Below are 121,896 nucleotides of genomic sequence, written 5' to 3' on the forward strand. Positions count from 1 at the left end.
GATCCCGTTCTGGCAAAACTAGAAGGACAGGCTAAATGGTCATATCTCTTGAGCCCTGGAGAAAGAATCTTACCTGGACATAGAATTTGGCCTCAAGTTTGCCTCTGTTTTCAGCGTGGATTTATTTGATGGTTTGGAAATCTACAGACACATCTAGAAAAAGACTAAGAGTTAATGTAAACAAAAGAAAGAAGATAGTCATATAAGTAAAAATCTAGGACTTGGACTAAATTTTATTACTGGCCATGGTTATTCGATATTTAGAAATGCTAGTATGTTACCATGCAGACTTTAGAACGGCACAGCTCAAAGAGTTCATGTCCCTGGAGTGGAGCTCCAATCACAAAATATGTTGACTATATATGCTATAGATTTTCAATATCTATTGGTAGCTTGCGATTTACTTTTAAGTAAAGAAGAAAACTTTACTTAAAGAAGAAAACTTGAAGCACTTTAGTGCATCTTGTCAAGAGTCAGAGTTAGTTTTTCTCCTTGGGTCTTTGAGGATTTGCATAAAATGACAAGGCTGAGGATGAGAAATACCCTTGGCACAGCAATTTCCAAGTTCTACTTGTAGGACAGTAGGGTTGTATTTTAAATTTTTCTAATAGACTAGCTCTGCTAGCCACCTTTGTCCATTATTCTATTCATGCAATCCATCATCAATGAATATATGAATATTGATGTAGCACTATAATATGTAGAGCACTTTATCAGGCAATTCCCTTAACCACCTTTGCAGTCTTCTGTGAACAAATATCAGTGAGTTCCCAAGACCCTCTTCTAGGCCAACTTTTAAACTGATTAATTGGAATTCTAATCTGGCCAGGCAAGCAATAGGAGGTAACAAAATATAAAGGAAATTACCAAGACAGTGGCTTGGATACCCAAGTCTGAGCCAGAATCCCAAGTGTCCTAAGCCTGATCTGCAGACCTGGCTCCAGGGACAGCAGTGTAAAGAAAGAGCAGAGCTAACTCTCAGCCCTGATACTTGTGGGTCATTCTAGGACACTACTCAAGGGCTTCTGCTTTCATTGTCTACATTAACAAACATGTATGAGCTTTATACTACTGGAAAAATTATATATTCTTTTATTAAGCTTTCAGCAATGATATATTAATTTTCTGGGTCTGCTATAACCAAGTACCACAAAATAGATGGTTTAAATCAACAGGAATCCATTGTCCCACAGTTCTGGAGGCTAGACATCCAAAATCAAAGCATTGGTGAGGTCTGATAGCTCTGGGAGAACAGCCTTTCTGGCTTCTTCCGAGCTCTTTGTGGCTCCTGATAGTCACTGGCATCCTAGTGACTGAAGGAGAATGGATTCCAAATTCTGCCTCCCTCTCTACTGGGTGTTCTTATATCTCTATTTCTTTTCAGTTTTTATATGGATACTAGTCATTTGGGGTTAGGGCCCAGCCTAATCTAGCATGAGGAAGCTTCAACATGCTCACAGGAAACTGGAATGAATAGCTAATGGAATTTCTCCAGAACTTTTGGAAGCCCTTTTGCGAGGCCTCATCTTACCTGGATTACATTTGCAATGCCTCTATTTCCATATAAAGTCACAATCATGGGTACCACAGGCCAGCAACTCAATACATCTTTGCGGGGAGCACATTCAATCCGTAGCATATAGTTTATCAAGAATCATGTCTGGACATTAGGGGGTGAGGTTTTGTATGTGCCCTCCGGTGCTACTTTTCTTTCTCCTGTGTTGGAGAATAAGAGAGAAGGCCAACCGATTAAACTGGACACGTTTGATGATTGGGGGGGGGGGGAATCTTTCCCATCTGTACTGTTTCCTAGGGCTGCTAAAGCAAAGTCTGACGCAGGGACGGCTGCACAAGAACCATTTAAAGTATTGACAAGCAAGGAGGTTACTTTGAGGACTAAGGTGTTCCTGACCCAAGCCATGGCATTTTCAATGACCTCATATGCACATGAAAGTTGAACATTGAATAAGGAAGACAGAAGAAGAATCAACCCATTTGGATTATGGTGCTAGTGATAAGTATTGACAGTACCATGGACTCTCAAATGAACAGACAGATCTATTTTTTGAATGGCCAGAGTGCTCCTTGGAGGCAAGGATGACGGGACTCGACCAGTCCTTCGAGAAGGGCATCATGCTTGACTAAGTAACAGGGTAGTGAAAGAGAGGAAGACATCTAACAAGATGGATTGATATAATGGATGTGTGGACTCAAACTGTGGCAGGCTGGGTTAACGAGAGAAACAAATCCAATGACACTCATATGTGAGTAAAAAAGAGCTTTCTATCAAGAGGTCATTATTTCTCAAGAAAACATCACAACTCAGTCCAACTCAAGGCCATATGTCCCACATTGGTCCATAAGTCTGATACTAGTCCATAAGTCTCTCTTCAGACTCACGAAGTCACATGCAATGATGCAGAATGCTGGAACATCACCAGCCAGTGGGTGCAAAATCCTGTGAATCCAGTTGTGGCAGATGCATCTCCAGGGCTCGTCCAGATTCCAGTGTAGCCACAGGAAGGTGACGTCAGAGAGAGGGAGTGGCCCATGTTCAGAGATCCATTTCCAAATGAGGTCATCGAGGTGCAACCTGATTGACAGGCTAACCTCCACTCATATCTTCTTACAGGTGCCGTGTTGGCACACCAAAAAATAGCTATAACATAAGCATAAGAACAATTGTGAGACTAGTACAGGACCAGGCAATGTTTCCTTCTGTCTTATATGGGGTTGATGAAGGTCTTCACACAATCCAGCTTCTCTGATGATTGTCTCAGCATGCAGATTGAATAAGTATGGTGAGAGGATCCCACCCTGATGCACACCTTTCCTGACTTTAAACTATGCAGTATTCCCTTGTTCTGTCCACTTAGTATACATTTGTCCCAAGAAATATTTGCATCAAACTTATACTAAAAAAAATTACTCATGGTTTATTTGCTATGCAAAGTTAACTAGGACAATTGGGTTTCTTTGTTCTCCAGCATTTTTCTTTTGTCTTTGTTTGCTAAATCTGACAACCCAAATCATGTATGAAGATTTCTGCGTGTTTTGTGACTTCCCTTTAATATATTGACACTATCTTTGGGGAAAATGTACATTATTTCTTTAGAAAAATTACTAGAATGAAAGTTGTGTTATGTAGATAGTAGACATCAGTATAGACAGTCTGTTGGTTAAAATATTAATATCTCTCATTTGTGCTAGATAATAGGCAATGTTCTAAGCCTTTTAAATGACCCACAAGCACTCCACTCCCACCCCTATCTCTCACCCCCTCAACACACACATAATCACTCCTTCTCTTGCCCCGGAACAAAGGGATTATACCTGGCACTGGAGTGGGTATTGCTTTGACCTGAGCCAGCTACCTCCACTGGCATCTGCTCTGATCGGCCCATGTCTGGAAGCACTGCTTTCAAGTCTTATTAATATCACTCGTCAAAAGACTCTCATTTTTCAAGTCCACAACTAATTCCTCAAAGCAAAACATCCAAATGCATGTACTAGTACGTTCTCCGATGGATCTGAGTAAATATTGTTTCATATGCCCTTGTAGCTCATTTTACCATCATTTCTCCCCATCACGTTTTGCTTCCTAAGTAAACAGCCATGGTGCCTCCTTTCTCTAGGTTGCTTTTGCTGCCATTACAATTCTTGAGCTTTCCCAAGGGATGACCCATGGTGCGATTCACTTTTCAAGGAGGGCCCATTTATCTTCTCCCTGACAAATTCCAAGACATGCACAGCTCTAGCATGAACATTTCCACAGATTAATCCCTCGCCCTTCTCAAAGAGAAGAATTATTCTTAAACGATCTATTTCAATGTGGAGTTCCTGGCGTGAAGTTAATTTCCAGAAACCTTGTGAGAGTCGGACCATCTCAGTTATTCACCGAGAACAACGGAAGCTCTCTAGCTTGTTGGTTTTTTTATCTTTATTGTTTAACAGTAAACAGAAAAGGAAGACTGGCCAAAGAAGGTTTGCTTCTTGGTTGTTGTGTTTTTTTAATTAATTATTTCCTACACGCTATTAGAATGGTTTCTACACATAACAATCTGTGGACATTAACTCCCAATAAATATTTATTCAGTATCTACTTACCATGTACAATCACTACACATACAAAACATGCTGTGGCCGATGGTCTTTCATAGGTATGCATAGCTGGGCATCATGTGGTTTTGAGGTGTTCACAAGCCATGTAAAACCAGCTAGAGGTTCAAAAGTAGGCTCACAGATCCCAGGGATCACATGCTTTTGAAAGCCTGCTCATGTTGTCTTATAAGGATTATTAGAAAAGAGCATAAAATGCTTACTAGGGTTAAGTACAGAGTAGTATATGCTGGAAAAATTAACTGGCATCAAAAATACACTGTGAGGTAAAGCTAGTATGAACAAATAAAACAGCAGCGCTCGCTAGGGGATGGCCAGATGCTGAATATGAATCAGCAACTCAGCGCTATTGTGATAAAAGTCAATATGATACCAGCACAAATCAATAGCGGTAGGCCAGACAACCCTGAAACATAATTCTTCTTCTCTCCTCCCCATTAGTCAGAGGGAGGCAAGCATGCTGTTGTCGGCAGCGCACTATAAAGACCCAACAGTATGCCAAGAAGAAAATGTCAACTAAAGGAATAGAGGTGTCTGAAGAAGAAAAGTTGGAACTTCCTGAAACGGCTGCAGGGTGATTTGAAGGCTGTTTTTCAGAATCTAGAACTAGTGAGTGTGACTCTGGTCAGCGACTCTGGGGACGAAAGTTCAAACAGGAAAAAAAAAATAGGTCAAAAATAAATATTTTAGAAATGTCTGCTAGACGTAAGAAAATCCTTGACAGCCAACAGGAAAATAAATCAACAGTGTCGGGTTTGCCCTGGGAAATCCTTTCCCATTGACTCTCTCCTGATTTTTCAAAATCTGAGCTACGTTGCCAGGGCATCTCTGTGAATTAAGCAGCCAGAAAGGCTGGTTGATCCTTCCTAGTTGTGCTCCAGGCACGTGTCTAGGCAGATGAGGAAACTGTCTACATATATTTTAAATGATTGTGTTTCCCAGCCCCATGTTCTTTTCTTTTTGACTTCATTTCATGGTGGTTGGGGTGAAAGCTTACAGAGAAAACGAGCTTTCGTTCAACCATTGATACGCATTTTCCTTGGTGACATTAGTCACAGTCTCCTCAACAAGCATCCTTCTTCCCACTGCCTTCCTGGATTCCTCTTCCTGCCCCTCCCAGCATCGTGGGCTTTGTTTTGGGCTAAATGCTGCCCTGTGGATCTCCTGTAGTTTATTCCTCGGGATTCTTATTGTTCACTTTATAAGCCTTCCTATTGTTTGGCTTTTGTTCCCAGTTTGAACGGAGTCAAGGTTCACGGTCTCCACGGTTCCTTCACTCTCTGTCTGATTTTGAATCGTGGTCTACATTTTTCTGCCACTCTGCCCGGGGCTTTCGATTGTGATCTTGATCAGAGCCGTTGGGTTGCGGTGCCCAGGCACTCTCTGGTTCTTCTGTCCCCGGGCTAAGGAAAGCTGTGGTTTCTGTGGCCCCTTTGTCTTCTGTAATATTTATTTCCTTGATTCTCCTCACTCTTCTTTGCTCCAGACAGGAAATGACATCACAAATGACTACTCAAGTTTTAGGAGCCCAGTCACTGCTTACCCAGTTAAGACGTACAACATTGTCTTTGTGAATGATGTTATGTCAACGGATCTCCATCTCCCTCTGAAATTATGGGCTCCCAAGCCTAGTGATTCATACCCTCAGGATGTTTGGTTATGGCTAGAAAATGTTCATAACTGTGCCCCACGAATGCTCTCCTATATATATACATATATTTGCCGCACATACAAATACACATGTAGAAACATCCTCTGCCAAACCTGTAATCCTAAAATCCCATCCATCTTCTGGAACCTGCTCAGCTTGCATGTCTACCTATGTATCTGGCCATAGATTAGTGTGTATTACTACTGCTTTGTAGAATTGTATATGCAATCATATTTGTCTTTGTTTCCTTTAACTCTCGTGAACTTTCCGGGACCTGCCTTTGCCTTGTTGATCTTCCCCATTTGTTTATTGCCTTTCCCTTCACCTATGTTCAAACATGTTTACTCGTTACTTAGTGATTTTCCTTTCTTTCCCCTCATTCCTGGTAAACGTCAAAAAATGTTTCTTTCTGCGTGTAAATGTTTCCTTGACATCTTATTATAGGGATCTCATACTATACTGTTCCTTTTGTGATTGAAGTATTGTACTCAGCGAAACATCCTCCAGGTTCATCCATGTTATGAGGGGTTTCACATTGACATTTTTATTCTTTAACATTTCATAATACTCCTTTGTGTATGTAGCATCATTTGTTCATCTAGTTATCCATTGATGGACATTTAGATTGTTTCCATCTTTTGCTATTATTAGCAATGCTGCAATGAACATGCCATTATTAAAATGTCTGGAGCCTAGTGGAACAATTTTACAGCCATTTATCAATAAACAAATGTTGCTAATATTAAAAACAACCAAAATCTTACTCATCTACACCTACATATACACAAACTCATCCCTTCTGTTCCTGACATTAGCACACACACAATAATTGCATAAGAACTAAATAGATTCTAACTATATTCCAGGTCCTCTTGAGAATTTGCTGATGTTTTAGCACATTATTGTGATAAATGTTGATAGATGGTATGCAAATTTCTATTATTGCATAATAGAGAAATTATAATCATGAATTGGACTAACTATATTTTTAACAGTCAGTTTTATTTCATAGGTATGAAGACCATTATGAATAGGGTAGCATGGAGCTGATCTGTTTTGGGATTATTTCCTTCTTCAAAAGTTCCTTGTAAGTAATTTAAAAATATATTATATATGTGTTTTAAAAATATTTTCATATTATGTATACATATACAAATAGTTCCTTATTTTATTACTTTTATCTTCTGAAATTACTTTACTTACTTTTACAGTGTAAATATTATGTTCATATTAATATTAAAATGTGCATAGGGGAGAAAGCAGGTTAGGCACCTAAGACTGGATTTTTTTCTTCCTATTTAGACATCATTTTTTAGGACAGTTCTGTTGTTGCTCTGGTTGGGTGCCCTTGACTTAATTTTGACTCATAGCAACCGGTAGCAATACTGCCCAAACAGCTTCCTTTGCTGCAATCTGTAAGAAGGAGCGGATCAAATCTTTCTCCTATGGGACCACGGCTGGGTTTCAGCTGGCAGCTTATTGGTTAGCGGTTGAACATTTCACCAGTCCTTTTCACATGCTGCTGGTTTCCACTCCTACTTCTTTTTGCCACCCAGTGAATCTAATGTTACCAGGATCAAACTGATCTCCTGCAAACTCTTTTGAAGGGAAATATTTTCCTCAGCCAAGAGTCACCAACAGTGAACTGAAGTGGCTTGCAATGGAAACAGGGCACCATGTTGAAGCCAAAGAGTATGAATGAAGACTTAGAAATTAGTAAGAAATTATCCTAGACCTAAAACTGCAAGACCTCCTCAGGTCATTGAAAAGCAAGAATGTGACTTTGAGAACTAAGGTGCACCTGACCCAAGTCATGGTATTTTCCATTGCCTCATACACATGTGGAAGTTGGGCATTAAATAAGGAAAGTTGAAGGAGAATTGATGCATTTGACTCGTGGTGCTGGTGAAGAGTATTGAAAGTGCCATGGACTGCCATAGAACAAACACATTTATCTTTTGTATGACTCCTTGGAGCAAGGATGACGACAAGACAGTCTTACACACTTGGGAAATGCTGTCAGGAGAGACCAGTCCTTGGAGAAGGGCTTCATGCTTGACAAACTAGAGGGGTAGAGGGAACAGAGACCCTGAACAAGATGGATTGACACAGTGGCTGCAACAATGGGCTCAAACGTATGTGTGGGAACAATTGTGAGGCTGGCGCAGGGCCGAGCAGTGTTTGGCTCTGTTGTACAAGGGCCCCTGTGAGTTGCAACTGACTCTATGGCACCTGAGAACAACAATATCCCGGGCAAGAGGTGGAGCATGAGCCCTGCCTCCAGTGTCTGCTTAAATTTCAGCATTCTTTCCTGGTGTTTTTGACTTCAAACAATTTTCTTTGTTTTCCATCCAACTATATATTCAAAGATTTCATTTCCCCCCAAATATTTTATTCAGCATTCTTAGAAATTCTTTAAGAATTTGCCAAAAATATTTAGCTCACCTGAACAGAAGTACTTAAAAATAAATGTCCAAGAAAGGTTTTAGATTTTAAACAATGCTTAAGTGTTGACGAGCATGGTATACATGAATACTAATCATACGCATGGAAATCATATGTATACATGTATACGAAACAGTTCTACCAGTTATAAAAGTGTCACAAAATTAAGTAGAATTACTGAAGAGAGATTAGGGTGTTTAGTGTGTGTGTGTGTGTGTGTGTGTGTGTGTGTTTTTAGAAACAGACAGAAACACTCTAACAAATGCAAAACCACTCAAGGGTAGTGAGTTCAACAAAATGGTCAAAAGATAATCATTACATGAACAAGTTTTACATGATATGCTTTTTAATGAATTGTTCTAGATCTGTTCTGTATAGAGGTGTTTCACTGGTGTGTCTTCCTTCCAGGTTAGCTTTTATCTCAGTTCATTAAAAAAATGAAAATGTACAATTAAGCTGCACTGAATGGCATGTGGGGGAGGCCCAACTTTCTACAGAATAAAGTGGGTTCTTTTCCTCACCAAATACAATAGCTATTCAGGAAACACCACCAGGAAATGATTAATAAGACAATAAAATTAAAATCTTTTTTCTTCTTTGCTTTATATATCTGATTATCTTTGCCTTGTGTATAATTTAAACAAATAAGCTATTTCCTTTTCTATTTAATTTGATAGTAGCATTGTTAGAAACACATGATTGCCACCAGCGGAGACATATTAGCTTTCTCTATAACCAGCATCATGAAACAACTGGCCAAGCATCTATGCTATTCAATGATTCTGGCTCCTTAGTTTGAAATTGCATTTGGGTACTTAATGTTGAAAGATGATTGACCACAAGAGATGTTGAAATCCAAAAATAGAAAATGCAATTGATTCATAAAGCCAAGGTTGCTAATTGGGTAATATTGTGCTGGCCGACCAATTGGCTATCATAAATTTGACTAAGCCACCTAAGGCTATTACATGGATTCTTCCCTCCATAAAGTGTATTTCATTGAATTGGACATTGCCTGGAACATCATGCATTATATAGTTGAAACAATGCTATTCTACTACCACAAAGCAGCTCCCTGAGTCACTTGGCCAGCCAGCACAAAATCTATTACCACAAAGAGAGATCATTACAGTAAGAACTTTTTTAAAAATTTAAAAGACCAATTAAAATGCTTCGACTGTGTGCCAATTTGTTTTCTTTACTGGCAATATTAGATTTAACATAATTTTCTTTTATTTGTTTCAAAACCTTTTAATCAACTTTTCCCTCTCACCTACCTTGGCACAAATAAAAATTCATTTAGAAGAAAAATACAGAAATTATATACTATTTAAAAATGATATTCTATTCTATCTATCTACTCACCAAATCTGACTTGTACAGGTAGAAGGTAATTCTTTTGGTCAATAGTAACATTTTGAGATCACCTAGTCACTAAAAAATAACTATGCAAATACAATATCCATTGCCCCCAAATCAATTCTGACTCAGCAAGTCTAGGGCAGGCTAGAGTAAGTGCCTGGCAGAGCGTCAAGGCTGTAATCTCTACAGAAGCTGACCGCCACATCTTTCACATTGGCATTGCTATCATTTCAGTTACAAGCTGAGCCCCAACCACTGTACCACTGTTCGTTTCCAACAGTGTACAGAACTCCAAGTAGAAGCACCATCACTGCGGTACAAACACTGGGTGTAAGTCTAGAAACATGCAATGTGCAAAGACAACACGACACCCTAAAACTCGTGAAAGCTGCAATTTCCATCTTAGTTTCCCTCTAAATACACAAAGTGGACATGTCCTACATATACCTTTTTACAATTATGCAATGGTGAACATACTCCTTTGGAAGAAAAATAGAATTACTGTTGTTGCTAGGAGGTGTTGAGCCAGTTAGGACTTAGAGAGGCCCCAAGGACAACAGAACACAGAGTCCTGAGCCACCCTCAAAAGTGTTTTTGTTGGAGCCCCTTGTTGCAGCCACTGTGTCGATCCATCCCATCAAGGCTTTTGCTCTTTTGATCTGCCCCTCTGCTCTACCAAGCATGGTGCCATTTGCTCAGAACTGGCCTCTCCTGATAATATGTCCAACGTACTTGAGATGAAGTCTCACCAGCCTTACTTCTTAAGAACATCCTGGCTGTAATTCTTCCTAGATAGATTGGTTTATTCTTTTGTCAGTCCATGGACCATTTAATATTCTTCACCACCACCACAAATTTAATGCATCAGCTTCTCACATGTCTTCCTTATTCAATGTCCAACTTTCAAATGCATACGAGGAAATTGAAAATACCATGGTTTGGGTCAGGACACTTTAGTTGTCAAAGTAGTATCCTTGCTCTCAGACACTTTAAAGAGGTCTTGTGCAGCAGATTTACCCAATGCAATAAGATTAGGTTCAGTTAATTAAAAAGCACGCCGTGAACCCTGGCTCAGATAAGCTTCCATACCTAAACCAAGACTTTAAAATATCTCAGCAATTTCTAAAAACTGGAAATCCATCTTTTAAATAATTTTTACAGCAGTTCTCAACCTGTGGGTTGCGACCTCTTTTGGGGTCGAATGACCCTTTCACAGTAATCACCCAATTCATAACAGTAGCAAAATTACGGTTATGAAGTAGCAACGAAAATAATTTTATGGAAGGGGGTCACCACAACATGAGGAACTGTATCAAAGGGTTGCAGCATCAGGAAGGTTGAGAACCACTGTCATAGAATATTCCTAGCAACAAAAATTTCCCCAATGTCACAGAAATATAGATTATAAAAGTTGACGGTTCTTATATTTTCAAATGTGGAGTATCTGTGTCTGCTCAATATTTACCTCCCGCCCTCTTTATTTCATGAAGGGAGATGCATGGGTAGAGCCACAGACCTGGGGACACATGGAAGACATGTCACTCCTTCCCCACGGAACATCCCGCCATAGGAAATTTCTGATTCTCACAGAGAGTAGTGTTGTACAAATCTACTTTGAAAATGAAAGAATGTTTATTGAATCTTCAATTCAATAATTACGTGCTTTTCTCCCACCAGCTCCTCACAGGTGAGAAAGTGAATACCTCTTAAATGCAGTGCTTGTGTCCAAATGACTCATGAGTCTAGAGACAAGAAGATCAGTGTCTTAAGAACCACTTTTTGAAAGTCTCCCTAAGGCTACCCTAGTGTATTAATAGCCAAGACAAGTGCTGGGATACTGTCAAATGAGAAGTTCAGGTGGAAAAGACGCTATTTATCTTATCTGAAAAATGATTTTAGAACGCGAGTATTTAGCTTCATCTATTGACTTTTTGAACTTTGTAGCTGCTGGTGGACTTCTGGTGCCTAGTTTTGCAATATCTTCCTCTTTCTTCCAACCTGCTAAACATGATATTTTTATAAGATTATTATTTTACTGAGTTGCTATTGGAAAATGGTTTATTGAGAAGCCCTTTCGGTTGCCTACAACTTGGTGAAAAGACACTTACTCTTAGTGCTGAGAGTTCACTCTGTTAGGTGCTGGAAGAAATATTGACGAGCGTGGGCATATTTTAAAATGCTTAAGCTTCACCGGTGAACGTTTAACCTTTCTTTAAGTTGAATCCCATAACGAGAAACACCAATGAGTGATTTTGCTACCACTTTCTCATGTGTCCTCGACCTTTTAAAAATTATTTTTGATCACTTCTCAGCCTTTTGGCTAAGATCAAGTGTAAAAGTTCTTTTTGAAACTATTTTACCCAGGGAAAAACAAACCTTCAACTTGACACTAAGTAACCATCACCATAACTCATACAGTGGCCACAAGGACAAGAACAAGTGTGCAAGTTTGTGTGAACATAAGTCATTTGAACACACTTGCTTTGATCATGGTGCGATAGTTTATTGTGCCAGCCTGGCCGATAAACACAAGTAGGATTAATTGAAGGGCGGAGGGATAAATGACTCGGTGAGCCTCGCCTTGCTTGTTCTGTGCCTCAATTTAAAAGGGTACACTACCTGTGGGATGCCTAGCCTGTGGACTGTGTCGCTGCAAGTTGAGGTCCCTTTAATCCCACACAATTGGAATGTTCGTCTCTGGAGCTGGGGACCGACAGTTGGTGACAGTTGGTGACTTGCCTTGTCATTTGCTGCCTGGGTACATATAGCCCAGCTCTCTCTACAGAAAGGGACTGGCAACTAGCGCTAGTGTCCCACTGCTTTATAATTTAACTGTTAATTTCTTATATTATCTATCTGTATATAATTTAACGGTTCATTTCTTATATATCTATCTTTATAAATATATTTATATATAATTACTAGCAATCTGGTTTGTCTCTCTAGAGAACCCTGTCCAACACACATGGATAACACCAATGAGACACACAGTAAACAAGTGCATCTTTAAGTGGAAAAAATCAAGGTGGGTGAATCCTCTGTATAGAATTACTGCATCTTATTCAGTAGTATTGGCATTTATTAAGCAATTAAGCTCTCAGAATTCCCAAGTAAAGTGATTTTCATTTCTACCACTAAAAAAATATATATGTTGTCCAAAAATATATTTCAATCAATGGAATGGTTAAATCAGTACCAATGTAGGAACATTATCTTAGATTTCCTTTTGCACTTAAACATTGTACTAATGAAAAGATCAATCACTCATTACTGCTATCCATGCAGTTTTCTATATCAGGAAATTAAGATCCTTCTAAAACCCAGAAGGATCGGGAAAGAAATGATAAATTCATATTCTTTATCTTTCTGCAAACTATCTCCATAATGTCACTGGAAGAGCAGAAAGAATAAAAGCTGTTTCTTGGAACTTGAGTAGCTGTTTGCTATATAATGGGTGGTGTACAGGTTACACTTGAGCAGTTAACTACAAGGTCAGGTGTTCAAAACCACTAGCTACTCCTCAGGGAAAACAGGACTTTCTTCTCCTAAAAAGAATTATGATCTGAGAGACTCACATGGCCACTTCTCCCCTGTTCTATGAGCTAGCATCGACTTGATGGCAGTGAATTTGAGGGATTGTTGCCCGAAAAGCTACCACCCAATTCAGTGTTTGAGGCAAAAGTAATTTATTTGCTGTTTTACCATGACTCTTTTATGGGACTGCATTCAACAGAAAGATGCGTTGAGCTGGAAGATCCAAGATGGCCGCCTTCACATGTCTGGCAATTGGTGCTGGCCCATACCTGAGAAGCCTCAGTTCTCCACCACACGGCTTTTCATCTTCCAGGCAGCAAAACTAGCTTCTTCATTGGAAGGCCTCAGGGTAGCATTCCCAGAATGCAAAGGCAGAAACTCCAAGGCCTCCCAAGTGCTTGCCTCCCAGAATTCAGACAATGTCAATTCTATCACATTTTATTGATCTAGCAAGTCCCCAAACCAGCCCAAATTCCAGGTAGAAAAATATAGTCTGCTTCTGAGGGGAAGGAGGAGTAGTCACATTACATCTAGTACAAGGGCCTGGAAGCAGAGGTTGCAGGCAGGAAACTGGTTATTACAAAATCTATCATATCTGTTTACAAAGTTCCGTTTCCTAATTCATGGACTAGGTAGACATCTCATTCTAGGAAGTTGTGTTAGTCAGGGTACATTAGAGAAACAAATCTACAGAAACTCGTGTATAAGAGAGAGCTTTATATAAAGGGTAACTGTACATCAACAAACATCCCAACCCAGTGCTGCCCAAGCCCACAAGTCCAACATTAACCCATATGTCCGACCCCAATCCACAAAGTCTTCCTCCATCTCATAAAACACATGCACTAATGTCAACTGCAGGAGGAAAGCAGAATCAGTGAACATGTAAGCATCTCAGCACTGGCAGGGGTCTCTACACGGGTGCTCCAGCACACAGGGCTATATCACGGTAGGTCCATGTGGCTTCTCCTCAAGGTTGGCTTGCAGGAAGCGAACCTTGCCAGCTGAAGCCAAGAACTGGCTAAGGCAGCTGCACCCTGGTCCGACCGTCACAAAGCAAGAACTAGAAAGGCAAGGCTCACCAAGCCATTTATCCCTCCATCCTTCAATTAACCCCACATGTGTTTATCAGCCAGGTTGGCAGACTAAACTTTATCTCAGAAGTTAAAAAGGCAATTGTTCAGTGCTTAGTGCCCTTGAAGCATACATCACCCCCTCTATAGACACATCTTAAAAAACCATGTTGACAGACGAGACCTCACCTCTGCTGGACTAAATTTTTCAAGATTGAGGGAGAGGGAGATTACCTTTTAGTTGCTCCCATACAAAATTGCCCTAAGATCACCTCAAATCAGCAGATGCTCCATCAGAGTGATAAGCAAATCGTACTAGAAATTCCAGTCAAGATGTGGGGAGGGGAGAATGCACTCGGAGAAGGCAAGCACATTTTAATTGTTAAGAAAACATGGAGGGGTGAGGTAAAAACCATTTAACAATACTCATATAGAGCCCAACAGGAGGATATCTCTAGTGTATGTTCCTAATTAGACACTTTTTACCTAATTGCTATCCAGCCCTTGGTGACCCAGGCCATGTACTACAGACAACTGGGACTTCAGACCCAGTTCTTTCGAGGCACACACGTCCTTTATATGCCACACCCCAAGGACTCAGTTTGGAAACCCCTCTAAGTGAGCTGGGCTCTACCTTAAACTCTTGGACTTGAGGCCGAAAGCTCATAGTGTGAGGATAAGTAGATGACTGCTGTTCCAAGGGAATAGCAGTGGTTCGACTTTGGTTCAGTTCCCTTGCTTTGAAGATGCCCAGTGAATGGTGGCCTGGGCCTACTATATACTTACGGTTTTAATGCCCTCCTTGCTTTATTAAAATATGTATTCATCTAGTAGTCCACGTTCTGCCATTGTCAATAAATCTTATTTGAAAGTGTGCTTTGTTGTCAACCCCATTGCCTGTGTAAGTAGTGTCCAGTCACTTAAGAGTTTTATCTGTAGAAATCAATAATTCATGTATTGTGGGCCATAGCCAGCCTATACTTATATAATCAACTGCCTTTTAAAATCTATACCTTTGGCTAAATTAATGGCACTATCAATAGAATTACCTTATGCCCCAAAGAGGTGATTGATAAAGTTCTCTAACATAACATGACAATGATGACTCTAAGGTAAACCAGAGACAATACATAAACCATAGATATATGAATGGATTAGGGCTCATACTTAATCCTAGCCTCAATCTAAGAGTAATTAGTTCTTATGACATGGCCCTGCTGGGTGCTCACCCTCATGAAGCGATCGCTGAAGATACAGGTGCTATAGCAATGTCTAGTGAAGAAACTAGATGGTACCCAGCTATCAGAAAAAAATAGTTTAGGGGTTTAAAGGGTTGTCTTCAAATGAGCAGCCATCTAGGTGAGGCATCAACTTAAGTCCACATGGAAGAAACATATCAGTCTGTGGGTTCAAGGACGGTAAATAATAAAAATCCAAATCCAAAGGCAGAAATGGTATCAGAGCTTAAATGGTGAACACCCAGTTTGCAGAAGGCTCTGGATGACAGTGGAAACCCAAAATCCATTTGCAGGGTCCATGTATACATTAAGCCGCCAGTGAATCACATCTGACTTTGTGTAGGGATGTCAATAGCCTTGTTACCAGGCAGAATGCATTGGAGAGACAATTATAGTAGATATAGTTAGGTGAAAATGGAATATCTTATTTGATCTTCCTTTCGATCTGTTTAAAATTGTTTCAGTTTGCCCCTTTCCTTGGTGGTGTAGTGGTTACATGTTGAGCTGTGAGGCACATGGCTGGCAGTTCAAAATAGTTTCATTTTATTTAAGAAAAAAGTAAAGAGTAAATACAGCTGGATCAAGCCTCTAGTGATCCTGCTCTGACCGTAGCCCTGGGACGTAGATAGCCTTGTTATCAGGCAGGGTACATTGGAACATGGATTATGACTGATGTTGTTAGCTTCAGATTTACCCCTTATCACTTCATCTCCTTTTGACCCATTTTAAAGCTGTTCTAGTGTTTAATATGTTCTGCTTTCTTTACTATTGAGGTTTTTTCTATTTTATTTTGTTATTGTTATTATCTCTTTTTGTTTCTTTGTTCCTTGATCTTGTATATTCTATTTGTGAAATACAGGATGGATGGATCCATTAAAACCGTACCTGAATTAAGGGTTTCTTGTGGGTATAGCAGGGGATTCTTGGGGACATGGGGAATAAGAATAAAAATGTCTTAATTCCCTAAAGGCACCTCAACAAGTAAAAGCATAACTTTATTATTATTATTGCAAATTATTGTAAACAGAGAAGGCTGAGTGAAATTCAGATCCACTTTATGTTGCTTAAATTCCAAAGACATCATCATCATTTTATTGCCTACGATATTTTCACATGCAATGCACTGATATATGTAAAGATGGATAAATAACATAATCAATAGCATTTATTTTATCTAACTTAAGAGTCACATTATTTGTGCTATAAATAATACTGGTCTTTAATACTTGTCTATCAATTGTAACTAGTTTTTAATTCTACCGCAAACACCTACAGTTCCTGACTTCCTGCTCCTTTCTTTCCAGGTAAAGAAGCTTTCGACTACAGAAAGGTTCATTTCCTACCCATATGCATATGTCTTTGTGCACTGAAAGTGGAAGATTTCTTTCCACTTTAAATGTTTTCCTTGGACAATGATCAATTTTTTTGTAAGTGGTGCTTTATCTTTTAATTTATTTTAACTGCTTGAAATGGACCAGCTGCAGGGCAGGAAATGTGTTGACATTTATCTGAAGTCTTATCTTTATTAAATCACTTGTATTATTGCACTATATAAACAACTTAATAAACACAGCAAATACTTATCTAACTGGAGGCAGTAGGTCTATTGAACCAGCCAATTTACTCTTAATTTTCTGAAAAAGATAAAACCTCCTATATCAATTAAGTCACTGGGGAAATTAAGTCTTCAGTTATCAAATCTGTTACCAAATCCAAAGTACCCCCCATGAGTCGCTGGACGGCTTTTGATTCTTTCTTCTCTGTAGATGCACAGTGGAAACATGTAGTGACCTTTCTACTTGTTCCACTAACAAATACAGTCAGGAGGGTTTCTTTTCTGACTGCCCTCCAGGGCCCCAATAACTTTCAGTTGTCCTTTGCCATACGAGAGAGTATTATCAAGAGATTACTCCATTTTCCACAAAGATTCACTTTCGCGTTGACAACAAAGTAATACTAGCATGAGCTTTCCCAAATGGAAATGAAATGGACAGATTAGAATGTCTGGCTTTAAATCTACTTTAGCCAACCTGGTAGCCACTAGCCAGCTATGTGGCTATTTACATTTTACATTCATAAAATTCAAAGTTCTATTTCTCAGTCACACTAGCTATATATGAAATGTTTCTCAGTCACACTAGCTACATAGTTACACTCTAGCTACATATTAGCCATACAGGGATTTCTATATCAAAATGATATAGAAAATAATTTCAACTGTCTCATTTCAGCTTCATTTTTTTTCTATTCTAATCCTATTACTCCTCATCATATCTTTAAGACCTTTTTATTCTGTGTATTTTTAACTCAAAAACACATTGAAGTCTCCTTATTGAAGCCTCTCTACATAACTGAATTCTATTCATTCCCTCAGGGACCACTATCCTGATGTTGTTTTGCTTTAATATATCTAGTTCCTAAATAATAGTGTATGCATAAAAGTATCACATCTTAATTTTTATATTTTATTTTAATAATAACCATCTGAGATTATCTTTTCACTTACTCAAAATTTTACTTAAAAATATACCCATGTTAATACTTAACTTTAATATTGCATGATAAATGGTTTGTGTTGTTTTCCATTATGTAAATATATCCCCATTTATTTAGGCATAGTTGATCGCTTTTTTATAGCTAAATTTTGAAATACATAAAACATTTACTTTTTAAAACTATTACATTTATGTGGCTAAATGATCAGTAAAGAAAACTAAAAGAAATAAAAACTACCATTACATTTGACAAGCATCTCATTCTCTTCTCATTCTTCACAGCCCAACCTCTATCAAATAAAGACCTAAAGAATCATGGGTCCTCGAATATAAAGACTTCTATGCTTCTTTGCCCAAGATACTGTTTCTTTAAAAGATAGTAAACATTGCGGGGATTAAAGGTATAAAAAGAGAAACCCCATAGTACAATAGTTAAGTGCTCAGCCAGTAACTGAGAGGCCATTGCTTCAAGTTCACAAGACATTCTGAGAAAGACAAGACTCGACATTCTGCATTCATAAAAAATCACTGCCAGTCAAGCTTCCAAACTCATTTTACGAAGCCAGTATTACTTTGATACCCAAACAGGCCAAAGACCCCACAGGTATAGAGAATTATAGACCAATATCTCTAATGAACATAGATGCAAAAATCCTTAACAAAATATTGGCCAATAGAATACAAAGATATATAAAACATATCATCCACCACGACCAGGTAGGATTCATCCCAGGGATGCAGGGATGGTTTAACATCTGAAAATCCATCAATATCATACACTACATCGAGAAGAAAAAGGATAAAAACCATATGATAATATACATAGATGCAGAAAAAACATTTGACAACATCCAGCACCCATTCCTAATGAAGACACTCAGGAAGATAGGATTGGAAGGTAAGTTCCTCAAGCTCATATAAGCTATCTATGAAAGACCAACAGCCAACATCATAGTCAATGGAGAAAAGACAAGAACAATCCCACTGAAAAAGGGTACAAGACAAGGATGCCCCCTGTCCCCACTTCTATTCAATATCGTTTTGGAGGTTCTGGCTAACAACAAAAGACAGCGGAAGGACATCAAAGGGATCCAATTGGGGGAGGAGGAGGTGAAACTATCGCTATTTGCAGATGACATGATCCTATGCATTGAAGACCCCAAAAGCTCTACAGCTGGAATACTTACAGCAATAGAGGAATATGGAAGAGTAGCAGGATACAAGATCAATAAACAGAAGTCAGTAGGTTTTCTATACACATTGGACAGGGCCATGGAAGAGGCAATTAAGAGGGAAGTACCCTTCACAGTAGCTAAGAACAAACTGAAATACCTAGGAATATATTTAACAAAAAATACTAAAGACCTATATAAGCATAATTATAAAACCCTATTACAGGAAACCAAAAGCGACCTCCCCTGCTCATGGTTAGGTAGGCTGAACATAGTAAAGATGACAGTTCTTCCTAAAGCACTCTACAAGTTCAATGCTATACCAATCCAATTACCATCAACCTTCTTCAAAGAATTGGAAAAAATGACCACCAACTTCATATGGAGAAGGAAGAAACCCAGAATTAGCGGAGAACTCCTCAAGAAGAAGGACACAATTGGAGGACTCGCCCTACCTGATTTTAATGCCTATTACACAGCTACAGTGGTCAAAACAGCGTGGTATTGGCACAACGATAGACACTCAGACCAGTGGAAAAGAATAGAAAGCCCAGGAGTAAAGTCATCAGCATATAGACAACTGATCTTTGACAAGGGTCCCAAAAACATCAAGTGGGAAGTGGATGCCCTCTGTAATAAGTGGTGCTGGAAACAATGGATATCCACATGTAGAAAGATGAAACAAGACGTTTACCTCACCCCATGCACAGAATACACTCAAGGTGGATCACAGACCTAGAAGTCAAACCCTAAACCATCAGGACCATTAAAGAGGGAATTGGGACTAATCTCAGAGCACTGGCCTGGGGAGCTCATAGGCTCACTGCAACAGGGAAGGGTACACGAATAGGTGAACTGGAAATTGACAAATGGGATCTAATAAGAACAAAGCACCTGTGCACCTCGAAAGACTTCACCAAGAGGGTGACAAGACAACCCACAGACTGGGAGAAGATTTTTAGTAATGACACATCAGACAAAGGGCTCATTACTAAAATCTACAACACCATCGTGACCTGCAAAAAGAGGAAAACAGTTAACCCCCTAAGGAAGTGGGCAAAAGAACTGAAAAGAACTTTCACTAGAGAGGAGACCCATATGGCCAATAAGCATATGAGAAAGTGCTCAAAGTCCCTCGTCATAAGAGAAATGCAAATCAAAACAACCATGAGATACCACCTAACACCCCTGAGGCTAGCCCAGATCAGTAAATCAGAGAGCAACAAGTGTTGGAGGGGCTGTGGTGAAGTAGGAACCCTCCTCCACTGCTGGTGGTCATGTAGATTTGTACAGCCACTGTGGAAAGCAATCTGGCAATACTTAAAGAAAATGGAAATTGATCTACCTTATGACCCAGCCATCCCTCTACTGGGCATATACCCAGTGGAAGCAGCAAATAAAACACCAGTCATATGCGCTCCAATGTTTATTGCGGCACAATTCACAATCGCAAAGACTTGGAAACAGCCTAAGTTTCCATCGATAGACATGTGGATTAGTAAACTTTGGCACATACACACAAAGGAGTACTATGCAGCACTGAAAAGCACGGATACGCACATGAAACACGTTATTTCATGGGAATAGCTGGAAGGAATTATGTTAAGCGAGGTAAGCCAGACCCAAAGGGACAGGTACAACATGAGTCCCCTGAGGTAAGTACAATCAGCATGACAAAAATAGAAGAATAAACATCCATCCAACAATAAATGGGGGGAAGCATAGATAGTTGGAGGGAGGGCAGGCCACACTTAGGGAGGTACATGGGAGCCCAGCATAAAGAAGGAGAAGTGGGGCAGGGAGAGGGAGAACTGGGAGGGGGAGAATCTGAGTGGATGGTATGGGGGGGAAACAGGGTACTAACCCACCCGGGGGAGAGTATTGGTTGTGTCCCCACAGAACTGGAACATGCATATGGACCCCTCCACGACACACCAAACAAGGAGGGCAATGTAAAGTACGGAGGACTACACAAAGAGGCTGGACCATACGCTGGCCCAAACCAGAATTAGCCCGACCCCCACATTTGAAGGGAATACCACAGAAAATGAAAATAGATAGTCTGGTGTGGGAAAGGAACTGACCCACCACACCACATCCAGAAGGAAGCTGAAACAAAGGAAGGAGAAAGGACGAAGTGGAGTACACCTGGGCCCACCAAGCGCACAGGACGATAGCCCAGCTCGAAGGGCCCATCGTACAGGGAGAACCATATAGCTGGCCACACCGCGAGATGTGACATCCTGCACCAACCCATGGCCCTACACGGGACAGCACCTGAGACACAGTGAGGGATGTGCGACTGAGCTGACCCCACCACACTGAGGCAAACACTGGGGGCATGCAATGGAGCAGTGGGGAAAGCAGAGCAAAGAGATCCCGAGGGAGTATAAAGGATGGACTTTGGGGCCAGGATGTGGCACCACACAAGTTTCATCTGGAAAACACTCCTAAAGGCCAACAAACAGACCTTGAACTACTAGCATTTTTTTTGCTATCTTTTTGTTTTGTCTTTTTTTTTTTACCTTGTAAATTTTGTATGTTAGTGGCTTTTCTGATTATCAGCATGTCGGTGTTGCAGCTGTCAAAGCCATGTTCATATGTGCCACTTGGGTGCTGTCAACGTCATCTGTATTTGAATGCACATATTTCTATATCAGCAGGTCCACCCAGACAAGATAGCCTGGACAAACAATGAGAGAAGAAAACAACGGGACCAACCATCCTGGAGGGACATGAGAGCGTGGGAGGTAGAGGAAGGAAGGAGGTGTCGGCCAACACAGGGACAAAACCAGAGGAGGGAGGGGAGGGGAGGGGAGGACTCGTAGAGAGTGCCAAGGCCAAGGTAACTGAGAGGAATTACTGAAACCAGAATGAAGACTGAACATGGTAGTGGGACGGGAGGAAAGTGAAAGGAAATAGAGGAAAGGAGTAGGAGGCAAAGTGCATACAGAGAAGCCTAAATACAGACATGTACATATGTAAATATATTTATGATTATGGGGGAAATAGACCCATGTGCATATATTTATAGGCTCAGTAGTAGAGTAGCAGATGGACGTTGGGCCTCCTCACGCATACTCTCCCAATACAATAGCACCTCACCCTGCTAAACGGTCATTGCATGATACCCACCTACCCGACATGATCACTGAAGACAGACATGTGTGTAAGCAAACGTGGTGAAGAAAGCTGATGGTGCTCGGCTATCAAAAAGATATAGTGTCTAGGGTCTTAAAAGCTTGAAGGCAAACAAGTGGCCATCTAGCTCAGAAGCAAGAAAGCACACAGAGAAGAAGCACACAGCCTAAGCAAATACAAGGTGTTGAATGGACCATGTAGCAAACACCAAGGAACAAAAACAATCATTGGGTGATCACCTTCCTCACATAAACGCTGAAGACGAAGGTGTGCATAAGCAAGTGCGGTGAAAAAGGCTGATGGTGCCCGGCTACTGAGAGATATAGCGTCTGAGGACTTAAAGGCTTGAAAGAAAACAAGTGGCCATCTAGCCCAGAAGCAACAAAGCCCACACCGAAGCAACACACCAACATGGGTGATCGTGAAAGGCAGAGGAGACCAGGTCTCAAACAACAAAGGCGGGGGGTGGTGGTGGGAATCACATCACCCTGAATGAGGGGGAGTGCATGATGGGGACCCAATGCCCATCTGTAGACAGCTGGACATCCCTTGCAGAGGGGTAGTGGGGAGGAGATGAGTCACTCAGGATTCAGTGTAGCAACAATGAAACTCAAAACCTTTCTCTAGTTCCTGAACGCTTCCTTCCCTCCCAATTATCATGACCCCAATTCTACCTTGCGGACCTGGTTATACCAGAGGATGTACAGCCGTGCAGTAGGGATCTGGAAACACAGGGAATCTAGGACGGATGAACCCCTCAACACCAGCGGTGGGAGTGGCGACACCAGGAGGGAAGGGGGTGTAGAAAGGGAGAACCGATCTTGGAGATCTATGTGTAACCTCCTCTCTGGGAGATGGGCAATGGGAAGGTAGGTGAGGGGAGACACTGGGCAGTGTAAGATAAGATAAAATAATTATTTATAAACTATTAAGGGACCAGGGGGAAGGGGGGAGCGGGGAGGGAGGGGGAGGGGAAAAAGGAAACCAAGCTGATTCCAGGAACCCAAGTGGAAGGCGAATTTTGAGAATGATGAGTGCAACGAATGTATAAGGGTGCTTTTCTCAACTGATGTATGTATGGATTGTGATAAGAGTTGTATGTGCCCCAATAAAAAGATTTATTAATTTAAAAAAATTACTGCCAGAGTCATGGGGTAGGGCATTTCTATTCTGTTCTCTAGCATCGCCACTGAGCAAGAATCCACGGGAGGCCATACAACATCACATCCTCATGTATGATTTTCCATCTGTGTGTAAAGCAGACTATATGCTACTTTTAAGTACTAACAATAATGCTATTAATCATTTACATTGAGCTCTTCCTATGCACCAAGTATTGTTATGAACTTTATAAATGACCCATTAAATCCTCACAATAATCCCATAATTGTTACTATTATTATCCTATTGTACAATTGTATATGGAGAATCTAATACTTTTCCCCAAACACATTCTGCAAAGCTCCAAGAATCCTTGGAATTTAGTAAATCATGTTTACTGACATCTTTCCTGAGAAGAGGGTAAAAATCTTGGTTAAAACATAATTTTGTTTCTTCTTTATAGAACAAGGTGGTTGTAAAAAAGGGTGGAATGGAAAGTAGTTCAGTATGATGCTCTTGGTGAAGAATGTGAGAGGAAAACAGAAAGAAGGATGCGGACCAATCCCTCATCATGTCCTCTACTACCTAGCCCACTGTTAAAGGGCACTTTGTCTTGCATGAAGAACCCCCTCATTGTTCGAAGGGAACTGTGCATTCTCCAGGGGCAAAAAGGTATAAGGCAGCAAGGCACGATCAGATGAAAAACAATCCCAGAAGCCTGGGGCGTACCCAAAGCCACACAAACTTGATAGCACTGGTCCGTGTGGAGCAGAGCAACACATTGAAGGGCTAATCATCTTCCGGTTCATTTTGACCGGAAATAGGTGAGCTATTGGATTGTGAAAAATGTGTGCCACACTTCATTGTTAAATCACTGCAACCAGGGGATGATGAACTAACCTGATGTTAATTGTGAATATAGTTTCCAGGTTTCATTTCTTTAACAATGTGGAACTCTGCTTTATTCTCAATCGCTTTTCCAATATGCTTAATTGCATGTTATATGTACGAGCTCTTTGTAAAACTCTGAGGTCTAATCCACTATGAATCATGCTGCTACCATTAGCTATCTATACTCAGTTCTCTCGCACTAAATCTTCCCATTCACTGTGCTCAAATGAAACTTTGGTAATTGTCAGTTCTCCCTAGTGGAAAGACTGTCACAAATCCCAGTAAACCCCCCTCTTTCTCCCCTTTGACTCCTAGAGATTTTCATCTTTAATACAACTCGGTGGGTATCCACTTTAATAAGTACTGAGTGTAAAACACTGAAAGTTCCACTGTGAGAATATTCCTAAATCCTTTGATTGAGTTGATCCTAATACTAAAACCGTTTTCAAAAGAAAATGGGGAACACACAATCTCATTATTAGATTATTTTCTTGGCATTTTTAAAAGGTCTGTGACCCCACTTATTATCAGTTTTCCTCGTTAGACTTATAATGATTTCTGGCCTCTGCCCCTGGGTGCTTTCCAAGGGATTTCGAGGTACATAGCACCTCAACTGGTATGTGATATAACTATTTAGTGCCACTAGTAAGTGAATGGTTCAGTTCTTTCCAAACCCCAGCAAACCTACCCCCTGTTGTCAAGTCATCCCAAGCCACTAAAGCTCTCTGGGACAGAGTGGAACTGCCCCACGGAGTTTCCTCCATGGGACATCTCAAAGGAAGCAGACTGCCATCTCATTCTCCCACAAAGTAACTGATGGTTTGAACTGCCAAAATTTCCATTGAACTCCTTAATCCAGAGTTGAATGGGATTGGGGCTGGTTAACACAGATGTTATATAGTCATGTCGATCCAATCCGTGTGCTTCCTGAGTTTCAACACTGTAACAAATGTTGCTCACTTGCTTTTGCAGTTCATACCATACCCACTGCTACCTAGTCAATTCGACCCTCAGCCACCCTCTAACGCAGCCATTATCAACCTGTGGGTCACGACCCTTTTGGGGGTCGAACGACCCTTTCACAAGGGTTGCCTGATTCATAAATGTGGCAAAATGACAGTTATGAAGTAGCAACAGAAATCATTCTATGGTTGGAGGTCACAACATGAGGACCTGTATTAAAGGATCGCGGCATTAGGAAGGTTGAGAACTACTGCAGGGTTTCTGAGGCCATAAATCTTTAGTGGAGCTGACAGCCTCAGAGAAACTGGGGGGTTTGAACCACTGACCTTGAGGTTAGCGGTTGAATGCCTAACTCACAGTGTCATGGAGTACACACATTCATGAACTCATCGGCAAGCATGCAGTGGGAATCTGCTGTGTGCCGCATGCTCGGTTCTGGAGTGCGTGGTGAAACAAGCAGACCCGTTCTCGTGGAACGCACAGCAAAAGGTCTTTTCCCCAGAGAAGTGTATAGTTTCATGCTCTTTTAAAATTTCTACGAAGATGAGTCCACTACATTTAGCTAGTTGTTGTACACTTGAAATTCTGGACTGTTTTTCCAGCCGTTGCAAGTCTCTGTGTTTATGAAACAGTATTATATTTACATGGTGGACAGGCTGAAAAGTCCAAATAATTCCTTTTCTGTGAGCATGTTTCTTGTGTATGAAACCATATTTCTAGGCCACGTGGATTCTAGATGATCTAAATTCAAGAGACAGCACTGGAGGCAGAGTTAATATTGCGGCGGTGTACACTTCTCAGCCGGACACATGACTCCTCTTCATTGTTTCCCATGAAGCTGAGGCGGAAGGGAGGCGGGTGAGAATTAAGCGAGTTAGCAACTTTGTGTTAGGGTTTCACAAGCAGTTTTTGCTATGTGTCCCCACAGTACTCAAGATATAAATCTATATAGTACATACTATTTTCTATAACCTGCCTTTTCCATTCCAATTTTCAATTCCTACCCTGTAATTTCTAAGTACACATAATTACTACTTCAGGTGTTAAATTTTACATTCGCAAGTATCTATATCCCAGCCCTCCAAAACAAAAGACATCAGCTAGCTAAATACAATTACCACATTATAAAATGTGCAAATTTTAGCAAAAATCCTGGGCTAAGAATATTCTAACATAGACACTTTTCCACAAGGACCTGAATCAAAAGATCCCATGGTAAGGCCTGGGTTTTACTTCAGTAATTTGGATTTTAGAATCCACCTTCTCTAAATGAGCAATCTCCAGTTTTCAACTAAACTCAATTCACTGCCAATGATTGAGTTGATTCTGACCCATAGAAAACAGAAACAAGAAAGACAGAAAAAAAGTGTACCTACCTGGATATCATCCTTATAGAGGAAACTATCTTTCTTTGTCCTTATAGAAAAGATTCTGTCTTCCTTATTTTTACTTCCATATTCATTCATTTAATCAGAAGGAAAACACTTAAAGCTCATGCCAACACAGGCATTTTTTAAGGTGTTAAAAGAAGGACAAGGTCCTGCCCCCATGAAGTTTATCACCCAGTAGTGGAGGTAGCTTGATATAGCCTCTGTGCTGTCATCTTCTCAGGACCTCCATGTCATTAATATTGATAGACAATGCTCAAAGTGTGATTGTTATGCAGGATGTGATATAGTTAATATGTCATGCAACTAGAGTTCCAGTACCTTTGTACTCTATCCATGGTCTCTCGGTAACATTTTATTGATCATCATCATTTTTTAAAAAGATTGAGACTTAGCAAACTCCTGTAAATAAAACCAAGAATGGAAAGACATAGGTGTCCTCACAATGGTTGTTATCCCAAGGAGGCCAGTCAGCCACACCCTGGGAGGGCCATGTGGTAGTTTGCTCATCTGAGAGGCAGCCTCGACTGGTTGTCAGCAGCTGATATCTCTTCTGATTGATTCATGCCTGTACCACGCTGATTGTTAGATATTCAAATATGACCCAAGTCATTCTTGTCAGCATTTTAACTAGACATCCCATTCCACTTATGGAAGTATCCCACAGATACAAGGGTAAGTTCAAATACTGCTACTAGAGAACCAGCTCATAAGCACATGAGTCTACTCCAAATCAGACTGTTGAGCACGCCTTGGTGATTAGGGGATGGCTGTGACCAGCTCTCTCAGTAAGACACCTGTCTTCATCATGTTGAGTGCCTCTAGGAAAGAATTCAATCAAAATTCTGAGGGAAACTGCTGAGCAAGTTAAATTCAAAGGAGAGACATCAGCTCATGTTAGTCTGGGTAGACTAGAGAAACAAATCCACAGAAACTCTACGTGTATAAGAGAGAGTTTTATATAAAGAGTATGTGTACCTTATGAAAGCATCCCAGCCCAGTCCAGTCCAAGCCCATATGTCCGACACAGATCTACAAAGTCCTCCTCAAACTCACAAAACACACGGAATGACACCGAATGCAGGACGATCACAGGCCAATGGGCAGAAAATCTTTGAATCTCGTGGCAGTGTAAGCATCTCAGCGCTAGCAGGGGTTTCCATGCGGTTGATCCAGCACCCAGGGCTGCATCTGGGTAGGTCCATGTGGCTCCTCTTCCAGAATGTCTCACAGGAAGTGAACTTTGCCAGCTGAGGCAGAGAACTAGCTAAGGAAGCTGCACCCTGGTCTGACCATCAGAGAGCAAGAGACCAAAAACAATGCTCACCAAACCACTTCTCTCTCCACCCTTCAATTAAACTGCCCTTCAGTTAATCACACATGTGTTCACCGTCCAAGTTGGCACAATAAACCTATCACAGAAAGTTATAGCAACTTTGTTTCGGAATTGCAAAGGGGTCATTTTGATCGACTTTTTGGGGTCAGGGTGATCATGGCATTTGAAGAAGATTGCAAACTTCCTTGTTAAGGAAATAGGCCAGGAAAATTGCACTGAAAAAATCTTTTTCCATCACAACAATACTCATTCTTCACGGATAGTAAGGCCTGTCCTACAAGAACTTCACTGGAGAATCTCACACTGTCTACTACATATCCCTGATCGTTCCCTGTCAATCTTCGTTTTGTTTCCCAAAGTCAAAGAATATTGAAACAACACAATTTGAGTCCTTCAAGGATGCCCAAGCTGCAGCTTTAGTGTGATGTACATTGAAGATCACAGAATACATGGAGGAAGGCTTAGAGACAAGCAAACATCACGTTCAGGGGTGTACAGACCTCGATAGAGACTAACTATGTGGCGAAAATATAGCTTCATGTTTTTTATTGCTTAACAAAGTTCTCTATTTTTTATATTTGCTATTTTATACTTTTAAAAGACTGAATAATGAATAACCATAGTTAAGGGAAATAGAAAGCCTTGCTATTAGATGGAGAGAATTATACAGTCAATTACAGTAGATACAGTTAGGTTAAAATATAGCATCTTATCATTTGATCCCCATTTTGGCTCATTTTTAATTTGTTCTAGTTTTTAGTATCTTCTGGTTCCTTTTTGATTGCTGCTTTTCTCTGCTTTACTTTTTTTTGGTGTTGTTAGGAGTTTTTTTCTCTTTTTTGTTTGTATTCCCATAAATGAAATCCAAGACAGGTAAATCTAGAGAGACAGCAATTGGATTAATGGTTTCTTAGAGGTATGTCAGGGAATTTGGGAGGAAATGGGAACTACTAACAATGAATACCAGAAAGACGAAAATGTTCTAAAATTGATTGTGGTGATGGTTGTACAACTAATTATTCTTGGTATGATCGAATATTTAATTATATAATATGTGGGTTATGTGCCAATAAAACAGGTTAAAAAAGATGGCTTAATAAAGGATTATATATTTGAGGAATGGATCATTTTTAGTCCTTTAAAAGCATAAAATAGCATTGTGTATAATGATACAGTAAATTATTCAAAAAGGCATTATTCAAGGGGGAAAAATTCAATTCACAGTGAAGAACACTGTGAAAATATGCTACCACCTGGAAATACATACACACACACGGTACACATGCATAAAACACACACACGCACACACATACTGGTATGCACATGTTTCTAAATGCCTTGAGTACACCTCTGGAAGCATATACAAAAAAAGGGACCATGTTTAACTTCAGGAAAGGGATGGGTACCATTGAACAGAGGAATAGCTTGACTTGAACTTCCAATTCCTTTGATACCTTTTGACACACATGTTGTGCGGTGTCTTTGCAAAGTTACTTACACTTCTTTTTAAACATAACCATCAATAAACGTTGGTTGTTCATTATCCTCGATCCACCCACATGGAAAATGTATTTCTTTTAGATATTAAAATGAAGGACATCAAAATAAATAGTTCTCAAGAAAGTTATACTCTAGCTAAAACGTGTGATCTGCATACTTGTTGAATGTCTTTCTCCCTTTCTCTTTGTTTTACGATTCTAATAAATGTCAGTAACAAGTATTTTGTTGTTTGAGATGAACTTGTTTCTCACTAAAAACTCCACTTCCAGTTCAATTTTACTTTTCCTCCTCTTTGTTTTTTTTTTTTTTTTACCTCTCAGTCAACCCACCATTTAGGTTTGAGATATAATTACTAATATAAATATTTTCTATTTATATATCATTTAGAAGATATGCAGCCTACATGTAGTGAAGGGATATTTTCCCCCTTTTATTTTAACATATGATAGAGTGTAACATTGCCTAAACCCATAAGTGCCAAAAAAAAATTAGTTGTCATCCAGGTATGGCAATCCACAAGATGTCTGGTGCAGCCCTGGTTAAGTGCTGGGCTGCTATCCAAAAGGACAGCAGTTCAAACTCACCAGCTGCTCTATGGGAGAAAGATGTGGTTTTGCTTCTGTAAAAAAAAATTACAGCTATGGAAACACTATGAAACAGTTCAGCTCTATCACAAAGGGTCGCAGTGAGATGGAACAATGAAATGGTAACTTTTTTTTTTTAATGTGTCAGGGGTTTTGATGGCTGCTTTGTTTTTAAGAGTAGATATCAAGGTCTGTCTTTCAAGACATCTGTCATGGACAGGAACCCCCAACCTTTTGGTTAGGAAATGAGGGCACTGACCAATAGATTTTCAGTGAATTTGGAGTTTTTGAAGGATTCCTGAGTAACACATTCACTCAGTAGCATTCACTCAGTAACAAAAGCTGCTTCTTGGGGTCTTTGACTTAGTCAAGTTCAGTCTCGCTAAAGCACTTGCCATTTTCTTCTCACTCACAAACATGCAGAAAAGATTCAGGCAGAGAGGACTTGACTTTCTGTTCTCAGAAAGGCAGATATCCTTTAGAGAACAGCAAGGTATATATGAGTATTTGCAGTGCCTAAAAACAAAACTTAATTATTATAATGGTAATGGCTTTAATTTCCACTTTACTTTTTGTCAACTGCTGATGATGATTAACATAAGGCCAAGTAGATTAATTTTTAAAGACTGTCAGGGGAAGATTTTTAATCCATAATAAACAAAGAAAAGTTTCCATCTCCAGGAAAGTAATGAAACTTTGTGTCAAGATAAATATAGCACATTAAATTTTCCACAGATTTAAATCAATGCAGATAGCACTAAATAAAACAAAACAAAACAAGAAAGAATACAAGGGATGATTCAAAAGCATTGATCATGGCCAAAATACGCCCCAACACTGTTGAGAGGTTGCCTTCCGTAATATCTGTGGTCATTGACTAGATCAATGAAACTCATTTTTTCAAGAGCATCCAATTATTAGTTTACTGTAGAGTGAGCATTCTAATAAATCAGCACACTTTACATAGAATTAAATAAAGCCAACATGCAAGTTAATAACACAGCAAGAGAAATCTACAATCAACTCCCAGTAGGCCCAGAAAAAAAGTCTTGTGATAAATTATTTCATTTAGAGTTGATTCACGTATGCAAAAGTCTGAAAGCCATGACTTTCTGATAGATAGTTTATGGGTAGCAGTAATAATAGTGTTTGATGAAGCACTTAAGAAAAGAGATCAATAGACCACTGTCATATTTACACAATAAAAAAGGCATGATCAGTGAGGGCAAACCAACATGCATTGAGGCACTATATTATTCAGAAAGTTAGCAGTAATATTTTTCACCACTACTTTGGTCATTTGGAGAATAAGACTTAATAGGAGTCAACAGCTTAGATGTGATGAGATGAAAAATGGAATAGTGAAAAAGAAACATCTACAATGAAATATGTTAAGGCAGTTAATGGTGCCTTGAGAGTTTCCCTCCTGCCCACCAGCATCCCAAGAGATACATCATGATTATGGCTAAGAATGATTTAGTTAATCGTTGAGCAAACTACCAGTAATGATCATTGGCCATGAGTGGTAAAAGAAAGAATTAAGACAATGAACCAACTTTTCCCGGAGCAACTTGTGCCCTCTTACAAAATGCATGAACTGTTGCAGTCCATTACAAATAATAGTTCATTAACATTGAAATCTGAGTTTTATGTCGTCAGCCTGCTGGCTGTAGATGGCCAATCCAGATCGCTAACATCCTGAAGAAATGTTGTGGCATTGTGCCGTTAACCCCTGGTGATGGACGGAAAGCCTTTTCCCAACGGAAAAGCACACTCTGAGAAAGAACATCAATGAACTCACAGAAACCTGGCTTTTGGATATACTAACTCTAAAACTGGAGGCACTGACAAATGCTCACAAGAGTTGAAATTGGGGGGCTGCTCAACTTGAAATGATAAGCAAAACCGGACTATCAGAAAGTGGTCCAAATGGGCTAGATCATGACTGGGCTAGTCCTAAATTTAGGAGATTGAAGTCAGAAATGCCATTGTAAACCTGGCTTCTGTAGATGCAAAGGGCAGAAACATGCTGTTGATAAGTAATAGAAAGACAAAGATTTTCCAAAGCAGCACAATACATTAGAGGTGGGGTGGGGGCGGGATATGCACATTGGACACCAAGAAATCTGCGTCTGACTCCACTAAATCCATCCCTGCCTAAGTGCACTGTGTTTATGTTTAAAACTGGAATGGCAACACCACTGTTCTTTAGGCTTGTAAGGATGTAGTGAGAGTCTATGGGTTATTGTTCTTGTTGCTATGTGCCATCGGGTTGACTCTGATGCATAGTCTCCCTATTATGCACAACAGAATGGAACACTGCATGGTCTAGCACCGTCCTCACCCTTGATCCTATGCCTGAGCCTATTGCTGCAACCACTGTGTGAATTCATCTCACTGCGGGCTTTCCTCCTTTTGGCAACCCTTCCACATTACCAAACATGAAGTCCTTCTCCAGGGACTGGGCTCTCCTGACAATATGTCCAAAGTCTGTCAGACAGTCTTACAGTCGTTGCCTCTAAAGAGCACTCTGGCCTTACTTTCTTCCAATACAGATCAATTTGTCCTTTTACTAGTCCATGGGATTTTCAATATTCTCTAACACTACAATTCAAATACATCTTTTCTTCTACGCTCTACCTTATTCAGTGTCCAACTTTCACATGCATATCATGCAAAGAGAATATCATGACTTGGGTCAGGTGCACCTTCGTGCTTAAAGTAACATCCTTGTTTTCCATACGCTAAAGAGGTCTTGTGCAGCAGATTTACTGAATGCAATACTTCTTTTGAGCTCTTGACTGCTGCTTCCATGAGCATTGATTGAGGATCAAAACAAGACAAAATCCTTGACAACTTCAAACTTTTCTCCATTTCTCATGATGTTACCTGTGGTGGTTGCATAACCTGCTGTCAATTTGAGACTTACGTGTAAATGGGTGGAGGTTAGCCTATCAGGTTGCAGCTTGATGACCTCATTTGGAGGCACTAGGAGATAAATAGCTCACTGGAGGGGGAACACACATTCACTCCCTGAGAGACAGGCTTGTTGACAAGACACCTGGAGCTACATTAGAGCCCTGGAGCTGAAGGAGCCACGTGGAGACCCCTGCCAGTGCTGAGATGCCTCCATTGCCACTGGATCCACAAGACTTTCCACTTACCAGTCTGTGATCATCCTGCATTCAGCATCATTGCATGTGTTGCATGTCTGAAGCAGAATTTATAAATTGGTATCAGACATATGGGCTAATATCGGATTTATGGAATTGATCTGGACTGGGCTGGGATGTTTTCTCAATATTCAATTACTCTTGTATATAAACCTCTTTCATATACACATATAAGTCTTCATATACACATATGCGTCTACCCGGACTAACACATTACCTCTTGGTCCAGTGGTGAGGATTGTGGTTTTCCTTACATTGAGTTGTAATCCATACTAAAGGCTGCAATCCTTGACCTTCATCAGAACTTCCACCATTGCTTTTGGCTCATATGCTACCTCCTGAAATGGTGGACTTTCAACTAGTTCTTTTGGGTAGAATGACTGTGCATTCTTTCCACTCTTTCTTGATGCTTCCTACATCATTCAATATTTTGCCCACAGAATCTTTCATGATCGCAACTCAAGGCGTGAATTGTTTCTTGAGTGTTTTGTGTTTCAGATATGCTGAACAAGTTCTTCCCTTTTTGTTTTTCTAATTCTTGGTGCTTGCACATTTTGTTACAATAGTTGGCTTTGTCTTCTTGACCTGCCCTTTGAAAATTTCTATTCACCTCCTTGACTTCATTTCTTCCATTTGCTTTAGCTACTCCACCATTAATACCAAGTTAGAGTTTCTTCTGACACCCACTTTTATCTTTTCTGTCTTTTTAATATCTGTTTGCTTTCTTAATGTCCTCCCACAGGCTTTCTGTCATTAGTGTCCAATTAAGCAAATCTGTTCCTGGAATTCAGTTGAGATAGACTCATACTTTGGCTTTTGTGGACTTGTTTTCCTTTTATTCAGCCTTACCCTGAACTTACATATGAGCAATTTATGATCTATTCCACAGTGGATATCTCGTCTTGTTTTAGCTGCTAATATTGATTTCCTCTATCATATCTTCTCACAGATATAGTCTGTTTGATTTCCAACTGGGGAAGTTCATGTGTAGAGTTGCCTTTTGTATTGCTGGGAAAAGGTATTTGCTATGAACTCATTTGTTTTGCCCACTTCTATCATGCAATCTCCAGTTTCATTTCTATCACTAAGTCCGTATTTTCCAACTACTGTTCTTTCATTTTTGTTTCCAACTTTTGCATTCCAATCGCAAATAACTATCAATGCATCTTGATTACATATTTGATCAACTTCTGACAGAAGTCGATGATAGAATTCTTCATTCTTTTCATCACTAATTTTGTGGTTGGTGCAGAAATCTGAATAATAGTTATATTGATTGGATTTCCTTGAAGGTGGGTAGATAAAATGCTATCACAAACAGCACTGTTCTTCATGATGGATTTAGCAAGATCATTCTGACAATAAATGTCTTGCTGTTCCTCTTGATTATGTCATTCCCGGCAAAGTAAATCACATGATTTTCTGATTCAAAATGGTCCATACCAGTCTATTTCAGCTTCCTAATGCCAAGGATATTGAACTTCATTTGTTCCATTTCATTTCTATCAACTTCCAATTTTCCTAAATTCACACTCCACAAATCTGATCATTATACAAATTGTGCAGCTGTTTCTCTTTATCATGAGCTGTGCGCCATCATCAAGGGAAGATTCAGAAGGCTAAACTCCCGCAGGATTTACTTGACCCGCGGCGAGGTCAGGCTTTCACTTGTAGCGCCTCGACTTTCTTTTGCTCTTCTTTCTGCTTCTGCTTAAAAGCCTTGTCTTCCTCAACCATGGCCTTGCGTTTCTTAGGTTGTTTAGGGACTTGTTGCCACATTCATGGTCCAACATGGCCCCAGACTTGCCACCAGAAGCAGAGCTCTCATGTATACAGTTGTGAGATTCATTCAGGTTGTATGCATCAGGAGTTGATTCTCTTTAAATAATGTTTTAATGTTCAAAAACTTACCAGTTATTATGATTGTGTTACGTTTGATGGTGTTTATTAATAATAATGAATAAAAACTTTATAAGAATAGTATACAGAGGAAAAATGATCATTTGGACCAGGCACAAAGAATGTCCCCAAAGTGTGGGGTCTGTGGGCAAGATCAGAAGGGGAGAATAGCTGTTAAGTAGACAATCAACACCACCATATCGACTAAAGAAGTTCCAATGTCCTGCTGTGTCCAGGTGTAATTTTCAAAACTATTACCAATCTCACTCTCTCTGATTTTGGGGAAATTAATCCCATGACCTAATTTTAGTGGTTTAAGTCTGTGAACATGAAATATGACGGAAATTAAAATGGATCAATAACTCCAAAATTATACATCAAGAAGTAGGCATCTTGGTCTTGGCCAAACCATTAAAGCTTGAGCCCTTGCGTGTAGTAGTGTGTGTGTGTGTGTGTGTGTGTGTGTGCATGTGTATGTAAACAAATACATAAAAGGAAAATTTTGTCACATTTCCCTTTTATTCTGCTCTGTGTTTCTTCTGTCATGCTGAGGGGTCAGTGTGCTATTGGTTGGTGCAATCGTGATGGTGCACTAATATGCATTTAGAATGAGAGTGAAAATTACAGGGCAGGAGACTCTAGTTGTTATTCTGTCAAGCATTCAGGAAGAATGCCAATTATTTAAAAACCTGAACAATCAATTAAAATTGATCCGGGTTTGCTTCACATTGATTCTCTGACTGAAACCTGGACAAGAGGAGTGCCTTAGGGAGACAATAGCTGGAAGGAGAGCGCCTCCCCTCCATAACCCTGCGTGCTGTGGCCTGTTGAACTCTCTTGGCAAGTGGCAGACACTTCAAGGTGCAGAGCCTTTCGAGGCGAAAAATTCTAATGTGGGAAAAAGTGCAAAAAGGGAGACATTTCCTGTGAGCCATTCTTCAACAACAGCAAACGCTATTAGCAATCTGTCACTGGTCACTTATGTTTAGGAGAAAACTAATAGGAACATTACAAGCTAAGAAAGGTGTGAATGGGTGTTGTTACTGTTAAGTCCCATCAAGTCAGTTCCAACCCATCGTGAACTGTGCACAACGGAACAGAACACTGCAAGGTCCTGAGCCATCCTTGCAGTTGTTCCTAAGCCTGAGCTCATTTTGCAGCTGCTGTGCCAACTTCAAGGTGTAACTGACCCACAGCTTGATCTCTGTGAAGAGCCTGTTGCTGTTACCAGTTTAGCTTTTTACTCCAGTGTCTTCTTCTCTCAGGCGGAACTATTTCAACTTTAACTGTCAAATTCTTCAGGGTCTATTTTCACTCATTGTTGTTGGTTGTTTTTGGTTTTTTGTTTTTGTTTTGGATTACAATTAATTAGCTATTGTCTCGTTTTCTCTAGTAATTTATCTTTTAAAAAATCATTTTATTAGGGACTCATACAACTCTTATCACAATCCATCCATCCATCCATTGTATGTCAAGCACATTTGTGCATTTGTTGCCATCATCATTCTCAAAACTTTTGCTTTCTACTTGAGCCCTTGGTATCACCTCATTTTTCCCCTCCCTCCTAGGTCCTCTCTCCCTCATGAACCCTTGATAATTTATAAATTATTATTTTGTCATGTCTTATACTGTCCTGTGTCTCCCTTCACCCACTTTTCTGTTGTCCATGCCCCAGGGAGGAGGTTATATGTAGATCCTTATAATCAGCTCCATCTTTCTACTCCACCCTCTGCTATGGCCACTCTAACTACTGATCCTGAAGGGATCATCTGTCCTGGATTGCCTGTGTTTCCAGTTTCTGTCTGTACCAGTGTCCATCCTCTGGTCTAGCCAGATTTGTAAGGTAGAATTGGGATCATGATAGTGTTGGGGGGGAGGAAGCATTGAAGAACTAGAGCAAAAGTTGTTTCATCGTTGCTACACTGCACCCTGACTGGCTCATCTCCTCCCCATGACCCTTCTGTAAGGGGATGCCCACTTGGTGCCAGATGGGCTTTGGGTCTCCACTCCACACTCCCCCTCATTCACAATGATATGCTTTTTTGTTCTTTGATGCCTAATAACTGATCCCTTGGACACCTCATGATCACACAGGCTGGTGTGCTTCTTCCATGTGGGCCTTGTTGCTTCTGAGCTAGATGGCCGCTTGTTTACCTTAAAGCCTTTAAAACCCAAGATGCTATACCTTTTGATAGCCAGGCACCATCGACTTTCTTCACCACATTTGCTTATGTACACATTTGTCTTCAGTGGTCGTGTTGGGAAGGTGAGCATCATGCAGTGCCAATTTAATAGAAAAAAAAAGTGTTCTTGCATTAAGGGAGTACTTGAGTGGAGACTGTGTTCATCTGCTACCTTAACACTAAACCTATAAATATATGCACGTAGATCTATTTCTCCATCATATATATATTTACATATGTACATGCCTATATTTAGACCTCTATAAATTCCCTTAGCCTTCCAGTTCTTTCCTCTATTTCCTTTTACTTTCCTCTTGTCCCACTATCATGCTCAGCCTTCATTTTGGTTTCAGTGATTCTCTCGGTTACATTACCCTTGATGAAGCCCTACCAGGTCTACTACACGCCCCCCCCCCACCCTTGTCTTTGGATCACTTGTTGTTCCGCCATCCCTGGGTGGGTCAACACAACTTTTCCCCCACCTCCCCCTCTCCCATGTCCTCCTGGAACCATTGGTCCCATTTTCTCCTCCAGACTGTTCATCCAGCCTATCTTATCTAGATAGACCTGCAGATATAATAATATGCACACAAAAAAGACCTAGAAAAACAAAAGAAAAGGACAACAACAACAAAAAATCAATGGCAAAAGAAAAATCTGTAAATAGTTCAAGGTCTGTTTGTTAACCTCTAGGAGTTCATCCGGTCAAGTCCGATGGGGTGCCATGCCCTGTCCCCAAAGTCTATCCTTGGCACTCCCTCGGGACCTCCCTGTGCTACGCCCCCTGCTGCTCTGCCACACACCGTGTTTTGCCTCAGTGTGGTAGTGTCAGACCGGCCAGAATCCCAACACTCTCTCCCGTGTTGTCCCCCATAGGGCCATGGGTCAGCGAGGGACATCATGTCTCACAGTGGGGCCAGCCCTATGGTCTTCTCTGTGCGTTGGCTGTTCTGAGTGAGGATATCGTCGTCAAGGCTTCATTTGCTCCTGTGTGCTCTGATCAGACATGTTCCTCTCCCAGAGCTGCAGCTTCAGTGCTGTCCTCTAATGTAAATTCTTCTGAGGCGCTGTTGTTATTCTTGTTGTTATTATTAGCTGTCATAAAGTTGATTTCAACTCGTGGCAACTCTATGTACAACCGAATGTAACTCTTCCTGGTCCTGTGCCATCCTCAAAATTATTATATTTGAGCTGATTGTCAAAACCAGAGGCAGTCCATTCTCGGGGGTCTTCTCCTTTTTCACTGCCCCTCTACTCTCTAATTCTGTTGAGTCACCATGATGCAAGAAAATGCTCCTACCATATCACTGATATTCATACAAGTAAAATTGTTCTTAAAATCATACAACAATAATTGCAGCAACACATTGACAAGGAACTGCTAGAAGTTCAGGCTAGTTTCAGAAGAGGACTTGAAACAGATATAATTGCTGATGTCACATGTATCTTGGCTCAAAACAGAGAATACCAGAAAGATAATTGTGTTTCATTGACTATGCTAAACATTCAACTGTGTGTATCATAATAAGCTGTAGATAACCTTGAGAAGACTGAGAATTCTGGACCCCTTCATTGTGCTCATTCAGAACTTGAACATGGATTAAAAGGCACTGTGACAAAAACAAAGGAATGCTGCATGGTTTAATATCAGGAAAGATGTATATCAGGGTTGTATCCTCTCACCATACTTATTCCATCTGTATGCTGAGCCAATCATCAGAGAAGCTGGGTTATATGAAGAAGAGTGTGGCATCAGGAATGGAGGCAGGCTTATTAACAACCTGGGGTATGAAGATGACATAATCTTGCATGCTGAAAGTGAGGAGGATTTGAAGCCCTTGCTGATGAAGATCAAGAATTACAGCCTTCAGTATGGATTACAATTCAATGTAAGGAAGACCAAAATCCTCACAACTGGACCAATGGTAACATCATGAGAAATGGAGAAAAGTTTGAAGTTGTCAAGGATTTTGTCTTGCTTTGATCCTCAATCAGTGCTCATGGAAGCAGCAGTCAAGAGCTCAAAAGAAGTATTGCATTCAGTAAATCTGCTGCACAAGACCTCTTTAGCGTATGGAAAACAAGGATGTTACTTTAAGCACGAAGGTGCACCTGACCCAAGTCATGATATTCTCTTTGCATGACATGCATGTGAAAGTTGGACACTGAATAAGGTAGAGCGTAGAAGAAAAGATGTATTTGAATTGTAGTGTTAGAGAATATTGAAAATCCCATGGACTAGTAAAAGGACAAATTGATCTGTATTGGAAGAAAGTAAGGCCAGAGTGCTCTTTAGAGGCAACGACTGTAAGACTGTCTGACAGACTTTGGACATATTGTCAGGAGAGTCCAGTCCCTGGAGAAGGACATCATGTTTGGTAATGTGGAAGGGCTACCAAAAAGAGGAAGTCCCTCAAATGAGATTGATTGACACATCAGCTTCCAGACACAGGAACAATTATGAGGGTGGCACAGGACCATGCAGCGTTTCGTTCTGTTGTGCATAGAATCTCACTATGAGTTGTAGTTGCCTCGATGGCATCTAACAACAGCTACTTTACCAAGCATGGTGTTCTTCTCCAGGGGCTGGCATCTCCTGATAGCATATCCAAAGTACTTTAGACAAAGTCTCACTATCCTCACTCCTAAGGAACCTTCTGGTTGTACTTCTTCCAAGACAAATTGGTTGTTTTTTTTTACAGTCCATGGTACTTTCAATAGTCCTCAACAGCACCACAATTCAAATGTATCAATTCTTCTTCAGTCTACCTCATTCAATGTTCACCTTTCACTTGGATATAAGGTTAGGCTCATCTTAATTCTCAAAGTAATATCCTCACTTTTCAAAAGTGAAACAAAATTTTTGACAACTTAAACATTTTTTTGGATTTATCTTGATATTATCTACTGAGGGTTTGGGTTTTCCTTATGTTAATTGTATTCAGAACTGAAAGCTACAACATTTGAACGTCATCAGCAAGTGCTTCAAATCCTCCTCACTTTCAGCAAGCAAGGTTTTATCATCTGCATACCTAAGGTTGTTAATAAGCCTTCTTCAAATCCCGAGGCTACATTCTTCCTCATCTAATTGAGCTTCTCTGATGATATGCTCAACATATGGACTGAGCAAATATGGTGAGCATACAAGCCTGACACAAACCTTTCCTAACTGTAAACCATGTAATATTCCTTTGTTCTATTTCTACAACCCCTTGATCTTTGTACATGTTCCCAATAAGCACAATGAAATGTTCTGGAAATCCTATTCTTTTCAAGTTATCCAAAATTTGGAATGATTCACACAGTCAAATGACCTGGCATATTCAATAAAACACAAATAAACTTCTCTTTGATAATTTCTGCTTTGAACCAATATCCATCTGACTTCAGCAACGCTATCCCTTGTTCCATGACCACTTCTATGTCTGGCCTGAACCCCTGGAAGCTCCCTTTCAATGTACTACTGCAACCATTGTTGAAAGACCGTTAGTAAAATTTTACTTGCATGTGATATTGATGATATTGTTCTCTAATTTGAAAATTCTGTTGGGTCACCTTTCTTTGAAACAGGTACAAATATGAATCTTCTCCAATCAGCTGGCCAACTGTCTTCCAAATTTCCAGGCACAGATGAGTGAGTACTTCCAGGCTTCATCAGCTTGTTGAAATACTTCAACTGGTATTCCATCAAGTCCTCGAGGCTGGTTGTTGGCTAATGTTTGCAATGAAGTTTGAAGTTCTTCCTTCAACACCATTGGTTCTTCCTCATAGGATACCTCCTGAAATGGTCGGTCAACTACTTCTTTTTGGTACAGCGACACTGTGTATTCTGTGCATCTGCTTTTGATGCTTCCTACCTCAGTGTTTTGCCCATAGGAAAAAAAATGGAAATTTTTTTTCACATTTTTTGAAAATGCCATGTTGTTTCAGAGTTTTTTGAAGATGTTTATACTGCAGATAAACAAACCTAACCCTCTGGTATCCAGTCAATTCTGACCCATAGGGTTACATATATATAATAGAGAGAGAACCATCTGTGCATTTTCCAGATTATACTACTCAAATACATTAAATAATTTTTGTAGCCATTGTAGACTATTGCTTCATTTGTATTAAATTTCAAAAGTAAAATCTGAAATATTACCCCAAAAAGAATGATTTTTTTAAGCATCTGTTGAATTTATTCAGCATAACCAGAGACAGTGTCTTCATATTGGTAAACAGATACAAACACAAAAGTACAGCACAATACCCATGTTTTGCCCAAGTGCATTCCTCCTCAGGTTCATTTATATGTTTTCATATGCCACAACCCATCATTTAAATAATGGATATTCTCGATGCCAATTCCTTTGTTGACTTTCTCAATGTCCTCTGCATTCATCTTCATGACTCCAACACACAGAGCGTGCTCTTTGCCTTCCGCCATTACTGCAACAATGGTATCCACTGCAGCAGGGTAGAGCTTGGCTCCAAGAGACGTTAAGCCTGGACACATGATACTTGCTCCGCTGAGGACAAATTTGATGGCTCCTTTATCAACTTGCTGATGTGGCAATATAAAGGGATATTTGTGAAGTAACCTTAGGGTTGGATAAAAAGGTCCTTCTCGCTGCCTGAAAAAGAGTAACTCTCCATTTACTGTAAGGATTTCTACGTGTTCGTGGCATCTTATTATTTTCACTGGATCTTTCTTAGGCATGATTTGATTAAGCCATGGTTCAATACCTGGGAATTGCTCTATCAATTGGTTCTTAATACTCTTCATGACTGAAGTTTTCAACTGGATACAGTTGGACACATTCTCTCTTTCATTAAATTTCTTGAACATGATCCAAGGTGAAGGGTGTCACGGTAGGGAAGGGCCCAGACAGGAAAGAAATTGAATTAAGAAGAGTCTGGCGGTTGCCCTTACCGGAGGAAGGCCAGCACGACAAGTCGGAGAAGTGACGCCAACCGGAAAGTGAGACAGTCTGTCGCACTTTGCGGCAGGGCAGCGACATCTGACCGCTTCCGCCTCTTTGAACTCCGCATTGGCGCTTTTGCCTTTTGTTTGGGGACGTAACTGAGAGGGCGGGACTTGAGAATGGGCGTAAGAAAGGGCAGTTCCTCCCAGTAGCAGGAAGCTAAACCAGAAGGGTGTTCCTGAAGTCATCCCGCAAGCTCATCAGGTCTTGTCGCCAGAGTTCAAAGCAGCAGATCTGTTCTTGAGATGTTCTCTAAACTCAGGTGAGATAGAATCACGGTTGAATTTTGATTCCTAAAGACTTGTTTTAATTGTCTTCAGCTTCAATCTGAAGTTACATATGAGCAATTGATGGTGGGTTCCACAGTCAGCCCCTGGCTTCAATTTAACTGCGGATAAGGAGCTTCTCCATAATCCTTTCCCACAGATGTAGCCAATTTGGTGTCGTTGTATTCTATCTGGAGACGTCCAAGTGTAGAGTCACCTTTTGTGTTGTTGAGAAAAAGTATTTGTTATGAATGTCATTGGTCTTTAAAGTTCTACTGTTATCACATGATCTCCAGTTTTGTTTCTATTACCAAGAACATCTTTTCCAACTACTGGTCTTTCCTCTTTGTTACCAACATTTGAATTCCAATCACTAATAATGATTAAAGTATCTTGCTTGCTTATGTGTTCAATTTCAATCTGGAGATGCTGGGAGAATTCTTGATTTTCTTCATCACTAGTTTTAGGGGTTGTTGCATATTTTGAATAATGTATTGATTGGCAATGAGTTTGAGTTTATTGCACTACTTGTTTCTCCCTGGGTTAGTCTCGATAGAATACCCTTTGCCAACCTTGCCTGTAGCCTTCACCTTTGAACTTTCCTTATAGAAGTCTTTTCACATTGTTGTCAACTCATGTTTCCATTCAACTGGAGGATAAGAGTGTAAAACTGTGGTGAAGACGGCTTCGAATCCAATAAAATCAGCATCTTCAGCATCATCTAATAACTTGATTGAAATGTCAGTTCATGTTGTGTCCTACCTTGTCACTGAATAAACCTGGGGAAAATGATGCCTTTGGATTATGATGTCAGCAGAAAACATGGAAAATTCTGTGGACCTTCAGAGGAACAAACTCATGTGTCTTGGAGAACGAACAGCCAGAGTGCTCCTTTGCAGGGGGCATGGACACATTTTGTCTCACCTACTTTGGACACATTATCTATTAGGAGAGACTAGTCACTGAGTAGAGACCTCATAATTGGTAAAGTAGAGGATCAGAGAAAAAAGGTGAAGACTTATCAACAAGATGGATTAACACAAGGTTACAACAAAGGGCTCAGGTAGAACCAGGCAATGATTCATTCTCTTGTATCTAGAGTCACTGTGAGTTGAAACTGACTGGAGGACCCCATAACAATTTATTGTGTGCTGTCAAGTTGATTCCAACTCATAGTGAGTCGATAGGGCAAGGCAAAACTGTCGTAGAGTGGTTCCAATCTTTACAAAAAGGAGCACTTGTGACACAGATGTTAAACACTACACTGCTAACTAGAAGATCAGTTGTTAGAACCCACCAGTTGCCCCATAGAAAAACAAGATGACAGTCGGCTTCCATGAATATTTGTAGCCCGGAGTAGTTAGTTCCACCCTGTCCTATAGCGTTGCTATGATGGCTCAGTGTGTATTGCTTTTGATCTTACATGGGAGGTTAGTGGCAGCTCCCCAGTTATATCCCCACATGGTAACTAGGCTAACAATTGGCATTGGCTAAACCTTTATCTTAGACCAAAGTGTAATAGCATATCAATACTACATTATTCTACCTTGTTCTTCAAAAAACTTAAAAACTCTAAGTTCTTGATGCGGATTTGTCATTGTCTGTTGTCAGAGGATGCACAAGTGATTGATGACAGGTCCTTAGTGGAAGGCTGACATTGGTACTGCAATTCCATGTCTCCGTGTGTAAACACAAAGAAGGTTTGAGTTATTCGTGAACAGAAGCTTTCAGATAACGGTCTCTAGAAATTTTCCTTATGAGTTCACTATCACTGGAAAACTGGTAGAGAGTATGGTATGCACACTAAACAAGCCTCCCAAGTTAACATGATGCTTTCATTTAGAATTTCCTAAGTTGCTGAGTTAGATCGACTGGAGGTAAGACTCTTACTCACTGCCGTGGAGTTGTTGCTGATGAGGTAGAACTGCTCCTGTGAACTTCCGAGACTCTGCAAGAGTAAAAGCCTCATCTTTCCCCTGAAGAGGGGGCTGGTGCTTTTGAACTATTTGTGTTTTGCAACCCAAAGCATAACCACTACTCAGCTCAGCCAGGGCTCTTTGAAAATGGGACAAAAGACACACAAATCTCTGCTTTCCACATTTTCAGATGAAACCTGGTTCTGGTGGAATGCTGCAACAGGGATCCAGCCAGTCACATCTTTAAACAATAGCCTAAAGTCATGAACTACCTTAATCTTCCAAACAAAAATTCAGAGAACTGTAGAGCTAGAAAAGATAACATCTTCTTTATTTTAGTAAGTATAATACAATCACGACTTCATGCTTGACTATGTGAGATCACGCTGGACTATGTGAAATCGGTTAGGACTCACACCCACTCATGCTTAATTCACCCAAACCCATTGCCATTCAGTTCATTCTGACTCATAGTTACCCTGTAAAGGGTTTCTAGGACTGTCAATCCTTAGGATACCAGACAACCTTTTCTCTCTCCCATGGAGTGACTAGTGGGTTTGAACTGCTGACCTTGAATTTAGTAGCCCAACAATTATCCCCCAGTTACCAGAGCTCTTTATCCTTGGAGCATTCTTAACTGATGTCAACTGATCTTTATATGGAGCCTGTATGTCAGGGTTGAAGTGACCTAGCTCTCCTACGTTTCCCCAGTTACTTGATTGTTTATATAAGGGTGAGAATTACGGACAAAACACGGAGTCAGATGGTCCTTAGAATTTCACTGCTTGGAATAGAAACTGCGGAAATTATCCAAAGTCTGTGCACTGATTAATATCTTAAAAGACTGGAACCAGCAACACTGACATTACAGGAATGATGATTTATGGTTTTTTCTATTTCCGTATGATAGAATACTATGAAAATAATAGTGTTAAGTGTCATTAAATTGAAACTCTGCACGCAGAGTGGAATTCCTCCACATGGTTTTCTAGACTGTCATCTCTGTGGGAGAAGGTCACCATGTCTTTTCTTCCGCAAAGCCTCTCTCAGGGTGACTTGTCAACTTTTAATTGATAGTTGAGTACTGAAACATTGTACCATCGTGGCTCTTTGGGAATATAATAACATTGTATTGTAAAGAATTTTTAATGACATGTTTTTTAATGCTTAAGCTTAATGGTAGGTGAAAAACGGGATATAAAAAATGATATGTCACAGATTTCAGCCATATTTTAAATTAATAAATTTCTATTTCACATATTTTGAAAGTTGCTAGAAAGACATACATCAAAATATTACTACATGAGCAACAGAAGACAAATTAGATAACTGAAACATACTAAAAATCAAATACTCATCAAAAGACTTTATCAAAGAGTTAAAAGAGAACGTACATACAGATGGGAGGGTGGAATCCAGAGTCTAATCTCTGAAACATACAGAAAGCTTTTAACAACTCAACAACAGAAAGATAAACAACCCAATTTAAAACTGGGGAAAGGTGCATGAATAGACACTTCCCTAAATAGTGGATCAATAAAGTATTGTAACACATCGTGATTATATACAGGGTTTCTGAGGCTGTAAATCTTTATAGGAATAGACAGCCCCATCTTTTTCCTGTGGAGCAGCTGTTGGCTTTGGACTATCAACCTTGTGGTGAGCAGCACAATATCTAGCCCACAGAGCAAAGAAAGTAGATGATGCCCAGTGACTACTGCCAACTCTTCTGACCAGTGACATACTAGAAAGTCTTATGGGGGAAAAAAATGTAGAACAAAATTTTAATTCTTATCAGTGGCATCACTAAAGTTGGTGTCAAAAAAATCTTTTTTAATAAAATAAAAAATAAAGTTGGTGTCACCCAGTATTGGAATCCCTGGTGGGCCTAGCTGGTGAAAGCCCCTCGTGAGCAGAGCAACCCAGTCTTGCCCCATTGGGACGAAGGGCTTCACCTTTGCCAGCTTTGTCCTTCACAGTTCCCCACTGCCCACCACCCCCACCCCAACTGGCCAAGGCAGGGACCTTCCTTTCTCTCCAACAGTGGGTGCCATGGCTCATCCACCCACACACTGACAGACAGACTCGGGCAGAGGAGTGGTGACAAGTTATCACACTGAGTGACAGCAGCCCCGCCCCCTGCACAATCCGTCTACTCACCACTGCTGCCACTGTGAACCCGGGGATCATTATGATGTCACGCCTTTCTGACAATGTGGGGAAGTATGGACTGGACCCCCTAGTAATGCTAGTTATTCTTTGTTAAAAACTATCCTTAACTTACTGGTCAAATAAAGATTAGTAGAGGAACATGAGTGCCTATTGTCCTGAAAAAAAACCTTTAATTTTTAACTGAAAGTACTTCCAGAAGTGGCATTTCAATTAAATAGTAGATGGGATCACAAAATAAACAGTATGACTGTCACTCATGAGTGACACTCATACTGTTGGTTTTATATTTTAAAAATATATGATCAAATAGTCAACATTTACCCTAAAGCACAGATAGAAACAGGACGTGGGGAGGGCAGAAAAGCTTGATTAGTGGACACAGAACAGTCAGAGCTAAAATACAGAAAAATGGGGAATATTGACACAAGTGGAAAATGTAACTTATATCACTGAAAAATATGTGTGCTGCTGCTCTTAGGTGGCGTCGAGTCGGTTCTAATCCAGAGTGACAGCAGGCACAATAGAATTAAAGCACTGTCTGATCCTGTGCATCGCCAGTGTTGCTGTGTTCAAGTCCATGGTTGCCTTCACTGTCTCCATCTGTCTGGGTGTCTTCCCTTTCTTCACTGACCCTCTACCAAGCATGACATCCTTCTCAAAATCCCTCTTGATAACATTCACAAAGTACTTGAGATACAGGTTTGCCCCTTTTGAGTCTATGAAACATCTGACTTGGATTTTTAGAAGGTTTCTTCGAACTTTATGGATAGAAATTATTAAATCGGAGAGAATTTGCTGCATAAACTTTCACTGAAAACTCAAAAACATTTAATAGATATAATAATTATATAATCTTTATCACAGATATTTAAGATTTTCTCTTTGTGTGATTTTTATTTTCTAATTTGAGTATGTATTACATTTACATTTAAAATAAAATTAGTAGGGAGAAAATGTGAGCAAGTAGTCTTAGGTGGGTGTTTTCTTAAATTCTTATATTCACAGGAGAATAAATCAGATATGTTTTGAACTTAATGCCTGCATATCTACCATAAAAGCAGCTTCAAAAATAAATTATCCTCAAGAATGTCCTTTATAAGTCCTTTGAAGAATTTAGTTAACGTTTAGCTTTTGAGATAAATCAAACCCCCAAATTCTGATGAAAGAGTAACTGTGATACGACGGTGAGAGCCTGCAGTGGCTTCTGATTAACCTTGGAAGCTGCAGGCTTCTAAAAAGCATGTAAAACTCTTAGAAGCCTCACATGGTGTCTTTCAATGTACTTAAGCAAAGCTTTTTTACTCTACAAATAATGAAATACTGCATTTGAGCAAGTGTTTCACCATCAAAATGATTCATCTGGTGTCTGTGTATAAGTTTGTATCCATAATTTAAAATCATCCTGTAATATTCTGGTTGGCCATCCGTTAACTACAATATTGTCACAGGTAAGTGCTTAAATCGCCCTCTGGAATGTGGCAAGATAGAAGTGAGCAGTAAGTATAGTTGGTTTTGTAGATAGCTTGGTGTTGTGATTGAGAAAGAATGAATATCTAGGAAGGGTGACTGGAGAAATAGGGGAAAGTTCAGGACAGAAAATTACCTGTTTTTAAAACAAACAAACAAACAAACCAAAGTAACCTTTTGCTCACCCTGAGTGTGGCGAAGAAGAATCAGACAGAGAGAGGAGTGCAGAGAGAGGCAGGACGCGGATATCAGCCAGATTTGGAGCAGCCCAAGATGGAAAGGATGAGCCGTGGACTCTGTGAATAAAATGAAGGAAACCTTATTGTCTTGCATAGTTGATTCCACTTAACATTATTGAGTGCTACTTGGAAAAGAAATGGGGTGATGGACCCAAAAATCTGAGTTTCATCAGAGACCACAAAAGAATGGAAAACGAAGGATCATGGTGGAATGGACAAGAGCTCGAAGGAGACATCAGAGCGCCGTGTTCCACGGAACAAGAGGTGAGGGAGAGCACTCTGAGAATATGGTGGCACTGTGCGCTTTGTCAGGATGGAAGAGGGGCGTTCCCTGAGTGTCTGCCTGTGTGTGTTTGCTAAAGAAACTATAGAACAACCTAAAATAACCAGTAAGCATAGCTGTCTACAGAGGATGGGAGGAAAGGACAGCAAGCTAGACATTAGAACTCAGAGTACTTTAATGGTTTCAATATAGGAGCTGTGTAAATGCTTTACATAACTTAAAACAGTTTAAGATAGGGACCCTTAAGAATTGTAACCCTACTGAAATGAATTGGTCTATGTATTCAGATACTAGCATTTCACCAAACTCACTGCCATTGAGTCAGTGCCGACTCATAGCAACCCTCCAGGACAGCGTAAAACTGCCCTGTGGGCTTCTGAGACGGCAACTCCTATGGGAGTAGAAAGCCCTTTCTCCCAAGACATTAACATAGCCCTTTGAATACTCTCACATGGCTCAAAAACAAAATATTTGAATATGCATTTCTAGTAATACAGATCAGAGACAGGAAATCTTAAACTGCATTCGGTAGTCTTGCTGCTAGTAGAAATATTTGAATTATTTTAAAACTATTACATATGTAGATACACATACACAGAGAGAAAGGACTATGTAATTGTGAATTCTAATGATGTTAGAAGAGAAGCAGATTTTGTCAAGAAAAAAGAGCTACAAATAGGAAGGGGGAAAAAAGAGCAAGTACAAAAGCGGCCATTGGAACTGCAGCCGGGATTGGGATTCCAGCCCCTGGTCTGTAAGACAGGGATTGAGTTCCCGCTGTTAGCGACATATCTTATCTGGCAATGAAAAGGTCTAGAAGGGGAGCCCTGTAAATGTTTAAGCAAAAGGTTAAGCACCCTGACTGAAAGGCAAGTGGCTTGAACCTCTCCAGAGGCCCCTAGGGAGAAGGACATGGCGATCGGATCCAGTCAGGAAAATTCTCCAGGGGCCCTTCAACTAAGTCTACTTGCAGTAGAGTTAGTTGAAGGGAGCCTAACAGCAATGGCAATGGCAGCAGAGTTGTCATGAAAAGTTTGTTTGAAAATAAGATCTAGGACCATAGACCACCCTGCAGTAATAAACACCCCTAGGACTCCAACTGGGTAATTTAAATACCATTTCCCACTAAAAAGGAGCCAGGGCTGTCTCCAGCACTGGAAAATAAATTCTATAGAACATGCTCAGGTATCCTGTTGCTCCTCAACCTAAGGTGTAAATCCTAAAGAAACAGGAGGTGTAAAATGAATAGAGACCTGCACATCCATGTTCCAGTCACAAGAGCAAAAAGATGGAAACAACCAAAGTACATGCAGACAATGAAAGACTAATGCAGAATCTGTGAGACACATGAAAACGTGATTGAACCTGAAGGACATGATGCTAAATGAAATCAGGCCACCTACAAAAGGATATTACTGTGTGGGATGACTATTATCAACAGTCAAGAAAAGGTTTTCAAGTAAAGAATTCGTCACTGACAGTTACCAGAGGTGGGAGGGGAAGGACGAGAAGTCGCTGCTTGCTTAGAGGACAAATAAATGTTAACTTGGGTGAAGGGGAGAGCAATGTACAATAACAGGGAGGTTAGCAAAAAATGATTTATAAAATAAAGTTGGGGGTTATTAACCAAAAATAAAGTTTACTAGAATCACATCAAAAGGAGCTAAACACCTTGACAAGTCTCTAAAAATTAACCTTAGACATTGAAAGTTGTGTTCCTAATACTCATTCCCCTTGCCCCAAATTAACTTTTAAAGGTTGCCAGAACACCAGATCCATTACTCTGAAAACTGATAAAGGCAAACAAACAAAAACCAAGCATTTGACGGCTTTTCCTTTATAAATCCTATGTCAGGTTAATTAAGTAGTTGACAAGGAGTATTATCCGTTATAGATAATGAATGCAGAGGGAATGACTGAATTAGACTATCACCATTTTGCAACCGCTTATGAAATCATTGAATTGACTCGATCTGGTTAGGTTTTAGTTTGGTATGAAATAATTCAGCTGACAACCACCATCACTGGCTGCTAGAGCCCCTCCGTTGGCCGGGAAGCTTTAGAATGGAAATCTCAGACTGGCTGCGCTAAATTCCTGGATTGATCTTACCTACTACAAGCAGACAATTATGTCACATACACCCTACTGTGATACAATCGAAAATAGGAATATGTAGAAAATTTGAATCCATACTGTTGCGGGCATCTCATAAAGTTCATAGAAAACCATTTATTCCATATATAAAATAAGCAAGCATTGAGGCCTAATGAACAACTTGCAGGAGTTACAGCGCTAGAGAGCTGGCTAAACATGAGAATGGAGTCCGCTAAATTCAGAAGGCAGGAGATGCTATGCAAGTGTGCCCCAGTTCCTTCAACAAAGCATTAGCATGATAAAGCTGTGAGAGGAGATGACTTTGATTGTACATCAAAAGAGGCTTCAGAGGCATGTGGACCAAAGCAATTCGGAGACCTTATCTGCATGCTGATTCTAGCAAGTCAGTTATAAAAAGACCTGTTTGATACCATCTGAAAATTAATCATAAAAAGGTGTTTTTACTTACACTGGGCCAAAGAAATGGCTTGCAGAACTTAGTTTATTTGTTGTTATTCATTCTTCAAAATTAATAAAGCTAGGGGAAGAGCACAGGTTGTTAAAATGATGCCGCTGGGAGATTAGCCTCGTCATCCAGGAAGCTCTCTATCTGGCCTGCCTGGGGGGCAACTGTTATCACGACTTTGATCTATTAACAATTCTAGAGGGGGGGGGGGCTATGGACTTTAGCTTGTTAAAATGACACTGAGAAGGGGTACCTGAGGAACTGCTTCCTGCTGGGAGAACTGTTTACAGTCTTTAGAAGCTCCCACTTCAAGGGCTAGCCCAGGGCTTCTCAACTGGGCCTGCACTTTACACCCCCCTGGACACCTTTCACAAGTACTCTAACCTGAGCTTACCCTCCAGAGGCGACCGGACTCTGATGAGAAGCCAGGTTTGACACCCGTACTGACCAGAGACTTGGGAATACAAGAACCAGCCAGTTCCCTGGAGCCAGATGGATTTGAATGCCAACTCTCCTATAAAACAGATATATAAACTGAGTGCCTCCGATTTCTTACTGTCAACAAGATAAAGATATTAACACATACCAATTTTATGTTACTGCTGAGAAAACGGAATTAAACATGTAAAGCATCTGAAGTCTCTGACATACATCAAGACCGTTTTAAAAGAGATCCATCTTCAAATCTTTTTGTCTGATGAGCATCTAGCTATTTTATTCAAAGATGGGTTCCACTCCTACTTACTAAAATCTCTGAGCCAAGCAGGAAGACAGTCTTAACTCTTCCTTATTTTACTAGGACCACCCTCCAACGGATCCCTTCCACCCTCCTGACTGAGTAAATGTTCTTCCACTTCAAGCTCTGCAATGTTCCTTTTACCTTTTTTACAGTGTTCAGAAATAATTTCTTCCATTGGGATTTCAATTATTTAGGGTAGCCGAGGGTGGCGAACAAAAAAATAAAACCCACAACAAGCAATGCTATCGGCCTGCGATTGTTAGGTGCCATCGAGTCTCCTCCAGTCCATAGCAACCCCATGAACAAAAGAATGAAACACCACCCAGTCCTGGGCCATTCTCATAATGACTCTATGTTTTCATGCCCTGCAACTGTTGCGAGGCCATACTTTTTAGGTCCGGTGAAAGCTCCACTAGAACCAGGAGATCATGGATAGGCCTTGTGACTACAACCAACTTCATTGCCATTGAGTCCATTTTGACTCGTCCTCATACTCGATAGGACAGAGTAGAATTCTGTGGATTTTTGAGACTGGAAATTTTTACAGGATAAGAAAGCCTTTTAAACTGTTGATCTTGTGGTGAGCAACTAAAGCATAGCCCACTATGTCAGCTGGGCTAGTATTTGAAATATTGATGGCATCGCTTCTGGCATAAGAGCAACATTTTACAGGATGACAAATGGGTGGTAAGATGTCTTAGAACAGAAATACTTAGAGCAGGAAGCAGTCCATCAGCAGAAAGCACAGAGACACTCGTAACTGAAATACATTCATACAGCATGGTTTTTAATTATCTAACATATTTCTAAATTTTTCGTTTACCTCCCCATCAGCAGAGCCTCTGTAGAGAAGGTGGCATATTTGCATGAGATTGACCCGGAGTTTAATCATCTGTGCCACTGGAAAACTTAGGTTTATTTAGATAACTAAATGAATTTGTTATTTTTCTTTTCAATCACTTTGCGGCCCTCTCACACATGAAAGTAGTGTGAAAACTATGAATTCTTCTAAAATACTTTTTAAAAAATGAATCAAACCTAAATCCGGGTGGAAACTTGACTGGTCTTCCTGGGCTAAAAGGGTCATAGACACAAACTACTACCAGACATGCATTTTCACCACGGAGCATACATTGCTTTCTTCTGTGACTTGTTTTACAAAGCATTTCCTACCATGAGGAAATATCAAAACATGATCAATTTCCTATAGAGAATTCTAGCTACCCTGTCGTGGAGGCATAGAACACCTTGATAGTTCCATGTGCATCATGAGCAAAAGCAGTGACTCTGTAGAAGAATAACTAGGAAAAAGAAAATCAGATTAAATAATTAGTGTCAATTAGCTTCAGCAGAATCATTCTATAAACAATTGGTCTCCAGTGCCCTGCTTAATTATGTGAGACTTTCATGTTCCTTACCAGGCTCACTTTGATTCATGTTGACTCTTGAGCTTCTCAGAGGTCTAATTAATTATTGTCTTGTAAATAAACCCTGGGTAATTAAAGGTGACACAAAAGTATATAGTTAGTACCTTTAAAACAAAAAAAGGTAATCCAGCAGAAGACATTGACTATGGACTGACCTTCCTTAATATTTTTCAGGCAAGTCCCATTGTGCACTTCAAATAAATGCCTGGCAGTTGTGACTGAATGCTGACAAGCATCCCCCTACTTTACATACCAGGAAAGGAAACTGTATGTTATTTTGCCTTTTAAAGTATTTTGCATTCACTAGACATTATTCCAATGTGGTCTGAGACCTAGTTAAAATACATTTTCAAACACCCAATTTAAATAATCAGTTTATTTTCAGGGTATTGTAGAGAGTGCATGCACAACCTACACATACAAATACACACATATACACACACACAAATAACTCTAAAGTAAATAACATTCTATTATTCAGATGTGTCTGTGAAAGCGGGCACCTGGCCTCACTAGCTCTTCAATGGTATTTCCCTTGCCTCCTAAGAATCTTTGATGCAAACAAGTGTATCTCCCCCAACCAAGCAAGCGTAGCTCAATATTTTGCACATTAGTGAAGACAGTAGTTTCTCTCTTATGTTTATATAAGGGCCTATAAAACTTTTCTCTAGTAATTTTTCTGTTGTTCTTCTTAAAAACTATATAATGTCATATGGGAGTCCATTTTCAAAGAAATTCATAAAGATTCTAATTTTTTAAATCATTTTATTGGGGGCTCATACAACTCTCATCACAATCCATACACACAGCAATTGTGTAAAGTACATTTGTTGCCCTCATCCTCAAAGTACTTGTTCTTCACTTAAGCCCTTGGTATCCGCTCCTCGTTTTTCCCCCTCCCTCTCTGCTCCCCCCTCCCTCATGAACCCTTGATAATTTATAGATTATTATTATTTTGTCATATATTACACTGTCTGACATCTCCCTTCACCCACTTTTCTGTAGTCTGTCCCCCAGGGAGGAGGTTATATGTAGATCCTTATAATCGGTTCCCCCTTTCCACCACACCTTCCCTCCACCCTCTGGTATCGCCACTCTCACCACTGGTCCTGAAGGGGTCATCTGTTCTGGATTCCATGTGTCTCCAGTTGCTATCTGTACCAGTGCACATCCTCTGGTCTAGCCGGATTTGTAAGGTAGAATTGGGACCATGATAGTAGCTGCGGGGAGGAAGCATTTAAGAACTAGAGGAAAGTTGTATGTTTCATTGTTGCTACACTGCACCCTGACTAGTTCATTTCCTCCTCACGACCCTTCTGTAAGGGGGTGTCCTGTGGGTCTTCCTTATGCACAACCCTCATTTACATTATATGTTTTTTGTTCCAATTTATTACATTACCAAACATTGGGCAGTTCCAAGTCATGATAATCCTGGTAATTGCCAAATTGAGTCATGTTACAAATTTTTAGAGACTTATGTAGATTACAGACTCTCATTTGCACTCACTGGATTCTAAAATGGCGCAACACAGAACCTCCTAAACTCCTTGAGCCACATTTCAGTATTGTTTGCATTAAACGTGGTTGGCTCCCTGGTCGTGCACTTTCTTGCAACCACCACTGACATGATAGCTGAGCGCTTGCGTCCCATAAATCTCCTGGGACTGAAAGCACCTGTACTTTAAAAGTGAAAAGGCTGGATTATATTGAATTCCATGTTTTACATTTTAAAAATAAATGGTGTGAAATGTTTGATCATGGTTTTTTTAGTCTTTTACACATTAATATTTTATTTCTTTAATAAACTGTTAAATTCCACTTAGTAGTGATAAACATTAGCAATTTTAATTTTGTAAAGTGAGTTAAATAGAACTAGCGGCCAAAACCATATCAACTCTTACACTTTTTAGAGAAAAGCTTGATGGTGTGGAGAAGTGATATTTCCGGGGTGGGGGGAGCAGCAGGGGAAAGTGTCTGAAACAAATGAACAGAGTCTTCACTCAGCTGTCATGTCCAGAATGTTTCCTAAAATGACGTAGCTTGAAGGTGAACAAGTGGCCATCTAGCTCAGAAGCAATAAAACCCACACAGAAGAAGCACACCAGCCTGTGCGATCACGAGGTGCCAAAGGGACCAGGTATAACACATCATGCAAAATATATATATATATATATATATATATATATATATATATATATATATATATATATATATACCATAGTGAATGAAGGGGGAAGTGCAGAGTGGAGATCCAAGGCCCATTTGTCAGCCACTGGAGATCCCCTCATAGAGGGGTTTAGGAGAGGAGATGGGTCAGTCAGGGTACGATGTAGTACCAATGAAGAACACAGCTTTCCCCCAGATCTTGGGTGTTTCCTTCCCCCAACTACCATGATCTGAATTCTACCTTGCAGGACTGGATAGGGCAGAGGTTGTACACTAGTGCATATGAGGGCTGGAGGCACAGGGAATCCAGGTGGACGATACCTTCAGGACCAGGGGTATGAGGGGCGATGCTGGGAGCGTAGAGGGTGAGTGGGTTGGAAAGGGGAAACTGATTACAAGGATCTACATGTGACCTCCTCCCTGGGAGATGGACGGCAGAGAAGGGGGGGAAGGGATACCCGGATAGGGCAAGATATGACAAAATAATCTATAAATTATCAAGGGCTCATGAGGGAGGGGGAGCAGGGAGGGAGGGGGAAAAAAAGAGAACCTGATGCAAAGGGCTTAAGTGGAGAGCAAATGCTTTGAAAATGATTGGGGCAAAGAACGTACTGATGTGCTTTATACAATTGATGCATGTATATGTATGGATCGTGATAAGAGTTGTATGAGCACCTAATACAACGTAAAATAAATAAATAAATAAAATGACGTAGCAAAGTTTGCAGTAACAACTCTTTTTAAAATGGCATTCCAACAAATCGCGAAATTACTAATAATCTGCCTCGAACCACAGTTTTGTGGTTAATATTTGCCCAATTTGAATTCACTTTTAAAATGGATCTATATAAGCCTCTGCTTATTAAGACAGTAATAAGAAACCCACTGAGGAAAGACTTAAGGAGGGCAAATTGCTTATAAATTTAGATTGTAAAGGTTACAATTCAACTACAGCCCACAAATACATCAGAATATTAAAAGTTAACGAGCTATTATATTTCAAAAAAGTTTTTTAATGTCACATTAGATTTTAGGGCATGTAGGTTAGGCATCAGGCTGCTAATTTAAGGTCAATGGTTCGAACCCCATTCCACAGGAGAAAGGTGAAGCTGTCTGCTCCCGTGAAAATTTGTAATCTCAGAAGCCACTCGATGACAGTGCCTTTAGTTTTGCTTTAATACCAACAATTAAAGGAAAAGAGCATCCCAAAGAGGAAGTATTCTTTAATAAATTTTATTGTGTAGAATGTGTAGACAACCCACCAAGAAGCTCAAAATATATATATTTGCCCACAAAGACATTATGTAAAATATAAAATGTTTAATAAGTACGTATAATAAAAAACACAAAGCAGCAGAAGTAAGAAGAATTCTCTTAGGTAGAATTTAGTGACATCCTGGAAAAAACTTTGTAGCTTGAGGCTGAGCATCGTCAAAGCAGACGGCAGGCACTATGACATGTTAAATTATCCACATGATGTATAGCTTAATGAACCCCTTGTGTTGATCACGCTTGGCATTAATCAAGAGCCATGAACAGATTCTCTTATTTTCTCAAAGCTGCTCGGATAAACTGCAATTTCATTTAACCTTGGACAGCAACTTTAATAGCTTCCTCGGGACAACTGTCGATACCTTCCTGGGTATACAGTGATTAAACCACAACCCAAGATGCATGTCATGAATTTTCTTCATTTGAAATTAGAATTTTTATTCTTAACAACTATTTGCATAAAATATGCCAAAGACACCGAGATGTGTGAAGATTTGCACCGAGCCAAAGACAAAATTTGCCACGCTGTACTACAGACTATTAATTAACAACATATTCATGAGAATGTTTATTGAGATGTTTGTTTTACTTCTTTCAAATAACCTTTGCCCAGGATAGAATCAACATAGGGAAGAAATTTAAAGTTGACCTGAACTTTGAAGCAAATTCCCTTTACTGCTACAGTGTGCCAAAAACACACCCTCCTAGCATACAGTGTACCAAAGATGCACCTTCCCAGTATACAACTATTTTTCTCAGTTTTAGTGCTTTAAATGGGGACAAACAGATGGACCTACCATCAGGACCAATAGAAAAGTGATTTCTGCATATGTAATGAACACATAACTGGAAGAGTCATACTAAAGATGTATTGCTTTTGATCTCAAGTATAATGGCTTGCTAATCTGATGACCAGTTGATTTCTCACAATTTAAGACAATAGTTGAGCAAATGAAAAACTATTAGACCAGTGTGTCTATACACACAGATGCTGAGACCCTTTATCCAAGCAATTCTCTTGATAGTAGACAAGGTGAAGTTTGCAGATGTGGATATGGAGTTTGAGAGTGAATAGCTGTAAGATCTCTCTCTCTCCCTGCTAGAGTTACACCTCGGTCCTTGGCTCTGCACGAGAATGAATTCACGCCGAAGCCTGGCTCGTGATCCAAGTGAATTTAATGAGAGTTCAAAGAAGCTTCAGGTTTTACACGGCACCATAGGATTCCTTTTGACCATGTGGCCTGGCAGAGACTGCTCAGGGTCACGCAAGGATCTCTCTCCCAAGTTTTCCTCTGAAAAAGACCCCTCTCCCTCTAGGTTCCTGCCTTTTCAAGGATTCCTGGGGGAGGCGTGGTGAACGACCCCAGGTCAATCCCATTGGCTGAATTGCAATCACCTGGCCCAGGTGGGCTGATCCAGGTTTAACGCCCATCCATGCCCACTGGCAAGAAAACCCAGGCCTTTGTTCTATGCTGGCTCTCCTGGGCATGCGTCAATGGACTTCCGATCCCTGCCTATCTGCCTAACATAGCCTTTCTGACATCAGTAGATGGTGCAATGAAGGGTAAGAATGATGAGCCCCAGATGCTAAGCTATGCCGACCTTTGTTTGCCTTTAAAGGGAAGCAAGAAACATGAGGAAGCAAGCAGACATCATGCTTACCAGAGGGCCAGTGAATGTAAGGGAAATTGCCAATGAGATGGACTGACACAATAGCCACAACTATTAGCTCAGACATATCAACGATCGTGACCTGAAGATGGCAGGACAAGGCAATGTTGGATTGTTAGCCAGAAGATGGTCACGAGTGAGAGCTGACTCACTAGTAGCAGATGACAAGCGGATGAACAGTATGGGTAAGCGTGCAGTAAGAAAAGTACCATAATATATGCAAACTGCTGCTGTAGGAGAAAAACAAAGGGCAATCGGTGAATTAATGAATTGTCATAATTTGGAACCTGACATTAATGGTCTACTAATTGGACACTAGTGCCCACCAGTTGGATTTAAGGTGTTCACCATGAGATGTTTTTAATAATGTGTTCTCAAAATAGATATACTCTTCCAGATAAATAATTTTGTTTGTGCTATTTTTTTTTCATTTTTTAAAATGTTGGCATAAGAATGTGGTTATTTGCAGATGAATTAGGATTTATATAAAAGGCAGTGGATTAAAAACTAGCACTTGGTTCCTGACCCAGCTCACTTTTTACCAGGTGTATGATACTAGGCAGGTCAATTCATTTGTTATTTAATCTCTTTGGGATTCCCTATGTATAAAATCAGACTTGATTTCACCTTTGAACTTTCTGTTCATACATTCATATGTATGTATAAGACTTTGGTTTTTAGCTTTGCATTATGTTTCGTTATTGTGAAGGAGATGAAACGCTTACAACTGAGTTCTAACTTCCCATCGGGAACATTTGTGAGTTCCACTGTTCAGCATTTTCCTTCACACATGTGTTCAAGTCAACTTCATTTGCGCCTCCAGTTAAGGCTATGTCTGGTTGACTGTCAACATTAAGAAGATTACCAAGAACTGAATGTAATATCAATATCCTCCAGGTCTCAGCTACTACCTTGAAGAGAGATTATTCTCATCATTCTTTACCAAAAGGAAGGAAGACAAACTGGATCGATGACCTCTTCACAGTTCTTCCACTTTTCATCCTGGACCTCAAATTCCTAGACTGCTAAGTAGTACTAGGAGCAGCGGTGGAATCTAGAAAATTTTATCAGGGAGACAAAGTTCTTCTGCTGTGGTGCATCTGCCAATCAGATTCTAAGAAGAAATCCCACAAGAGCAGGAATTCCTGAGACAAATGTGAAACAGGGCCTGGGCAAATTGGCAAAGGAATGGTGTGTACTTGGAAGTCAATCAGAAGTGTACTTAAGCCAAATCAAGGCCTTTCAGAGTACAGGCAGATAACCTAGCATGGCCCAGCCTGGCTTGTGGTGGGTTACAAAGAGGTTGGCCCGGTCAAGGACTGCCGTGCTCCAGGCCTTCAGCCATCTCCTGGAAGATGCCAAGCTTTCCCTCTCTTGGAATTACTGCACATGCTATCCTTCCCACCAGCACTATTCTTTCCCTCCTTCTTGGACTACTTCATGCCATTTTGAAGTTTCAGATCCCAACTTCAATGTATTGTCTCAAGGAGGTCTTTCGTCTAAGAGATGCTTCTACCACCAATCAAATCTAAATTATAGGAATGCAAATAAGACATACAGCAAAACTTGCAAAAGTCAAGACCCATGTAAGGCAGGAAACTGTCAGAAAAGGAAGATTCAAGTATTTCCCACCCTAACAGAGCGATAGAAAAGTGTCCAGTATACCCTGTCAAAGACGGAAAACAATGAGGCTTGGGAAGACACATCTGGCCGGTGGGATTCCAGCTCTCGCAGGTTTTGCTATATTTTAAAGCAATAAACCAGTGAGTATCTTCTAAAAGCTAGTAGCCACAAAACAGGGTCATTCATTTGCAAAGGGATGATATTCAAATGACTCAACAAATATTTACTGAGTTTGTAGTCAGTGTTGTCAGATTGGAGGAAGGTTTAACAACCTGAGATATGCAGACGAAGCAAGCTGGTTTGCTGAAAGGGAGGAGCACTTGAAGCACTTGCTGATGAAGGTCAGGTATTCAGCCTTCAGTATGGATCACAGTGCAGTATAACAAACCAAAATCCTCCCAACTGGACCAATAGGTAGCATTATGATAAATAGAGAATCGTCTCGTGTCTCTGGGGCCGGGGAGCCCCAAAAAAGATCAATAGAGAAGAGGTTGAAATTGTCAAGGATTTTGTCTCACTTGGATCCACAATCAATGCTCATGGAAGTAGTAGTAAAGACATCAAATGATGCATTATGTTAGGTAAATCTGCTGCAAGATCTCTTTAGAGTTGAAAAGCAAGGATGTCACTTTGAGAACAAAGGTACACCTGATAAAAGCCATGATGTTTTCATTGCCTCATGCATGTGAAAGACATTGATTAAGGAATATCATAGAAGAATTGACGCGTTTCAGTTATAGTCCTGGGGAGGAATATTAAAAGTATCGTGAGCTGCTAAGAGGACAAACCTATGTGTGTTTGAAGAAGTAAAGGCAGAGTATTGCTTAGAGGCCAGGATGGCAAGACTTAGTCTACAGACTTACTCTGAGGAGAGAACAGTCCTGGAAAAGGACACCGTGTTTGGGAGAGTGAAGCAGTGAAAAAGAGGGTGTCCCTCAATGGAATGCACGACACCGTGGCTGCGAGAGGGAACTCAGGCACAGGAACAATTGCAAGGATGCTGCTGGCCTGTGCAGTGTTTAGTTCTGGGTCAGAACTAACTCAGTGGCACCTAACAACAACAACATTGTGAGAAGTAGTCATCAGAGTCACCGAAGTGAATTAACTTTTCCTTTAGTTGAAGCTTTCAATGCCTGTAAAGAGGAGTACGGTCTCAAGAACCCAAAAAGGACAGGTCTGCCCTGTCCTGTAGGGTCACTATGAGGCAGAATGGACTTAATGGCAGTAAGTTTGGTTTTCTATTAGTTTGGTTTTGGGTTTTAGGTTAATATGTTATGAACAGAGGAACATTAATATGTTTTGGAAGTACAGGGATATGCTGTGTGTCCACCAAAAAAATTTTTTTAGCATATGTATCCACACGGGAACACCAATTTTAGTCATTTAGGGGTAAGGACTTTCTGACTCCAGTGCTCAATGACAAATGCAGCCCATTATCCTTGAATCATAATTTTGTTTATTACTTGAAGTTTTGATGTAGCATGTTTCCACGTATACCATACTAAACTGTGTATGTTTCTACAAATACTAAATTATTACCACGGTAATGAAATCATTGAAGAAATAAAAACATTTTATTTATGCTAATACAAAAGCTGGGGCTCTATTTGATATGGTGGTAGGCTAACACTTCCCCCCCCCCCCACAAAAATGAAAGCTCATGGGTCTGCACCAATTGTGGAAAAGAGATAGAGAAAGTATTCGTTAGTTAAGTGCAGGAACAGCAACATCACACATATTCTCATAATGTAAACTCCAGTTTAAATTCCCTTTTTTGCCTGAGGAACCTGTGATCCATAAAGCAACAAACGCAAACCTTCTATTCAGAGTCAGAATTCATCTTCATTAGACGTTTTTAGTGTGTTGGACATTGTGCTGCAGGTGCTTTATGGTCAATATTTGATTTTTTCTTCATAAAAACTTTGACACTGTGATAATAAGATGTAGAATATATCTTTCTTTTACAGATTTAGGTATATTAAATAACGTTCACAAGATCATACTCTTAATAAGTATCATTCCCAGAATTTCAACCTGAGTCTATGCCTTCAACATCAGTGGTCTCAATCAAAAATAGTTATTACCTATTACCTCTTTCATTGGGTAAGAAGATTGCCCAATCCAAAACAAAAAAACCAAACAAGTCCCCTGCAGTAGAGTAGATTTTGAGTCCTACGACCCCAAAGTAGACAGTGTAAATGTGTAAGGTAGCAGTGGAGCACTTGTTCCACCCCACCGCCAGGGCACCTTGAGGATACAGGAGTAACAGAAAAGAATCAACTGGCGTTGAGACAGCCACCTTAAGTGGTCATCCGTTATGACTTAATGAAATGGAGACCTTGCAGTTTGCCTGGTAATTAAAATCAGCTTGGCAAAGTCTCGAAGGCAGAAGTCCAGACTCCAGAATCAAATGATTAAGTTTTTATTCTCACTGACCCTTAACTGATTTATAAATTAACCTCCAAGGGCTTGAGTCTTATTTCATGTGTGTATTTTTTCCATACATCAAAGGGAAGCTGATACAAATTTCATCACAGGAAAGTTCTCAGAATGAAACACAACCAAACCTATTGCCAATTCTGGTTGTTGTTAGGTGCCATCGAGTCGACAGAGGGTTCCCAAAGAAGTTGTCTTTGTGGGAAGCGGACCACTGCTACTGTTATTGCTTGTTTGCCTTACAGATCTGTCTTTTTTGGTCCAAAAGATAGATGATGGGGAATGAATTCAGTTCTAGACATGAGGGATGACTAAGGGTCTCAAGAATTCCACCGGTAGATACTTATTTTGATCACAAACAATGGGAATACAAATGAGAGCACATTTTACAGGTTTATATCAAACCCAAACTCACTCCCAGCCACTGGCTTCTGACTCTCAGAAACTCTGGTGGGTTATGAATTTGGTCACCAACTACATGGTCAGCAGTTGAAACCAGCAGCTGTTCTATGGGAGAAAGGTGGAGCTCTCTACTGCCGTCAAGACTGATGGACTCAGAAACGCAGAGGGGCAGTTTTACTGTGCACTATAGGGTCACTATGAGTAGATTTACAGCACACTAAATTAGGAATGGAAAATTAAAAGATGAAATTCATAACCCACTGGTATAAATTCCTTGGTACCAGGCTGTTAAAACTTAAATATCAACCACACACAAAGAAACTAAAGAAAATGTAGTTGAAAAGTTGTCTACTGGAACAATTACTATCTTTAGATACAAATTTATTTTTCCTAGTATATTTACCAATATTTAATACACATACTTATATTATTCAATGTCTAAACTTTTGTTTTATCCTTTCTAATTATTGATTCCATTGAGATTTTATGTTACCATTTTTAAAACTCCACAAACTGGTACTGATATTTACATTGTTAAGTACATAATTATGAGTCCATTTTTCTTAGACCTCATTTTTAAAAGAATTTAAAATGATAATTCCAACCATCTCTGATTTCAAGCCTCCACATTTAAAGCTCCAATTAAGTTTTGAGCTCTAAAAAATGGAATTAAAAATAACTATTGAGAGCCTTCTTTAGCAGAATTATTGTGTTTTCACTTCTGTAACTCTCATGACACTTCCTTTAAAGTTATTCAAATGCTTGTGGCCTTCTATTATCAGTAGAGGTGAGAAGAAAGTGAATTCCCCCAAATATTCATATCTTAGTAACAAAATAAGTTGACGAAAAGAAAGCCTAGTATCCATCAAAGAGAATATGTCATTCACCTTTCAAGGTGTAATAATTTGGCCTGGTCAGAGGGATCCACTTAGTGTCCTGGAAGAAGTCATGAAAGAAACAGGCCCTTGTGGCCAAAAATACTAATAGGGCTAGCTGCCTTTTCAATAATAAAACATACCATTTCATCCTGACAACATAGCAGTTAATTTCTAATCTGAAAACTAGGAGCTGCCAGGCTTGGTTGTGTTGTTCTTTTCAGAAATGCTGCTGAAGACTTGGAATTATAGTTTTTTAGCCAACTTACCTATATTCAATTTTAACCTCTTCACTGAGTTAGATGAAATGGAAAATGTGAAGATGCAAGAGTGGTTTGATTTTCCCCTGAGCTTTTGACTCCATTCCCTTAATGTCTGTGCATGATCATTTTTTGCTTTCATGTCTCTATGTACATAATGCACCCTGCTTTCAGAGGTAGCAGCCATCTCTTGGTTCTGGTCTAGTGTCACATTAGGGAAGAAACTCGAACCTCTGGAGTCTCAGGTGAATGACTTGTGTTTCTTCTGAATCTAAAATGATCATGGCTCATAATATATACTGAGGATTGCTCAAGAACATTCCATGTCCTTTTACATGATTAGTTTCTTTTCATTCTTCAGTTCATTAACAATCTCTGAGAGAGGACTTATGTGATCACGCAGTCTACAGTATCACAAATCCCAACCCCTTATATACGAAACACATGCACACATGGACTGATGGACTCAGAAACGCAGAGGGGCAGTTTTACTGTGCACTATACACAAACACACAGGGGCGTACACAGACACACACACACACACATACCTATTTATACCCTGTATATTTACAAGCACACAGACTCAGAAGTGCATACTGAAAAATATATGCCAGATACAAATGCATTCACATATACATATTTTACTACACCAATAACTCTGAGCAGTTTTTCTTCATCGCATTCATCAAAATATCTAATCATTTTGTTTGACTGCTTATGTATTTTCTGTTTTTCATATGAAAATAATAATAAGCACCCAGAAGACTGAAAATCCACCTACCATATCCTTAGATGTATTGTTCCCATTGGCATGTGTATGGATGTGTCTCTGTGTGAGAAACTGTCATTGAGTCAATTCTGACTCAGAGCAACCCTACAGGACACAGTAGAACTGCTTGTGGATTTCCAAGACTGTAACTCTTTACAGGCGTAGAAAGCCTCATATTTCTCCTGCAAAAAAGCTGGTGGTTTTGAACTGCTGGCCTGTGGGTCACAGACCAACACATAACCCACGAGGCTGCCAGTGCTCCTCTTCTTTCTGTGTGGTGGGAGGTGTAAAATGTACTTTGTTGAACACCTTCTATGTACCAGATACTAAATCACCATTCTGGATGAATAAATGCATATATCATAGGATTTGGGTACATCATCATAATTTGATGAACCCAAACAAAATTCTGAACACTAAACTGAAATAAAAAAATAATGACAATGTAGGTTTAAGCACAAACTTTGTGCACTTGATGTTAATCTAGATTGGTGGTTCAACACGTGGCTGAATACTTTTTTTTTTTATCCGTAATCTACACAGCCAGACACCATGCCACAGTATTGTTTCCCTTTAACGTACTTCCAGTGTGCTGTGTCTTCTTCATGGCATATCATCTGTAAAGGTGAACACAAAGAAAAAAAACAAGATTGGTGGTTCAAATCCAATCTGTGGCAACATGGAAGAAAGGGTTGGGATCTACTTCTCTAAGATTATAGCCACTGGAAATCCTATTGAGTACGTTCTACGCCGAAGTATACGGTCACTAGAAATGGGAATAGACTTAACAGCACAAGGTTGAGGTCTGGGCTTGGAATGTAGACTTAAATTTCTTAATTTGAGGTTTCCTCATCACTTTTGTTTTCTTACATTTACACTATGATATAAATATAAATTTAAAATTGCAAGATAGCTAAATTAATCTTATATCGACCCTACGTTGTGTGGACATTTTGGGGGGTATATTTCAAAAAAAAATTTGTAATATTTTTAAAATTCCCTAATAAAAGTTCTGAAGTAGAGATATACTCATAAATAAAACAAAAATCCAGGATACTCTGAAAAATATATAAGAACAATTATGATGGAACCCTAGGCGTCAAATAAATAACATTATATTCTCAGATACAAACAAAAAGGAAATATAAATATTATAGTAAAATAATGAACGAAGTGGGAGACACTAATTCACTGATTTTTTACCACCATCCTGAAACTGATCGATAGCTGGATATGCAGCTTCACTGGTTATTTTATGTACTCTTAATAAATCTCATTAAAAATATCTATATCAACACCATTTGCTGTCTATATCAACACCATTTTGTGGAGGAAAGAGAAGCCTCGCTTCTCATACTGTTTCCAACATCCTTCAAAGAAACAAATATCTTTCTACCCCATTTATGCTTCCAATGAGAACGCAGCTGTCTTTCATGAGAGATGCTTAACTCGCTGGTTCTGTGTAGGTGGAGTTTCACATGCTTAACAGAAGATTTCAATACAGTTTAGCTCCTGCCTGAGATAAATCAGACTCAAACTGACAAATAAGCAAGTGTGTTTCCCAAGAAAGTCGGGGCTGGGGGTGGGGGAGTTGCCTGATTTAAAACTCTGAGCTGTTTAGAAAGCCTTCAATCTCAAGTTGCACAAAATACACATTTTATTCAGCAAAACATGATAGAGATTTTTATTACAGGGCTGTTCTTTTTTAAAAATCAATAGATGCAACAAAACATAGTCTGAAGCTGTAGTAAATTAATAAAATTAGCCAGGAATGGAGAAAGAAAACCTAGTAATAGAAGTAGTATAATTTATCAAGTGTATTAGACATTTTACTTTAGCACTTTCTGTTCTTAAATGCTTTACCTGGTTTCCTTGTTTTCCCATTTCTCTTCTATTATACTTAGGGACAAGTCTTTTTTTTTGTACAGTCCAAGCATTTTCCTGATTACTGCAGTTCATGATTGTATATAAATGCAAAGTAGTTTTAGATTATGCAGGGGAGAGTGGCTGATGCACACCTTTCATTTCATAAGCCTAACTTATTATAGTCCTACTGCTTGATGGAAAATCAGAATATTATATTTGTTGCAATAGCTTTGTTCTTCAATGAAGTCATTTTTTTTTTTGCTTTTCCTCATTAGTTACTTAGAATAATAATTTTGCCTTTCTGGTTATCTACAGATTTATTAATCTATGATTTTTACACTTTAAAAAAACACTAATAAGAATTCTACTTGATTTAAAAAACATTTTTTCTAAACCAGTATTTGGCAGCTACCATAGTAATAATTGATTCAGGCAAAAATCATGAAGAAATCCTAAACTGGGCCAAAGTTAGGTGAGGAACGAGCCAAAGTATCCTTTTTTTTTTCTTTCAATTTTTCATGTCAGTCACAAGGATAATTTTTTTCTTTCAAGTAGAGAAATCTAGCAGACACCTCCTAAAAAGGTGGTAATACTTGGCGCAGCAAGAATAGGACAAATGGAGGCCACATGATTCTTAATGCAACACGCAGCACCACATTAACAGTATTCCTGACCGAAATGCCCCACCTATATCTAACTATGAGGGAAAAAATCAGACACACAGAAATTATGGGATATTGTACAAAGCAACTGGTCTGTTCTTTTTTAAAATATCACCAAAAACATAAAGACTAACCCTGAGCACAGCGCTACCATTAACACCATATGAGATTTAATGACAACACCTCTGGAAACATTAGGGAATTTAAGAGACAGTAAGTTTGTATTAATTTTTTGAATAATTCCAAAAATGAGGGTGAAATGATTGTAATCCCTGGAGAACATTGTTAACGTCAGAAAGCGGTTTACAGATTTTAAATTGGTCTGTTGGGTATATTCTGAACAACAAATAAAGTAAAATATTTTTAAAAGGGAAAATAATTGATGGACTAGTTCACATTAAAGGTAACCATAGAGATAGCAGGCTGAAGAGATGAATAGGGAAGATCCAAGAAGAATTTCTGCATTTGAGTTACAGTGTTGGTGAAGAATATTGAAAGTTCCGTAGATTGCTAGAAATACAAACAAATCTGTCTTGGAAGAAATCCAGCTAATATTGCTCCTTAAATGCAAGGATGGTGAGATGTCATCTCATGTACTTTGGACTTGTTATCAAAAGAGACCAGTTCGGAAAAGGGCGTCATACTTGGGAAAGTGAAAGGGGAGTGACAGAGAGAAAGAGCATCCAGAAGACGGACTGACATGGTGTCTGCAACAATGGACTTACACATCGCGGCATTTGGGGGTGGGGGACAGTGCTCCGTTCTGTTGTACCGAGTCTGTGAGCCAGAGCAGCAGCAGAGAGAGACACTATCCAGGCACAAAATAGAATAGATGCCTGAATGGGGGAGAGTCAGTTACTTGTTTGTATTTCTCAAAAGGACATGACTGCGAGGGCTGAAAAAAATTGAATACAGACTCTATTTTGATAATAATTTTGTATTAATTTTTTAAATCTTTTTATTGGGGCTCATAAGGCTCTTATCACAGTCTGTACATACATCAATTGAGCAAAGCACCCTTATACATTCGTTGCACTTGTCATTCTCATAATTCACCTTCCACTTGGGTTCCTGGAATCAGCTCAGTTTCCCTTTTTTCCCCCGTCCCCCTCCCTCCCCAATCCCACCCCTGGTCCCTTGATAGTTTATAAATAATTATATCTTATCTTACCCTCCCCGGCGTATCCCCTCACCCACCTTCCCATTGCCCATCTCCCAGAGAGGAGGTTACACATAGATCTCCGAGATCGGTTCTCCCTTTCTACACCCCCTTCCCTCTCAGTGTCGCCACTCCCACCGCTGGTCCTGAGGGGTTCGTCCGTCCTAGATTCCCTGTGTTTCCAGATCCCTACTGCACCGCTGTACATCCTCTGGTCTAACCAGGTCCACAAGGTAGAATTGGGGTCATGATAATTGAGAGGGGAGGAAGCATTCAGGAACTAGAGGCAGGTTTTTAGTTTCATTGTTGCTACACTGAACCCTGAGTGACTCATCTCCTCCCCACTACCCTTCTGGAAGGGATGTCCAGCTGTCTACAGATGGGCATTGGGTCCCCATCATGCACTCCCCCTCTTTCACGGTGATGTGATTCTCACCACCACCCCGCCTTTGTTGTTGGAGACCTGGTCTCCTCTGCCTTTCACGATCACCTATGTTGGTGTGCTGCTTCCGTGTAATTTTGTATTAATTTTAATGTGTGCCATATTTGGTAATCAAACTCTTATACATGAGACCATAAAGATGTAAATGTTATAAATATTTTGTGGTAAAGAAAATGATGTTTGCAAGTTATTCTCAAATGATTCAGCATAACTGATAGATAGCTGGAGCTTAGTGAGATGGAGAGATAGATATTTAGGAAGAGATAAAGCAAATGTCAGTAAATAATACATGATTGGGAACCAAAGTAAAGGGAATATGCGTGTCCATTGTGCTAGCCTGTGAAATGTTCTCCAGGTGTTCTCCACGTGTGAAACTTTTCAAAATAAAAAGAATTTCTGCAAAAATCATGGCTCAGAGGTAAATAAATGTATCCGTAATTAAGGAAGGGGAAAAGAAATCAAGGTTAGAAAAAGTTAGCATTCCATAACTTAGTGGTTTCACTAGCTTTCCTTAAGCCTCGAACTACATTTTCAAATCTAAATATTTTTAAATGGCCTTGCTTTTCTGTAAAGATTTGTTAACTTCATATTAGTTTGTATGCCTCAATTCTTAACTGTATAATCAAGTTATGTTTTTAACTGCCAACTTCTTCATTTGTGTTTGCCCACTGGGACAAACACACCGACATTGCTACTGAGGACTCCCGGTCTCTCTGCAGCAGAACAGAGTGGAACTGCGCCACAGGGTTTCCACGCTATAAATCTTTATGGCCTGCAGTGTTGCTGGCGAGTTTGAACCACCTACTTTTCCGACTGCAGCCAAGTACTTACCCATTATGCTACTAAGGGCCCTTTATATTTACTCTTAGTGTGACTGTGGTAGTTGTATAATTTTATGTCAACTTGACTATGCATGAAAGTATAGGGGTAGTATCTAACCTGTCAATCAGGCCACAGCTTGATGGTACCTTCTTGGGAGTGTGAAGAAACTAGGAACCTCCCTTTCCCTGTCACTTTGCTTTCCTCTTCACAGCACCTTCACTGGGACTCTGGGTGCCTGCTGCCAGGAGTGGCCCCATGTGGGGCACCTGGCCCTGACAACTGGTGGCATCTTGCCCAGATGCTTCTCCCAACCGTGGATCCAAATGACTGTATACTCACTGGCCTGAGATCTCCCTGCCTTGCACTTCACCTTTTCTGCATCATCGACCTGCAGCTGTATGAGTCTAAAGAAGGCCTTGGCTCGCATATGCCTTCTTGTTATAAGTTTACTTCTTGATATAAAGTTCTTGTATATAGATAAGTGCCACTGATTTTGTTTCTCTAGACTACCCAGTCTAATACAGTTAGCCAATTATAGTTTGTCATTGTAAACTCAGTTATGGAGTCACAAGGGTGAGGCAGGGAAAGGCACTAGAAGGAGTAGAGTTGAAGGCAACAGAGGCCAATACTGTCTATGTAGCCAATCCTGCAATAATGTGATCTCCAAGTTATCCATAGATAGCCACTTAGCCATATAGGAAAAACAAGGTAGATGGAAAGTGGCTCTATGTTCATGGTCTGTGGAGTTCAACAGAGAATATCTCTGTATGGGTATTTACTTATACTACAAATGTACCCATGAATGTGATGGCGCATATAGAGTGGCAAAGTTTAAAACAAAAACAAAAACGACTTCTCAGACATAAGAAGAGAATATGTCACATCTTTCAGAAATGTGCCAGCGTCTAGGAGCTCAGGACCATGGTCTCATGAGACACCACTGGCACAACATAGATCATAAAGACAATGTTCTACATCCTATTTGGTGAGTAGTGTCTGGGGTCATAAAGTTCATGACTCTCCATATAAGGTGTAACTATTGGTCCCTCCCCATCCAGAGTTCAGAAAAGCAAAGAAAATTGGGAAGAATTCAATGGTGCCTTGCTACCAAATGCTCTGAAAAGGATCACAATAGAAGGTGTTGGATAGACTGGAGAATAGGGGCGGGGGTGAGAGTGAGGGGGGCAGCACAGAAATATGGAACAAAACTCAGAATCACAAAAAAAATACCAGACTTGCTGGTCAGATATTGATGGAACCTACCTTAGTGGTCAATCTTCAGACCTAGAACTGAACTCATCCACGTCACTCAATTTTCAGCCAAAGACAACATAGGTCTCTAAGGGGAGTAGTCCCACTAGGGAGATGTGCACACATTGGAATCATCAGCCATCTGAGATGAAAAGAACAGCATTTTCCAAAGGGAAAAGTTTAAAGGGATTCGGAAAGAAAGAAGAATAGAAACTAGAAATACGGGGACGTGGTAAAAGTGATGCTGGCAGTGGGAGCTTCAATAAGCGAGATGAAGCAAAATGTACAGAAATTGCTGAATGGAAAACTGGCTTGCTTAGTAAACCTTCACCCAATTCACATTATTTAAAAAATTCTGTTCTGAATGAAAAAAGGAAATGATCTAGGTGCTCTGAGAGAATAGTGGGACATTCAAAATCAGATGACATTCAAAATAAAAGAGTCAGAGTTAACTAGGCAAAGATTGTGGAACACCAGTAAAGGCAAGAGAAAATCACGTGCAAAGGTACCGAGACTGAAGAGCACTCGGCATTGAAGAACTCAAAGAAAGTGTTTGAAACAAGGTGAGCAAAGAAGAGAGGATAAGAGTGATGTATAAGCAATAGGAAAAGCCCATAAAAAGGGATTCGGATTTTATTACAAGGAAAGTAGTCACCTTGGTGTGTTTTAAGTACAGCAGGAAAATTATTACATGTACATTAAGAAGAGATCTCTTGGGATGCTCCTAGGTAGATAACTCATATAGAAATGTTAGAATAATCAAAAGGATGTGTGTGTGGGTGTATGTATGTGTGTTGGGAGGGAAGACTGCACGAGTAGACATTAAAAGAACGGTTGAGATGCTTAGTTTAGAAACAATCAATAGTCTAAGTGGGAGGTAGGGGTGACCAACAAGGATAAATGAAGTATGCAAATGCAAAGAAATAGATGGATGTAAAGTATGTTTTGGAGGGAGAGAAAACAATCTGAGATGTATTCAAATATGCTGTGCTCACTTCTACATCAATCTAAGCTTAAAACAAAACAAAAATCGTCTTTTACCTGTTCCAAAATAATTTCAATATAAAAATAGTTCTTTATATCTTTAGAGAATCTTCTTTCACGCTCTCAATTCTGCATGTTTGTGTGATTGCACATTGCAAGGGTGTGACACTGATCTTGCATGCGGTCAGAGCGACACCATTGACAAATCCCTGTTTGGCTTCCTTCCTCCTTTATCTTTGCTTTGATCTCAGGTTCCAAAGAAAAACACCTTCAGTAAATTCCATTCTTCAGTCTTCTCCCTAAGTCTACTTACAGCCATTTCCTTATTAACTTTCCTAGAAACCTCTATACGTTAGTTTAATTATGAAAAGCAAATTGTTATACTATGAAAACCTCAGGCATTTTTTTCTTCTTATTTTGGATTTGGGTGTCTAAAAAAAAGGTGAGAAATGTGTTCAGGGAGTCACAATACATAATTTTTTTTTAATGAGAGCCAATGATTATTGAGGAATGATTAGTAAAGACAAGGGGAAAAGGGCTTCTGTGTGAGTTGGTTTCTTTACAGATGTGGGAAGCCGTCTTACATACTGTTCACTCATTTGGGGGTCCTGGCAAATAACCAGGCTGTCTCGAAGTAGCCAGCACTCTTTCCTGAACTTCAGGATCCAACCGTGATGAAAGAGCTCCCAATGCTCAGAACCAGAGCAATGTGAAAAGGTTTACTACCGATTTACATGAAGCAGACCTTTTGAAATCTTCTGTCCAGCCCTTGGCTTCATCATTTCTTCTAGTTGCTTTAGCTAATCTACCTTCAAGGGTAAGATTCGCATTTGTTTCGGACACCCAATTTGGTCATTTCTTTCATAATGCGTGCGTACATGTTGTTAGGTGCCATCCTCACAATCCTTACGATGTTTGAGCCGATGGTTGCCGTGACCACCATACATCTCATCGGGGGTTTCCTCTCTTTCTCTGACTCCCGACTTTACCAACTATGCCCTGTTCCAGGGACTGTCCTTTTCTGGTAACATGCCCCATCCTCACTTCTAAGCAGTATTCTGGCTATTCTTGATCCACGAGAGATGTGTTTCCTCTTCTGGCATTCCTTGGCACTTTCAATATCCACCAACATCATAATTTAAATGCATCAGTTCTTCTCTACTTTTCCTTATTCATTGTTTACCCTGTGTTAGTCCAGGTTGACTAGAGAAACGGACCCAGGGACACTCGTGTGTATGAGAGAGAGCTTTATATCCATGAGCAATTGCATGTTGAGAGAACATCCCAGCCCAGTCCAGATCAAGTCCATAAGTCCGATATTAGTCATATATCCAATACCAGTATATAAATTCCTCTTCAGACTCACGCAACACATGCAATAAGGCTGAATACAGGAAGATCACAGGCCTGTGGCTGGAAAGTCTTGTGGATCCCAGTGGGGGTTGAAGTATCTCCAGGGCTCTGACTGCCATCAGGGTGGTTCCATGTGGCTTTTCAGCAGGAGGGTGAAGCAGAGAGTGTGTGTGTCCCCGGCTCCAGGGTGGAAGACAGGGGTTCCCAGAATCCTCAGGAGAAGGCTATGCCCACACAGAGATATCTTTGGTTGTGACCTGATTGACAGGCTAGACTCTACCCATTTGCTCAAATTTACAGATTATTTAACTGCCACACCCCCTCAGAATATTTGCTCAGCATCCTGATTAAATTGAAGTGTGATCAAAGGAGACAACCCTGATACATACCTTTTGCTAATCCTAACAATGCTGTACTCCTGGTTCTACTTGAATGTTGCTCTATGTACAGGTTCTGCATGAGCACATTAAGTGCTCTGACATTTCTCATCTTCGTGATGGTCTCCATACATTTTCTGTGATCCACAGTTGAGGTCATCCTTCCTCCTACATTCTCTTTGAATCCTGCTTGAATTTTTGGCAGTTCCCTGTTGATGTACTCTGGTACTCATATTGTAATTATCTTCAGCAAAATCTTACTTATGTGTGATATTAATGATATTATTCAATAGTCTGCATTCTGTTAGATAATCTTTCTTTGAAATGAGTACATGTATATATCTCTCATAACCATAGTTCTTGCATAATGAATGAGTACTCTCAGTGTTGCGCTGTTTGTTGAAACATCTCAAATTGTATTCTGTGAATTTCTAGAGCTATGTTTTTCTCAATTCCTTCAGTGAAGATTAGACTTCTTGTAATATTGTCAGTTTATGATTAACTGCTACCTCCTGAAATGATTGAATACCAACCAATTATTTTTAGTACAATGACTATTTATTGCTTTCTGCTTCCTGTATCACTCAGCATTTTGCCCACCATAGTACACTTCAATATTACAACTCAAGCCTTGAATTTTTTTCCTCCATGTTTCCATCTTGTTGTTAGTCTTTTGGTTTTCTGATTCTTAAAACTTTAGGTCTTGGCACAGGGGACTAACGACTTTAGTCCTGCTCATTTGCTTCATCATTCCTTCCCTTTGCTGTCCACAGAGAAGAGCAGGTCTCAGAGGCTCTTCTAACCTTCATGCTGGCCTTCTCTCTGTTTCCTTCCTTTTTTAAAAATTTCTTTTTAATGGCCTTTTTCTTTCTTCATTGATGATGCCTTAATGTCTTCCCACAACATGCCTGGTCTTTGGACATTAGTGTTTACTATGTACATTTTTTCTTTAATTATACAAATTAATGCTTATTTTTCAGCTTTAAGAAAGAGATCATGGTGTAATCCACGAAAAGCGAATAGCATAATGTCTGGCACATAATAAATATTTTGTAAATGTTAACTTTGTTTCACTTTGCCAATATTCATGGCTTTTTCCCCATTCCCTTGCATTGCTGATATTTCTGTTTCCAAAAGTACAGTGCAGAGATCCAAGTAGTTGTGATATTCAGCGAGCTCCAAATTTAGAGCCACAGCTTGGATTATTAGTGTTTGTATCAGCTAGCTGAATAACCAGTCACTCCAGAACTTGCAATTTCAGCAAACTTTGGGCCTTTCATAGCAAGTTGGCCGTCTTTTTGCTGGTATAACTCTCTAGAAATCGGCAGGTTTTCAATGTGTCAGATTATAGTCTACTCTTTTTGACACAAGAACAGAAAATTTGTGCAGAAATGACCCCAAATTTGTTCACACCTCTCTGAAGCTATCTTCACCCTCAATGCAAACCCTCAGAGAATCTGTCCCATACTCCCTCATGTCTTGATCTGGACATGTGACTTGTCTCAACCAATGAGACCATAGTAAATGGAAACCGAGGAAGAAGTATATGCTCATTGGGGCTTGCCCTCTCTAGCTCCCCTTAGAGTCTATATGTGCGCAGCCCAGGCTAGCCAGCTGGATGATGAGCGGCATGTCTCTCTGCTGCCCCTCTCAGCAGTCAGATACCGTGTGACGCTCAGCCTCTTAGAATGGCTGCAGATAGAGAGACTAGCCAAGAGCAGTCTCAACTCCCACCCTGACGAACCCAGTGCAAATACTCCAACCCATAGAATCGGGACCTGCACAAGTGATTGCCTTAAGCCACTAGGTTTGCAGGTGCTTCGCTTTGGCAGTAGAGAGCTGATCAGGAAACTGGCAGCTAAAAGTGGGTGGTGCCATAATAAAATCTGAAAATATGTGGTATTGGCTTTGGCACAGGATGGCATGTGGAGGCTGGAAAAGCTGCACGGAGACTATGGGAAAATTGGGAACATGCTGTTAGCAGAGGCTGCAAAAGTGGTCAGAAAACTCCTATCGCACATTAGAAAAATAGTGACTGGGGTTAGATAGTTAGTCATGGAGCAACTGGAAAAGGTTTGACTAAAAAGAACGTTCGCAGAAAGTTATCTCTGTCATTTTGCCTATGACAAGGTACTGGAAAAGAAAGATAAACTAACGAAAATTCTGTTTGGAAGTAGAACTTTGAGGGATCATACAGGATCCAGTACATGCTGGATAGGAAATATTCTGCGTGTGGTCTCTGATCTTCAATTCGAAGGCAGGAAAAATTCTTGATGTAAGAAATGACCTCAGAGTAAAGGTCAAACCAAGTGTGGCTATTAAGTCTCTTGGTTAAAAACTCTGATTGCTTTAAGATTTTGATGGTATAGATCTTTTCAGTTTGACAAAAACAGCTTGTAGTAAACACCTTAAAGAAATTTTCTCCAGAAGCCAGATATACTCCAAATAAAAAGAAATTTATCTCAAAAAAGATTGTGGCTGCTAAAGTGAACCTCAACCCATAGGAAGCTTTCAAAATGTGTAAGTCAATTATCTTAACAAAAGCACCATAATCTTGGGATAAACAAAACCTAGTAAATTCAAAATAAAAGAGCTCATTGCCTCCTTAACCTTGTATAAGAAGGAACCTATAAAAAAACCCAAAAAAACTCACAGTTCACTTCCATGGTGCCAGTTCTGACTAACAGTGACCCTACAGGACTACTCTGGCCTATACAACTTTTAAACCCTTATAGAACAGAGGAGAACTGCTCATTAGGGCAGACTAGCCCTTTAAGAGAGCTGAAAGCCTCATCTTTCTTGCAAGGAGTGGCTGCTTAGTTTGAACCAACAACTTTGTGGTGATTACCCCAATGTTTAACCTTCAGCACTGCCAGGAACGGTGATGAAGAGATTCAGCTTCACACACAAGCCATTTCTTTTTTTTTAATATCATTTTATTGGGGGTTCATACAATTCTTATCACAAACCATACATATATCCATTGTGTCAAGAACATATGTTGCCGTCATCATTCTCAAAACATTTGCCTTCTACTTGAGCCCTTAATATCTGCTGCTCATTTTCCCCCTCTGTCCCCACTTCCCCCTTCCTCATGAACCCTTCTTCATTCATAACTTATTCTTTTGTCCAATATCTTCCCCCGCCCTCTTCTCTGCTGTCCCTCCCCCAGGGAGGGGGCTATATGTAGATTCTTGTAATCAGTTCCCCCTTTCTACCCCACATTCTCTCCACCCTCCAGGCATCGCCACTCTCACCACTGGTCCTGGAGGAGCCATCTGTCCTGGATTCCCTGTGTTTCCAATTGCTATCTGTACCTATGTACAGCCTCTGCTCTAGCCAGATTTGTAAGGTAGAATTGGGATCATGATAGTGTGGAGGGGCAGGCAGGAAGCATTTAAAAACTAGAGGAAAGTTATATGTTACATCGTTGCTACCCTGCATACGGACTGGTTCATCTCCTCCCCATAACCCTTCAGTAAGAGGTGTCCAGTTGGCTACCAATGGGCTTTGAGTCTCCACTCTGCACTCACCCACATTTTCAATGATATGATTTTTTTGTTCCTTGATGCTTGATACCCGATCCCTTCGACAGCTCGTGATCACACAGGCTGGTGTGTTTTTTCCATGTGGGCTTTGTTGCTTCTGAACTAGATGGCCACTTATTTATCTTCGAGCCTTTAAGATCCCAGATGCTATATCTTTTGATAGCTGGGCACCACCAGCTTTCTTCACCACATTTGCTTATGCACACGTTTGTCTTCATTGATCGTATCAGGGAGGTGGGCACCCATTGATATGATTTTTAGTTCTTTCATGTCTGATAACTGGTCCCTTCTGCACCTTGTGGTCAGACAACACACACAGCCATTTCTAATAAAAAGGAGATGACTTCTCAATGGGCAGAGCCTAGTACCATGAAGAAAAATGGATTAGGGAACCACGCCCAGAGAGCAGTAGAAAACTAGATTGGAGAGATGCCCATTGAGCAGAATTTCAACCTATTCAAGGATTCTGGAAACTTAGATCTGGTTGGACTTCAAGATTTCTGTGGGTGGGGACTGCTATAGGACTCCCATGCTTGTCCTTTGAAAATGGAAGTGTCCGTTATAGTTATGTCTGTCTCTCATCACTTGATCATATAACATGTCTTTTTTGTGCATTTGGATCAAGAGGAGTTACACCCAAAGTTGCTTCCAGACATAATTATAATTCAAGAACAAGTATTTCTGAACTTCCCACCTCATGTTGTGATTGGATGGGGATTACAGGCTCTTGGAAGGAAATAAAGTATATAGGTGGGAGGAATATGAATCATAAGAGCCAAGGACCTTCAGTAGCGTATGGAAGTAAGAGAAACTAATTGTTCACAAATGTCGGTATCTATTCCCTGTGTAAGTCTTCCCTCGCACACTGGCCTTGGCCATTTGACTTGCTAAAAGCCAAGGAAACATAGCAAACTGATCTTAATGGTACCTTGAAAGGTGTTCACATTCTAGGGCTTGCCTTTACTGGTTGCTTTTAAAACTCCTGTCACCACCAGCATGTGAGAAAGCATAGGCTAGTCTGCTGGATGATGAGAGACACGTGACTCAGTCACCTCTGTGCCCCACTCAATAGCCAGTCAGTTCCCAGAAACGGAACCAAGCTGATGTGTGAATGAATCTAGTAAAGGACCACCCAGCCATACCAAATTCTCAACCACCAAAATTACTAAATAAATGAGCAGAATTGCTAAATTCCAAATTTGGAGTGCTTAATAAAGTAGCAAAGAATAATGTTCTAGTGTGGGGGTCAGTATTCTACAAAAGCTTGTGGGCAGAAATCCATCCCACTTCCTGTTTGTGCACAGTTTGGGAGGGAAGAATATGCTTTACAATGATAAATGGCTATTTAAAAAAATGCTACTTCATGACATGTAAAATTGACCCCATCCTCAAATATTGGTCCATAAGTACTTTTTCTTGGCATATAGCCACCCCCATGCATGCTGTATACAGCTATTTTTATGCTACAACGTTGAACTATAACAGAGGCAACAGAGATTGTATAGCCTACAAAGCCCAACATATTTATAGTCTGAGACTTTACCAAAAAAAACAAAAACAAAAAAAACACCATGGAAGCTTCCTGTTCTAGCCAGAGTTCACAATTGTTTATATGTGGTGAAAAATTCATTGCCAAAATCTAGCATTAAGGAGGAGAGTGGGTGTGCCAGGTCTTGGAATCTGAGCCCATAAGCTTTAGGCCATCATCGATACCTACATGTAATGATTACTGAGATTCTACCTAGAGAGCCAAAGAATGCACTGTGAATGATCAAGGACCTTGAGCCTTGAGTGAAAAACTGTGTGTGTCGGGGGGTGGATGTACAAAAGGAAACAAATGAGCAAATTGGAGCTGAGCAAATCATCAGAGAAGCAGGATTACACAAAGAAAAATAATGCATCTGCACTGGAAGATGGCTAATGAACAATCTTCAGTAGGTAGGTAGATGACTCAACCTTGCTTGCTGAAAGTGAGGAAGACTTGAAGTACTTGCTGGTACATCTTCCCGACACAATTGCTGAAGACAAATGGGTGCATAAGCAAATGTGGTGAAGAAAGCTGATGGTACCCGACTATCAAAAGATATAGCGTCTGGGGTCTTAAAGGCTTGAAGGTAAACAAGTGGCCATCTAGCTGAGAAGCAACAAAGCCCACATGGAAGAAGCACACCAGCCTATGTGACCACAAGGTGCCGAAGGGATCAGGTATCAGGCATCAAGGAACAAAAAATTCATGTCATTGTAAATGAGAGGGAGTGCACAGTGGAGACCCAAAGCCTATCTGTAGGTAACAGGACATCCCCTTACAGAAGGGTCGCAGGGAGGACATGAGCCAGTCAGGGTGCACTTTAGCAATAATGAAACATACAACTTTCCTTTAGCTCTTGAATACTTCCCCCCACTATCATGATCCCAATTCCACCTTACTAAGTGGGCTAGACCAGAGGATGTACACTGGTACATATAGGAACCAGAAACACAGGAATCCAGGACAGATGATCCCTTAAGGACCAGTGGTTACAGTGGCAGTACCATAAGGGTGGAGGGAAGGTGAGGTAGAAAGGGGGAACCGATTATAAGGATCTATGTATAACCTCCTCCCAGGGAAATGGACAACAGAAAAGTGGGTAAAGGGAGATATTGGACAGTGTAAGACATGACAAAATAATTATAAATTATCAAGAGTTCAAGAGGGTGGGAGTGCGGGGAGAGGGGAAGAAAATGAGTCACTGATACCAAGGGCTTAAGTGGACGGCAAGTGTTTTGAGAATGATGAGGACAACGAATGTATGTATGGATTGTGATAAGAGTTGTATGAGCCCCCCAATAAAATGATTTAACAACAACAAAAAATACTTGCTGATAAAGATCAAGGATTGCAGCCTTCAATATGGATTACAACTCAATGTAAATTTTAAAAAAATCCTCACAACTGGACCAATAGGCAATAACTTGATCTATGGAGAAAAGATTGAACTTTTCAAGATTTTGTCTTGCTTGCAGCCATAGTCAATGCTCATGAATCAGCAGTTAAGGACTTAAACAATGCATTGCATTAAGTAAACCTACTGCACAGGACCTCTTTAAAATGTTGAAAAGGATATTCCTTTGAGGACTACAGTAAGTCTGATTTAAGTCATGGTATTTTCAATTGCCTCATATGCTTGTAAAAGTTGGACTTTGAGTAATGAAGACCAAAGGGAAAAATGATGCATTTGAACTATGATGTTGTCAAAAATAGTAAAAGTACCATGGACTTCTAAGATAACAAAGAAATCTGTCTTGGAAGAAGTGCAGCCAGACACTCTTTTGAGGCAGAGTTGGTAAGACTGTCTCACGTCCTTTGCACATGTTGTCAGGACATACTGGCCCCTGGAGAAGAACATTGTGCTCCGTAAAGTAGAGGGATAGCAACAAAGACCCTTGGAAAGATGGATCGGTACAATAGCTGCAACAATAGGCTCAAACATAGGAACAATTGTGAGGATGGCCCAGGACTGGGCAGTGTTTTGTTCTGTTGTTCATAGGATCACTATGAGTTGGAACCAACTCAGTGACACCCAAAAACAATAGCAACATCATAGCAAAGAGCTGCAACCCCATATTGCCTTCTAGAGCCCCACTGCTTATTTAACCAAAACTTTGAAAGGTAGCTGGCTCAGTTCCTGTCACACCCACTGGCCCTCTAAAGCCAGCCTTATGCATGCATCCAGAATCAAAAGTAAGCACAAATTCTCCAAAACACACTGACTGGTGATTGAATTTTACCTGCAATTTTTATGGGGAGACTGAGAAAAGCGGTACATAATGGATATTACAACAAATCTTTAACAAGTTTTCCCTTCCTGCACCTGATCTCTTTCAGCGTTTTTTGGAATGCTACAGGTTGTCTTCCTCCTTCCTGTCACTGGAGTCTTCCTCCTTTCTCTCCTCAAACACTCCCCTCTTACCGTGTCTCTGTCCCTGTCTTCTTCTAGACATTTCTCCATTGTGTCTATGTGTCTGTCCCTCCACACACCAAGAATGAGAACTCTTTCGGGGATGATCGGGCCCCTTGCCCACTGCCGTTGCTTTGATGCTGACACCCATGACCCGATAGGAAAGAGCACCACTGCTCCCAGCGTTTCTGAGACTGAAACTCTTTACCCCACTAGACAGTCTCATCTTTCCCCTTTGAGCAGCGGTCTTGTGGGTTCAAACTGTTGAGTTGGAGGGTAGTGGTCCAGTGCTTGTTAACTCACACTGACACAACTGCTCCTTCCAACTCAACTGCAAACTCACTGCCATCCACTTGATTCTGACTCATAGCAGCCCTGCAGGACAGGGTAGAATGATCCCTGTGGGTTTCAGAGACTGTAACTCTTTAAGAGAGCAGAAAGCCTCACCTTTCTCTCCAGAAGCCGTTACTGTATTTGAACCACCAACCTTAGGGTTAGGAGCTGGACACATTACTCACTATGCCAACAGATCTCCTTAGAGAACCTATAATGGAAGAAGGTATGAATTACTAATAACCATTTAACACATTCAGGTGATAAAAGTATAATAGTGGGTGATTTCATTTTGAGATGTGTAAAGGGGGGGTAAATTATAACGCCTGTTACAGAAAGAGACTAAAACTGAAATGTAAATAGAAAGTAGAAAGGAACTTCAAAAATTTTGTGGAAAATTAAAGGAAAAGATCATGGAGTTTTCCCAGAAACACTTTTAAGTCTCCTCATATTTTCTATGAATATTTCCTTTTTATTTACATTGCAGCTACTACTATGAAGATTACATACATGTGTCCCATATTTGGTTCATCATTTGTGGGTTTCAATTTTATGACATCTGTAACATGAAGGGGAAATTCCAAATAAACTAAAAGAAAGCAGTCGAACATTTCAAGACAACCTAGCCATCTAAAATGCTTACCACAGAGTGTGTTTTTCTACAGTATCTCTCTTTGTCAAGTTCTTCCACGGTAAAATTAGTAAAAAATTCTCCAGTGGTGGAGTGGAATAAAAGGCCTAAATTGCTTCAGTACAATTCAGCAAGGGTCCATTGCACTTACTGGAGTATACTTCTACCTACAAACATGTGCTGCTGCTAAATGATGCACTTACCATGCACCCCACGGGTGAAAGCGCTTAAGCTGAAATGCTCCCTCTCTGCTTTCTCAGAGAGGCAGAATGCGAAAGCAAAGTGGGTCCTTGTCCCTAAGACTAAAATGACCAGGTATGGCTGCTGCCTGAGTTTAGCTTGTCCTTGATATGCCTTACCATAGCATCAGGTTAAATATATATATATCTATACACACACACACACATTCAGATGGTCATTGTCCCTGGCCTATTTTCTACACAAAGAACTAAAGATCAAAGCGGACTATATTTTTACACACACACACACAAATGAACTATTCAGAATTGTATTATCCTTTAGAGTATATGTTAAATGGAAGTCTCACAAGACATCTTGCATGCACGTGTGCATTATTTTATCATAGGCTCTAAAAAGTATCAACTGAAAAACTAAATCCATGGTAGCTTTTCCATTATTCTCCTATCTATGAAAGGCCTAATATAACATGCTCTTTCCCTATGGACTGTCTTTAATGGGCAATCAGAGGTGCATTATTCTATGTTCAATAACATGTGTATAAGATAATGTGGAAGGGCCTTGATATTCTAGAATATTGGTCTCCAAATTTTCTGTATAGCCCAAACCAACCATATAAAAGTGCTCAAGGATGAATTGTAAATAGTCATACAAATATATTTACTTTTCAATTATACACATGTACTATCATACTAATAAATTGTGCACATTGAAAATGCAAGAATAAGATGATTTACAGAAACTAATGAACCAGGCGATATTTTTTTAAATCTTATTGTAAAAGGGTGTATTTACTGTATAAGGGTAAACTAAGTTCTTTAAAAATCATTAATTCAATTAATGAATATTTAGGTATGATTTCATGTTTTTACATATCTTATTTTAAACATCTTGTGGCAGCTATTTGAAGTTCTAATTTCTAGGTTCAGTTTCTTTTGATACATGGCTTTAATGATAGCTAAAAAAAGATCTCTAACAAAGATATGGAGAACCCAAATGCAGAAACTGTATTATTTGACTGAACTCAATCAATCATGATGCTCATTTATCATTGTCATCCAACAATTATATGATAGTCTTTCTTGAAGTTCAGCCAGTAAGTGTTCATCTTCCGTTATGTCCAACAGTTGTTGCAACTAGCTGCAAACTATCCAGCTACATGGAAGCCTTCAGTTTAGAAGATTTAAGAGCAGGTTTTTGAATTCTGCTTCCAAATAGCATAACTGTGTCAAAGTAAGCGTTTATTTTCTCATATCATTTCTGTAAAGTTATGTAACAAACACACCTCCCAGTATCTAGTTTTTAAATATTCCTGAAAGATACTGATTGTTCCGATCAGGAGCATAATGCATGGATCCTAATGATATGGGCACAAAATGGGTAAAAAACTCAAATTCCTAAGAGGTGCAGACCTCCTGAGCCAGTTGAGACTGGAGACTCTCCAAGACTATCACCCTTGGATATATTTTTAAACCTTGAAACACAACTTTCATGAGGTCATCTTTCAGCTAAATAAGCAGATTGGCTCATAAAACAAACACTATGATCCATGAGCACTGTGGTAGTTACATAATCTGTTATCAATTTGAGGCTTAAGAGTGAAGGGGCGGGGTTTAGCCTGTCCATCAGATGACCTCATTTGGAGGTACTAATAAGATAAATAGCTCGTTGAAGATGGGACATATGCTGACTCCCAGGGAGACGCTGCAGTTGACAAGCCACATGGAGACAGGCTTATGGCAGCCAGAGCCTCAGAGCTGGAGAAGCCACTTGGAGAGCCCTGCCAGCGCTGAGATGCTCACAATGCCACTGGATCCACAAGACTTCCCACCCACTGGTCTGTGATCTTCCTACATTCGGCATCATTGCATGTGTTTCATGAGTCTGAAGAGGACTTTATAGATTGATATTGGACACATGGGCTACTATCGGACTTCTGGACTTGATCTGAACTGGGATGTTTTCTTAATGTATACTTACTCTTCATATAAAGCTCTGTCTTACACACACATGTGTGTTTATGAATTTGTTTCTGTATTCTCCCGGGACTAACACAAATACTGTGCTCCTTTTCAAAATTATCTACATGAATGAGACGACATGGTCACATTTACTCAAAGACAAATGAGAAGACAAGGGGACAGAAATACTAGATCAATGGAAACAGAACAATCTGAATGAAATCACGGGAAAGCTGACAAACTGTGAAACCTCTAACCAATGTCACTGAACAACAAATTGTTACATGGAACTCAATGTGCTGGAGAAGTTTGTGAAATGGTACAATCAAATATTTCATTTGTAAAATTATCCTTTCCATAATATTATGAAAAGTGCCTCTATTTTGTGAGTACAGGTAAGTGAATGTATATTTGAGTGTCTGTGAGTTTCCTGCTCAGGAGCAAACTACTAATAGTTATTTATCATAGAAAAGCCAGCAACCTGGAACCGTGTGTTTCGTGAAAGAAAATTCATCCTCATATTTAATAAAACCACGTCTTTTCCAAATCACTGCTAAATTTCTTCATTGCCCAGGAAATGTCCGTGATCACTCGTCATCTTTTTACTAAATGCTGTGGAAATGATACTATTTAAGGATTTGAAAACGTTGCCCTGGAGTGAGTTCTGGCTCATGTGACCTCCCGGCGACAGACTGGGACTGTGCCATAGGTTTCCTGATGGAAGCACAGGCCCGTTGTCTGCCAAGCGACTAAACTCACTGCCACCAAGTTGATCCTGACTCCTATCAAACCTGTCGGAAACCTCAGGTTTCCAAGGCTGGAAATCTTTATGGGAGCAAACAGCCTCCTCCTCCCACAGAGCAGGTGGTTGGTTAAGCCCAGCGTGTAGCTCCTGATACCAGCAGCAAGCCACGGGGTGCTTTCAAATCACCAGACTTTGGGTTCTTAGTCCGCACAAACCATTTGGGATATCCAAGAGCCTTGCTATTTAAGAGAACACACCATAATCCATAAATCTACTTAGGATAGACATGGGAAAAATTCAGTGCTTGGGAGAAGAATTAAAGCAGAGTGTTAACTGCTCCAGTGTTACATTCCTTCTAATCAAAGGATATTATGCCCCATAAATCTAATTACCATCTATAAGGATATTAATAATAGTCCCACTTAAATTCTAATTTTTCAGACTAAACAAATTTGTAAGTTGACATCCTAATACTTTCTTCATCCTTAACAAATTTCTTGAGCACTTTCTGGTCTTATCAGTGACTCTGAAAGTACTGCATGGATTATGCCAGAAGCTTGCTTAAAATGCTGATTCCTTGTCTCTTCCAAATCTATTGAGTCAGAACTGCTAGAAGATGCCAAGGTATTGGTAACCAGCAGGTGGTTTCACTCATTCACTGCTGCACTGCCCACCACCCCAAAACATACCCCCAAATCAAGCCCTGTGTCATCACTTCTCAGAGATCCTGCAGAGCAGAGGAGAACAGCCCCTGTAGGCTTGACAAGGGAAACCTACTGCCACTGTGTCACTCAATCTTGTTAAGGGCCTTTCCCTCTTGGTTGACCATCTACTTTACCAAGCGGGATGTCCTTCTCCAAGTAATCATCTCTCTTGACAACACGTCTGAAGTATGTATGCCAAAATTTTAATCACAGCCCCACCACTTAATCTCCACAAGACCCTTGCAAGTTAATTTATCTCCAAAGATCTGCTTCTTGATTATTGATATGACTCAGTATTTAACATTTAACAGATATTTCTCTTTTACAATTTTGTATTTCTGTTTTTCTAAATAGAAGTTATCCAAGTATGACTTGCACATGAATCTCCAAAGCACAGTTTGACCAACATCAGTAAGGTCCTGCCTGTAAGTTACTAATCTATTCTGACTTCACAACAGGAGAACTTTCCATAAGTCAGTGTCCACACCAGAAAAGGGCATGATACTTTAAAGCAAGGGATAACAGAGCATTGACAGTAACATGAAAACACACCAAAGTCTAGTATGAGATTTGAAAAGCATTGTCTAGGTAGGGGTTCCAGTGAATCTTAGCTAAAATAACCAGAATCTTCCATTTTATTAGCTTTGTGCTAACTGAAAAGTCATTTGACTACATGTGATTTTACACATCTGTCAACTAAATCAAAGTTCCAAATGAGAAATCTGGCACATAGAAATGTTATGGGGATTTGTGAGTCCCGCTGGAGAATTTTGGGTTCATAAACCAATGAATAGATTACTATGACACATAAGTAGAGTGTTTTCATCTGTGACAGCGATAATCTTGCTCTGGTACTCTTTGTGCCATGTTAAGGAAAACTGTCCTCACATGGACTTTGTCACATGTTAAAAGATGAAGGAGGGCATTAAAGATGAAGCAGATCTGTAGGCTAAAGCACAGACGGGGGTCACAGAGCCCCGAAGCCCAATTCTGCAATACCACTTCATGAACTATTCGAATTAGTACACTCTTGCCAGTGCTCTTGCAAACATGTCACATTACAAAGCACTTGGACCTTCAAGATCTCACTTATTCACCAAGCCGTAAGGACAATACTCCTGCTCAGAGCAGCACAGAGAGGACCAGAGGGCCAGCCCCACCATGAGACATGTTATCCCTCACTGACCACAGCGCTTTGAGGGGCAACACTAGAGGCACAGTGTGGGGATTGTGCCCGACCTGACCCCACTGAAGCACTAAGGGCGTGCAACAGAGCAACAAGGGGAGCAGAGCAATGAAGTCTCTGGGAAATACCAGAAATAGACTCTGGGGCCAGGGCATGGCACCCCATCAGACTCAACAGAAAAACATTCCTATAGGTCAACAAACAAACAGACCTTGAACTATTTATAGGCTTTTCTTTTTTCTGTGTCATTGGTTTTTTTTGGTTGTTGTTTTGTTTTGCTCTGCCTTGTTTCTGTGCTTATTACTGTCTCTGCAAATCTATCTAGATAAGATGGGCAGATGAACAATCCAGAGGAGAAAACAATGGGACCGATGCTTCCAAGGCTTCCAGGAGACAGAGGAGAGGGTAAGGTGGGAGAAAGAAAATGGGTATTAATAAACCCAGGGACAAGGGAACAACAAGTGATCAAAAATGGGTGGTGAGGAGGGTGTAGGATACGTGGTAGGGCTTTATCAAGGGCAATGTAGCCAACAGGAATTACTGAAACCCAAATGAAGATTGAACATGACAGTGGGACAAGAGGAAAGGAAAAGGAAATAAAGGAAAGAACTAGGAGACAAGGGGCATTTATAGAGGTCGAAATACAGACACGAACATATGTAAATATATTGATATATAATGATAGGGAAATAGATCTATGTACATATATTTATAGTATTAAGGTAGCAGACAGACATTGGGCATCTACTCAAGTTCTCCCTCAATGAAAGAACACTTTGTTGTACTAGCCCGGCATTCCATGATGCTCGCCTTCCGGACACGGTCACTGAAGTCAAAATAGGTGCTTAAGCAAATGAAGAAATGAAGAAAGCTGATAATACCTGGCTATCAAAAGATGCAGTGTCTGGGGTCTTAAAGGTTTGAAGATAAACAAGCAGCCATCTAGCTGAGAAGCAACAAAATTCACATGAACGAAGTGCACCAGCCTGTGTGATCATGAGGTTTCGATAAGATCAGGTATCAAAGACCCAGAACAAAAAGTCATGAATGAGGGGGAGTGGAGTGGACACCCAAAGCTCATCTGTAGACAATTGAACATTCCTTTACAGAAGGGTCAGAAGGAAGAGATGAGCCAGTCAGGGTGCATACAACTTTCCTCTAGTTCTTTAATGCTTCCTGCCCCCCTCCCCACTACTCCCCCACTATCATAACCCCAATTCTACCTTCAAATCCGGCTAGACCAGAGCATGTACATGGGTATAGATAAGAGCTGGAAACATAGGGGATCCAGGACAGATAACCCCATCAGGACCAATACTGAGAGTAGCAATACCAGGAGGATAAGGGGAAGGTGAGGGGAGAAAGGGAAAACTAATCACAATTATCTACATATAACCCCCTTCCCAGGGGGACAGACAACAGAAAAGTGGGTGAAGGGAGACATTTGGTCAGTATAAAACATAAAAGAATAATTTACAAATTATCAAGGGTTCATGAGGAAGGGAAGATGTGGGAGGGAGGGGGAAAATGAGCTGATACCAAGGTCTCAAGTGGAAAGAAAATGTTTTGAGAATGATGATGGCAACATGTACAAATGTGCTTGACACAATGGATGGATGGATGGATGGATTGTGATAAGAGCCCCAATAAAATGATTTAAATAAAGAAGATCTCACTTATTCTTACAACAACCCTGGGTGAAAGATTTTCCTAGTACAGAAACCAAGAGACACTGAGTTTGAAATTTATCTTGTCACTCAGATAATAAAGATATTCTTCAATCCAAACTTGATATTCTTTCCACTGTGCTCTATGAGAACACAGCAACTTATTCATATATTTAGAATTATATTTTTACTCAGAAATGCATTCATTTATAATGGGGATGGGTCAGAACATGAGCTACATAAAAGGGTGAAATGTTTGTGGATGTCTGTAAGGGAAATGTTTACTGTCCTTTCAGGAGCACATTAGCATCAAGCCTTTAACATAGTGGTACAGGCCAGGCACACACCTTGGGAACCCATTTAGGGGATTGTTTGAGATCGTTACAAAAGTTAGGAAGGAATTATTTACGCTATGGCAGTATCATTTGCAAATGCCTAAAATATTAATCACATATTTGCTATGTGTTGAAATAATACTAGTTCAAAATACTAGGTTAGCAATGGGGAAGAGTGGGGCATAGTCCTAATATTTAATAAATCAGACTGATCTCTCTCCTGTTTCATTTCCACCTCCTACCTTGGTCTCCAATCCCTGGGCCAGGGATCTGACCTAAAAGCCAACTCCCTGGCCTGTGACTAAAGAGAAAAGATCATCGCTTTGGACGAGATCAGTGTGGTACCAGTTGCAAACTCTCAAATCCCAGCCATGCATTCAGTATAGGCGCCATTCCTGTGTCTGCTTTGTAATGTGTGTGTAGCCGTGTGCTACTCTGAGCACCCGAGAAAGAATCACAGCAGGAAATCACATCTGCCAAGGCCTGAAAAAGGTCAAGGTAGATGGGGAGAGCTAGCGTCTTGGGATATTCGAGTCATGAACTGCTTTTCACGTGAAAAGTAAAGCCAGAACTTCCAGCGATACTGGAGCTATTCAGTGAAACCAAGCTCACTGTCATCAAGTTATTCAGACTCATCGCTGCCCTATAGGACAGTAAACTCCCAGATCTACTCCTGTGAGTTTCTGAGACTAACACTGTGGGAGTAGGAAATCCCTTCTTTCTCCCTACTAGCTTGTCCTCCACACCCACACCCTCCCAAAGCAAGCAGTCCTGACCAGAGAGGTGCCATGGTCTGCCCCAGATGAAGGGCGCTTCCTGGGCCATCAAGCACTAATTAAGTTGGAGGTGGGGGAAGGCAGAGTGAACTGTGCAGGGGAGAGAGCCAGTAGATGGCAGATGGTCCTCATTTAGGTGTTTTGTCCATGTGCAAAGGGATCCTCGCCAAGGGCAGGGCTCCAGTTCCCATGCAGGAGAAACAGAGTTGTTAGAAAATAGGCAGCAGCCAATCCTGGAAACCAGAACCAAGCTCAATAAACAGAGCATCCATCACTGTGACCTGGAACCACTACAAGAGTTCAAGGTTATTTAGAGACACAAGATTCTACATCTTACAGCATCCTGAGATAGGCTCTACGCTGACCGGAAGAGGCCTTTCAGAATCCAGGGTATGACTGGTAACCAGCACTATACCAATTTGGAGAGGGAATCTGAAGCGGTGTCAGTGGTAAGTTTAGATTGAGCTGGGAAATGAGTGGCCTGAGTAGGCAAGCTCCAAAATGAGCTGCTCTCCACCTTGAATTGACCCAGCAGATCACCTTGGAAGTAAGTGTTTTGATTGGGCCTTGTATTGAAAGGCAACCTAAGGCAAACAAGGTTAGTGGCTTACTGAGATAACTTGTCCACAGCTGTCCCCTGAGTGCAGAGCCACGTTTAAATATTCTGTTTGGAATAAGCTGGGTGTGTATGAACTGGTACCCCCGTAGAATTACTTTTTGACTTACACTGGTTACAAAATTTTTATTTTCTTAACCTAATTCTAGGTAAAATTACTCCTATAGTTTAAGAAAAAAATTCTCACATTTGTAGTCAGCCTTATGTCTACAGTTTCAAATATTTTGCTAGCCTGGTATTTTAAATATGAGCAATAAAAACTGGCCTCATGAGAGTAAGCAATGTGGTTAGCAACAAAGATGGCTAGTGATTCCTTAGAAAGCATTTCACTAATAGCTGCACCACACTCAGCACTCATTTATAGACATAGCTAAATTCCAAAAGACTGGGTCCTGATGCAAAAATGGACCACATCAGTTCACAGATCACGACATTAATGCCAGATTACATCATTGCGTAATTGCCGAACTACAGAGAATCATGGCCTCTCCAAGTTGACACCTAGCCTTTACCATCACACCCAACTTTACACTTGCTTCGATGTGGTGTCCATTAGCACCAGAGAGATAGTAGTGAGTTTTTTTGTTGTTGTTTTCAGAGAGTAAGGTTTTTACTGTAGTCATGAACGTGAAGTATCAGATAATGAAATAGTCAACGTGAGGAGCGTGTGTATTCTCTAGCATGGACTATTTGCGACCTATACAATCTAATATGGTTAAAACACACTTTACAATTAAAATCTTCCTTTAAATGGTCCGTAATGCCATCATGACCTTCGTTCAGAAAGTTCACAACATTTTTGGTGGAAAAGTTCTTAGAAAACCTACGTTGAATTGCCACAGTGGGACAGCAATGTTACACATTCCATTCGGAGTCAACTGGCCTCTGCGTTCAGTGTCATCAGCTTGTTCTGCTCAGACTCCTCCTGCCTCTCATGATGATCCCGTTCTACTTCATGAAAATATGAGGGCAAGGGTAGTGGGGGCACAGGGCAGTAACCCACCCAAGGGAAGGATATTGTTTATATCTCAGGGAAAGAGGGACCAGACGTCAACCCAGTGCACCAAGATGTGAATGCAACATGCCAGCATGGAGGAGGAAACCAGTGGCAAGGTCTGAGGGGCCAGCCCCAATCCCAACTATGTGGACAGCTGCCCCTCCCCCCAGAAGAATTTATTTCAGAGGACAGCACTGAAGCTGCAGCTCAGGGAGAGAGACATGTCTGATCAGAGCACACAGGAGCAAATGAAGGGGGAAGAAGAGAGAGTAGAGCACACCCTGGCCCACCAGACCTTGAGAACAATATTCCCGCTCAGAGCAGCCAATCCACAGAGAAGATCACATGGCCGGCCTTACTATGAGACACATCCCGTACTGACCCATAGCTCTACAGGGGACACACTGGAGACACAGTGTTGGAATTCCACCCGATCTGATCCCACCACACTGAGGCAAAACACTAAGGGGATGCAACAGAACAGCAAGGGGAACAGAGCAAGGAAGTCTCCAGGGAATACCAAAAATAGACTTTGGGGTTAGTGCTTGGCACCCCAACAGACTCAACTGGAAAACACTCCTAAAGGCCAACAAATACTCCTTGAACTAACTACAAGCTTTTCTTTCTTGTTGTGTTTTATTTTGTTTGTTTGTTTTTTGTCATTGGTTTATTGGTGTTGTTTTGTTTTATTTTGTTGCTTGGTTTTGCTCTGTCTTGTTTTTTGTGCATGTTATTATCTCCTCAGGTCTGCCTAAATAAGATAGGCTGGATGAACAATCTGGAGGAGAAAACAACGGGACGACAGTTCTGGGGGGGCATGGGAGAGGGAGTGGTGGGGGAAAGGAAGTAGTGTTAACAAATCCAGGGACAAGAGAACAACAGGTGATCCAAATCGGTGGTGAGGAGGGTGTAGGAGGCCTGGTAGGGTGTGACCAAGGGTAATCTAACCAAGAGGAATTACTGAAACTCTAATGAATGCTGGACATGAGTGGCACAAGAGGAAAGTAAAAGGAAATCGAGGAAAGAGCTAAGAGGCAAAGGGCATTTATAGAGGTTTAATTAAAGGCATGTACATATGTAAATATATATGAGGATGAGGAAATAGATCTATGTACATATATGTATAGGTTTAGTATTAAGGGAGCAGATGGACATTGAACCTCCACGCAAGTACTCCCTCAATGTAAGAATACTTTGTTCTATTAAACTGGCATTCCATGATGCTCACCTTCCCGACAGGATTGCTGAAGATAAAGCGGGTGCATAAGCAAATGTGGTAAAGAAAGCTGATGGGTCCCTGCTATCAAAAGATATAACATCTGGGGTCTTAAAGGCTTGAAGGTAAACATGAGACCATCGAGCTCAGAAGAAGCAAAGCCCACATGGAAGAAGCACACTAGTCTGAGATCACGAGGTGTCAATGGGATCAGGGATCAGGCATCAAAGAACATTCACAATATCATTGTGAATGGGGGGGAGTATGGAGTGGAGACCCAAAGTCCATCTATAGGCAACTGGACATCCCCTTACGGAAGGGCGCTGGGAGGAGACGAGCCAGTCAGGGTGCAGTGTAGCAAAGATGAGACATGAAGCTTTCCTCTAGTTCCTAAATGCTTCCTCCCCCACCAATATCATGCTGCCAGTTCTGCCTGGCTAGATGGAAGGACGTACACTGGTACAGATAGGAACTCCAGGTTGGGTGATCCCTTCAGGACCAGTGGTGGGAGTGGTGATACCAGAAAGGTGGAGGGAGGGTGGGGTGGAAAGGGGGAATTGATTACAAGGATCTACATAGAACCTCTTCCATGGGGGACGGACAACAGAGGAGTGGGTCAGGGGTGACGTCGGACGGTGCAAGATGTGACAAAATATTGATTTATAAATTATCAAGTGTTCATGAGGGAGGGGGAAGTGAGGAGGGAGGGCAAAAAATGAGCTGATGCCAGGGGCTAAGTGGAAAGCAGATATTTTGAGAACGATCAGGGAAATGAATGTACAAGTGTGCTTTCCACAATTGATGTATGTATGGATTGTGATAAGAGTTGTACAGCCCCTAATAAAATGATTTTTTTAAGTTAAGTATCCAAAGACTCAGGTAGAAAGAAAAAAGGAAAATATGAGGTCAAATCCAAATGGCGCTTCCTCCTTGGGAGAAGTCAGACTGTGCCTTCTCTCCTGATGGGTAGCGCTTCAGATCTGTGGAAGAAAGATGGGGTGGGGGGGCGGAAAGCAAAAAGGAAAAAAAAATCCCTGCCTGAGGCTTGCATGGGGGAGAAGAAATTTTCTCTTTTCTTAGCAATTCAGAGATCCTGACTGGCATCACCTCCCAGGACTCCAAATACTTCCTTTTTTGTTATAATCCTCTTAAGTCCCATTTTTCCCCATCCCCCTGTGACTCAGGTGTTCAGCAGGGCTGTAGCACTAACCTGTGATCTAAACGCCATGGATCGTCGTAGGGCTAGCATTCGTAGACGAGTGACTGTCGCTGCTTATTTTAATTGTGAAAAAAATCAGTTTTATGAATCAATGATCAGTGCTGTGAACAACAACAACAAAGAAAAATGACCCACCAGAGCAACCCAATTAAGAAAGAAAGAGGGAGAGAGAAAAAACCTAAAAGAAAATTTTTTTGCTCATTGAACAAAGCTAAAAGGGAAGGGAGGTGAATCAATGTGATTGCAGAAATCTTAAATGAAGCAGAGAGTCGGGCTTTATGTTCAGACGAGGCTCATATGAAACCGACACTAAGATTCCATATTCAGGGTTAATCACAAAACCATAGAATGTGTATTAAGCTACTGTGAAAGGTAAAATACAAAGAAACAGGACAGGGAAATTTTAATCAGGCACAAAGATTACCATAATCCCTAAATGAGCTTACTTTTGAAAAAAGGGGCATTGGTAGAGGATAAGCATTTTTAAAACAAAACGAATGGCATGTAAAATTAGCCCAAATAAGGGTGAGACTGAGATTTTGGTAAACCAGGGTGGGTGCTTTCTAAATGTAATATTTTTCATTGCAAGGGAAATACTGCCTTATTCTATGCATCTATTCCTTATGGCCTAATTTCTGTAAGGGTAGAATGTGAGTGCTTTGAAGGTAAGAATCTCTTCATGCTTCATGGCTTCTAGTACCTACAAATCACCTCACTAATAAGAATTATGAATACCTCCTTAAAACGATATTATTTTCTTGAGAATTTTTCTTCTGCTTATTATTATCACCATAAAGTTTCTCTTCTATGAGGAAAGCTGATGGTGTCAGGCTATCAAAAAATATAGCCATCTAGCAAAGAAGCAACAAAGCCCACATGGAAGAAGCACACCAGCCCGTGTGATCATGAGGTATCGATGGGACATCTAAGGCATCTAAGACCTAGAACAAAACTATACCCAAGGTGAATGGGCCGGGGTGGGGGTGGGGGGCATGGAGTGGAGACCCAATGCCCATCTGTAGACAATTAGATGTCTCCTCACAGCAGGGTCACAAGGAAGAGATGAGACATCTGGGTATAGTATAGCACCACATGAAACACACAACTTTCCTTTTGTTATTTGGTGCTTCCTTCCCCCCACTATCATGACTTCGGTTCTACTTTATAAATCGGATTAGACCAGAGCATGCACACTGCTACAGATAAGAGCCTGCAATACAGGGGACTCAGGATAGATAAAGCCCTCAGGGCCAAAAAGGAGAGTAGAGATATCAGGAGGATTAGGGGATGGTGGGAGGAGAAGCGGGAAATGGATCACAAGGATCAACCTAGAACCCCCTCCCAAAGGAACGAATAATGGAAAAGTGGGTGAGAGCTGAGGGAGGACAAGGTAAGATATGGAAATAATAATCTGTAACTTATCAAGGGTTCATGAAGGAGAGGGGAAAGAAATGGGTAGCTGATATCAGGGGCTCAAGTGGGAAGAGAATGCTTTGAAAATGATGATGGCGGAATATGTACAAATGTGTTTGACACACTAGATGAATGTATGGATTGTGATAAAAGATGTAAGAGACCCCAATAAAAGTATTGGAAAAAAAAGAAGTTGGTGAGTCTGGGAGAACTCATTAAAAAAAACAAAACAGTTTCTCTTCTATTTTTGACTTGGAGCTTGGAAAATTTTCCACATAAAGAATTCAAAAATTAAAATCACAGACAATTATAAGAAGTAAATCTTAAGGAAAGAAAAGAAGCAAATATTGTTTGGCAATAACCACCTCAATACAGCAATGAAAATAGGAAATAATCTAAGAAAAAATTGTTATTTTCATTTTCCCAAGAAGAGGCAGAGTGTCAACAAGCTTTTGCACACCTACTCGAGTAGGCAAACAACCACAGAACCAACAAGTTTGAGACTTGGCCAAGGAATTCTTGTAGGGAAAATAAGAATTACTTCTCTAAAGAACATTCCAAACAACTATGAGAATCTTTGATGGGAAAGCCAGTACTATAACAAATAATGGTAAACTTTACTCAAGTACTTGCTCAAACATTAAGAGTAAATTGAAATAAAGAAAAGCATATTTTGTAGCAACCTAGACTGATAGTCTTGGCCCTCCAAGGGGACAGCTCTACTCTGTCCTAGAGTCACTGTGAGTCGGCATCAATTCGAAGGTAGTAAGAGTGTATTAACACCTTGGGAGAAAGATGAGGCTTTCCACTCGTGTGAAGAGTTAGCCTCAGAAGCTCACAGGCAGTGCTAGCCTGTCCGAAAGAGTTACAATCAATGGGAATCCACTTGATGGCAGTGTGTTTGGTTTGAAGCCTGTCAACGACATAGAGCATTTTAGGAGTTCAGGACAAGAAGTAAAACTATGGAGTGTATCATGTAAGCATTATATTATTTCTTTCAGTGACAACATCTGTACAATATTTAGCATCAAATTTGGATTCTGATCATACATTGAATTCACTAGGAGGGATTGGAAAAGGGAAGTGGAAAGGAAAAAAACAAAGTGTCTTTATAAGGCACCCACTTCCTTGTTGAGCCAATACACATACTAGCCTTTAAGAATAGACTGCTAACGCTTACATGATAATAATACTATAATAATAATAATGATGATCTTGCATTTATAGGAAGCTTTTTACTCCAAAGTGCCTTTGCATTTCTTACAGTTCCTTTGATATCGCTAAATAGCAACTATTCATCTTTGGCCTCTGAAGAAAAGGTATTCTTCATTCATAGACTATCAGGCTCTGTGTGAGAAAACTCAGTCCAAATTGGTGAGTACTTTACTCCCAAGCATGAGTTTTGCTCTCCACATTGAATAATAAAATAGCAATTATGCAGAATATGAAAGGTTTGAATTGTTATGAAGCAGTAGAAGAAAAAGCTTATTGCAATACAAAATTATTTATCTTGTCAATACAGTTTTGTAAATCAGCCAAATTATATACTTTGTGGTAGCTCTTAATGGTCTACCAACATCTGTTTTTCTTTCTTTTTTTCCAGCAGGACACATTTCCCAGAATCCTTTGTGGTTAGGTGCGTCCATAGGATGTGAGAAATGATCATTCCCACTCTTGCTCTGAGCCATAGGACAAAGGGCATTCTTCCTCACACCCTTTAATCCCTTTCCAATGAAAGGAACCCGGATGAGGGTAGCCCCCTTTGACCAGGCAGATGGTAACCAAAAGGAAGGTTGGAGTCCTTGAAAGATCTTTTGGAACCCAGCCACCATGGGCTGTTTATTTTGTTGTTATATGAGAGAAGTGACAGTCTGTGCCTTAAAGCCTTGGTATTTAGAACTTGTTTGTAATGTGAGCCTAACTTTGCCAACCGTGGCAAATATTCTTTGTATGTAGAGACTTTTCTCATGATAATGAATGTCATATATTTGTGAGAACATTCCTACAGTAATTAGGGGATATAGGTCTTAATATCCATGATGGTATTCAATCATGACCAATTCTAATGAATGAAGTCAATCATCTATGAATTCTTATAAATCGTAATAAAACTAATAAGCACATTTTGGTCATCTTGAGAAATAAAATACTCAGGCAATTAAATAAAACCAAGGAAACAGGTAACAAATATCATCAGTGCTTTACATATTGGAGAGATTTGGGCTTCATTAGAAAATAATTAACATTTGAAAGTGTTGCCAGAGTGAAATATACAGCCTTACGTTTACCACAAGGACATCCACATGTATTCAGAAACTAGCTTGGAAACATGTACTGTGGTACCTCTCTCGCGTCTGATATTCATGTACTTATTCTTAGCCCCATTTCTTTCTTGATAACTGCGACAAATGCCGGCCTGGATGATGATTTTGTGATATCAGTGAGAAGCTAACCTAACTTCAGCTCATCACATTAAGGCAAATCTTTGAAGTGCTCATTCACTAGAGATTTTCATGTATAATAATACTTTATTGACTTGTGTAACCTGTTCTTACATGGGAGAGACAAAGTGTTATGAAACATTTTTTGTAATACCAATTCATAGTAATTGAAAAAGACTAATCAATAAGTCTAGCTCATAAATGATAACAATAAGTGTATGTCAGAACTTGACATTTTGGCATGTTCCACCAGGTAACATAAACAACCAAACTAATGGTCTGCTTACATCAAACACTTTCCTCCAGGTAATTCTATCTTGCCCATATTCTACTTCGGTTTTGTACAAGCTCCCATGGTTTTGCCCTTCACCCATATCAAATAGCATGCAGCGAACCCAAGGAAATGGCTCATGCTCTAACTGGAGTGTCTCATTTGAATGCATCCCCAATTCTGTATGGGAACACTGCCTGCCAACTCTCTAGCTCCAGAGTACAGATCCAAGTTGGCAAAACCTAACCAGTGGTGATTGCTATTTGGCTTCTGGGCTGTGGATGGGCGCTGTTAAAGTACATTACCAGAGTAGCCTGTGATAGTGGGCACGACCTGGTCAAGAAGATGGGGTTAGTCACTTGTAAAGGCACCATTGAACGACTCTGAGCTTATGCCGGAACTGGTCGGATAAGGCAACAGCTCTGCTTTCACTTTAGGGTCCTGCAGTGATGATGACGGCAGAACTCAATTCTATAGGGGCCATTCTTCCCACAGACAGCCCTCAACAGCAACCACACCCAAACTCACTGCCATTAAGTCAATGTTGCCTCATAGTGACCCTACAAGGCAGTGTAGAATTGGCCCTGTGGGTTTCTGACACTGTGCGTCTGTATGGGAGTAGAAAGCCTCATTTTCTCCCACAGGGTGACTGGAGGTTTCAAACGGCTGACCTTGCAGTTCCAGCCTAATGCATAAACAACAGCCACCAGGGCTCCTTCAACATCGCCAACAGGGATGACCTCTATGGTAGGTGAGGCCTGGAAGTCCACACTTTTGGTTCTTTGGTAAGTTTGCTCAAATAAATCCCACTTGGTTTCCCCACAGGGTCTTCTTCCTCTTTTCAGCAAAACTGCTTCCCTGTTTATGTTGTTTTGGGGAGTTGGGGAGGCCAAGTTTAGACTATGTCCGAGTTCCTTCTTATCCACTCCTTCTGAGCACTCAATAGCTGATGACTTTCTTATCCACTCTATCACTAAGCTAGACAGTAAACCCTTAACCAGTAACTACCTCATGTACTTCAGATTCTTAAAATGTCAAAGTGATCAAATATTCCTGCAAACGTGAGTGAGTCACAGGGTAGCACACTGGAAAAGCAGACTCACCGGGGGCTGCTGAGAGACAGCCGTGGACCTCTGCTTCTAACGAGTCACAGCCATGAAAACCCTGGGGAGCACACTCCTGGTCAGCATGCGTCTGAAGGACGTGGACCACAACCCGTAGTGGGAAATAATGATGATAAAGTATTCATATTAATTGGGAGATTGTGGAAGATTCTTTAATATGGTTTACTTTATTAATTCCTCTTATTCTTTTGAAAAATGAACTTGGTTTGATCATGCAAAATAATTCTTCAATCACATTCCAATCAGGTAATTTATCATTCCTTCTATGGAAATCATCAAGTATAGTAGTGGATGATTTATGAAATCTCTTTTAAAAATAAATAATTCATTGAATGTATTAGCTGAATGAAACATGAAAATCAACTCATCAATACTTCCTTTTGCTCAAGTGATATGAAATGATTGTAGTCTCTTGGTAGGTTTATAGGGTTGTGTTTCATCAAGGACGGGATTAAAGGAACAAAAGCGGAGGGTAAAAATCCAGTCGTGGAAGAAAAATGACATGGCTGTGCTAACACTGGATGGCTGGCTGGATAGTGATGAGAGCTGTACGAACTCCCAATAGAAGGACTTTTTTTAAAAAGGACTGTGTTAGAAAATGATGAGGGCAAAGAATGTACAGATGTGCTTAATGCAATTGATGTATGTATATGTATGGATTGTGATAAGAGTTGTATGAGCCCCTAATAAAATGTTAAAAAAAAAAAAGGACTGTGTTAAAAATGGTAGTGAGCTTGATCTTCAAGTACAATTTATTCAAAGTTTAAATAGTACACACAAAATAATGAACAATTCGGAATAAATTATGCTAAGATTTTTCAATGGTCTGATTTGTTTTTCAGATCACCAGTGCAATGTTAAGACCATGACACAAAACATCTAAGTTACAGTACATAGTTGCTTAACTGACCATATCAACTGATTTCCTGTTGTTATAATGACTTAAAGGGGTTCAGGTGGGTTATAAGAAGTTGTATATCCCATTTGAAATGGTTGTATGGTGGTTAATGCAAAACCACCGTGTTCCTTGACTTCTATAGGCCACTTTAAAATTTTAAACTCTTGGTCTCTCAGCAAAAGATAGATGGCACACTGAAAATAGATCAGCACTCTCTCTTTGTAACTGGATAAGGCAAGAACTCCTGATATTCTCTTCCTTGAGATTCATCTAACTAGGATAACAAAAAGATAGGAATCTGGTGAGGACCCAAAATAAGTTTAGGAAGGATTATACACTGGGACGAGGTTGAATTTTTTGAAAGATTTTTTTTTAATGCTGAGATATGCTCAGTCACTTGAATCGAGTGTCTGTGTCTTAGAATTTGATTGTTGTGGTGTCGTCACTCCATTACAGATGAGAGAGGCAGTCAGTCATGCTGAATGAGGATATTTATATGTAAATAGAAGGTGTTTTGCTTTAGCAATACCGCTATTCCTGGGATTGCAGTGTGCATGATTTTCCAACTGCTATACTAATCACTAAAAGGAAAAATCATATTTAAAGAAATCAAAGACACTGTATTTTGAATATTAATTTCTTCATATTCTCTGTACAATAGTGTTTAGAAGAGAGAAACAAAAGAATCAAAATCAGACCAGCTCATACAAATGAGCCTACCTGTTTATCACAACCATTCTTTTGCAGTAATTATGTCAGCAAAGTATATTCATCACAATATGTCACCAACCTTATCTTACACACAATCTCAATGTTTTATTAAGCACTCCCCCCACCTAAAACAATGCTAACCCATGTCAGATGCTGAATTAGCTCAAAACTTACCTTCCAACAACTTAGCCAGAAGCAATAGAGGCTAAAAATTGGATAAGAATTATTCAAGTTGGGTTCTTTCCAAAAATATTAGGGTTCTTTCCAAAAATGTCAGTCAGTCATGTAAGTTACAAAAATGTAAATGAATCATGTCAGATGTTCATTTTGTTCACCTGAACATTCATTTACCACTTTCTGTGTGCAAGACAAGGTGGTTTCTTCTAGAGGAGAAATAAACCAATGCAATGTACTCCTTGCTGTTGGTCTCCAACAGCTTTCGAACCAATGGAGAAATGGTTCCTACAGTCTATGACCAGATTCGTTTATCTGCCTACTCGTTCTGCCAACACCATCTTGACTCCTACTTGCACACATCATGTGGACTTTCAGCCTGAGTCCAGGTGAACTCTCAGGGAGCAAATATTTCAGACTTTAATCAGATAATCTTTATTAAGAGTTTTCATAATCTCTTATGGAAAATCTCATTAAAAATATTCTTACAACAAACCTGTTATCAAACCTATTGTAGAGACCTATTATAAAAAAACAAAATAAAAAAAGAAACCTATTATCAAAATATAACTAATCAGATGTTTGTTGCTTCATAACTAAAATTTTGTGGTTAAAATTTGGCGATTTCTATGAAGTTTATGATTATAATATAGGACACATTTAATAAAAATAGCTCACATTTTGTATGCTTTCTCCCAACCCACTGCCAGTGAGTGAATCCTAACTCATAGTGGTCATATGAATAAATACTCTGACTGGCTAGAAATGAACTTTTGTACTTTCAGAGTCACTAGAATCCACTATTCCTTATATAACATAGAAAACCATGTTTATTACACTTAATAATTAGGTGATCCATAGGTCAATGTAAATAATTAAAATATAAAGAGAATTTACATACAGAATTTTGGAAACTATTACTAATTTATTCATAATTTGTGGTTTGGTATATCTATCTAGCTATCTCTCTTTTAATTTTTTTTTGGCTACCATTTATTTGCCAGCACAAATTGAAACAAAATTATGATAAAAGTACTCCCAGAAGGTAACTATCAGCCAAGTAAAATCCAGCTAATTCCCAATATCTCAATTATCTCCTCTAGTCTTACTGATGAAATGGCACTGTCGCAGCAATATCGAGGATGAAAGGACATCACCATCTCCAGATCCATTCTCTGGATGTGAGCCACATACCCAAGTGAGATAAACTACTCGAGAACTAGCGCTATGCTCTGGAACATCTTGTAAGAAGGAAGGATTGGTAACTGCTGCAGACTGTCTCCTTAGCAGAAATTAATACCCAACATAGGCAGAGCCCCTAACAGGTGCCCAAGGTTCTGCTTTAGGTGCCTAAAATACCTTCTGTTATTAAATCCTGACAAGTGTATGAAATAGACATGTTATATTCCTTTTTTAGAGATGGGAAACTGAGCATTGTTACTGTGCCCAAGATGACAGTGAATAAGAGCCCAAATTCAAATGCTGGCTCCCCTGAAATTATGCACACTTCCTTAATCTTTCACTTAGGGTGTGTTCCCATGTGCTCGCCCGCCCCCCACCCGGCCATTCTAACCATGGGGATTTCACCCGGGAAGTAGGTAGGCTGGAGCAACACAAACAAGCTAACAGTGGTTTTGGAACTTTTATGGAAATCCCATAATCCTCTGGCTTCTGGGCATACTGAAAATGTGTGTCAGCAGCACTCTGAGATACATTAGGATAGGGTATGTAATCTGTAGTCTCATTTCTCTGGTACATCCACGAGCTCAAAACACTCAAATTCACTGCCATCAAGTCAATTCTGACTCATAGGAAACTTACAGGATAGAATGGCCCTGGTGGGTCGCTGGGGCTGTAATTCTCTGAGGGTAGCAAGCCGCATCTTTCACGGAGCACATGGGGGTTTCCAATTGCTGACCTTGCAATTAGCAGCCCAATTCAGGATTAGGCCCCTGATAATTAATCCCAATTAATGACTCCTTTCTCATTTTAAAATTATTATCCAAAGTCAATAAGGCAAATGCCCTAACAACTGGAGGTTCAGTCAATAAAATTAGAATAGTGTCTCATGTGGTAGAAGAGTAGAGGCTTGGTGGTGGACCCCTGGGGTATTGCTACCAGACAGTTGTAAAATAAGGCAAAATCATTGTCTTTTTCATTGAAAAAAAAAATTTTTTTAAGGAACTGCCAATGCAATCGATCTGTCAGGATCTCCTCTCAGAGCCAAGAGAGCAGGTCCCTTTGCTCCTGGAAAATACGTGGTAGACCAACCTAAAGCCAGCCTGACTCTCTAACTAAACAAGTTAAGTGGTTTTTTCTTCTTCTGTGAGCCGTATTCATGCTTATATTGTGTCTTTTATTATATAGGGCAATAAATACTTAAGCATAGATTTTGCTCCTAGACTGTGGCCTAGTCAATGACTCTAGCTTTTAAATCGATGTATGTCCATCACTGAATAGTACATTTATCAAATGGTGAGTATTCAGGAGTTAAGTAAATGATTAAAGGAAAAATAATGAGTAAATAGTTGGGGGCTGGGGGACCTTAGTAACTATGCAGCAATTTAAGAGTAGTTCTACAATCATTTAGGCCTCAAAATGTTATCTACTTGGGGCAGGCAACTATGATTGAATATATATTCAAGTTTTGGAGCACCGTTTTATTCCCTATTCGGCCACACTTATGATACTTCTAAGATGAAGAGCTTAAATGAATTGAGAGAAATAAGATAATATGCTGCAACAGCCTTTCAAAGGAACAAACACGATGTATCTTAAAATGAATGGTACGGACTCTCCAGACCTCAGTTTTCCCATTGGCCAAATGAGGATAATTACAAGTGAACTACACCTCATCAAGTAGATATAGTTTAATCAGATTGCACTCCTACACAAGGAGGCATCAAAAACTTCATGGAAAAAATTTATTATCTTTAAATTCCATTTCCCGTAAACTATTTTAAACCCCTTAATATGTACATGTGTATGTTTGTATGTGTGTATACACCCACGCCTCACTTTTGAACATGGTACAATTCCAAAGGCCAGGTTAGTATGTGAAAATTGACATGTAAAATAAAAAACAATTCTAGTAGTTTATTTTGTAAGTATTAATTCCAGACTATTTCCAAGGAGTTGGAGATTGAAAATGTCCCAAATGTCCAACTCTCCAAGATACTACTTCACTGCCCTTTCCCCTCTCTCTTCCCTTGAGTAGATTCCCTCGCATCCCTGGGCTCTGTGATCCACTGCAATGCCCACAGAAACCCGCCAAGCTTTAAGGCAAGGTCTCAGGGTCATGGGATGGTGAATGCTGTTTGGTCCAAAATCTAAAGGCCCAGAAGATGGAAACCAAATACAGGGTCCAGAGCCAGAAGCCAAAAATGTCCAGAATCCGCAGCGGGTCCTCCTGCTTCTCCCAAAGCTCCATCAGGAAAACACAGGTCTGGCTTTCCAGGAGAGGCGATGAACGTGTGCAATTTCCCAGTGGCACCTTTATACAGCCAAGGAAAACAGTGTGCCTGGTTCACGCCCAGTTCTAAGGTGAGATCTTAAAGATGTCATCATGAAAACAGAGTGGACTGGCTCACACCCTCTACTACAAAAGCTCCGCTCTGCGCCCCCTCCTATTCCTGTTCACTAGTAGGAAATGCCCTCTCAAAGTCCAGAATTATATCACAGAAGCAATATGACTAGAAGGGCCATATTAATTGAGTATAAGTCAACCACATCAAATCGAACTGGAGGAAGCATCATTAATAACTGCCAATTTTCCATAATAGCCAAACCACTGAGAATCACGGCCCAGCCACGTTGACATTAGCCATCACAGCTGATGGTACTCTGGACCCACACCTCAGCCCTCACTATTGTCAGTTACATTGTTAGTGAGTAAAATGACAGATATGCTTGCTAGCTCTGTCACATTGTGAATTGTGAGGAATAAGTGTGTGTGTGTGTGTGTGTGTGTGTGTACACACACACACACACATATATATATATATATATATATATATATATGCAAACAATAAACTCAAAAACTGGATAGAACTGCCCTGTGTGAACTTCCAAGATGGTAGCTCTTTATAGGAGTAGAAAGCCTGTCGTTCTCCCAAGGAGCAGTTGTTGGTTTCAAACACTGACCTTGTGATTTGCACAATTCATAACAACTACACCACCAGGGCTCCTAAAGATAGCATAAAATAAGAGTCATAAGAACTTAAGCTTGACAAATAAAAATACTATATAATTTCAATTAATATTAAAGTAACTTCCGAAGAATATCAGAAACTACTTACCTGTATTTTCATAATACATAATTAAGACACTTAAGAAATTAGGCTGGTTGTGCAGCATGATAATGGCCCATAATTAATTGTTTATTAAAATAAGTGTAGCAAGAGATAACTATCTAGCAGGACATATTAATAAACATTCTACTACAAATCCATAAATAAAATGATGATTGGAGCTATAAGAAAACTAACCACTCTCCAGGAAGGGAAAAGTAGGAGGAGATGAACAGTAATTAGCATTTATAAATACCTGTGATGATGCCAAAAATTTTGCTAATTGACAGTTGATTTTCTTTAACCCTCACAACAATCCTCTGAGATAGAAATCATTTTGTGATTTTAGAGAAGTTAAGCTACTGGCCCATAATCACTCTGATGGAACTTTCGCAATGCAAGGATGTTGGTGCCACACAAAGAAATCAGTAGAACAAAAATGAAAATATACAAAACATTTTAATTGTTAAAACTTGTTTATCTTCTATCTGTCTCTCTCCATTGGAACGAACTCAGAGCTCAGGGGACTGAGTCCCAGATTACTTTAGCATTAGCCGGTATTTCCCAGTTGGCTTGACTCCGGTGATCTCCGGAGTCAGAGAAGAACTTTGCTCCATAGGATGTTGATTCTTCCTTTGTATTCTTCTGTAAGTGAAGTCATACAAAATTTGCTGTGGTAAGCCGCAGCGGAGGTGGATGTACCTGACCTCCTGTGACTTCTCTAGTGCAGGGGCAGGGCTCACACGTACTGCCACCCTCTAGCTTTTTTTTTTTTCCCTACTCTAGCTTTCTTTACATATTCTGACTCCAGCCATTCTTCCCATGACCCAGTCTATATCTATGTTAGGCTCAAAAATTCATTACAGTGGCCATATAGAACTGACAGACAATACTCACAATCAAGGGGGGTTATTAGGGAAGTTAATAGGTACTATAAATCGGGATCAACAATCAGGAAGGGTACATTCATTGGTCAACAATAACACTTCTCCTCAAGCAGTCCAGTCTCTCCATCCTCAGTCTCAGTCTCTCAGTCCTTTTGTCTTTGCCAGAAAGCCACCCTGCCTCTCCCTCTGTCTCACAGGTCTATAATCAGGCCAAATGAGATGAAGGCATCACGTAGTCTTGGCGATGCTCCTCTGAGTCTCCTTGCCACAGTCTCTGGTGTATCTGGTCTTAATGGCCTCCATTTCAGACAGATATCTTGGACATGCTCTTCCAAATAGTTTGGGGAATTCTTTCTGTGTCCCCACAAGCTGACTTTTATACACTGCAAAATGGCTTTGATTGGAGGTGTAGTTGTCTCCTAGCAGACATTCTCTCATTGCCATTGGGTCCACGTTGACTCATAGTGACCCTATAAGATGGGGTAGAGCTACCTCTGTGGCTTTCCAGGACTGTAACTCTTCATGGGAGTAGAAAGCCGCGTCTTTCTCTCACAGAGCGGTTGGTGGTTTCCAACTGCTGTTAGTGGTTTCTAGTGCTTATCAGCCCTACTTGTTACAGTTAGGCCACTTGGGCTCCTTTGAGCAGACCATACCCAAGGAAAATGGACAGTGGTGTTTTAACTCATACCCTCCCTCCAGTAAAGTAGAGTTTAAGGACACCTCCAAGGAAACAAAGGGTGTGGCTTTGTTCATACCCTCGACCATGATCAGGACTTCACCCCGCCTTAGTCCTGTAACAGAGCACTCCCTCCAAAATGGAATCTTACCCACAGGCATTGTTCTTGTTGCCACTGATAGGTACCATTGAGTTGATTCGGACACAGAGCGATCCTATGCACAACAGGACTAAACACCTCCAGATCTTGCACCATCCCCACAATTGTTCCTGTGCCTGAGCCTCTTGTTGCAGGCATGGTGTCAATCCATCTCATTGAGGACCTACCCCTACTTTACTGCCTCTCTACGTTCCCAAAAGTGATGCCCTTCTCTAGGGTCTGGTCTCTCCTGACAACATTTAAAATATGTAAGACTAAATCTTACCACCCTTGCCTCTATGGGGCACTCTGGCCTTACTCCAAGGTTTGCCCAATGAACAGGTCGTGGTACTTTCAATGTCGTGGTACTTTCAATGTACAGCACCATAATTCAAGGGCATCACTCTTTCTTTGGTCTTCTTTATTCAATGTCTAACTTTCACCTGTGTATGAGACAATTGAAAAATACCGTGGTTTAGGTCAGGCACACCTTAATCCTCAAAGTAATTTTTTTTTAATCTCCAATAGCCTACAAAGGTCTTGTGTAGCAGATTTATCTAATGCAAATCTTCTGATTCCTTGACTGCTGCTTCCAGGAACACTGATTGTGAATCCAAGCAAGGCAAAACCTTTTACAACTTCAACCTGCATTTATCATACACCTATTGGTCCAGTTATAAGGATTTGGGTCTTATATATGTTGAGTTGTAGTCCATACTGATAGCTACAATTCTTGATCTTCATCAGCAAGTGCTTCAAGTCCTCTTCGCTTTCAGCAAGCAAGGTTGTGTCATCTGTATACTGCAGGTTATTAATAAGCCTTACTTCAATCCTGATGCCACATTTTTCTTCACATAAGCTGACTTCTCTGATCAGAGAAGTATGGTGAGCAATACAAGCCTGACACACAGCTTTTCTGATTTTAAACCTCGTAGCATGCCCTGATCTGTTCTCGAAACTGCCTCTCGATCAATGTACAGATTCTGCAGGAGCACAAGTAGATGTTCTGGAATTTCCATTTTTCTCTAGGCTATCCATACTTTGTTATGATCCTCACAGTCGGAAACCTGGGCATGGGCAATAAAACACAAGTAAACCTCTCTCGGTGTTCTCTGCTTTAAGCCAATATCCATCTAATATCAGCAATGATATCCCTTGTCCCAGGTCCTCTTCTGAGGCTAGCCTGAACCTCTGGCAGCGCCCTGTCATGCAGTCGTTGTGGGATGATCTTAAGCAAAATTTTATTTGCATGTGATATCCATGGTATTGTTCCATAATTTGAGCATTCTATTGGTTCCCCTTCGTTGGAAGAACAGAATCCAGAATTATAATACATCACATAAGGAATTACAACTGAAAGGGCCATGTTCGTTGACTTATGTCTCATTATGTCCTGTAATTTGCTTGTCCATACTTTTGTTGACGGGCATTTTGTTTATTTCCACCTTTTGGCTATTGTGACAAGTGCTGCAGTGCACATTGGTGTGCGAGTTTCAATTGAATATTTTTTGTAAAATTGTCACTCTATTCTCCACAGTGGCCATATCATTATGCATTTGTGTTAGTCTGGGTATTTTACAGAAACAAATACACAAAAATTCATGTATAAGAGAGTTTTATATAAAGCTTAAGTGCACATCAAGAAAGCATTCCAACATAGTGCTGCCCAAGCCCACAAGTCCAACATTAACCCATATGTCCAACACCAATTCACAAAGTCCTCCCCCATCTCACAAAAGACACACTATGACACTGACTACAGGTGGAAAGCTGAATCCGTGAACATGTAAGCATCTCAGGACTGGCAGGGGTCTCCACATTGCTGCTCCAGCACCCAGAGCTGCATCGGGGTAGGTCCATGGCTTCTCCTTGGGGAAGTCTTGCAGGAAGTGAGCCTTGCCAACTGAAGCAGGGAACTAAGGCAGCTGAACCCTGGTCTGACCATCAGAAAGCAAGAGACCTGAGAACTCGAAAGGCGAAGCTCACCAAGCCGTTTATCCCTCCATCCTTCAATTAAACCCACATGTGTTTATGGGTCAGAATGGCACAATAAACTAACTCAATCCACATCTTGCCAACTTGGCACCTGTACATCATTCTTTTACCTCACAATTTCAATTAAGTAACACCTACACCTTAATCCTATAATCCTGTGAATATGTTCCCCCACCTGTGAAAGTTTGTAAACCAACCACTTCATGGCTTTCTCCCCCAATTTTGGATCTCCAATTTATATACTGCCCATTGACATCAACCCAGTTCTCTGAAGAGACAATCATTTTTTGATGCGAAGATCTTGTCTTCATTCCAGTTGGAACCTTGTGAAGTCTGCATCCATAAGCAAAGTCAAATTTGGACAGGTCATCCATAAAGTCAGCAACAATATGCACCAGTCCACAGGCTCAAAAATCTCTATCTGGTCAGGTTCTGGTTAGCTCAATGTGGGCTGCCTCACTCAGCCTCCACAGAGTGCCCATTGGTGGCCTTGCCTTTAGACCATGGGCTCTCACAAATAGTCAACAAGCCTAGTCTCCTCTTGCTAGGTCATGAACTTTAGACCAATCAACCTGCTCTCATCTTCTCCTTTTTTTCCTGTAAACCATGTCCACAGGTGTCAGTGGCCAGACTCAAGCTGTCTCTTTATTGCTGCATTTCTCCCACTTCCACTTAACAAGTAGATCCAGGTGGTCACCGAGCAAGCATCTTAGTCTGCCCATAGGCTCCCTTTAACGTTCAGTCTCAGAGAGGTGTTTTCTTCATGGTTCCAGATTTTTTCCAGCTTTTGATAAAGTTCTTGAGTACTCCAAAGCACTGGGTGGGGCATATATTTTCAAAGCTTTCTTTACAGGCATGGCCTAAACCCATCTAAAAACCAAATTTTAATGGCTGAAAGCAAGTGGGCTTACAAACTTTATTTTCCTACTTCCCATATTTTCCCCAGAAACAACCGAGTAAATAGCATGGCTTTATCTGACCTCTGGCCTACGCAAAGAAGAAAAACTTCCATGAGGGAGAGATCAAACAAACATCTACTCTCCAACTTATTTCTTTCTCCAGTACCCCACTCCTAAGGTACCATACTGTGTTAGTTTGGGTACTTTACAGAAATAAATCCACAGCAACATGTATAAGAGAGAGTTTTATATAAAGGTTAAGTCCACATCAAGAAAACATTCTAACCCAGTGATGCCCAAGCCCACAAGTCCACCATTAACCCATTAACCCATATGTCCGACACCAATCCACAAAGTCCTCCTCCATCTCACAAAAGACGCACTATGACACTGACTGCAGGAGGAAAGCTGAATCAGTGAACTTGTAAGCAACTCAGCTCTGGCAGGGACTCCACACAGCTGCTCCAGCACCCAGGGCTGCATTTATACTAGTAATAGATCCAAAAATCAAAACCAAGGTCGCCGCCATCAAGTTGGTGGTGACTGAAAGCGACCCTATAGGATTTGGGTAGAACTTCCTCTGTGGGTTTCTGAGAACGCTAGCTCTTTATAGGAGTAGAATGCCTGCCCTAGGTTCCCATTTCCACACATCCTTGCTAACATTGTTATTTTGTGCATTCTGTGTTTGCATTCTATCTTAGCCTCCTAGTGAATGAAAGACGTGTGAAAGACATCCTTGACTTCAATTCACATCTCTCCGGTTGCTAATGATATGGGGCCACTTCTCATGTGGTTGGTATCCATTTGAATGCTCTGTTGGCTGCGATGTCCATTCAAAGTTTTGCCCATCTTTGAGTTACCTGACTTTTAGAGGGTGGGGTATCTGTCCTTTTGTTAAGTTGCAGAACTGTTAAATGTGTTTTGGCTGTTAGATTCTTGCCGGCTATATGAAGATACTCTCCCAGTAGTCTGTCTTTTCACTTATTTGGTAAAGACATCGCCGAACACAAGTTTGCAATTCTTATGAAGTCCCATGCACTTATTTTGTCTTTACTTCGTGTGCTTTCATTATTAGAGAATCCATTGCTGGAAGTTAAGACTGAAAACATCATTCATTCCTCCTTGTTCCTCAAAAAATTTTCATTTATTTTGCACTTTGAGTTCCTTAATTCCTTTTGAATTTGTTTTTGTATGGTGTGTGAGGGACCTGCTTCATTTTTCTGCATTTGGAAATCTGATTGTCCCAGTGTCATTTCTTGAAGAGACCTCCATAGAGTTTTCAGAGACTGACATGCTGGAACATCGCCAGGCATTTCTTACAGGGGACCACTGTGCTACTCTGAAATACATAAGATCGCTCAAAAGTAATTGTACATGTGTAGGTATATATTGATGTACATGCTCACATTTTATATTATAGTGAGGATTGAGCTGATTTATTCCCCCTTATTTCCCTTCCAAGAAATACATATGTATGTCTTCATTTACCCAATGTAGTTTTGTCGACAATTTCATTTAAATCTGTTGTTGGTATTTATTATGTTAGGGAGCTCGGACAGCACCATGTGTAAGTACTTGACTGCAAACCAAAAAGGTCATCTGTTTAAACCCATCAGTCACTATCAGGAGAGAAAAAATGGCTAGTCTGGTTTTGTACAGACTCAGAGCATCGGAAGCCCGTGGGGTAGTTCTATATTGCCTTATAGCATAGCTAGGTGCTGAAATTAACTCTACAGCAGCGAGACTGATTTTTTTCTTTGGACTATATTATGACTACATAAATATTGTGTATTACCATGCAAATGTCATATTCTTATTATGTTTCTCTTCTTGTCCACATTTTTTGCTTTCCTGGAGTTGTCAACTGCCTTGATTTGTTTACTTTCTATGTAGCTATAACCACTTCTTCCAAATTCTGTAACAGGATTATCTAAAGCTCATCAGTTTTTCTTAATTTGATGTTTATACTCATCAAATACTCTACTAGTTCTGCATTTCCTCCCTCAAGTCCGCCTGCCTTATCCTGATGCCTTTGTCTGGATTAGTTTCCTCTCTAATCCCAATGCCCATTTGTCATTCTTCCCTTTATCACTCTCTTTGGTTGGATTCTTTATTTCTTGGAACCCTTAACTACCTATTTCTTGGCTTTCTTTCTGGTTCTTCATTGCTTTGTCCTATTCTGTTATTACAGTTTCGATGATTCTGGGAAGTGGGCAGGGAAGCACATGTACTCAACCTGCTATACCTAATGAAGCTTCCTGGAGTGATGTTGTCTTTGGAGCCTATTAACGCGGGGTTGGAGTTTTGAATCTATCCAGAGATTCCTCGGTAGACAGGCCTGGGGGTCCTTCTGAGAGGCCACACCGTTGAGGCTCATGGACCAGCTCTACTCTGCACACACAGGGTCTTTGTCGGTGGGAGGTAATGAACCTCTAATGCAATAAGTTTAAAATTCACTTCCCTTTATAGACCAAAAACTTTTGTAATGTGACCTGAATTGCAATTTAAAATAATCACCGCCAGCATTTAACTCTGGCATGGAGTATTTCCATAATCTGACCTTTATGCTTATGTCCCATCCACTTGTGTACCTAACAATGGTCTGTAGTTGGCTGAATGAAGGAGGAACATTCCATGCTACTTTTAAGAATTTATATAAATTCACTCACTACCACTGAGTTGACTCCCTGATTCATAGTGAACCCTGTAGGACAGAATAAACTGCCTCTCTCGGTTTCCAAGACGACAACTCCTTCTAAGAAGAGAAAGCCTCATCTTTCTCTTGAGGAGCAATTGCTGGGCTTGAACTGCCGGCCTTGTTACTAGCAGCCCACCTGAGCACCCAGAGTTTATATATGGGATTTACATAAGCAGGCTCGCCGATTCTTTTTGATACATTTTTTTTCCTTTCATGTATAAAGCTTTTGCTATAATCAGTGACTGCTCCTTCCCCTGGAGAAGTAGTTCAATCTGAACATATCATTTAAAAAAACAAAAAGTTAATGCCATGTATGGTCATAAAATACCTCTAATAGTGCATTAGCTTCTTGACCATTACCACCCAAAATATGTGCAAGGATTCAGACATTGAATAGAAGTGCAAGGAGGTATAAAATTAGATGCATTAATGTAAAGCAAAAGGTAATCATCAGTACAATAAATGGTTTTGAGTTTCTCTGAGTAAATGCTATGGAGTTTCTCTCCCTATGACTGTCAGTGGAGAAACACTTCATTTGAGTTTTTTGTCCCCCTACTGAAGAGCCCTACTGCTGGGCTGCTAATCACAAGGTCAGCAATTCAGAACTAGAGAATTAGACTTGGAAACCCACAGAGGCAGTTCTACTCTGTCCTTTAGAGTCATTATGAGTCAGAAGCCACTCAATGGCAGTGAGTTTTGTATTTTTTGGTTTTCCCCTAATAATAGCGTGAGAATGTGCCTACCATGGGGCTTGGGGAGGAGAACAAAAGAATGCTAACATATTTATTTATTTATTATCAAAATACATCTACTGATACTAGTGCTTGTAGGTGCCTGGTATTATGAAAGGAAACACAGTGCCCTTGAACATTGACAGGGAACTCTGGCAGTTTCCCAGGAAGCCTTTGGAATGCTAAATGCAAGGTCAATGGGTGAAACCCAGCAGGTGCTCCCTGGGAGGAAATGGGCCTTCTGCTTCTGTAAAGATTTACAGCTACAGAAACCCAAAGAGAGTTCTAAACTGTCCTTCTGGGCACTATGACTTTAAATTGACTTAATGGCAATGAGTTGAATGATGAATCAGAAGTGACTCCCAAGAAGTAGGTTTGGTTTAGTTTGGTAAAGAGTCTACAGTCTAAAATAATAATAACATGAATGGATATGTTAGTATAGGATAGTAAAAAAAAAAAAAGACCTAAATTAAGCCCAACAAAATTCTGACTCATAGCTGCCCAACAGGACAGCATTGAACTGCTCCTTCAGGCTTCCCAAAATGTGATATTGACAGAAAGCAAACTGCCAATCTTTGTCCCATGGAGTGGCTGTTTGAACTGCTAACTTGCAGCTTAGCAGCTGAGCTCTTCACTAAGGCTTTTTCATGCTACACTATGAAGTTCTTAATCCTGTTTACTTTGTTCCTATTCTGTATTTACACAAAAATCAATTGAAGCAACTTTTTAAAGTCTATTACATTACATATGGCAAAACCAAGGTCAGTTTACCGGATATCTTCAAAGCAACCAATGCACTGATGCACGTGTCAGTAGTTATGAAAAGAAAGGAAATGGGAAGGAATCTCCTTAGAAGAATTTAATATACAGAGGCAAGAGGTGGGAATAATTCCCCGCTATAAGGTTTAAAATATGTGTTCCTCCTTTGGTTCTTTATAGTGCTCTATTAGGGACATTATTAATTTTCTTCTCTTTAAAATTTTTGAGTTGTGGGATATTTCTTTCCTTTGGGTACAAAGGGAAAAGACTACAAAGTTGTCTTGTCCCCAGTGTGTGTTCAGTAATCAAGGTAACCATAATTACAATTGTTTAGTCAAATCAATGACCTTAATCACAGTTGTCCAGTGCACTGGATTATGACTGTGTTTATTGTCTTTCTTGGTAGAGTGTCTGAGACCTTCCCTTGATTTGGAATGAATGGAAGAACAAAGTTGTGGGGTTGTTGTGCCTCTGGGTGTTTTGTTAGTTTGTTTTTAATTGCCTAGTATGATCTAATTATGAGACAAGCATTAACTGTTTGGTTAATTTTAAATTATTAAAATTCAAAACTTAATATGAGATACATAATCTGTTTTCTATCTGAATGACCACTTTGAAAGGCTTCTTGCCTGTTCTGTCATTAGTTATGACTACATTTAAAAAATTTTTTATTACAAGTGTTGCTCATTTTTATTCCAAGGGAATAATCTCAATAGACTTATCAAACAATAATACAAAAGTTTAAAAGGGTCGCTACAACATCATAAAACCCTCTATAAAGCAAAAATATCAAAATACAAAACTATGAATTCTTTTTTTATTATTCAAAACTTTTATTGGGGGCTCTTACAGCTCTTATCACAATCCATACATTCATCCAGTGTGTCAAGCACATTTGCACATATGCTGCCATCATCATTTTCAAAGCATTCTCTTCCCACTTGAGCCCCTGATATCCGCTCTCCATTTCTTACCCCTCCACCCTCCTTCACGAACCCGTGATAAGTTATAGATTATTATTTTCATACTTTACGTCATACTCTGTCACCCCTCAAAACTAGGACTTCTTGCCATCTCCTGTGCACTTCTGAAGGTAGTGTTCCTACTCCTCTAACCCCGCCTTGAATAAGGTTGACTTCCTGATTGATACCACTGAACAACAGCTGGACGAGGGGGGTGGGGGGGAGGGAGATCCTTGCAGAAGGAAGCGGGGTCTGAGATCATGTCCTTTTAAATGCTCATTGAGTTTGGGGTTCAAAAATAAATGGGAAGGAGCAAGTGAAAATGACTTAGGTCTATCCTTCAGTCTGTCTTTTTAACTGCTGTAGGAAGCCCTTGCCTGGTTTCCCAATATTAATAACTCATAGTCACTATATAGCCTAGTCTGAAGGAAAATGCTCTATGTCAGTTTAGTTACTTTACTTTAATCTGGGAAATCTGTCTTGCACACTTTTGATCCTCACGAGTTGTGTGGAAGTTTTGTCTCTTCTGTGTGTGCTCTAGTCTGTGTTCGGCTACCGCCGTCTTTAGTGACGTCTTTGGTTTGTCATCCATGGCTATCGAGCAAAAATAGCCCTCTCTCTGGTTCCCAGTATGCATTCCGTGACAGTTGAGTCAACTTGAGTAGGCCAGGATTCTCCCACGATCTAACATATTGTGGCAAATTCCATGATGGGATCTTCTGCGAGACAGCCAAGCAGTTGTGGGGAGAAGTGACCTCTTTAATCTGGTCCAGCTTTGAAAAATTGGAGAGACTTTTTATTCTGAGTGTTGCCTACTTTTAGTGGAAACTGACAGAGTGTGAGAGCTAACTCACTTTTTTTTTTAATTATATGTTTTTGTTTTCTCTTAACCCTAACCCTTACCCACTAGCTCACTTCTACTGTTGGATTTGGATCCTGCCGATCCCAGGGATCTCTGTGGACTGCCGACCTCACATTCATTCAGCTTGGCACCCACTAAACTGTGGTCTTCCTGCTTCCTGTCTGTCAGCCCTTAACAGCTACAGAGGTCATCTAGCCCTCTTCCATCTAGCCCACGGACTTGAATCGGATGGGATTTACCCACTTCTACAACTCTTTGAGCCATTTCTGGATATAAATCTCTCTATATTCACCTACATGCAAGGGTCACTGGTTTTCCTTCTCTAGAGAACCCAGCCTAACACATATACTCAAGGGGAAAATGTGTTGTCTGTTACAAAGAGAAATTGGGCTTTTAACAAAATTTTGGTACATTCTGGCATCCAGTCAGAAGGTAGTGGAACACATGATTCCTGCTCACAGTGTTGATGCACTTGTATACCCTCCTCTCCTTGGATGGGTGGCACTCATGATGTGCTGCTACTCATGGGATGCCATGTCTAGGATTACTTGATCTAAGATAAGAAAACATTCTGTTAGCATACTCACTATAGAACTCTGCTTGATGGCTTGATGAATTAAGTACTGACATGACACAAAACTGTAGACAGGCTCTAGGAACAGAGCATCTCCAGCTGGCTGCTAGCAGACAGTGGGGGCCTTCAGCCTACCACTCCAAGGATGTGATTTCAGCCAACTGTCTGAGTCATCTTTGATGACTCAGTCCAGATTTTAGAGGAGATGACAAGCCAAACAACACTTTGGTGTCAGTCTACTAATACCCAGCTAAACTTGACCCATAGAAATTATGAAATACTGAATGTATGCTTATTTAAACCTTTAAGTGTATAGCTATTTGTTATACATCACTAGGGTGATGGTTAGAGTTTATAACCACTTGACACACCTGGATAAAGGTAGGCGGAGGGCCCAACCAGTCAATCAGGCCACCCGATGGGTCCTCCTAGTAGGGGATGACACCCCTCTTTGGTGTAAATGGGAGACCCCGAGCAAAGCTGAGCTCTGTCTCACCCCTGTGCCTCTGGCTGCATATGGAGCCTGCATCTGGTTCAGAGATCTCCTATTGTACCACCTGGACTGCCCACCTTGGATTCATTCATCCCACATTGGATCCATTCCATCCCTGCATCCACCAGCCTGTGGCTGTCCTGCTTCATTACTCCACTTCCTATTTGTCAGTTTCCACAGCTCCACGTGTCAGGAGAAGCCTCTAGCTAACATTTCACCTACAGACTTGAATTAGACTGGACCTATTCTTAAATTGTCTAAGCTATTTCTTGATATGCATCTCATTCTGTATATGGAAATATGCAAGCGCCATTGGCTTGCTTCTCTAGAGAACCCAACCTAACACAAATAGCAAACTAAAACATCTCAACTATAGTGGTGTAACACAGTAACAAAAACTGAACAATAAAAACATACAAATCATATTTTCTATGGGGCCATCTCAGAACGAAAAATGTAAATAAGCCCTAGTGAATTAAACTCCAGAAGAAAAAGAAAAAAAAGACAAGCACTTCACAGTGATGGTCCCTGTTTCTTAGTCTAAGCACCCGGTCTGGGTATGGGTGAGTGGAAAAATAGACCTTTTACAGATTGAGAGGCCTTTGAGAATTGAGAAGACTTTATTTAGTATGGAGGATATAATACCTGGGACACAATTATGGGACCTTCTTAACATTTCCTGCCTCTTACATTGCGTCAATAAATCATGCAACCTAACATTTGTAAGCTATGTTGAGGTATATAAAGGATGAACTTTTATATATGTCAACCCTTATTACAATTTTATCAGTGAGAAAATTGAATCACAGGGATTATAAGTACAACATACTTAAGGTCACATAAACCAAAAGGGGTCATGTTGTTGGGTGCCATTGAGTCAGTTCTGACTCACAGTGACCCAAAGGACAACAGGATGAAGGGCCCAGTCTTGAGGCGTCCTCACAATTGTTCTTATGCTTCAGCCATTTTTGCAGTCACTGTGTCAATCCATCTCCTTGAGGGCCGGACTCTCTGTCGCTGCCCCTCTGTGTTACCAAGCATAATGTTCTTCTCCAAGGGCTGGTCTCTCCTGACAACAAGAAACCAAGTCTCAAGGAGGCCTGTGGGCAGGTTTGTCCTTTGAGAAGCTCATGTATTTTCAATATTCTTCAGCATTACAGTTCAAATGCATCAAAAAGGTCACACAGCCACTTTTAAGTGGCATCCAATATTTAACTCAGGGTCACAGAGCCCATATGTAAATCTATTCCCACCATAGCATAGCTCTATCTATAAATCAAGTTGCCTTTACCAATTTGACTAGCTGACTGCCATTGAGTCAATTAAGATGCATAGCAATCCTATAGGACAGGCTAGACCTGCCCCTGTGAGTGTCCAAGACTTGAACTCTTTATGGGACGAGAAAGTTGCACCTTTCTCCCTCGGAGTGACTGGTTGTTTCAAATGGCTAACCTTATGGGTGGCAGTCCAATGTGTAATCACTACAGCACAGGGCTTCCTTATGAGCCTACCAAAGTAGGCCTCCTTGTAAACACTCTACAGAAAGAAGAGGGTTTCTACTCCCATAAAGAATCACAGTCTCAGAAGACCACAGGGGCAGTTCTGCTCTGCCCTCTAGAGTCACTATGAGTCAGAATTGACTGGATGGCAGGGAATTTGGAAGTGGCTTTTGTATCCTTGGGTTGTATGACAGCTGCCAGGTCCATAGTGGTAAAAGCGTTTGCTGAGTGTTGCAAGTAGAGATCCCCAGAAAGCCAAAAGGACTCTTTCTGCAGCTGAGAATGGCAGAGAATGAGCCTTGAGAAGCTCCTTCAAAATCCATGCCAGGAAGGAAGGAACAGATTGGCTAGAAGAGGAAGGGAACTGCATCTAAGTCACAACCAAACCTGAGTAGACCCGGCATGCATCTCCGAAATTCCGCTACCGATTGTTAGAGAGTTGCTTCTGACCCATAGCCACCCACAGGTAAGGTTTCTGCGCTGTGAATCCTTACAGGAGCAGAGAAGTTTCAATAGCTCTTTGGAATTCTCTTGAGATGGGGGTAGAGGCTGGGCCTCCATCAACAGACTTGGCGGGCTTTGCTTTTGTGAAGGAAGTTTGTACTTGGGTGTGGTGGCTCTCTTAATTCTTGAAGAGGGTGATGTCAACTAAGGTTTGTCAACCAGCAGCTCTCCAAGGAGCTGAGAAAATAAGTCCTTTCGTTATGAGGAGGAACCGAGGCTCCAAGGCACAGCACTCACCCTACTCAGTTACTAGTTCTTTTAGCCATGAAGATCTGCCCCACATAGGACCAGTCTCTCCTCAGTCCCGGAAACGATTGAAGTTTGCTTCCCTAATATGTGTAGAAATACTAACAGCTATAGCTGCTGATGAGAGTCAGGTGCTTTTAGTTGTGACACCAGAGGGAGTGGCAGCAGCAGTACCCAGAGCCACCGCAGAAGGCAGCATGGTGCGCGTCCCAACTCAGACTGAGTGAAGCGGGTACCTTTCTGCTGGAGGATTGCTTGCCTGATGAGCTGCCTCCAGGCACTTAATTGAGGAGCTCAGCATGCTGACCCACAGAACCGGAGCTGAGTGTCCGATGGAGTGCATCTGGTTTGTGTATTCATTAGCGACACTGAACGAGCTCTGTAGCATTGCCTGCACGGAGAAGAGCGCAGCAGTCCTGTGGCTGAGAGACCAAGGAGTAGAGCGAGGCCTGCCCGCAGGCATAACTGACCAAAGAACTGTGTCCTGAACGGCCCAATGGGTAACCACTCAATCCCCAGGACTGAAACAGACATGAAAGGACCTCTCATTCTAGAATCGTACCCTAAATTTTGACTGCTAGCCTCTTAGACTTTTAGAAGGCAAAGTATCCTTTAAAATCACCCATCTGTGCTATTTCTACACCAGAAGACGAAGAAATCCCACCAGGGCCTCTACAATGAGACGCCCATTCAAGGATTCTGGTGGGACTCCTTTGAGAGGAATTAGAGAGAATGATAAGACATCCAGAATAAAGATTAATAGTGAACAAAAAGTTTTAGGTATTCATAACAACCTTATAAATACTATTTAATGCTGCAGATCTGTTCTTTAAATGTTCTGGAAAGTCAGGTGGGAGAGACTCAGGATTATATTTTGGCTTATGAATACTATTTAATACCGCAGATCTGTTCTTCAAGTATTCTTGAAAGCATGGTGGCAGAGCCTCAGGATTATATGTTTTCATTTGCTTCAACTTCATCTTTCAAATAAGCAACTGATAGTTTGTTCCACAGTCAGCCCCTTATCTCTTCGGAGCTGCTGCTTTTGAGCTTCCCAATAGTCTCTTCCCACAGGTGGGTAGTCAGCTTGACTTTTGTGTATCCCATCTGGAAAAGTACACATGGACTTTTGTGTTGTTGAAAAAGGGTATTTGAGATGAAGAAGTCGTTGGTCTTGCAAAATTCTATCATGCCACCTCCAGCCCTCACCAAGACATTGTTGTCCAACTCTTCTTTCCTCTTTGTTTCCAACTTAGACATTCTAGTCACCAATAATTTTCCACTCATTTTGATTGCATGTTTGATCGATTTCAAACTGAAAATGTTGGTAGAAATCTTCAATTTCTATATCATTAGTTTGAGTGGTTAGTGCATACACTGAATACTAGTTGAAGTGACTGAGTTTCTTTGTATGCAGATAGATATAATCCTACCCAGACAACATTGGAATTCGTGGTAGATATTGAAATGTCCTTTTTGACAATGAATACAACTCCTTTCCTCTTGAATCATGCATTCCCAGCATAGTAAACGATGTGATTTTCTGATTCAAAATGGCTAGTACCGGTCCATTTTGGCTCACTACTATCTAGAAATCATTTTTTATGTGTTCCATTTCATATTTGACAACTTCCAAATTTCCTAGATTCATGCTTGGTACATTCCAATTCCCATTCTTAATGGCTGTGTGCCGCTGTTTCTGCTCATTTTGAGTTGTGTCCATCAGCGACTGAAGGGCCCAAAAGTTTTCTCCCACAGGCTTTACTACTCCCCCCATCCCCCCCACCCCACCCCCCGCCGCATCATGGTCAGCTCCGAGAAGGCTGCTCTTCCTCGGGCGTGCGTCGAGAGCTTTCCGACCCGAGGGGCTCATCTTGTCACAACCTCTCTGATAAAAGCCTGCTGCTCCTTGTGAGACTTTCGTATCCGACATTGTTTTGGTGCTGTCCGTGAGCTTTTGGAGGGCTGAAATTCTTGACAAGTTTAATTCCTCGGAAACAGGCAACCTATGCCTTCTTTGTCACCTTCTGTTCTTCATTCGGAAGCTTGCTGAGACGCCTGCTCACTTAGGGAGACCCTACTGGTATTTGAAACACCAGTGACAGAGCTTCCAGCGACACATCACCACGAGCCACCACAGTAGGACAAACTGACAGATGAGCAGTGGAATGAAAACTGGAGGTCATTAAAGCGCAATGTGACACACCCAAGAGACAAGACTTTGGTGACTACGAAGAGCCCAAGAATGGAGTAGGAACAAAAAGAGGGGAGGGAGGAAGGGAGTCTGCAGAGAAAAAGAACCCCATATATGGAGGGCTGAATAGGGTATTGTTTCTTTCCCTTTTTTGAGATGGGTTGTATAAATACATATAGTATGTTTCTTTTAAAACTTTAATAAAAGTCTCCAGGTTATTTTTCTTCAAACCTAAATACTGGTTTGGGTTGGGTGGTTTTCAAGAAGGAGTGGGGAGAAAAAGTAAACTCGAGATGGACTTGGCGTTTTCGTGACAGACACATTGCTAGATTTGTAGCAGTGCTGTTGCTGATGTTATTAGGTGCTTTCTGGTCAGTTCCCAATTCATAAGCACCCTCTGTAGAACAGAACAAAACACTGCCGGGTCCTGTGCCACCTCACAATTGTTAGGCTTGAGCCTATTGCTGCAACCAGTCTGTCCACCCAATTCATGAAACGTCTTTCTCTTTGTCACTGCTCTCCGTCGTCACCAAGCAGGACACCAGTTCCAGGGCCAGCTCTCTCCTTACAGCACATGAAAAGTATGTGAGGCGAAACCTCACCAGCCTGACCTCCGAAGAACATTCTGGTTGTACTTCTGAGACAGATTTGTGTGTTCTTTCGGCAGTCTGTGGCACTTTCAACATTCCTTGCCAGCACTGAAGTTCGAATG

The 121,896-nt window shown here is 40.5% G+C and overlaps 1 protein-coding gene, 1 long non-coding RNA gene and 1 other non-coding gene across 4 annotated transcripts; 2 read left to right on the forward strand and 1 right to left on the reverse strand.

Moving 5' to 3' along the window:
- Positions 1-41,533: 41,533 nt before the first annotated feature.
- Positions 41,534-42,108, reverse strand: LOC142456432 (malignant T-cell-amplified sequence 1-like). Its single transcript, XM_075557580.1, has one exon. It carries the CDS (start codon positions 42,077-42,079, stop codon positions 41,534-41,536), a length of 546 nt encoding a protein of 181 aa, XP_075413695.1. The 5' UTR covers positions 42,080-42,108.
- A 259-nt stretch (positions 42,109-42,367) lies between these two features.
- Positions 42,368-99,635, forward strand: LOC142456433 (uncharacterized). Of its 2 annotated transcripts, none has more exons than XR_012786071.1 (5): positions 42,368-42,477; positions 87,245-87,324; positions 94,543-94,708; positions 98,515-98,655; positions 99,414-99,635. It is a non-coding gene; the product is annotated as an uncharacterized LOC142456433 (long non-coding RNA). The 2 variants fall into 2 exon arrangements; XR_012786072.1 differs by having other exon boundaries at positions 94,543-94,655.
- LOC142457583 (small nucleolar RNA SNORA15) lies at positions 65,261-65,396 on the forward strand. Its single transcript, XR_012786290.1, has one exon. It is a non-coding gene; the product is annotated as a small nucleolar RNA SNORA15 (small nucleolar RNA).
- Positions 99,636-121,896: the final 22,261 nt, after the last annotated feature.

The sequence above is a fragment of the Tenrec ecaudatus genome, chromosome 9, assembly GCF_050624435.1.
Source record: "Tenrec ecaudatus isolate mTenEca1 chromosome 9, mTenEca1.hap1, whole genome shotgun sequence".
In the NCBI taxonomy this organism is placed as follows: Eukaryota; Metazoa; Chordata; class Mammalia; order Afrosoricida; family Tenrecidae; genus Tenrec; species Tenrec ecaudatus.

Bases quoted from the DNA above. Each gene is read 5' to 3' on its own strand.
- LOC142456432 (XM_075557580.1), bottom strand. From the start codon at position 42,079: ATGTTCAAGAAATTTAATGAAAGAGAGAATGTGTCCAACTGTATCCAG.